The sequence below is a fragment of the Zootoca vivipara genome, chromosome 2 (genome assembly GCF_963506605.1).
Source record: "Zootoca vivipara chromosome 2, rZooViv1.1, whole genome shotgun sequence".
In the NCBI taxonomy this organism is placed as follows: Eukaryota; Metazoa; Chordata; class Lepidosauria; order Squamata; family Lacertidae; genus Zootoca; species Zootoca vivipara.
Window position 1 is genome coordinate 15,447,720 of NC_083277.1, and position 127,965 is coordinate 15,575,684.

At 46.1% G+C, this 127,965-nt stretch overlaps 4 protein-coding genes across 13 annotated transcripts in view; 3 read left to right on the plus strand and 1 right to left on the minus strand.

Annotated features, from left to right (window-relative positions):
- LOC118078673 (C-type lectin domain family 2 member D) overlaps nucleotides 1–5,728 on the plus strand; it is a 14,917-nt gene extending 9,189 nt beyond the window's left edge. For 2 of the 3 annotated variants that reach the window (XM_035102626.2, XM_035102625.2), the window contains exons 5-8: nucleotides 558–650; nucleotides 3,413–3,597; nucleotides 4,579–4,682; nucleotides 5,232–5,728. In XM_035102626.2, the coding sequence (XP_034958517.2) occupies nucleotides 558–650; nucleotides 3,413–3,597; nucleotides 4,579–4,682; nucleotides 5,232–5,382 (533 nt within the window). In that variant the 3' untranslated portion in view covers nucleotides 5,383–5,728. Of the gene's footprint in view, nucleotides 1–557; nucleotides 651–3,412; nucleotides 3,609–4,578; nucleotides 4,683–5,231 lie in introns of all 3 variants that reach the window. The other variant, XM_060271185.1, reaches the window with a different exon arrangement.
- A 5,468-nt stretch (nucleotides 5,729–11,196) lies between these two features.
- Nucleotides 11,197–23,774, plus strand: LOC118078672 (killer cell lectin-like receptor subfamily B member 1B allele C). The gene is made up of 6 exons (XM_060271196.1): nucleotides 11,197–12,274; nucleotides 13,945–14,034; nucleotides 19,863–19,985; nucleotides 21,544–21,698; nucleotides 22,363–22,472; nucleotides 23,584–23,774. The coding sequence occupies exons 1-6, from the start codon at nucleotides 12,190–12,192 to the stop codon at nucleotides 23,702–23,704; spliced, it is 684 nt and encodes a 227-aa protein (XP_060127179.1). The 5' UTR covers nucleotides 11,197–12,189; the 3' UTR covers nucleotides 23,705–23,774.
- Nucleotides 23,775–41,590: 17,816 nt separating this feature from the next.
- LOC118081057 (C-type lectin domain family 2 member D) lies at nucleotides 41,591–115,098 on the minus strand. Of its 8 annotated transcripts, none has more exons than XM_060271194.1 (6): nucleotides 114,772–115,098; nucleotides 60,154–60,681; nucleotides 56,551–56,661; nucleotides 46,765–46,958; nucleotides 46,556–46,662; nucleotides 41,591–43,401 (listed from the first exon to the last, which is right to left on the minus strand). In XM_060271194.1, exons 2-6 carry the CDS (start codon nucleotides 60,302–60,304, stop codon nucleotides 43,263–43,265), a joined length of 702 nt encoding a protein of 233 aa, XP_060127177.1. In that variant the 5' UTR covers nucleotides 60,305–60,681; nucleotides 114,772–115,098; the 3' UTR covers nucleotides 41,591–43,262. The 8 variants fall into 8 exon arrangements, with proteins under 8 accessions (XP_060127177.1, XP_060127178.1, XP_060127173.1 ...); XM_060271195.1 differs by lacking the exon at nucleotides 114,772–115,098 and adding an exon at nucleotides 73,482–73,505; XM_060271190.1 differs by lacking the exon at nucleotides 114,772–115,098 and adding an exon at nucleotides 71,640–72,090.
- On the plus strand, nucleotides 47,840–52,665 carry LOC132591687 (uncharacterized protein K02A2.6-like). Its single transcript, XM_060271186.1, has one exon. The coding sequence runs from the start codon at nucleotides 48,316–48,318 to the stop codon at nucleotides 52,390–52,392; it is 4,077 nt and encodes a 1,358-aa protein (XP_060127169.1). The 5' UTR covers nucleotides 47,840–48,315; the 3' UTR covers nucleotides 52,393–52,665.
- Nucleotides 115,099–127,965: the final 12,867 nt, after the last annotated feature.

A 127,965-nucleotide genomic window follows, 5' to 3' on the forward strand; every position in this document is an offset into this window, starting at 1 on the left:
GTTGAGTCTACCACTTCCTGTTCTGTTCCAGTCCAAACGCCCTTTTACCTGCTAGCTCTTTTCCATATTTTCTCCAGAATTTATCTGCTTCTGTGGATCCTTTCTCCCTTTATACGTAAAAAATACTCCCTCTGGGTATTCCCAAGGTTAGGGGATTTTGTTGTATCTCAGTGCATCCATCAAATACTTATAATTTACTCCTTTTTTTTAAAAAACAACAACACAATCTAATCATTTGTAGTCCAATGTTCTAGGACAGTAATGTTCTTGGACTACAAATCCCATCATCCCTGACCTTTGGCCGTGTGGTTAGGTCTGATGGGATTTGGAGTCCAGCAACCACCAGAGCACATGATGTTTTTGGATGGCTGTCTTAGAATACATCTCATGGAAAGCAGGCAGCTAAGGCAGGCATACCCTAATGTCGTGGTTTGGAATGAATTTGCAGTGCCTTGTCTTGAATGTCAAATACTTACACAACTGTAGCAACAAACAGACTGTTTTGTTTGCTTTCATTGATCATTATTCCCTCAGACCCTTTCCCTTCTGTTTTTCAGTTTTCATCCCAAAGTGCATTAAAGACAAAAAATATACATTAGCAGCTGTTGCCATCATCACAGCTTTGGTCATCACTATAATCGCATTGGCTGGTGAGTGGAGAAAACCTTGTGCTTTAACCCTGACATAATTATTTGTGAGCCAGTGTGGTGTAGTGGTTACTCGTAATCTGGGGGACCGGGTTCGCCTCTCTGCTCCTCTACATGCAGCTGCTGGGTGACCTTGGGCTAGTCACACTTCTTTGAAGTCTCTCAGCCCCACTCACCTCACAGAGTGTTTGTTGTGGGAGAGGAAGGGAAAGGAGAATGTTAGCCGCTTTGAGACCCCTTAGGGTAGTGATAAAGTGGGATATCAAATCCAAACTCCTCCTCCTCTTCTTCTTAGAATCATAGAATCAGAGAGTTGGAAGAGACCACAAGGGCCATCCAGTCCAACCCCCTGCCAAGCAGGAAACGCCATCAAAGGATTCCTGACAGATGGCTGTCAAGCCTCCGCTTAATGTCCTCCAAAGAAGGAGACTCTACCACACTCCTTGGCAGCAAATTCCACTGTCGAACAGCTCTTACTGTCAGGAAGTTCTTCCTAATGTTTAGGTGGAATCTTCTTTCTTGTAGCTTAAATCCATTGCTCCGTGTCCGTTTCTCTGGAGCAGCAGAAAACAACCTTTCACCCTCTTCCATATGGCATCCTTTTATATATTTGAACATGGCTATCATATCACCCCTTAATCTTGTCTTCTCCAGGCTAAACATACTCAGCTCCCTAAGCTGTTCCTCATAAGGCATTGTTTCCAGGCCTTTGACCATTTTGGTTGCTCTCCTCTGGACATGTTTCAGCTTGTCAATATCCTTCTTGAACTGTGGTGCCCAGAACTGGTGAGGTACTATTACTTCCCTTGCCCAGAACTGGTGAGGTACTATTACTTCCCTTGATCTAGAGCTATACTCCTATTGATGCAGCCCATAATTGCATTGGCTTTTTTAGCTGCTGCATCACACTGTTGACTCATGTCAAGTTTGTGGTCTACCAAGACTCCTAGATCCTTTTCACATGTACTGCTCTCAAGCCAGGTGTCTCCCATCCTGTATTTGTGCCTTTCATATATTTTTTTTTTGCCCAAGTGTAGTACTGTACATTTCTCCCTGTTAAAATTCATCTTGTTTGCTTTGGCCCAGTTGTCTAATCTGTTAAGGTCATTTTGAAGTGTGATCCTGTCCTCTGGGGTATTAGCCATTCTTCTTCTTCTTCTTCTTCTTCTTCTTCTTCTTCTTCTTCTTCTTCTTCTTCTTCTTCTTCTTCTTCTTCTTCTTCTTCTTCTTCTTCTTCTTCTTGATTTATTGCTTCTTTTTATGATTTATTGCTTCTTTCTGCCTTTGACTTGTAGATTCCTTCCCTCACCGAACTGCATTTCCTGCCTCATAATAATCCAATATAGATTTCTGCTTTAGAGTACATTCTCAGGTGCAGTTGAACTGAGGTGGGCCCTTCATGTCTGCACTTCAGTAAGCATCATTGTGAGAATGGATTTTCCAGCCCTTATGTGCAGTTATTTATTTATTAAAAAACTCTTCTAACAGGGTCCGTGCCGGATTTACGTATAAGCTAAACAAACTATAGTTTAGGGCCCCACTCTCTTGGAGTCCCCAAAAAAATTTAAAGGGAAAAAACTGGATGCACATTTCCAAAATATGAGATAAAAAACAAATAAAATAAAACCTACATACAGCAACAGTGGTTTGTGTTGTGTATGGACCTATGAGGTCCATAAATTACCATATACTATATAGCATACACCCTGTTTCCCCTATTTTAAGATGTAGCCATAAAATAAGCCCTAGCAGGATTTTTAAGCATTCAATGAATATAAGCCATACCCCGAAAATAAGACATAGTGATAGGCACAGCAGCAATGACGGCTGTGGCAGGAGGAGGAGGAGGAGGAGGAGGGGAAAAAATAAGACATCCCCCGAAAATAAGCCATAGTGTGTTGTTTTGAGGAAAAATAAATATAAGACGGTGTCTTATTTTTGGAGAAACACGGCATTAAAAACAAAAAAAAACCAGTGACAATTTGTTGTTGACAAAGGACAGCTGGACATATAAAGGCCCCCATTTACCCTCAATAGCTTAGGGCCTCATCAGACCTAAATACAGCCCTGAACAGGGTATTCAGCTGAGTTCTGGAAATTTTGATGAAAAACATTAACCCACCCTCTTGCAAAGTCAAGGAAGTAAAGGAGAGGAAAATGGCTCCCTAATTATATCTGATTCGATGTTCTTTGAGATTTATGTGGTCTCCAAAACACTGAAACATCCTGCTCCATGAAATTCATTAAAACAGGCAACAGGTAGCAAAAATTAGTTTAAAACAAAATGATTAAAAATGAGTTAAAACTAAAGTTATAAAATGAGGGGTCTGCTGAGCTGCGAGACTGGCTGCCTTTCCCAGAGCCATCTTGAGAATTGTGAATAGCAAGACATGCTACACACTTGAAAGATTAAATCCTAACTGAGAATACTGAGCTAGATGGTCTGACTCGATACCAGGCAGCTTCCTGTGATATTTTTAATCCAATTTTTCCACTCGTAAATTTATATTTGCACAAAGCAATGTGAACCACAGCAGTACAGAATTATAATCTTTTAGTACGGGCATGAAATCTACCTGCACCATAAACATACATAGTAGTAGTTGTTGTTTAAAGAAAAAAAGAACATGGCTTTTCCAAACGAATCCTGGGAATTATAGTTCACTGCTACCCATACTACAATTCCCAATGTTTCCCAGCATCTGTCCTCAGTGTTACAGAATCATTGTGAGCACTTACACTTTGGCAAATTGTTTCATTTCCAGTTAAAAAACCACAGCCCTGCCCGCTGTGTCCTCCCCCTGCCGATGCCGCCTGCCCAGATCGCTGGGTTGGCTACCTAGGAAAATGCTATTACACCTCAGAAGACAAAAGGAATTGGAGCGACAGTGAATCTAGATGTTTCTTCCTTGGTGCCTCTTTGGCTGTGATTGATACCGAGCCGGATCTGGTAAGGAACAAGTATGTATCCACACTAGTGGGCTCATCGCCGGAAGCAAACAAGTACAGTTCCACTGTAACTTATATTCCAGGTTTAAAAATGAAAATAATAAAAATAAAATACTAAATTTACAACAGGGTCCATGACACTTCGCAGAGCAACAGAAGCAAAGTGCCTCAAGGAATTTGCAATATTAACTGCAGCAGTGGGAAAGACAGCAAAAGGAGAGGAGCAAGGAGTGGTGAATGGGAGTAAGAGATGATGTCAGGAACAGGAGGGAGGGAGGGGCATGGGGTGGGGAGAGCAATGTGTAGCTGCCCCAGCGGAGCCAGTCTGCCCCCCCCCCCCGCTGCTGCCCTTGCACCCTGCCAGCCTCCCTGCTGCCACGGCCCTCAACCTCTCAATATATGGCAAGGGCACACATCCCGGGAAGCAGACACTGTGGTTCTGTCCCACCAGACGAGCCACTCTGGAGCAGAAGGTCCCCCACTCCGGAGCAGAGAGCCAGTGTGGTGTAGTGGTTAAGAGTGGTAGGCTCGTAATCTGGGGAACTGGGTTCATGTCTCTGCTCCTCCACATGCAGCTGCTGGGTGATCTTGGGTTAGTCATACTTCTCTGAAGTCTCTCAGCCTCACGCACCTTACAGAGTGTTTGTTGTGGGGGAGGAAGGGAAAGGAGAATGTTAGCCGCTTTGAGACTCCTTCGGGTAGTGATAAAGCGGGATATCAAATCCAAACTCCTCCTCCTCCTCCTCCTCCTCCTCCTCCTCCTCCTCCTCCTCCTCCTCCTCCTCCTCCTCCTCCTCTTCTTCTTCTTCTTCTTCTTCTTCTTCTTCTTCTTCTTCTTCTTCTTCTTCTTCTTCTTCTTCTTCTTCTTCTTCTTCTTCTTTTTGCAGTATACCAGATATTATGATGATGATAAAGATGAGATTTGAGTCCTAGAAGGTGGTAGAGGTATATAAACCACTGCTTGGCATTCCTTTCTTCCAAGGATTTTTTGTGGAAGTTTACTCGTCCTTCTCATTATTGGATTGGTCTTTCAAGAGAAGCAGGTCAGCCCTGGAAGTGGCCCAATGGGACAGAGTTTGGAAACCAGTGAGTGATTTCCACCCCCTCTTTGCCTGTTAATACGTGCCTGCTTTGGGTTTGGATTGTAAAAGTTGTCTTTTGCATTAGTTTCCGGAGCTTATATACAGTACCCACAATTCACTGTGTGGAGCTGTAGCTGGAAACATCTTTTTATTCTGAAATACCATAGTGCAGGAATAGGGAATATGTGGACTTGGGAGCGGGGATGAGGTTATGTTTAAATGATAATTAGTGAGTGAGAGTATTGCTTTGGTTATTGGTTAGAGTTTTGCTATTATTTCCTGTTGCTGTTTATGCAGCCAGTGTCTTGTTTCCTCCCCATAAGTTGTAAGTTATGTGAAATATTGACATATTATATGATCCTTCCCCCCCCCCTGTGGTATAATGTACATGTATATATTTTTATTTAATGTCACTTGGAGACCTTTGAGTGATAAGTGACTAGTAAGTTGAATAAATTAACAAATATTTGCTGCCATGTTTAACTCCAGTCCTGCAGATGTTGCTGTAATGCAGAGAACAATACCTGCTTGTTGTTATTGTTGTCTATTCCAGATTTACAGTGCGAGGAGAAGGCTTTTGTGCTTACTTTAATGACAATGGGGTCAGCAGCACCAAATGCGCTGTGGTGAAGAATTTCCTCTGCAGCCTGGCGGATGCTTGCGCCAAGAGGAAACAAAACATCAGCCAAAGGGATACCTTGTGATCCTTATGCGTGTAAGGCGAGCACTGTCGGCTCTTTAGAGATGCAAGTGTCACTGGTAGAACCACTCTTTCTGCAGCTTGTTCCAGATATAATGCTGCTTTTTGGTCATTGGCCTATAAGAGAAATAGATCAAAAATAGCGGTGACTGTCTTATCACGGCATCAACTCACAAGATGGCCTCAGATTACCATTGCCTTATCAGCCACGGGCTGTTGGACTCCCAGCAGCCTCAGCAAGCATGACAAGTGGCATGGGATTATGGGAGTTGTAGTCCAAAACACCTGGAACTTCTTCAGAGGCCTGAAAGGCACACTTCCTAAGTCAATCACCAGCTGAGAAGCTGCCCTCCATCACCAGCTGAGAAGCTGCCCTCCATCTTCTCCGAGGAATAAACTGTGAGCAGAACACCCAGCGATTTGAGGCTGTGTGGACGCTTGCCCAATACACAGTGCTTTGGCCGAGGACCCCCCAAACACACTTGCCGGACCTACCCGAAAAGGAAGAATTACAGGAGACATGTAAATGATTGCTGACCCGGGCGAATTTAGTCCTTGCAAGCCTTGAATCGCCACCGGCCCATGGTCTGGATGTCCATGCCCCAGGCAGCAGCGGATGTGGTGGCCCCAATGTGGAACAAGTGACCGGAGAAGTGACTGGGGTTGCACCCGCACGCAAAAAGTAACTCCTCAAAACTGCAGTGAATTGGTGCCTGGACACGGGTTGTGTGTTAGCGTGAATAAGGAGGGGCCCCCAGTGGGCTGGCCTGACCTTCAGGAACCTTCTCGTGTCGCAGACTGGGCGAGGGCCGCTGCGGGGGGAAGGGCCCAGAATCAGAAAGGTGCCTCGACGCAACTGATCAGTTTTGGAGGAACTTATTCTGAGCTGGAGGGATGCGGGTGGCGCTGTGGTCTAAACCACTGAGTCTTGGGCTTGCCAGTTGGAAGGTCGGTGGTTTGAATCCCCGCAACGGGGTGAGCTCCCGTTGCTCGGTCCATGCTCCTGTCCACCTAGCAGTTCGAAAGCAGGTCAAAGTGCAAGTAGATAAATAGGTACCGCTCCAGCGGGAAGGTAAATGGCGTTTCCGTGCGCTGCTCTGGCTTCTCCAGAATCAGCATGACCCGGAAGCTGTATGCCGGCTCCCTCGGCCAATAAAGCGAGATGAGCGCCGCAACCCCAGAGTCGTCTGTGACTGGACCTAATGGTCAGGGGTCCCTTTACCTTTTTATTCTGAGCTGGAGGGAGTCCTTGTGGAAGGTCACGCCATTAAGCAACAAGCCTGCATGGGATGATGCAGTCGCACCCCCCAGTGCGCTCGCCAATACGCAGATCCCTGAAGAATGCCAGAGAATATGCGGCCCAGAATAACTTCACCTTAAAACTGGACCAGCATACACTGTGCAAATTGCAACAAATAAGCTGCCATGTCTCAAAAAGTAATAGGCTTTATAGCATCCGGCAATGGGGAGTGCCTACGGCGCCATCCCTCAAAGGGTTTTTTCGTGTGAAAACTATCATAAGGGTCGGGCAGCCGAAAACATTTGCTGAAATTAGAAATAGAGGCCCTGTGAAGGGTCATGGTCTTAATGGCCAAGTCTTTCTGCTTGAGGAAGACCAAGTATTGTAGGGCATCAGACTTGGCTGCTGGGTGCCTGTGAGAGGAGCCAGGCCTGGCCCTGAAAGCCAGGGTCGCAACCGCCGCCCACCGCTGAAGCAGGTAAGCGGCCACTGCTGAACATCTGTTTTTTAGGACCAACTCATTGCTCCATCTGCAGTTCAGGATTTCCCCCTGAAGCTGTGACCGCCGCCTAGAAAACATTCCAACCCGCTGAATGCAAGAAAGTCTTATTTATTCCCTTCACCTCCGTTTGGCTTTTCACATTCCTTATCGCAGTGCAGTTTACCTTCCAAGTAAGCACGTTCAGGCCTTATCACTTTCTTGCAGAGGGAACATTACTCCAAGCTAGCGATAGAAAGAAGTTTCCCTTTTTTGTCCATTGCTCAGTTGCCATCTTGTGGTTTGAACTTGCCAGTGCTGGTCTCAAGTTGCGACTTTTAAGGCTTAGGGGCAGGTCATTAATACGTGGGGAACAAAAAACTCTCTAATATGAATGTTATAAAATGCTATGTAAAGGTGTTTATAGAATCAGGTGAATGTGGGTTTTTGTGTGCAGTTTTGGCAATGATTCCAAACCAGAAGAGCAGAACCACAGTCTAAAGTAGGCAAGGACATCCCTTCTTCTTATCCATTCTTTATCTCTTCCTCACCTTATTAACCACAGCAAACCTGGCTGGGGAGGGCGGGGTATAAATAATAATAATAATAATACACACTACATATATAATTTTCTGCAGTAGCTCCCTGTCTGTGGAATGCCTTCCCTAAGGAGTCTCACTTGTTGCTGGGCAAAAACTTTTGTTTTCTCCTGGACGCAATGATTAAATGCTTTTATTCTGTGTTTGAACATCTTTATACTGTATATTTTTTGCCTTAATTTTGCTCAGGTCTAACTTGTTTGCCTTGAGGTAAGAATGAGTAGCAGGATGCCCACACACCCCTTCTTGAAATATCTCATGGGGGGGGGTCATATATGTAAGAAAAACACTGGGGGCCTAATTTGAATAGTAGGGTGCTTGGTATCTGGTGGGCGGGGCTTGTGTGCTTTGCTCAGGAATCAGCCCCTCCCTTCAGTGCGTGTTCTGTTATGTTCAGTTAAGAGGGACCAACTGCTGCCACTTGATTCTTGCCTCAGTGATTTAAAACCCATCTTGTTGCAAACAGTGGTTTTTTAAAAATGCAGAAGTGTGTTATATTTATTTAACTAAAATATCTGACACTTTTCGTTGAACTCTGCTAAGAATATTAGTTGTTGTTGGTTTTTTTTTACTTTGTTTAATAATAATAAAAGGTGGCAGCACCACCACACAGAAAAAAAATATATCTCTGGCTTTATGTGTTGGCATTAAGCAAAGGTTGCTGATTGTTTAGGACTCTTGAGTAATCCCCAAAAGTTAAGTGGCTGGATTAGCTTTGTCCCTAAAGCACTGGGTTACCTGGGTGGACTCCTAAAGACGTAAAGCCCCGTAAGAGGCCTGCTTAACTTCACAGAGGGAACTATGCCAACGCCTTTGGACCACTCTCCAAGCAATCCAGGAACAGAAGGGAAGCAAAGTTGGTTGCTTGGTTTGGAATCTCCCGCTCTCAGGAAGCGCTTGGAAGATATTTGGCAAGATCTCTTCCTCCACGACATTTTGCCACACACGAATGCCATGCCCCAAAGCCTGTTTTCATTCAGCCCTTGTTGAGGGCAGGTAAAAGTAACCTGTCAAGATGGAAAGTAATATCCTATCATAGAATCGTAGAGTTGGAAGGTACACCATGTGGGTAAATGCCAGGATCTGTCCATGTCTTCTTAAGCCCCTATGCCTTGGCAGGACATCTGGAATATCTTCAGCATACACCCAGCAATCATGGACTCATAACTGGCCCATACCTGCCAAGTTGCTGTCAGAGAAATAAGGGACCGGGCCGGAAATAGCATACCGGAAGTAGCGCTGCCGCCATTTTGGAACTGGACGGAGCATGCTCAGAAGTGACTTTTGATGCTGCTTTGCCCAGTTCCAAAATGGCCGCCGCGCCAGAAGTCGCACTGCAACCATTTTGGAACTGGGCAGAGCAGCATCAAAAGTTGCTTCTGAGCATGCTCCGCCCAGTTCCAAAATGGCCGCCGCGCCAGAATAAACCGGGGAAAAACAAAAAAATCGTTTTTTTTCCAGCTAGGAACAGCTGGGAAAACGGGGATTTCCCGGGGGAAACGGGAGACTTGGCAGCTATGAACTGGCCTTTATGAGCACCAGATCAGCAGTAAACAGCAAAAGCATTTGTAGAGGTTTAAAAGCATTCCTCGTTTATTTCTGCTATCTACTGCATATTTACAGAATGTACTGGCCTCGTGAGTGTTGCAGCTACTCACATAGCCATCTCATCTACAGCAGAGATAAAGCTGCACACAGCAGAGTCAGGAACGAAAGAACAAAGAAATAGCTCCCGCTCCCTCCTCTCTCATAACAGCAGATCACCAGATTCTCACAATGGGAGGGGTGAAAATGCTAACACACCAAGGGTCATCTAGTCCAACCCCCTGCAATGCAGGAATCTCAGCTAAGGCATCCATATCTATAGTTTTTATATAAATATATATTACAGTTTTTATACTTTTCGGTAGCTTTTATTTCCCTACTTTTGGCTAGTTTCTGAAGAATGGGATATTAGATAGTTAAAGTCATGATTACTTCCAGTGCCGGATTTACGTATAAGCTAAACAAGCTATAGCTTAGGGCCCCACAAAAAATTAAAGGGAAAAAACTGGATGTATATTTCCAAAATATAAGATAAAAAACAAATAAAATAAAACCTACATACAGCAACAGTGTTTTTTGTTGTGTAGGCTCCTATGATTTACATCTTTTATTATGTGCAAATGGCTTTAGATACCTATTAGGCCCATAAATTACCATATAGCATATATTCAACACAAAAAACAGCGACAATTTGTTGTTGACAATGGACAACTAGACATATATAGGGCCCCATTACCTTCAGTAGCTTAGGGCCTCATCAAACCTAAATCTGGCCCTGATTCCTTCACATCACCACTGTGGCCCATGTGTACAAGTTATAGAGCATTTGCCTGCCCTTTTTCACCTTATTAACCACAGCAAACCAAGTCTTGACAATTGTCTAACCCAGGCATTCCCAAACTTCGGCCCTCCAGATGTTTTGGACTACAATTCCCATCTTCCCCGACCATTGGTCCTGTTAGCTAGGGATCATGGGAGTTGTAGGCCAAAATATCTGGAGGGCCGCAGTTTGGGGATGCCTGGTCTAACCTTTATCCTCTTAAAAATGTGTAAGTCTCTTGGAGACCTTTTTCGTGTAACGATGATGATGATGATGATAGATCTTTGCATGCAGCTGTATCTTGGAGCTGTTTCTTGTGCAGAGGGTCGCGCTCCCTGCCCCCCTGCACTCCTTCAGGTCTTGTATGCAGGGTTCTTGCTGCAAATCTAAAGCAATCAACACCTTCTTCTCCCTCCACCTACAACCACATCCTCCCGCTAACAAGACCATTGTGTAGAAGAAGCTGTCTCCAGTATTAACAACAAGGCTTGTCTATTTCACTGTTGACATTTGCTAACCACTGCGGCCTAAGGCCATTCTGCCTGTCCACCAAAGGTGTCTGACTCATTTGTTCCACTGCAAACAGCACCTCCACTGCTTTTGCATATTTCGTGGTCAAGGTGTTTATCGCACAGGTTTCTATTTCATGTTTAGCTTTCTGCTAAGGAGCACATCTCCCCTTTTATTATTTGAATTTTCAAAATAAGAAAATGTTCAAGAAATTACAGAGGTTAGGTCACCTTGGCTCCTTTGGGAGGGAGGGTGGGATATAAAGTCAATATATTGTTGTTTAGTTGTTTAGTCATGTTCCGACTCTTCGTGACCCCCATGGACCAGAGCACGCCAGGCACTCCTGTCTTCCACTGCCTCCCACAGTTTGGTCAAACTCATGTTAATAGTTACAGGTAGGTAGCCGTGTTGGTCTGAGTCGAAGCAAAATAAAAAAATTCCTTCAGTAGCACCTTAAAGACCAACTAAGTTTATATTTTGGTATGAGCTTTCGTGTGCATGCACACTTCTTCAGGTATCTGAAGAAGTGTGCATGCACACGAAAGCTCATACCAAAATATAAACTTAGTTGGTCTTTAAGGTGCTACTGAAGGAATTTTTTTATCATGTTAATAGCTTTGAGAACACTGTCCAACCACCTCGTCCTCTGTCGTCCCCTTCTCCTTGTGCTCTCCATCTTTCCCAACATCAGGGTCTTTTCCAAGGATTCTTCTCTTCTCACGAGGTGGCAAAGTATTGGAGCCTCAGCTTCAGGATCTGTCCTTCCAGTGAGCACTCATGGCTGATTTCCTTGAGAATGGATAGGTTTGATCTTCTTGCAGAAAATGCATACATACATACAGTGGTACCTTGGTTCTCAAAAGCCTTTGTACCCAAAAGCCTTTGTACTTGGAACCCAAACACTGCAAACCTGGAAGTAAGTGTTCCGGTTTGCAAACTGTTTTTGGAAGCCGAACGTACTCCGTTTTGAGTGTTACGTTTCCGATCTGAGTGCCACACTTCGAAATTTGATCTGAGCCTTAAAAAGCACATAGAGCTGAAGAAAAAGCCACCCTCATCACCTTATGTCCAAGAAGGTAGTGGTTGATGGTTTTGGTGGGGCTTATAGGCTTTGTGGCCACCAGGGGAAAAGGGGGTGCCCCCATATTGGTGGCGCCTGCTCTAAGAAGATGCTTGGCTCAGGAAGGGGCTTTCAGCACTAGAATGAGCTCCAAGTCCTTCCACATACAAAAACAATTTCTGTTTTTTTTCCCCTGCCAGGCACAGAGCCTGATTTTTAGAAAACACGCACACACACACACACAATCCTTTCTTGCTGCTCTCCTTTTCAAACAGTTGGGAGACAGGATCCCTTGACGATCTACCCAAAGAGCTGCCAGGAAATCCAGATCTACCTCCTCCCTGCTCGTGCTTGTTCCTCTTGGTGATTCTAGCTGCATGAGACTCAAGGTTGCCCTCTGAAAATTTAAATGAAAAAATGTCAGCCCCACATTCAGAGGTGTGAATAACACTTCCTGATCTTGGATTGATTGCCTTGGTCAGGCTGGTTCGCACGCCACTGCTTGCAGACATTTCCCCTTGTTACGGAGAGCTTAGCGGACTCATGCACCGCTTCCACGATGGCTGAGGACATATTTTATGCTGATATAAAGTTCGCTTCTCAGCCACACTCTTCGAGCCTGCACAGCCCATCTCAGCAACTTGGTGAGTGGTAGTGTCACCTGATTGCTTTTAAACATTGGTGGCTGTCTTTGGGACATGGGGGCTAGAAAGTAGGCACTTGAAACTTTCACCAGGATGGCCATTTGGGCTCCGCTTGGACCCCCATGTTTCTGTGCCATTTTTTTTATGGCTGCGATCACGCAAAATAGTTGGTGCAGGTGTGCAGGAAAATTGCCCCGGCATATGGGAGAAATAGAACCCTGTACAAAAGGTTGCATCTAAGCAACGGAAAGGTTGCTCTAGGTTCTGCTTAGGGCAAATTCGTTGAAATCAATGAACCTAAATTAGTCATGTCTATTGACTTCCATAAACATGAACTGGTCTACTTTTAGTAGGAATAGCATTCGATGCAACCCACAGAAATGGAAGGGGACCAACATGGATAGCTGGCGCTGATGAATACTCGAAGTTCCCGACCCCTATGGTTGTAATTCGTGGGCAGCCATTTAATTTTAATTTTATCCTGATTCTAATTTTTAAGCTGTATTTTAATCAATTGTTTGATTGTGTTTTAATATATTTGATATTTGATGTTAGCCGCCTTGAGCCCAGTCTTGGCCGGGGAGGGCGGGGTATAAATAAAAATTTACTTACTTACTTACTTACTTACTTACTTACTTACTTACTTACTTACTTACTTACTTACTTACTAGATGAACTGCACCTTCAGTTGAAGCAGCAATGCATGCAACTGTATTTTACTTTTGTGGGATGGAGGGAAGGATGAATGATGTGCAAAGGCTGGGGATGTGCGCAAGTGAAATGTCAGTCTGCTTGTTAGTAACTGCCTTGGGAAATGGGAGAATTCCACACGTATCTGCTTATTAACATAGATCAACTTATGCTGACAAAATTATCTCAATTTAACACTTGGAATTCAGTGCACAAGGAGTGTTTGGAGCTCATGCCTTCTAACCACTTTAGATTAAGGCAGTTAATGGCTCCTTCACTGTCTTGGTTTCGGCACCTGCTTAAAACTTTTTTTTAATTTTGGCAAGCGTACCCAGGCATGTAGTTTTATTGTGCAAGTTCACTGTGTAATTGTTTTAAATTTACTTGTTTTATTTATATTTTGATTCAAAAAGATGTGCTTCAATGCTTGCTTTTGCTGGTATTTTAATGAATATTTTAGGTCGTTTTTGTGAACTGCTTAGAGGCTTTCTGTTGAATAAGCACTAATAAAACAAAATAAATCGGAACAAATAAAAATGGGGTGTTTTTATTTTTAAAAAGAAAAGCAACTATAATTCATTGTTATTATTTTGGTTTAGGCCCAAAATGTGATGCCAGAATATGGAAGGTTTTTCGTTTTGTTTTTGAAATCCACTATGTGGCCCAGTAATAAATCATTCGCCTCCTCTCCCCACAGATTTGAAAATGTATGTGAATTTGTGAATTGCGATGCTAATATTTCTGCTTACATCTATAGAGCAGCACATTTGGTGACTATTTGGCATATTGGTGTGGTAATAAATTCATACGGGTGAACGTGTGGTGTGGGTAACATTGCTTATGGGTGGGAATGTTGGCTTCCCCACACATCATATCACTGCCTTTTCTCTCATTCTGCAATCGGTTGGAGGCAAGCTCACTTAAGACTGCATAGATAAACACATCCTTCAATTTTGTAAATTAGTCGTCACTCTTTATAGCTGTTCCCCAGCATTCCCGTTGGATCCAGATCGCTCTGTGGGCAGCATGCATTGGGAATGTCATCCTCGTGATAGCTGTGATAGTCTTGGGTGAGTATGAAACTATATTTATAAGTAGCTATGCTTTTAGTGGAGGGGGGAGGAATGCTCTAGTTATCTCCCGCTTGGACTACTGCAATGAGCTCTATATGGGGCTACTTTTGAAGGTGACTCAGAAACTACAATTAATCCAGAATGTGGCAGCTAGACTGGTGACTGGGAGCAGCCGCCGAGACCATATAACACTTGAAAGATCTACATTGGCTCTGAGTATGTTTCAAAGTGTGCACTGAGCACAATTCAAAGTGTTGGTGCTGACCTTTAAAGCCCTAAATGGCCTCGGCCCAGTATACCTGAAGGAGCGTCTCCACCCCCATCGTTCAGCCTGAACACTGAGGTGCAGCTCCGAGGGCCTTCTGGCGGTTCCCTCCCTGCTAGAAGTGAGGTTACAGGGAACCAGGCAGAGGGCCTTCTCGGTGGTGGCGCCTGCCCTGTGGAACGCCCTCCCATCAGATGTCAAGGAAATAAACAACTATCTGACATCTGAAGGCAGCCCTGTTTAGGGAAGTTTTTAATGTTTGATGTTTTATTGTGTTTTTAATATCCTGTTGGAAGCCGTCCAGATGAGCGGGGTATATGTAATAAATTATTATTATTATTATTATTAGTAGTAGTAGTAGTAATAGTAAAAACAACAACCAATTTCTCATTCCTAATGTTTTTATTATGAAATGAGCACAGCATTTTTTGACCTTCAGAATGGGACTCCTCCTAACACATCTGAAATTGCACATTTGTTTTCTGCTTTAAGACCATTTTCAATAAGTTGGTTAGAAATCATGTTCCTGATTAAAGGAAGGCATACTTCTTGGTATGCTAGTTTCTGAGATCTAATGTGACAGGAAGTCAATGTAGCCTGCAACTGACTCTGATAAAACCAATACAGTACATTTCCAAGTACTGCGATGTGGTGGGTTTAACTAACCACATGAGGCGAGAAATTCAAACCCTTATGCACACATTCTAATTCTCTTTTGAAAACATGACCAATTTTATGCATGAATGTGGGACAAATCGTAATGTGTGTGTGTGGTTTTTTTAAAAAAAAACATTTGCCACATATGGTATTTAACCAAGGTGGCTGGAAACATTTTGGGAAATCATTGAAAAGTGAATGAATATTGAAAATCATTAGTGGGGCACAATGTTTAATGTTTTTGGAATCCAAAATCCAGTTTTCAAGGCTCAGTAATTGAAAAATGGGAAGTTTATGAGTTGTTTCTACTCAAGGGTATTGTGAAAAAATAGTGGTTTTCACTTGGGCTAACAACATTTGCAAAATTTTCATTCAGAACGCAAATTTAAATCCTAAATTGTAGTAGATGTTTCAAAACCTTACTCTTGGCGTATTAACCATTAACTCAAGAAAATGTTTCTAGATTCAGGTAGGTAGCCATGTTGGTCTGACACAGTAGAAATATATTAAAAAATTAATTGTCTAGTAGCACCTTAGAGACCAACTACGGTTTGTTCTTGGTATGAGCTTTCGTGTGCATGCTCACTTCTTCAGATACCAAGAAAATGTTTATCTTTGTAATTATCATCAAATGTTGTGAGCAGCTCAGCTTTTCATATTCATATAGGAGAACCAGTATGCCTCTCCATGGCCACTCTTACTGGCCTCCTCCTTTGGGCAGCTTGTAGAGGCTGCTGGAGAGCAGGTGAGGAGGAGGAGAGGCTGTGTCCACGGAGGCCCAGCCCTGCATGACGTGCCAGATCTGAGGTGCAGGGGAGTGAGAAATGTCCCCATTTTTTATCTGAGGAATGTTGGAGGCTATCACATAACCGCCAACATTTTTCAGATGAAAATGTTGTTGTTGTTTAGTCGTTTAGTCGTGTCCGACTCTTCGTGACCCCATGGACCAGAGCACGCCAGGCACTCCTGTCTCGCACTGCCTCCCACAGTTTGGTCAGACTCATGTTGGTAACTTCGAGAACACTGTCCAACCATCTTGTCCTCTGTCGTCCCCGTCTCCTTGTGCCCTCCATCTTTCCCAACATCAGGGTCTTCTCATGAGGTGGCCAAAGTATTGTAGCCTCAGCTTCACGATCTGTCCTTCCAGTGAGCACTCAGGAATGATTTCCTTAAGAATGGATAGGTTTGATCTTCTTGCAGTCCATGGGACTCTCAAGAGTCTCCTCCAGCACCACAATTCAAAAGCATCAATTCTTCGGCGATCAGCCTTCTGTATGGTCCAGCTCTCACTTCCATACATCACTACTGGGAAAACCATAGCTTTAACTATACGGACCTTTGTAGGCAAGGTGATGTCTCTGCTTTTTAAGATGCTGTCTAGGTTTGTCATTGCTTTTCTCCCAAGAAGCAGGCGTCTTTTAATTTCGTGACTGCTGTCACCATCTGCAGTGATCAAGGAGCCCAAGAAAGTAAAATCTCTCACTGCCTCCATTTCTTCCCCTTCTATTTGCCAGGAGGTGATGGGACCAGTGGCCATGATCTTGGTTTTTTTGATGTTGAGCTTCAGACCATATTTTGCGCTCTCCTCTTTCACCCTCATTAAAAGGTTCTTTAATTCCTCCTCACTTTCTGCCATCAAGGTTGTGTCATCTGCATATCTGAGGTTGTTGATATTTCTTCCGGCAATCTTAATTCCGGCTTGGGATTCATCTAGTCCAGCGTTTTGCATGATGAATTCTGCATATAAGTTAAATAAGCAGGGAGACAATATACAACCTTGTCGTACTCCTTTCCCAATTTTGAACCAATCAGTTGTTCCATATCCAGTTCTAACTGTAGCTTCTTGTCCCACATAGAGATTTCTCAGGAGACAGATGAGGTGATCAGGCACTCCCATTTCTTTAAGAACTTGCCATAGTTTGCTGTGGTCGACACAGTCAAAGGCTTTTGCATAGTCAATGAAGCAGAAGTAGACATTTTTCTGGAACTCTCTAGCTTTCTCCATAATCCAGCGCATGTTTGCTATTTGGTCTCTGGTTCCTCTGCCCCTTCGAAATCCAGCTTGCACTTCTGGGAGTTCTCGGTCCACATACTGCCTAAGCCTGCCTTGTAGAATTTTAAGCATAACCTTGCTAGCGTGTGAAATGAGCGCAATTGTGCGGTAGTTGGAGCATTCTTTGGCACTGCCCTTCTTTGGAATTGGGATGTAGACTGATCTTCTCCAATCCTCTGGCCATTGCTGAGTTTTCCAAACTTGCTGGCATATTGGGTGTAGCACCTTAACAGCATCATCTTTTAAAATTTTAAATAGTTCAGCTGGAATATCATCACTTCCACTGGCCTTGTTATTAGCAGTGCTTTCTAAGGCCCATTTGACTTCACTCTCCAAGATGTCTGGCTCAAGGTCAGCAACCACAGTACCTGGGGTGTACGAGACCTCCATATCTTTCTGGTATAATTCCTCTGTGTATTCTTGCCACCTCTTCTTGATGTCTTCTGCTTCTGTTAGGTCATTACCACTTTTGTCCTTGATTATGGTAATCTTTGTACGAAATGTTCCTTTCATATCTCCAATTTTCTTGAACAGATCTCTGGTTTTCCCCATTCTATTGTTTTCCTCTATTTCTTTGCATTGCTCATTTAAGAAGACCCTCTTGTCTCTCCTTGCTGTTTTTTGGAAATCTGCATTCAGTTTCCTGTATCTTTCCCTATCTCCCTTGCATTTTGCTTGCCTCCTCTCCTCCGCTATTTGTAAGGCCTCGTTGGACAACCATTTTGCTTTCTTGCATTTCCTTTTCCTTGGGATGGTTTTCGTTGCTGCCTCCTGTATAATGTTACGAGCCTCCATCCATAGTTCTTCAGGCATTCTGTCCACCAAATCTAAATCCTTAAACCTGTTCCTCACTTCCACTGTGTATTCATAAGGGATTTGATTTGGATTGTATCTTACTGGCCCAGTGGTTTTTCCTACTTTCTTCAGTTTAAGCTGGAATTTTGCTATAAGAAGCTGATGATCTGAGTTACAGTCAGCTCCAGGTCTTGTTTTTGCTGACCGTATAGAGCTTCTCCATCTTTGGCTGCAGAGAATATAATCAATCTGATTTCAATGCTGCCCATTTGGTGATATCCATGTGTAGAGTCGTCTCTTGTGTTGTTGGAAAAGAGTGTTTGTGATGACCAGCTTGTCAGAACTCTATTAGCCTTTGCCCTGCTTCATTTTGAACTCCAAGGCCAAACTTGCCAGTTGTTCCTTTTATCTCTTGATTCCCTACTTTAGCATTCCAATCCCCTGTAATGAGAAGAACATCCTTCTTTGGTGTCATTTCTAGAAGGTGTTGTAAGTCTTCATAGAACTGGTCAATTTCACTTTCTTCAGCACCGGTAGTTGGTGCATAAACTTGGATTACTGTGATGTTAAAAGGTCTGCCTTGGATTCGTATCGAGATCATTCTGTCATTTTTGAGATTGCATCCCATTACAGCTTTTGCCACTCTTTTATTGACTATGAGGGCCACTCCATTTCTTTTACGGGATTCTTGCCCACAGTAGTAGATATGATAGATATGATAGTCACCTGAACTGAATTCACCCATTCCCTTTCATTTTAGTTCACTGATGCCCAGGATGTCAATATTTATTCTTGCCATCTCCTTTTTCACCACATCCTGCTCACCATTATCCATGGTTCTTACATTCCAGGTTCCTATGCAATATTTTTCTTTACAGCATCGGACTTTCCTTTCGCTTCCAGGCATATCCGCAACTGAGCGACCTTTCGGCTTTGGCCCAGCCGCTTCATCAGCTCTGAATCTACTTGTACTTGTCCTCCGCTCTTCCTCAGTAGCATGTTGGACGCCTTCCGACCTGAGGGGCTCATCTTCCAGCGTCATAACTTTTATATGCCTGTTGTCTTTGTCCATAGAGTTTTCTTGGCAGGGATACTGGAGTGGCTTGCCAATTCCTTCTCCAGGTGGATCACGTTTGGTCAAAACATAACTTCTCTAAGTTATTTAAGCCCCTTCGCCACGACAAGGCAGTGATCCATGAAGGGGGATCACATGAAGGGGGATCAGATGAAAATAGGGACATAATATTCCATCATCATCATCATCATCATCATCATCATCACCATCTTACTTTTATTATTTATACCCCTCCCATCTGACTGGGTTGCCCCAGCCACTCTGGGCAGCTACCGACATATATAAAAAACATAATAAAACATTAAACATTGAGGAACTTCCCCATATAGGGCTGCCTTTGTATGTCTTCTAAAGGTTGTATAGTTACTTATCTCCTTGGTTTGGTGGGTGGAACAACTCCACAACCTCCAACATTTCTCCAATGAAAATAGAGACGTCCTAAGGAATAGTGGAAAAATCAAATAAAAAGATTCCAAGAGCTCTGGCCAGGTAAAGGAATATTTTTTAGAAAGTTTTAAGTTGATAATAATAAGACAAATTCCAGTAGCAATCCAGTTTTTAGAAATCCAGGACAAGGCCCTGTTTCGGTTTATTCTTCATCAGCTCTAGTTTCATAGTTTCAAGGTCAAAGCGTACCATTCATGGTACGCTTCAAAATCTTTCTGTCTTTAAAAATGCTGTTAGCAATCCCATGGCTCCATATTTTTTCCCCTAAAGAAAACAGTGGCTTCTTAATGTTTGCATAGGAGGAATTTTGGCAGGTGTGTTTACTTACATCCCTGCATGATAATATGTTCCTCTCAAATTCCCTCCTCTGTACAATGAGTAAGTATACAAGTGTCCTGGTCTGTTTTGCAGCTTGCCCTCATTGTCTTATCATATCCATCTTCTTCTCCCATGCCTTAGCCTCCATATTTTGAATTTGTGCCTTAATATTATGCCCATTCATTTTAATGACTTTATTTGTTTTGCGGAAACAGCTTTACAGTTGGAAGCTGAAAAGGGAAAAATTGTGAACAATGGTGGATGCAATGCCTCAACAGACAAGTTTCAGGCTTTCCTAAGACTCAACTTCTGCAATCAAAAACAGAATAGATCCTCAGGTAGAATTGATATATTGTACTGCTGTCTCTTTTAAGCATAGCTGTTGTATGTAAGAGCTTGCTTTCAGTTCACATCTGTGTTGTTTTGAGGCATAAACCCTCTGTAAAGAAACTCATTTCATTCACTGAAATTCATTCATTCATTCATTTCATAGACTTATAGAATTGTAGAATTGGAAGGGACCCCTGTGATGCAGGAATGTCAACTAAAACATAAATAACAGATGACCATCCAACCTCTGCTTAAAAACCTCCAGGGAAGGAGAGTCCACAACCTCCCAAGGGAGACCTTTCCACTGTCAGACAGCTCTTACCATCAGAAAGTTTTTCCTGATATTTAGTCAGAGTCTCTTTCCTTGCAACTTGAATCCACAGTTTCAGGTCCAACTCTATTGAATAGGGAAAAAACAGGCTTGCTCCATCTCCCATGTGGCAGCACACATTCCAGCTTGTCAAAATCCTTCTTAAATTGTGGCACCTAGAACTGGACTCGGTACTCCAGGTGGTGTTTTCATAGCTTGGTGGTAGAGCACGGATCTTGGATGGAGAAAGTCCCATATTCCATCCCTGGTCTCTCAAACTGCTGCTGGTCAGTGTAGACAAAACTGAGCTAGATGAACCCAGTGGTTTCCCTCATAATGAGGCAGCTCCCTATGGTCCTAAATTATCAAGCATTGGTGGTTTCATTCCAGAGCTAACTTCACACTCAGCTGTGGCCATTGCCTTTCTCACTAAGAGCCAGGTGAGGGAGGGGAGACCCACCCATTTGACCTCTGGCACAAAGCCACTTACTTTGTTATATCAAGGACAGCATTTAAGGCCATTAACTCACCTGGTTAGTTCAACAATGGAATCCTCCATTAGATTTTAACCTTTTCTGGATCCAAGACCCCAGGAATTAGAAGGGATTCGGGTATAATGGAGACTGACAGCCCCCCCCCCCCGAAAAACAACCTCACCTCACCACAGTATTGTCAACACAGAGCTACCATGAGACAGACTGTGGAGACCAACTTGGACATGTAAGGCTGCAATTTGTCTTGTAAACTCCATCTCCATCTTTGTCCTCTAGAAGGCTCCAGTTTCCTCTCTCTGAACTCTATATAAAAGACTATAAAAGAAGCTTTAAAGGGGGCCAATCTGAATCAAGCTGCATGCCTGTTTCCCATAAAAATCACCTCCCCACCTGATAGCTATTGTCTCACCTCACTCATTCTCCCCTAAAAGTTTCTGGCTCAAACAGAGGGCATGTTTTTGGGTGAGAAGCCAGCAGTGAGACCTGGTGGAAATGGAGAGTGTAATCTGGATCAGGGCTCTTCCTTCAAAAGAAATGTGGCAAATGTAAGTACAATACAAAGAAAAAGAAAAAAAGTGAATAACATAAAAAGTTGTTGGACCCCAACTTTGAGGAGTTTCAAAGAGCACCTTGCAAACCATCAATTTAGTGGACAACGTCACTTAGCCCAGAGACACTGGGTCCTTACCGTTGTAGAGCACTTGTGTTTTTCACAATCGAAATGGAGGCCCAGTCATAATCATTAAGTGTCTTTCCTTCCAGATAGTTCCACTTGCAAAGTGTGCCCTATACAATGGCAGCTCCACAGGGACAAGTGCTACTGGCTATCAGAAAATATTAAAACCTGGAATGAGAGCCAACATGACTGTTCAACAAGGGATTCTCAACTGTTGGTCATCCAAGACAAGGAAGAGATGGTAAGGGACAAGTACACATTTCAGGCAATGCATTCCCATGCAGGTTAATTCTGAAGGACACCTGAGTTCAACTCTAGCTTAGTAGCTCTGCAAAGATATCATGGTTGGTGACTTGAGAAGCATGTGGAGTGTAGAGTCTTGCTTAGTGCTCCATCCCATTCCCACCCATGGTCAGTTCATTAGTGGAAGGCCTTGGGGAGTTTGACTAGTGAGAACCAAAGTACCGGTTGCAAGCAAATCCCTGTAACTGTAGCCCAACTCCTCTTTTTATTTAGAAAGACTCTTTAGGAAGGTGAGGTTGGTGGTGGAGCAGGGGCAGAGGAGGAGCTTGTGTTCCACTTGTTATTTCCCCATTCCACACAGCCTTTCAGCGGCTTTCCCCCATGGATGCTCTGAAGCTTGTTTGGAGACTTTTTTTTAACAGAGTTCCCACTATATGCCATTTCACTTAAATGCACAGGGCCTGGCAACGTAACCCCTGCGTAAATGGGGAGGCCTGTATTATAAATGCTTAATGCTGCTTTGATTACTGTTCTTGATTAATGTTTCTTTATAATTAATATCAACTTTCACATGTTACTACTTTATTTTATTTTAATGTAAGCTTTATTCTGAAGTTATCAACTTGAAAATAATAATTTTTTAAATAAATTCTCTCTCAAAGGATTTCATAAAAAACATTACAAAACATGCAGCACACTGGATTGGACTCTCACGATTAAAACTGGAGAAGAAATGGATTTGGATTACAGGCTCCCAGCTTGATCAGAGTCTGTGAGTTGTTATTGTTTTTAATCAAAGCAAAAAAGACCACACAATTTTTAGAGCTAAGATTATCTTGGTGTGCAATTAAGGCATTGGTTTTTGCATTGGTTCCAGCATTCTCATGCAGAGAGAGGGGTAGCTAGGGACTGATACTGTATTAGAGATGTTGCCAAATTTCGCATTTAATTTGCACTGAACATTTAAGCAAGTGCTACTCTTGCCTGTTTATAAGCTAAAGTTTTAGTAGGCTGATGGAAAATTTGTAAAATGTATTTTTTGCTTCCTCTATTGGCTGCTGAGACGATACCCTCAGTTGACTCCTGAGAAATCGAAAAAGGTCTGGGGTGGCAAGTTTCCATTCCATGAAGGCACGAGAGTAGTACTCTTATTTTATTTTATTTTATTTTATTTTATTTTATTTATTCACTGGCCACCTCGCTCCCTGCTCATGGTCTCAATTGAAGTGCCCCCCTTGCTCCACAGCACTGGTTCTTCAGGGGAAGGAAAAATCCTTAGGGGCATGAATGGAACCACAGTGGCAGGGAGTGGAGGAGTAACTCTTCCTACTTTGCTCACAATCTCAATCGCTGTCTCCCCAGCATTGATAATGCAAGGAATTCCGGAGGCTGTTGTAGAGAGTCTTGCACAGAGCAGCTGGTGAAGTTTTCGAAAAGTATAAGAATAGTATCCTCACCTTCTTTCTCCTAACCAGTGACAACACCCTTCTCCATGGAATTCTTTTTTTTAGAAAAAAAACTCACTCTGTTTCTATTTTCAGTATTCTGTCACTCTTAACACACACAAATGGTCAAAAATGTATGCCCCGGTCCCTGGTGGAGCATCCTTCACTGCTGTAATCCCCCTTCCCAGGCCCAAAAGTAAATTACTTGGTTTTGGGGCAGGAAAAGGGGGAGATGGCGCTGTCCCCACTATCAAGCTCAGGGTGACTTTCTTCACTCTCTCCACTTTGATTCTACTCATGCATATTTGGAGGATTCAAAGGCACTGCAACAAGCTTATTGTACATTTTCGGAACACTCATGCTTTCTATTAAGAACATGAAAAAATAGTTGTAACAGACTTCAGTCCTGATATTTAGATGTACCCTTTTCTTCCACAGATTTCCAGAACCAGACTATGCTGAAGGAAACTCTTGTGCTGGAATAAGAAATAAAGTCACCTCTGACACCTGCAGTATTGAACATAGGTGGATTTGCCAGAAAGACCCTCTCCTACTGTGACTTTTTAGTTTGATAAATGCAATAATTATGTGGGACAATAAAAATGTCATTGAGTGGCTGAGAAGATTATGCAAAGGTATTATTCTGTTGTCATCAAAATACCTCTTTGTGAATTCCAGAGGTAGCACACCTAAAATGGAATTCTAAATCAATTTATTTTGGTGATGTGAGGGGGAAAGGGTACAGAGAGCCCTCCCCCATCTTGAGTAGCTCCTCCACCAGCAGTAGCGTCAGCGGGGAGGGGGAAGAGTCCAGTGAGGAAGGAGGAAGGAGGAGACGGGGCTCTAGCAGCATAGGAGAGCCCCTGCTGCACGTGGGAGAGGAAGAGAGAGGGGGGAAGAGGGGGAGAAGGAAAACATGGAAAGGAGACCCTTTTCCCTCCGGTTCCGGAATTACGCAGGAGGAAACGCGGGAGGAGATTTGGGGTGCCCAGACTCTTATGTTGGAAGAGGACGCGGAGCGCGCCATTCCAGGGTTCTGGGTCAGATTGAGCGGATGTATCCTGTATAGCTCTAGCACTCTAAATAGCCTGCACTTAATAAAAGCATGAAAAGGCAAAGGTCTGGAGAGTCGTTACTCTAGAGTAGTCACAACGCATCACCTGTCACAGCAACCCTGGAATCTTTTTGACTGCTCTGGAGGAGGAAGAATCATGAGCGTGGCAGAAGCAGCGGAATGGCGAAAGGCCGCAGAAAAGGCTCAATAAGAGCTACAAGCTATCTCTGAACAAGCGAAGCGCCAGCTAGAGGTTGCCAACACGGAGGCTGCACAGACGCGCCAGGAGATGGCCAAGCTGGTGGACCAGGTGAGACAGCAGACACAAACGGAGCAACAGCTGAGAACCATGGTGGTCAAACTGGAAGCCCAGTTGGAGGAGAGAAGGAGGGTGGACATGGGGGCGCCCCAGGGGGGACCCGGGAGAAGAGGCCAATCCCTAGTGACCGAGTTTAACGGTGATCCAAGGGAATTCCTAGGCTTTGAGACAGAGATTAAATACGCCCTCACTCTGCATGATGCGGAATTCCCAGACAACAGCCACAGAGTCGCTTATGTGATCGAGCATTTAGTGTGAGGAGCGCGTGAATGGGTGCGTCCGTTAATCACATCACGACACAGATGTACCGTATGCAAGATGTAAAATTATTTTTAGAAGCAATGAATATCATGTATTCCAGCGATTCCCAGATGGAATCGGTTAAAGAGGAACTTCATAATTTGACGCAGGGCAGAATGAGCGTGAGAGAGTTCTGGTCTAAATTCACCATGTTGATCCACAAGCTTGGGTGGGATTTACATTTGGAGCCAGTGCAATCAGTGTTTTACCTAGGGCTGCACCCCGAAGTGAAGGATGAGCTCTCTAGAGGTCCAAAACCCAAAAATATGGATGAGCTCTCTAAAGCGGCTTTAGCGGTGGGCGTGAGGCAAGAATCCAGATGGAACGACAAGCAGGCAGCGTGCGCAGCATGTCCTTGGTTCCCACGCTCTCAGGAGAAGGCAGCCCCAGCTGCAGCCCAAGCCCCACCCAACGCCCTCCCCAACCCGGAACCCATGCAGATTGATGGAGCGTGCGTGCGCGCTTTTCAACCCCCCTTGGCGCCGAAACGGAAGGAGGGGAGGGGCGGAAACTGCTTCCTCTGTATCGCCCCAGGCCATCTCATCAGGAACTGCCCACACCGCAGGGAATGGCAAGGGAAGGCGGGAACAGTAATCCCCCCCCCCAACTGAGGCTGCTCAGCCGCAGGGAAACGGGACTGGCTGGCTGCAGAAGACAAGGGGCAGCAGCCAGGCGCAGACTCCAGACAACAGCCCCCGCCCGCCCTCCGGTACGGGCAGGAGCAGCACCAGCCCACTCCCCCCAGAGCAGGAGTGGTACTGGAAGTGACTTTAAAGTTGCCAAATGGTTACCCCCTCACCGTGCTGGAGCTCATCGATTCCGGAGCTTCTGCCAAAAAATTTTCTAAGGACTTTGCAGAGGCTCATCAACTCCAACTGCTGCAGCTGGACTTCCCTTTGCACGTCTCCACCATTGATGGCAGGGAGTTGCTAGGGGGTGCCATCACCCACCAAACGCCCCCATGAGAATGACAGTGGGGAGGCACTCAGAGACGCTGGCGTTCAACGTCACCACCCTCTCTGACCCTCCCATAGTGCTCGGCATGAGCTGGCTTGCGCGCCACGACCCGTCCATCAGTTGGCACCAGAGATGCCTCACGTTTGGTTCCGACTATTGCCTCGAACATTGCCTACAGCACCAACCGGGGGAGGGTCCTCCGCTAGCCACGGTGGCGACCATGCAGATCAAAGGGGGGGGCGGCCATCCCCAAACCTTACTGGGACCTGCAGGAGGTCTTCAGCGAAGCGGAATACAACCACCTGCCCCCGCACAGGCCTTTTGACTGTCAGATCAACCTGTTGCCAGGGGCCACTCTACCACCTGCAAAGTTGTACTCCATGTCGGATCAGGAGCTGGCAGACCTGCATGCGTTCATTGACAAGAACCTCAAGAGGGGGTTCATAAGGGAAAGCAAAGCAGCAGGGGGCAGTCTGGTCTTCTGGGTGGACAAGAGGGACATGCCCCAGAAACGCCTTGTAGTGGATTACAGGCGGATCAATTCCTTGACGGAACCTGTAGCCTTCCCTATGCCCAGAGTGGACGATCTGCTGGCAGCGGTGCAACGCGGCAAGATCTTCACCAAGTTGGACCTGAGGGGGGTGTACAACCTGGTCAGGATCCGAGAAGGGGATGAGTGGAAAACCACGATGTTTACGCCGCTAGGCGCGTTTGAATATTTGGTGATGCCTTTGGGGTTGCAAGGGGGCTCCGCCTGTTTCCAAGCCTTCATGCACCATGTCCTAGGGTCCCTGCTCTTCAAGAACTGCGTGGTTTTCCTGGATGATATCCTTATTTATTCAGATTACCCTATCCAGCACGTAAAAGACGTCCGAGAGGTCTTTCAGCGCCTCAAAGAGAACCACCTAAATGTGAAACTGGAGAAGTGCAGGTTTCACACCACAGAGGTGGAATTCCTGGGCTACAAGCTATCAGACGAAGGGCTGGCGATGGACGAGGACAAGGTGCAGGCCATCCTGGACTGGCACAGCCCCAGGACCCGCAATGACGCCCAACGTCTCCTGGGCTTTGCCAACTTCTACAGGAAGTTCATCAAGAACTTCTCCCACATCACGGCTCCCATCACGGACTGCTTAAGAGGCAAACAAAAGTTTAGGTGGACGCCGGAGGCGCAAGCTGCGTTCGAGTGCCTCAAGAGGGTGTTCGCCTCCGACCTGAACTTGTTTCATGAGGTGCAGGATGCACCCCTACGCGTTGAGATGGATGCTTCTGACAGAGACGTGGGAGGGGTTCTGCTGCAACTGGATGCCAACAGGGAGTGGTGGCCGTGTGCGTTTTTCTCCAGGAAGCTGAACCAGGCAGAACGCAACTACACGGTTTTCGACCGGGAACTTTTGGCCATACATACGGCCTTCCGTCACTGGAGACACTTCCTGGTAGGCGCCAAACACCCCATCCAAGTGTGCGCCGACCATAAGAACTTGGAGTTCTGGCTGTCAGGAGTATGGGCAGGAGTCAGGCTCTGGGGCCTGTAGTGCTTTGCAGGACTGGGGCATGCCTCAACTTGTGCTGGAGAAGCAAGGCGTGGCCACACAGGTGAAGTCCTCAGCTTGTGCTGGAGAGGCAAGGAGTAATCACCCAGGTGAGGCCACTTGAGATCTCACTGCACCTGGTGGCAGGAGCTGGGAGGGATAAAAGCCCAGCATTTCCCTTCAGCTTTTTGCCACAGCAACGCTATCCCTGCCTGGTTGCATCTGGCCTCCTGTTCCTTGGACCCTTGCCTTGTTGCTGCCGTGCTTCTTGGACCCCTGCCTCGCCTTCGCCTTGCTCCTGCCCCGTGGACCTTCGCCTTGCTTCTTGTTCCTGGATCCTTCGCCTTGCTCCTTGGACCATTGCTTCGCCTTCGCCTTGCTCCTGCCCCGTGGACCTTCGCCTTGCTTCTTGTTCCTGGACCCTCGCTTTGCCTTCGCCTTGCTTCATGCCCCGTGGACCTTCGCCTCTGCCTTCGACCCTGCTTCTTCACCACCATCTTGCCTCTGGTCCTGACGCCCGCCGACTGGACCGTGACACTGGCGAACAGCGAGAGTGCTCAACCAGAGGCAGATACGGTGGGCGGAGTTCTTCTCCCACTTCAACTTCTGCATCCACTACATACCAGGAGAGCAGAATGTCAGGGCGGATGCCCTATCCCGCAAACCGGAGTACATGGAGGAAGAGCAGCCGCCAACTCCTCGGCACATCTTTTCCCCATCGGCCTGGACATGTGGGGGAGCGGTGGTGAGTGAGGCAGAACTCACCGCTCTAACAGCAGAGGATGGACTCGCCTCACGCATCTTCCAGGAGCTGAGGGAGGGAAGGGGGGAGGACAAGGGCTTTACAAAGAAAGGGGGGTTGCTCTTTTACAGGGGAGCCCTGTACCAGCCCACCACCCCTCTGAGAGGTAAGGTCCTCAAGCAGATGCACGACAACCCGACGGCAGGGCATTTTGGAAGGGACAAAACCACACAATTAGTCATGAGACACTTCTGGTGGCCAGGGGTGAGGGAGGATGTCCGTGACTACGTAAGGGGCTGCGACACCTGCCAAAGGGCCAAGGTGATCAGAGCAGCACCAGCGGAATTGCTGGAGCCGCTGCCCACGCCACACAGGCCATGGGAGGTAGTGTCCATGGACTTCATCACCGATCTGCCTTCCTTGAAGGGCAAGACCGCAGTGTTGGTGGTGGTGGACCTCCTGACCAAGATGTGCCACTTTGTACCGTGTGCAAGGGCTGTCTCAGCGGAAGAGACAGCAAAACTGTTTGTGGACCACATATTCCGGCTACACGGCCTACCCTTAAGTGTAATCTCAGACCGGGGCAGACAATTTGTTTCCCAGTTCTGGCGTAGGCTCATGAACCTCTTACAGGTGGAGGTCAGCTTATCCACGGCACGGCACCCCCAGACCAATGGACAGGCAGAGAGGGCCAATGCCATTCTGCAACAGTACCTGAGGTGCTACGTCAGCCAACGACAAACAGACTGGGTGGATCGCTTGCCGCTGGCGGAGTTTGCCTATAACAATGCAGTCCACGTCTCCACGGGGGTGTCGCCCTTTAAGGCCAACTACGGGCGGGATCTCAGAACATTCCCGGGGAGGGAATGGGAGGAGGAGGAGGGCCCCGCAGCTGAGGATTGGGCAGAGGAACTGGAGACAGTGCACCAGCAGCTCAGAGAGCACTTGGAGAGGGCCAAGGCAGCGTACAAGGAGGGGGCAGATCGCCACAGGCAACCGGGGGAGGTCATCAGGGTGGGGGAAAGGGTGTGGCTGTCCTCTGGCGGCCTTCCAACTCGGGGAAGGTGCAAAAAACTGGCCCCCAGACGCTTGGGGCCCTTCACAGTCATGCAGCAGGTCAATCCGGTAGCGTTCAGATTGCAGCTCCCGGACTACCTGAGGGTGCACCCCGTTTTCCACAGGTCGTTACTGTCGCCTTATAGGCAAAGCACCAGGTTCGGGGAAGGCAACGAGGCACAAACCGACAGGTGGGGGGACAGGGGGCCACAGCCGCTTAATGAGGCCATGGAAATCCTCGACTCTCGGTGGGGAGGCAGGGGTCTGGAGTACCTCATGGCCTGGGAAGACACACCACCTTCCCAGAATACATGGGTGCCGGCCACGGAGGTGCAGGAAGACTTCTTAGTAGAAGAGTTCCACGCGCTGTTTCCGCACCGGCCGAAGCTATGGCACATGGAGAGGGAAGACACTGCTGCCACGTCGGGGGAGGTTCCCACAGAGGGGGACGACACATGGGTCTCCCCGTGGCAATGGGAAGCCGGGTTTCAGGAGCAGGATGAAGAGGGGTGGGTTCGCACCCGCCCCAGAGCGGCTTCGCTGATCACGGACTGGGGGCAAGTGTTCACTCCCACGGGATCGGATGAGACGGACTTTCTGGGATTTCAGTCGTCACCCCAGGTAGATTCGCAGGGCTCGGGCTGGGAGCGCGTTTTCACCCCCACCAGCTCTGATGCCACAGAGTTTTTGGGTTTCCAATCGTCCCCGACGCTACTTTCCCCCTCGGGGGGGGAGGGGAAGCCTGGAGGGGGGGTGGATGTGAGGGGGAAAGGGTACAGAGAGCCCCCCCATCTTGAGGAGTAGCTCCTCCACCATCAGTAGCGTCAGCGGGGAGGGGGAAGAGTCCAGTGAGGAAGGAGGAAGGAGGAGACGGGCTCTAGCAGCATAGGAGAGCCCCTGCTGCACGTGGGAGAGGAAGAGAGAGAGGGGGAAGAGGGGGGGAAGGAAAACATGGAAAGGAGACCCTTTCCCCCTCCGGTTCCGGAATTACGCAGGAGGAAACGCGGGAGGAGATTTGGGGTGCCCAGACTCTTATGTTGGAAGAGGACGCGGAGCGCGCCATTCCAGGGTTCTGGTTCAGATTGAGCGGATGTATCCTGTATAGCTCTAGCACTGTAAATAGCCTGCACTTAATAAAAGCATGAAAAGGCAAAGGTCTGGAGAGTCGTTACTCTAGAGTAGTCGCAACGCATCGCCTGTGACAGGTTACTAAAAGTTTACTTTTAAGTCATGATTGAGAATCAGCTGAAGAATTTGACAGTGCAAAATAATAATAAACAGGGCGGGTGCCACTGCTGAGAAAGCCCTCTGGCTGGTTCCCTGTAACTTCGCTTCTCACAGATAGGGAACCACCAGAAGGCCCTTGGAGCTGAATCTCAGTGTCTGGGCTGAACGATGGGAGTGGAGACATCTCAAGGAATGGGTGCAGCTGTGTCAGGCTACAGGGAATCAGCTCCTTGCCCCCTGGCAGTAGATAAGCAAAACAAAGAGAAAGGAGTCTCTTAGCAGTTAGAAACTTTAATCATCACAGTGAGAGAACAAATAATCCATTCCTAGGAATGAAGGTGCTTATCTGATCTTCTTGACCTTGGGCTGATTGAATGAACACTTTCAAGCGACAGTGAGTCTGTTAACTCTCTCTCTTCTAGTGTTTCTTCTCCTAGCTGTTCCCCATCCAGTATGTCCCAGCTTCTGCCTTCTGAACTATGTCCCTCTGCAAACCACTGTTCAAAATCTATACTGTCCTCCTACTCCTGGGAAGATTCAGGATCCTGATCAGAAGCAGGGGGAGGCCCCCACATTCCTCCTCAATGCAGCCCTCCTCAGCACGGTCCCTGACAAGCTGGCGCACTAGATTTAACTGTGCAAATGCACTTCTGGGCAGACCTGGGCACCTAGGTACAAGGCTGAGTCCAGGAAGTTGCATATCTATATGCAGACGACACCCAGACCTGTCTCTCTGTTCCATCTGAATGAGGAGAAGCAGTTGAGATGTTAGACTAGTGCTTGAAGGTGTGCTGGATGTGAGCCAAAAAACTGAAGCTGAATCCTGAAAAGATATGTGTCCCAGGTCTCAGGTCCAGGAGGTGGAGGGGCAATCTGCCCTTGGTGGTAGCCTAGCTATGAGCCATTTTGGACGGTGATGACTTGGTCATTGTACTCCATGCTCTGATAGCTTCCAGAATGGATCATTGCAATGTACGGTATGTGGGGCTGCCTTTGAGGACGACTCAGAAACTTCTGTTGGTCCAACATGCAGAAGCCAGTCACTCAGAAATCTTGCCACATTTTCCACAATGTCATTACTGCAATTGTTCAGCAGATAAGACACCCTGCAAAAGTCAGTGTGATAAATCCCCTTTCAATAAGAGGGCCAAATACTTTTCACACAATTTTGCATAAAATGACCAATAAAATAAAATTTGTGTTATGGATTCGACCTGTTTTGTGCCAAAGGTGTGATCAGTAGGAGTTAGAGGTCTGTTCAGTGCACATCCAGTCAGAGCGGTAGCTAGGTGATCTTGCGCCCCTGGCAGAACCGTCCAGATTGTGCCCCCTGGCCATGGACAAATTAGCCCTTCTTTCCGCCTCTCCTCCAATCCCCTCCCTCCACCCATTCAATTCCATGTTTAATTCCATAAAACATGCTCTTCCAGGAAGTTTAGCATGCTCTGGAGCTGGACTGAGTCCTCCTGGTGAAAAGTAAGATGCAAGCTGGATCACAACTCCAGATTCAGATTGTTTACCTGCTTAGGTCTACAAAGGTGGGAAGGAGGAAGCACACAAGCCTGAATTTTGAAGAATCAGGCACAAAATTGTTCTATGATTCAAATGCTTCTAATGATGCAAAAAAAGAAAAAGAAAAAAAGGCTAGAATATACATTTGGTTTATCTCCTACTGTTTAACACTGTCCACATGTGGGACAAATATTCCCTAGTGCTAAATGGCCTCTAGCATTCTACAAACTCCAATGACATCTGTAAGAGAGAGGGCTTGCAGAGAGCAGCCCACTCTGCTTACTTCCATCAGATGGGAGAGCAGCAGCAAGTCTGGGAGTTCAAATCAGGAACAGGAAGGGTTAAGACGGGTCCAGGGCTCTGCAGAGTCCTGGTGGCTCAGCTCCAGGTTGGTAGCAGGGAAGCAGGGGAGGAGCTAGCTTCAGCAGGGGCTGGAAAGGAGGGAGGAGAGGGAACGGCACCTCAGGAGCCTGGTTTGGGACCACGGAGGACCCATAGAGCAAGGAGGAGGGGCGTTTGGAGTCTTAAAAGGGGGGTCAGAGCCCACGAGACGCCATTGTGGGCTTCTGCCCCATGCAGAGCAGACATGATTTGAGACATCTCACCACTGTATATAGCATGCACAATAAAACTATGAAAATCCAGAGGATGTGTGGAGTGCTTACTCGGGAGTAGCCAACACCCCATCTGTGACAGCAAGCCCACAATCTTTTGATGGCTACCCCGAGGGAAGAGGGCTGCAAATGTAGCAGCCGGCATGAAGTTGGCAGCATCTAAAGCAGAAGAGAGAGATGCCAAGGGAGGATTGGCATGAGTTGCCAGCACCCTGCAACTATGGAACGGCTCAAGCACCAGGTAGGCACCCGGGCACAGGGGAAGCCAAGCTTAGTGAACCGAGCAGCTCTGAACACAGCCAAGCCGGAGGAGCGGAGGCTGGACAAGCAGAGAGGACACTCGGGACGGGCCAGCACTTTGTAGGGCGACCCTCAGCACAAGCTGGCTCTAAGACTGAGAGGCATGGTGGCGTGGAAGTGCAGGAGGCTGAGAGGCGAGTCCGGGCAGAGGGGACAGACGGAGGGGAAAGGCAGCGGCCACAAGTTCCCATACAGTCCCGGGGAGGCAGCTGCAGCCCAGCACAGCCCCCTCCAGCCAGATGTGATGCAGAGGGACAAAGCCCGCGCGCGGGTACTTTCAAACGCTGACGCGGGAAAACAGAGGGAAGAGAAAGGCGGGAGATGCCTTTACAATGCACCCAGCCACTGGGTGGAACACTGCCCCCAGAGGAAGGAATGGCGAGAGCAGGCAGGCACAGACACAAGCCTGGATGCCAGATCAGGAGGGGAGGGGCCAGGCAGAGCACCAACAACTGAGCCCTCCTGTAACACCCCACAGCACGACAAAGAGATGGAAGTAAGTCTGCAGCTGCCAAGAGGCCAGACCCAGGAGACAGTCGGGCTTCTCTGCAGGGGCAGCAGCAATGATTTCCTATCGGTGGACTTTGCTAGGCAGAATCAGATTCCCCTTTTCCCAAGGAAGCTTCCCATGAGCGTCTCGACCATAGACGGCAGGGAATTGCAGGAGGGTGAGGTCACGCAACAGACCCCCTCTCGGAAGATGACAGTGAACAAGCACGCAGAAGTGCTAGCTTTGGACTTAATGGACAATGACCCTGTGGGCAGCCAGCACCGGGGAGATCTCACCTTTGGAGATGCAGACGGCAAGGAGCACTGCAGGAAAGAAGGAGAATCCTCAGGATCGCACCACATCAGCTCCCCAGGCGGATGGAACGACGCAGAGGCGGGGATGCAGGAAGAGAAACTGAGCCAACTCACCAAAGAGGACACTTTTACCCAGAACATACGGAGGGACTTGAGGGAGGGAGAGGGGGCAGGGGAAGGGCTTGCAGAGAAAGAGGGGTTACTCTTTAGCAATGATGCTATATGCCCGGTATATGCCCCAGGACTCCCTCAGAGGGAAGATTCTCAGGCAATATCATGACAACCCCACGGAGGGGCATGCAGTACATGTCTTCACGAGGCTCACACCCAGTAAGGCCAGTCTTGGGCGAAACCCCAGAGCCTTCCCAGAGCAGGGGGAGGGGGAGATTGGGGGACCACCTATTGAGGCATGGGGTGAGAGGAGGGAGACAGTACACCAACAACTGGATGGAGACGTGGCAAGGGGCAATGAGGCTTACAAGGAGGGGGCAGACCATCACAGGGGACTGGAGAAGGTCTTCCACGGAGGGGACAGGGTCTGGCTGTGGTCAGAAGGCCTTCCCATGGGGGGAAGGGGGAAGAAGCTGGCACCCAGAAGGCTGGGGCCCTTCAAGGTTCTGACACAGATCAACCCTGTCACCTTCAGGGGGGAAGTACCTACAGCGAGGAAGGTCCATCCCGTGGGTCAAAGGTCTTTGCTCTGGCACTTTAGGGAAAGCCCAAGGTTCAGAGGATGTGACACACATCCAACACAAGACGCTGACAGGAGGGAGGGGGAGGAAATCACACAAAAGACACTAGACAGAAGGGTGGAGGGAGAAGGCAGCCAAGAGGTTCCAGAAAGAAAGGAAGAGGAGGAGGTCTACAGTGCCACAGCGAGCCCGGGCTCCCGGTGGGGGGAGGGGGGGTTAAAATGTCTGATGGCCAGGCAGGGCACTCCTGCTTCCCAAAACGCGGAGGCAACCACGCACACCATGCAAGGGGAGGACCGCACACTGGAACTGCACGCTCCTTTCTCCCACAGACCCAAACCACCACACGTCAGTAGCACAGGGAACACAGAGGGGGAGGGCGATCCCAGGTGGGGAGCAGGGGAGACGCAGACCCAAGGAGCCCTCCGGGAATCGGAAGCAATTTTCCAGAGGGAGGAGGAGGATGACAACGGAAGGAACTACACGGACCAGCCACCCAGCACCGACTGGGAACAGGATTTTACACACACTACAGAGGAGGAAGACCTGTCAGGCTTCCAGCCCTCTTTACAGACATCAGACCAGGCAAACCAGGCCTCAGAAAGGGGGGGGAGCCTGGAGGGGGGGTGGATGTAAGAGAGAGGGCTTGCAGAGAGCAGCCCACTCTGCTTACTTCCATCAGATGGGAGAGCAGCAGCAAGTCTGGGAGTTCAAATCAGGAACAGGAAGGGTTAAGACGGGTCCAGGGCTCTGCAGAGTCCTGGTGGCTCAGCTCCAGGTTGGTAGCAGGGAAGCAGGGGAGGAGCTAGCTTCAGCAGGGGCTGGAAAGGAGGGAGGAGAGGGAACGGCACCTCAGGAGCCTGGTTTGGGACCACGGAGGACCCATAGAGCAAGGAGGAGGGGCGTTTGGAGTCTTAAAAGGGGGGTCAGAGCCCACGAGACGCCATTGTGGGCTTCTGCCCCATGCAGAGCAGACATGATTTGAGACATCTCACCACTGTATATAGCATGCACAATAAAACTATGAAAATCCAGAGGATGTGTGGAGTGCTTACTCGGGAGTAGCCAACACCCCATCTGTGACAATATCCATTCTTATTAATAACAGTGATGATGATTATATAAATACTCAAAGCCACCCTCTAGAACAGCAGCAGAAAGCTTTCAAAGAATATATGCACACGATAATATTCACTCCAAAGTTTGATCTTATGCATTGTTGGGAATGATTATGCCCATTTATTTAAACTAATTTAGATAATTTAGGGGGCAGTACAGGTGCAGGTGTTCTTCTTCTTCTTCTTTTTTTAGTACTCTATGCACTTTTTGTACCCAGATCTGCCAACTGTTGGAAGGCATCATACTGAGCTGCTTGGTGTGCTGCTTTAGCTGAAAACTTTTCATGGCACAAAGACCTTTTAAAAAGTTAAAAGTACAATGAAGAATTCTGGATAGCTCCAAGGCTTGCCACAATTTTGTGACATTCTGGTTGGTACTAATACAGTACAGGTTATTTACCTAACACTGCATTTTGGAGGCTTTTTTTAAATTAAAAAATGAACCAACAGGGCTCCCTTTCCTTTTTTCATGTGTCGTCTCCCTCACCCCACCCTGTGGCAAGGCTATGCAATGATAAACTCTGCCAGTGGAATTTCCACCTGTCCTGCCGTAGTTAAAAGGCAAAGAAGCCTGACCGGTGGGGCAGAGGCTGTTGGGGGAGAATAGGTGGCAGCAGAACACAAGAAAAGGAGGCACATATTTACGCACACCTCTTCCCCTTCCTCCTCCTCCTCCTGCTGCTGCACTTGTGAGGGAATACAAAAAACAAGCCCCTGGGTTGACTTCCGGTTTTGCTGCGGATCGTGAGCAGGCGAAAATCGGGAGCTCCGCTGCTCCCGAGACAAAAGCTGGACTAAAGGGGGTCTTCGTAAGGCTAAATGAACCCCCAAACAAGGTCAGGAAGGCGATTTCTGACGGAGGTGTCGGTGGTTCCCAAAAGGTTCTCTTGGCATCCCTTATAATCCTGAAAGAGATTCCTCCACGCCTGATTAAAAAAAGAAAGAAATACCAATTCTTAGCAAAAGCCCTGAAAACTAAAAAAAAATTCTTCAAATGGGAATACCCTGAAGGTTTAGCTTTTTCGTTCAAGGGAAGATTGAGAAAGTTTGAGACACCAGAAGCTGCGGACAGATTTTATAGAACTTACGCCCAAGAGCTTGGAGGAAATAAAATTAAGACAATCAAAGACCAACAATCCAAGAATGATGACACAGAGGAAGAGGACGTCGAAGAAGAAGAACTGAGGGAGGGGGAGGGAGAGGAAGAAGAAGAGGGAGAAACAAAGAATTGAGTAATTGATTGAAAGACTAGACTCAGTTGTAAATACCTGGTCTATTTCAACTAGTTTAATTTGGGAACGTTGTATATTATTGCTTTAGAACATTTCAATTGCATTCAATCTCTCTGAATATAGTTTGATTTGATATTATTTCAATCTTAGTTAATTCTAAATTTTAATCCTTATAGAAGATATTGAATAAATATGAATTTAAAAGTAATTTCATGGAATGTAAATGGTTTGAATAATAGTAATAATAAAGGAATAGGGTGGGTCACATATTGAAAAAACAAAATTGGGATGTGATTTGTCTCCAAGAGACCCATGTAAATAAAAAACACGAGAGGGTCTTAAAAAATGAAAAATTGGGAATAGAATTTATCACATCGGATGTAAAGATAAAGAGAGGAGTAATAATGTATGTTAAGAATAAATGGAATCCAGAATTGATATGGACAGACAAGGAGGGCAGGATTTTAATGGTAAGAATGTTGATAGAAGGGGGAAACTGGATTTGGGTGGGTATATATGTACCGAATGGTAGTAAAGTTGCCTTTTTTAAGAATTTGGAAAATCAGTTGTTGAAGTATGTAGGAGAAAGAATAATGATTATCGGGGATCTGAATGTTGTAATTAATCCGGAATTGGACAAGACAGTAGATATAAGGAAGAAAAAAGAAAATAAGTTGCCAATTTTTTGTGTGGAATTAACAGAATTTTAAGAAATGAATATGAAAAGATAATTGATCAAGAAATACAGCACCAAATACAATGTTGGAAATATAAAAATTTTGAATGGGCAAATCAAACAAATTATTGATGTGGCAAGTAAAAAAAGAGACAAAATGAGAGAATATTAAATAGAATTAAATCAGTTGGAAAGATAGTGGATAGAACAAAAGAAATCATGAAAGTCTTCCAAAAGTATTATGAGTTATTGTATTAAATAATGATATCACTATCGTGGAAATAAAAGAGGCAATAAAGGCAATGAAAAGGCGCCCGGTCCATACGGGCTCCCAATTGAATGTTATAAAAATTTAGAAGAGGATATATTAATTTCGTTTAAAGATTTAATGAATACAATATTTATAAAAGGATCTACACCACAAACTTAGAAGGAGGCCCAAATAATATTGATTCCAAAATTAAAATTAAAAAATTAAAGACAGATCTGGAGTTACCTGGAAATTATAGACCAATCTGATTGTTAAACACTGATGATAAAATTTTTGCAAAAATTTTGGCCAATAGGTTGAGCAAAGTGTTGGAAGACATAATACATAAAGACCAAGTAGGTTTTGTTAAGGGAAGAACAGCCAAAGAAGTATAGTAAATATCTTGGAGTGTTTGGAAAACTGGAGAGATAAACAGGCAGCTATCCTTGCTGTTGATGCTGAAAAAGCTTTTGAAAGAGTCTTATGATGGCCATATGCTAAAATTAATAGGGGAATTGAAGTTGGGAGAAAAAATGGAAAGAGCAATTGGATCAATTTATGGAATATAAAAAGCAAGTTTAATAATAAATGGGAAAATCTCAGAAAAAATAAATATAACTAGAGGCACAAGACAAGGTTGCCCATTATCACCTATACTTTTTATAATAACATTAGAAATTCTATTAAAATATAAGAGATGAAAATCAAATTAAAGGAATAGTGATTGTCAATAAAAAAAATCTAAAGTCAAAGCTTTTGCAGACGATATAATCATAACTACGGAAGACCCCCTTAAAAGCATTCCTTGTGCTATAAAAAAAAATAGAAGAGTATGGAAGATTTGCAGGCCTAAAAAAATTATGATAAAACAAAACTGTTAGTGAAAATTTTGGAAATAAAGGGGGGGGAAAGAATTGCAAGAAATAACAGGATTAAAAATTGATTTTAAAAATGAAATATCTGGGAATCCAAATGTCAATTAAAGGGATAGATTTGATTTAAGAAAACTATATTGAGACATGGAAACAAATTAAGAAAAATATGGAAATCTAGGAGAAATTAAAATTTTCATTTATGGGTAGAATCTCGATGGGGAAAATGTGTGTTATCTCCAAGATGAATTATTTATTCCAGAATTTACCTCTATTGGGAAAAGAAAAACTCAGTGGAAAAAGGATATTTCCAAATTTATTTGGAACGGGAAAAAACCCAGGATCAAATATAAAATCTTAATAGATCCCAGAGAAAGGGTACGGGCTGCCGGATCTGGAACTATACCATGATGCGGCAGCCCTGATTTGGATTTGGAAGGAGAAGGGTTGGCCTTTGGATGGCATTGGTATTTAATGAAAGAGAAATTAGACAAAAAGAATATATTTATGTATAATATTGTAAGAAAGTCATTATATATGGTATGGCAAAAATATAGAATTTTTTTTGTGCCCAAAACACCTTGGTGGGTATCACCATTAGAAATTGTAGCAGTCAGGAGAGTCAGCATGGGAAATGAATGGCCAACGTACAAAATGCTATTAGAAGAAAAAGAGGGGAGTTTAAAATTATTCGGAAATTAAAAAATATCTAAATATTTACAATATTTCCAAATTAACCAAAGATTTATGCTTGATAAAAAAAGTAGGCTTTGATAAAGAGATGTAAGAATTGGAAAAAATATTATTAGGAACTAAAGAAAAAGTGATTAAAAATCTGTATCAAATATTATTAAAATGGGAAACAGAAGGAATGACAAAAAGCTTGATGATAAAATGGAGCCAAGATCTGGAAAAAGTAATTATGTTAAAGAATTGGGAAAATTTGTGGAAGCGAGATATAAAATTTACCCCTAATTATGATCTAAAAGAGAATATATATTTTTTGAATAATTTTTATTGATTTTACACATTACAAAAACAATACATACATAACATATTCTCCACCTTCTCCCCCCCCCCTCCATGGGCTCTCCCCTGCCACGAGAGCGTCCCGTGCAAGTAGACAGTCGAAGGTGTTCCATTTTATAGTTGGATTTGTACCCTCCTCCCTCTCCCCCACCCCAGTGCCCCCTCCTGCCACCAGAGAGCTCCAGGATGACAAGGCAGAAAGAAGGAGAGTGTCCACCCAACGATTAATCCAAATACACTTTTTAATTTTATACTTAAAAAGAATAAAAAAGAAAAACGACTAAGAAGAAAACCCACCCACGCACCCCCTAAAAAAGGAAAAAGAAGAAAAATGGGGGGGGGACTATTTATGGTCATTCATTTTCAATAAATATTGTAAGGGCTTCCCCAACCTCCCCCCTACCCCGATTTTCATTTCCAATTCTCATTTAACAGATTTCTTATCATTATTCCCATTCTATCTATCAAAATCACATTATAAATTTAATATTCTTATTTCCGAATCTTATCATAATTCCATCTAATCAATCTTTCTTTTCTTCCCTTGCCTATATTTTTATCCTCCAAGGACTTCCATTCTTTTTAAACCATTTGATCATTCCAAATTTTAATTTACTATATACAGTGGTGCCTTGCTTAACAAATGCCCTGTAAGAGGAATTTTTCGCTAGACAAATGGATTTTGCGATCGGAGGTTGCCTCGCAAGACGACGAGGTTTTCTATGGCCGCCGCTTCGTCTTGCGAAGCGTGGCCATAGAAAAACAAACCTCCGACTGCAAAGTCCAGCGTGCAGCGAAAAATTGCCAGGGATTTTTGCCCTGCCTTCCCCTTGGCTTGGGGAAGGAAGGAGGCAAAACACCCCCACACTACCACACTTCGGCTACGGGGTTCAGAGCCGCTTGTCCCTCCCCCCGCCCGACAGATCCGGCATTTGCCTCTGTCGGGCGGGGGGAGAGAGTAGCGGAGCATCGGACCCGTTCTCCGCTTGTCCCTCCCCCCGCCCGACAGATCCAGCATTTGCCTCTGTCGGGCGGGGGGAGGGAGTAGCGAAGCATCGGACCGTGCTGAGGGAGGCAGGCAAGAGGCGGCGGCAGAGAAGACCTTCCCCCGCCGCCACTTCTCGCTGCGAAAAGCCGGCACGGAACGCAACTTCGGAGACCTTCGAAGTTGCGTTCTGTGCCGCGGGAGGCAGGCAAGAGGTGGTGGCAGGGAAGACCTTCCCCCGCCGCCGCTTCTAGCTGCGAAAAGCTGGCACAGAACGCAACTTCGGAGGTCTTCAGTTGCGTTCCGTGCCGGGGGAGGCAGGCAAGAGGTGGCGGCGGGGGAAGGTCTTCCCCCGCTGCCGCTTCTCGCCGCGAAAAACCGGCATGGGGCTTGGCAGCGGTGGGGGGAAGGCGCAGGATCGTTCCTTTGCCTTTCCCCCACCCCGCCCGACAGAACCAGATCCAACGAAGCTTCTGAAGCTTCGTCCGATCCGGCTCTGTCGTTGGCAGCAGCGGCGCTTGCTCTCTTGGCTTGGGGAAACGCCTGCCTGCCTTCCCCGAGCCAAGAGAGCAAGCGCCGCCGCCGCCGCCACCCGTTCCCCCGGAGCCCATAGGAACACATTAACTGACTTTTAATGCATTCCTATGGGAAACGGTGCCTCGCTAGACAAAATTTTCATAGGACGAATTGAGTCCTGGAACGAATTAATTTCGTCTAGCGAGGCACCACTATTTGATAATATACCTGCTTTTCCCCTGGCCCCAGCCAACCCCCTTCAGTCCAGCAAATTCCATAGTCATCAGTCCAGTTTTCAATCCTTTTAATCTATCCTAATAATAAATTGTCCATTCTTACTTCACCCCACCCCCTTTTTCCAATGTTTTACAGTCCAACCTTCCTTACGGCCCCCCTGAATTTTCCCACTCCTTTGCGCAACCATTTCCTTGCGTGTCTTCTGTACTCCAAAAAGTTCCATCACTTTGGTCAGTCCAAGAATTTCTTGTCCTTCCCCCAATACAGGGGGAATAGATTCCAATTTTTCTTGTTGAGCATGTTCCTCATTTCCTTCCTCTATCTCTTCCTGTTGAACTTCATCTTGTTTTCCAATCTCACTATCATTTGATGCATTGTATGTACTGTCTTCCTCTGCTTTTACACTGTTCATGTCCTCTGACTGTAAAAATTGTCTCCGTTCTTGCAATAATAATTCCTCATGGTACACATTAAGCCTATAGATAGGTGTTGAGGATATTAAGCCTATAGATAGGTGTTTAGTAAGTTATGCGATGGCCATGGCGAGAATATTGATTGCAAAAAAAATGGAAATCACAGGAATTACCGAGTATGACAGATCGGCAACTTAAACTATTAAATTATTATAATCTGGCGAGAAAATATACATTCCATTTTTTCTCATTTTGGTAAGGGACTTCCCCAAGTCCCCCTTCTAATGGTTCATTGCATAACATTCTTAGCAAGTTCTATATCTTATTTTCCAAACCTAATTACAATTACAACATCCTTTTCTCAATTTTACAACTCATTATGATATTCTAACCTATTTTCCATTATATCTCACTTAATTTCTTAACCTGCAACTTCACAATTGCTTATAATTCTCCTCATACATCAATTCTGCAATATTTTTTATAGTAAATTCTAAATTTCTTCCATTCCTCTTCCACCTTCTACTCTCCCCAGTTGCGTAGTCTTCCGGTCAGATCAGCAAGTTCCATATAGTCTCAACATCTTTATTTGCCATTCTTCCACTGTAGGTATCTTCTGTGTCTTCCAATACTTTGCTAGCAATATTCTGGCTGCGGTTGTGGCATATAAGAACAAATTTACATCTTTCATAGGCAATTCTTTTCCTACTATACCCAGTAGAAATGACTCTGGTTTCTTAATAAAAGTGTTTTTCAGCACTTTTTTCAATTCATTATAAATCGTTTCCCAGAAATCCTTAACTAATGGGCAAGTCCACCACATGTGATAGAATGTTACTTCCACCTTTTTACATTTCCAACACTTATTGTCTTGATTATGGTAAATCTTAGCAAGTTTTACTGGTGTTAAATACCATCTATACATCATTTTCGAAAAGATATATTTCTCAGTACAAAATTAAAACATCTAAGACATCTAAAAACTAAAATAAAACATAAAAGGTAAAGGTAAAGGGACCCCTGACCATTAGGTCCAGTCATGACCGACTCTGGGGTTGCGCGCTCATCTCGCATTATTGGCCAAGGGAGCCAGCGTATAGTTTCCAGGTCATGTGGCCAGCATGACAAAGCCACTTCTGGCAAACCAGAGCAGCACATGGAAACGCCGTTTACCTTCCCGCTGTAGCGGTTCCTATTTATCTACTTGCATTTTGACGTGCTTTCGAACTGCTAGGTTGGCAGGAGCTGGGACCAAGCAACGGGAGCTCACCCCGTCACAGGGATTCGAACCGCCGACCTTCTGATCAGCAAGCCCTAGGCTCAGTGGTTTAGCCCACAGTGCCACCTGGGTCCCTAAAATAAAACATGGGCAGCTCTAATATAGATAAACCCACACCAATGTCTAGCAATATCGCCCAATCTCTGAGCAATCACGGCTCTAGCTTGACTGTATGTCATAGACTCCAAGTAAAGGTGTGACAGTCCGCAAGTCTGTACTTCGTCTAAGACCTCCCTGTCCCACAATGATTGAAAATCATCCCTCAATATCAAGGGGGCCAAACCCACAGGTTTAAAGCAGGAGCTAAATACAGAAAAATCTTCTTTATTTGGTGGGCAGGGATAGCAGTGGGAAGCCTCTCGTCTGCGCGCCTGGCAGGGGCCCACCTCACCACTCCCTAGCTACGGCCCTGCATCTACTATCCTTTCGGATTTGTGAACTGGTTTGCTGCAGATCCAGGGTCCTTCATGTCGGCCGTTAGAGCTGGCAACACCTTGATGGTTCATGTAAGCAGATTTTCCTCCTCCCCGAATATCAAACCTAAAATATCAAACAGAACATATGTTGAAATAATAATAACAATTCCTTCAGTAGCACCTTAAATACCACACACAGTGTATCTGACGAAGTGTGCATGCACACGAAAGCTCATACCAAAATAAAAACTTAGTTGGTCTTTAAGGTGCTACTGAAGGATTTTTTTATTTTGTTTCGACTCAGACCAACACGGCTACCTACCTGTAACTAATAATAACAATATTTTTATTATTAATATGCCAAACATCTGACTGGGTTGTTCCAGCCACTCTGGCCAGCTCCCAACAAAATATTAAAAACATAATAAAACATCAAACATTAAAAATTCCCAATGAAGGGCTGCCTTCAGAAGTCTTCTAAAGGTTGTACAGTTCTTCATCTCCTTGACATCTAATGGGAAGGCGTTCCACAGGGCGGGGGCCACTACCAAGAAGGCCCTCTGCCTTGTTTCCTATAACTTCACATCTCGCAGTGAGGGAACCACCAGAAGGCCCTTAGAACTGGATCTCAGTGTCCGAACTGAATGATGGGGATGGAGATGCTCCTTCAGGTATACAGGGCCAAGGCCATTTAGAGCTTTAAAGGTTAGCATAACAGGAGCCAACTCCTAGGTGCCGATATCCCTTGGCCCCCCAATAAAATATTGGAGGGGGCTGCCCCCCAAAGTTAATGGGCAGTGCCACTCAAATGGTGTGCATGTGCTACATCTTGTGATCAGTTATATGAGGCAGTTCCAAGCAGGAAATAACCAGAGCATGAAGCACTCTGGTGAGACAGTGAGTAGGCAGGTAGGATCTCAGCCTGCATACCAGATGGAGCCATCAGAATGGACCTGCAGCTCCATGGACAGCTATGAGTCCAAGATGACCCCAAGGCTGCACAACTAGTCTTTTAGGGCCCCAGTTACTCCATTCAGGACCAGGGAATCCCCCAAACATGCCCGCCCCCCGCCCCCCAGAAACTGTAATTCTGTGTTGTTGGAATTCAACCTCAATCCATTAACGACAATCCATAGAAAATATCCATAGAAATATCCCTGGGAATCAGCATAAAACCAAGCAGCAGAAGAAACACCAAACATAAGTGCAGGAAGGCCGAGAAGCAAATTTTCACCTGAAGAAGGCAGTTGCATTCATATTCATATATTCATATTTCTAGGCAGCTTTTCCACCAAAATATTTTCTTTAGAATTTGGCCTAGGAAGGAAACATCAAAGTCTTGCTGCGCTATGACTGAAAATTACTATGACTGAAAATGTGTGGTGCTCACCACAAGGTCCTGTGTATAGCAAGCGAGAAGGCTTCTAGTCAGTTCCTCAACATTCAGGCAGACCACTAGCAACAATTGTGAAACTACAAATGTGCCTATGACAGTGGTGTGCAGTGAATTTTCCTAGGGGAACAGTTAGGGCAAGTGATGCCAGCTTGCCATTGGGGTGGGGGTGGGGAATATGACACTGTGACGTCCAACATCACTAAGCCAGGCAAAAGCTTCCCTGACTTTGGGAAGGAGGTGCCAGGCTTTAATACTTCAATACTCTTATTTACTGGGAACATTTAGGGGACTACGGTAGCCTTGTCCCTCTAGTCTGCTGACCGCATGCCACTAGGTTAGTGCTTTTTCAGAGGTACTCAAGGGTACTCAGTACCTGCACCTCTTTTCTTTTCTTTTCTTTTCTTTTCTCTTCTTTTCCAAATGTTAAAAGCATGGCACTTACTCTAAGAACTTCATGGTGAATACTGGCACTATATATATATATATATATATATATATATATATATATATATATGTGTGTGTGTGTGTGTGTGTGTGTGTGTGTGTGTGTTTCTCTGAAAATAAGACACCGTCTTATATTTATTTTTCCTCAAAAAAAACACTATGGCTTATTTTCAGGGGATGTCTTTTTTATTAATTATGATACAGTTTATTTAACCTACAAGCATCAGATTTAAGGTGCTGGTTTTGACCTTTAAAGCCCTATGCTGCCTAGGACCCTCATACCTACGGGACCGCCTCTCCTGGTATGCCCCACAGAGGACCTTAAGGTTCATAAATAACAATACATTGCAGATCCCGAGCCATAAGGTGGTTAGATTGTGCTCAACTAGGGCCATGGCCTTTTCAGTATTGGCCCCAACTTGATGGAACACTCTCTCACAGGAGACTAGGGCCCCGCGGGATTTGACATCTTTCCGCAGGGCCTGCAAGATGGAGCTGTTCCGCCTGGCCTTTGGCCTGGACTCAGTCTGACCCCTATGTTTTCCTCCTTTATGGTTTTGACTTGGGCCTTTTTTAAAAATGAGGCTGCATTTAAAATTTTAAATGTAAATTGTATTTTAACCTGTATTTTAATTAATTGTTTTTCTATCTTTATGTCTTATTGTAATTTTACTGGTGTCAGCCGCCCTGAGCCCGGTTTCGACTGGGGAGGGCAGGGTATAAATAAAATATTATTATTATTATTATTATTATTATTATTATTATTATTATTATTAGGTTAAACTGCCTATCACTATGGCTTATTTTCGGGGCATGGCTTATATTCATTGACTGCTTAAAAATCCTGCTATGGCTTATTTTGATGCTTTTGAATTATGGTGCTGGAGGAGACTCTTGAGAGTCCCATGGACTGCTAGAAGATCAAACCTATCCATTCTTAAGGAAATCAGCCCTGAGCGCTCCCTGGAAGGATAGATTGTGAAGCTGAGGCTCCAATACTTTGGCCACCTCATGAGAAGAGAAGACTCTCTGGAAAAGACCCTGATGTTGGGAAAGATTGAGGGAACTAGGAGAAGGGGACGACAGAGGACGAGATGGTTGGACAGTGTTCTCGAAGCTACGAACATGAGTTTGACCAAACTGCGGGAGGTAGTGCAAGACAGGAGTGCCTGGCGTGCTATGGTCCATGGGGTCACGAAGAGTCGGACACGACTAAACGACTAAACAACAACAACATGGCTTATTTTATGGCTATGTCTTATTTTCGGAGAAACAGTAATATGCATATATATATAAACTGCATGCATATATATATAAACTGCATATGTGGCTCCTCAAAACACACCTGTTTGGGCAAGCATTCCCTTGATCATTTGACTCGAACTATTTTAACTGTTACACTTGTTTTTTAAAAAACATTTTCATTGTGAATGCTCACCAGAAATTGAAAATGGTGCCATTGATCCATCTCCAAGGCTCCTGGTCATCCGTCCTTTGGAGACCAATCCAGTGGTCAGCAGGACCTTTGTACCGTCTCAAGAAGCTCTAAATACAGAAAAGAAGTGTGAATACATTTTCAACCCTCATCCAAGTGGAGAATCAACTCCATTTGGGGCTGCAGTCTGTGCTCTGTATCTTTCCACTCACCATCTCTTCTTGGGAGTCAATCACAACTAAAGAGGCATTAAAAGAGTCACAGTAATTCTGGCTATAAGTCCAATTTCTGTCACTCTCTGAAAAATAGTAGCATTTCCTTTGGTAGCCAATCCAGCCGTCCGGACAGCACTCAGTTGGAGTGGAAGGAGAAGGTTGCGCTGTTGGCAATACTTCACAACTTCTCCCTAGAAAGGTATCAGAAAGTGAGACAGATCACTATCCATAGCTTATAAATAGTCCTACCCAAAATAAAAGCCAGGCAATGTACTCCACTCATCAACATTTTATTTGTGTGCTGCCTTTCCCCCAAAGGAATCATGCTCAAAGCAGCTTGCAACAAAGAAAATGGGAACACATCTCAAGCATCTAAAGAACAATCACATAAAAATATAGTATAACAACAAAATTGCAAATACATCACACACAAAAACTGTGTGCAGGAGGTCTCCGGTCAACCCCCATAATCTCCAGGCGGGGCTGGATAAGGGTGGGGAAATGAGGGTAGGAGGGAGGGCAGAAAGCCCAGTGCCCATCTTTGTCCACAAACTCAGGAGATTGCAGAACATGGAGCAGCTTCTCTTGTGGTTCATCCATAGATAGTCAACCTCAATTGACTATCCATGAAATACACAGCCATAGTCCAGTCGACTCTCCCTGAGATGAGCTTTTGATTAGAATTGTATCTTCCCATGACAAAAATACATATTCAATTTAGTCACTAGGTGGCACTGGACTTAGTTATACTGTATGTGCCATGAGGCAAGGCATTTCTGTGGCTGTTGCTCTTGTTTAGCTTTTGTTTTGTAATGGCTTCAGCTGCACAAATAAATATTATTAGTATTCGTCCTTATTTAGGAGAGAGAGAGAAAAACTCCTTGTCCAGCTTCCTTACTGGTCTGCCCTTTCCATGACTTCCATGACAGATGGTCTCAAGATACACAAAATGCAAAGGCAGCAATGTTGGTCCACTGGAAAACAAATCAAAACTCTACACAACTTGAAAGTTAGTTGATTATGAAGGGATTGCCTTACTGTGAGGATGGCTGTAGTTTGAGGAGTTATCACTGTTGTGTATTGAGTCAAAGGATTTTATATCTGTATTATTATTGTCTGTATTTGCATTAGGATAAAGTAACTGCCTTTTGGTTCCAGAGGGTACAGCTACTATTGGTTCATTTAAGCTGCTGTATTTGGATCCTCTGTCTTATTGGTTCCCTCCAAAAGGCAGCACTGTGATTGCCTGATATTGTTCCCTCCAAAATGTATCCCTTCCTAGCCAGTCCCCTGTCCCTATAAATGTAGCCTTCCTGCTCTCACATTCAGTCTTGTTCACTTTAATAAAGAGCTGTTACTAGAGAACTGTCTCCAGCATGTTATGTCAAGAGAGCTGAAATCACAAACCCCACGTCACAACAACTGGCGACGAAGGTGGGATCCGGAATGCTGAGGAGCGGTTAAACACAACCCTGCCTCAGAGTCCGGATTGCAGCTGAGAACAAGACTCACTGGCCAGCTGAGAAGACGACCCTGCCCGCTAGGACAATGGAGAGTCCAAGGGTATTGGAGCCCTTCCAGCCATCAGAGCCCCACACCTGGGAAGACTACGCCGAACGCTTCGAGTTCTTTGCAGTGGCTCAAGGGATCACCGATGCCAGCAAAAGAAGGGCCACATTCCTGAGCTACTGTGGGCCTGAGACCTTCAAGCTGGCCAAGGCATTACTTGCTCCAGCGAAGCTGAGTGAGACATCTCTCAAAGATATTCTTGCCTGCCTAACAAGCCACTTGGCGCCTACTGAGACCAAGATGGCCCGGCGGATGGAGTTCCATAAGAGGCAGCAGCATGCTGGGGAGTCTGTATCCGCATTTCTGGCTGAACTCCGGAAGCTCGCTCAGCACTGCGGCTTCCAAAATCTGGAAGAGACTCTCCTGGATCGGTTTATTGGTGGTCTGAGCAGCAAGAAAGCCAGAAGACGCATCGTGGCTAAAGAAGAGGTTACCCTTGCTTCAGCCTTGAAGGAGGCCACCGCCACGGAGAATTATGAAAGAGAGGAGCTTGATGCCAGTCGCAAGGCCACTAAGCCACAGATAGAAGTTGCACATGCCATGGACGAGCTAGAGGCTACTCCGAGCCAGAGCCCAGTCCGTGGGGTTGAGTTGGTGCGTCAGGCCTGCACAGTGCACAAAGATCGCCGAGGCAGTTGCCCAGGTTGTGGCGGAAACCATGAGCGGAAGAGTTGTCGTTTCAGGGATGCTATGTGCCGGACGTGCGGAAAGACGGGTCACATCGCCAGGGTCTGTAGATCGGCGGCGTCGGGAGCGACAGGAGCACCTAGACTGGAGCATCGCAGACCGCCCACAGCACCTCGTTTTCTAAAGGACTGCCACTACGTAACGGAGATCAACGGGAGGGCCGTGCAGTTTCCAGCGCAAGGCAAGGCACACGTCAAGGTGAAGATTGAGGGTCAGCAGTGCGACATGGAGGTGGACTCCGGATCTGCATTCACCATCGTGTCGGACCAGACTGCGAAGACATTCTTCCCCAGGGGTAAGTTGCCCCCTCTGGAGCCCTTCCCGGCAACCTTGCAGTCGTACTCAGCAGGCCGCATCCATGTTATGGGAATGTGTGCCGTGAGAGTACAGTTCCGGGACAAACAGGCTGTACTCAAACTGGTGATTGCGAAGGGCAGTCGCCCCAGTCTCCTGGGCACTGACTGGTTCCCCGCCCTGGGACTGAGTATCTCAGGGCTTAATTCAATCCAAACCTGCCCTGAGATGAGCGAGGCATTATGCAAGGAATTTGCTGGTCTCTTTAATGGAAAACTGGGTTGTTATAAAGGGCCCCCAGTTGACTTTGAGTTGGACCCCGGGGTGGCCCCAATCCGACTCAAACCAAGGCGAGTGCCATTTGCACTGCAACCCAAGATCGAGGCAGAGCTGGATAAATTGGTCAAGCAGGGAGTTCTCTCACCCGTGGACTCTGCTAAGTGGGAGACTCCAATCGTCACGCCCCTTAAAGCAAATGGGGAAGTCAGGATATGTGCAGATTACAAATGTACTATCAATAAGGCACTCAGGGGAAACTCATACCCCATTCCAGTCGTATCACATCTGTTGGCTAAACTGGCTGGGGGCAAGGTGTTCGCCAAAATTGACCTGGCACAAGCTTACCAACAGCTGCCAGTAACCCCACAATCAGCGGAAGCACAGACTATTGTCACACATAAAGGGGCGTTCAGAGTTAACAGATTACAGTTCGGAGTTTGTGTGGCCCCAGGGATTTTTCAAGGGCTCATGGAACGCCTGTTAAGGGGTCTGCCGGGGGTCTTGCCATTTTTTGATGACGTTTTGATTGCTGGAAAAGACCCACAGGAACTGGTTGCGCGTGTCCGTGCAGTGTTGCTCAAGTTCAAGGAGGTGGGGTTGCAACTGAAAAAAGAAAAATGCAGTTTTGGGGTGCCAACTGTGGATTTCTTGGGGTTTAAAATTGATGCATCAGGCATCCACCCCACAGATGCTAAGATTAAGGCCATCATCGAGGCACCACGACCACAGAACAAGACGGAGTTGCAGTCATTCCTGGGACTTATTAACTTTTATCATTCATTCTTACCCCAGAAAGCTTCGGTAGCTGAACCATTACATAGACTTTTGCAGAAAAAGACTGTGTGGCGATGGGGGCGGGAGCAGCAGAAGGCTTTTGACTCCTTGCGAGAAATGCTGAGTAGCAGGAGCGTCCTTGCTCATTATGATGAGTCGAAGCCGCTGGTCCTGGCATGTGATGCCTCTCAATATGGCCTGGGGGCTGTGCTGAGTCATAGGGAACCGGATGGGTCGGAAAAGCCCATCTCTTTCTATTCCCGTACGTTGTCACCCACGGAGCGCAACTATGCTCAAATTGATAAAGAGGCACTAGCAATTGTGTCAGGAATCAAAAAGTTCTATGATTATTTGTACGGTCGCCATTTCTCCATTGAAACGGACCACAAACCACTGTTAGGGTTGTTCAACCCAAACAAACAAACGCCACAAATTCTCTCCCCCAGAATGTTGCGTTGGTCAATATTCCTGAATGGGTTCCAGTACACCTTGACCCATGTGCCGGGGAAACAGTTGTGCCACGCTGATGCGCTGAGTCGATTGCCCCTTCCTGGCGGGAGCAATGAGGATCCTGCTCCGGCGGAGCACATTATGATGCTAGAAACACTTCCGGGGGCTCCTGTAACAGCTACTGATATAGCTGAGAAAACGAGGAAAGATGCTGTTCTCTCCCGTGTGCTCACTTGGGTGGGGAGGGGGTGGCCAGGTGGTCCGCATGAAGAAAAATTCAGGCCTTATGCGACAAGGCAGCACGAATTGTCCATGCATAAGGGTTGTCTCCTATGGGGAGATAGGGTGATCATCCCAGCACCACTGAGAAACAGGGTTCTTGAGACGCTTCACATGGGACACCCAGGAATGGTCAGGATGAAGTCGCTAGCCCGATGTTATGTGTGGTGGCCTGGAATGGACCAGAACATAGAACAATGGGTACGAACATGCAAGGCATGCCAAGAGGTGCGGCCAGAAGTGGCCAGAGCACCAGTCCACTGGTGGGAGCAGTCCAGGACTCCCTGGAGCCGGCTGCACATAGATTTTGCTGGGCCATTCCAAGGGAAGGTCTTTTTGGTTATCGTTGATGCATATTCCAAATGGTTAGAAGTGGCGATGGTCCCTAGCATGGCATCAGCTGCCGTAATCAAGGTGTTGAGGCAGCTGTTTGCAACCCACGGGTTACCTGAGACCATTGTATCAGATAATGGGGCAGCTTTTGTATCCCAAGAATTCAGGGCATTCTTGGCTGATAACTTCATAAGAGGGGTCACATCCGCGCCCTTTCACCCATCCTCCAATGGGCAGGCTGAGCGCATGGTACGAACAGCCAAAGAATCCATTGCGCGCTTAATGGAGGGTAACTGGTCGGCTCGCATTGCACGAATGTTATTTTTGCAGCATGCGACGCCGTGTACTGCGACGGGCAAGTCGCCAGCCGAGCTGCTCTTAGGTAGAAGACTGGTAACGGTGCTGGATTATGTCCACCCAGATAAAATGCCAAACCGTAATTCAAGAGCAACCCCCCAGGATGAAACTGACACAACAAGGTATCTCGCCCCTGAAGATCTGGTCTGGGTGAGGAACTATTCACGAGGTCCGCGGTGGGTGGCCGGTGTGATCACCCGGGCTAGTGGACCTGTGTCCTATTATGTGACCTTGGAAAATGGGCAAGTTTGGAAGAGACATATAGATCAGCTGAGGCGCCGGGCACTCAGCAGGGAGGAGTCAGATAATTCATCCCTGGCTAATGACGCACAGCTGCAAGACCAGAGTGAAGATGGCCCAGAGGTGCAGTCACCAGGGGCTTCAGCAAATGAACCAGGGTCTGCTAGTCCTCAGGATGACGAGGTACAGGTAGGGGACCCTGAGATGTCTGGGACTCCATCTGTTCCTGACGAAACCCCTATAGCAGCCCCTCCACCACAGGTAACACCCAATCCAGAACCTGCAACACCTGTTGTCAGGAGATCAGGTAGAAGTTGTAGGACCCCACAGTACCTGAGGGATTACGTCTGCTGTGCTCACTAGGGGGGGAGGGGTGTTGTGTATTGAGTCAAAGGATTTTATATCTGTATTATTATTGTCTGTATTTGCATTAGGATAAAGTAACTGCCTTTTGGTTCCAGAGGGTACAGCTACTATTGGTTCATTTAAGCTGCTGTATTTGGATCCTCTGTCTTATTGGTTCCCTCCAAAAGGCAGCACTGTGATTGCCTGATATTGTTCCCTCCAAAATGTATCCCTTCCTAGCCAGTCCCCTGTCCCTATAAATGTAGCCTTCCTGCTCTCACATTCAGTCTTGTTCACTTTAATAAAGAGCTGTTACTAGAGAACTGTCTCCAGCATGTTATGTCAAGAGAGCTGAAATCACAAACCCCACGTCACAACAATCACTACCGTTCAAAAAACTACCAATGTGTTCGAATAGCCAGCATGAGATGGTTGTAGGAAGTAAAACAGATTCCCCCCGTGTATTCTGGAAGGCAAGATGAGCAGTGAGGCAGTCGCAGTTTTTATGGACAGTCTCAGACTTCTTTGAAAGTGCAGGTGTGGGCTCTGAAGGTGTGGGTCCCTTTTAAATCAGTTTCAGAATCTGATACTAATATCCTGCATTGCCTATACTAGGGATGAGAAACCAGAGGTCCTCTGATGTTGTTAGACTCCAACTCCCATGGTGACAACTGATGGAAGTTGTACTTGCGAATGCACACATCTGTACAAGCCTTGTCATCTGGTGCTGGAATCCTTTCAAAACAAGCCACTTCTGCAAGACGCTCCAGACATAGCTGCCAAGTTTTGGATTTGAAAATAAGGGATCAGCACCCTCACCTGGCCCGGAGACAGTCTACGATTCTCAGGGACAGTCCACACAGCAGGGCACGGTAATCCCCCCAGGCTACAAATTAATTTACACCAGGCTACACACCATCATCTTTCCCCACCTTCAGAATGGACACCAGCCCCATCCATCTCCCCATCCCACCCTCCTCTTCCCCCCTTTTCTTCTCAATGTCTCAATAACCGGAACTGATTTGTTAAAATGTTAGAAATGTTAATGTTAAAATGTTAAAAATATGAGAGAGACACCTCTGTAATATTCTGTGTGTATTACTGTTTGTTAGCCAGCTTGAGCATCTTTGAAGTGAGAGGTAGGATAGTTTTTTTAATAACTTGTTGCTATTAAAGTGTTCAGGTACCAGAAACAATTTGGTAATTTTAGACTCTGCATTTACTGGCCTTTCAGCATGGGCGTAGCCAAGATTTTTGTGGTGGGGGGAGCAGAATTGACATGGTTGGTCAGTTCAATTCAATTCAACAACTTTATTGGCATATATATAACAATAAAATCATATAAACCACCTATATATAATATAATTCTGAGACATACAATGAAAAGGGGAGAAGGGAAAGGGATCAGGAGTCCTCAGCGGTAACTATCTTGTTCAAAAATATGTGGGACTCTGGCTTGGGTGCTGTACCTTTAAAAGCTGCGCAACAGGTGAGCATTCAGCTCAGATACTACATTTCCCTAGTGTGAACATGTAGTGAAGAGGAAATCTTTACATGTTGAATTTCTGCCTGTTAAGAAGCATCAAGTACAGGCAGACACCCTGGATGCAAATAACCATCATTCTTAAGAAATATAAAATCCTGATCTCCAGGTATGAAGTGTGTGTCTGGCCTAATTTAGATACAGGAGAACGCATTGAGAGAATTCTAATTTCCTAGAGAGAGGAATTGGTGCTTTTCAAACAATAGATCATCTGATATTTTACATAGCAGCCAGACACATTCTAGGACAAGGCTGGCACACCTAGGGAACATCTAGAGTTTCTGGAAATTAGTACCCTTACTTTTTGCCTGCTGCATCTGAAAATGTTAACTGTAATTTGGAGGAGCCAAAAGCAATCCATCTTTCTCTGTTGCATACTGCCAGCCAGAGTGAGCTTTAAAACAGCAGCAATTAGGATTAAATCATACCGAGGGCCAGACTAGAAAGAACTGTTAATTGCAGGGTAGATAAAAAAAATCAATGATCTTGAAATAAATAAATAAATATCAGATTTTTAAAAATTTAAATCATTTTTTAATTAAAATCGGATTTTTGTAAATGAAATGCTTTTCGAGGAAAATATATTACCATCCAAAGGTTATTCCATCATGAAATAAAGATTAGTTTTTTAATTATGTAGAATAAGGCTGTATATGTTTAATTTTTTTGGGGGGGAAATCTATTAATCCATTCACAATGTCTTGCTCTTCCAGAGGTTTTTGTAAGATTATTGGGCAGTTTTCTCTGCCTACAAGATATTATCACAGATGCTTGGTTTACTTTTGCAGTTCTCAAAACTGAATTTGACTCAGCAGAGATCACATGCCTCTTCTTCACAGCAAAAATGTTATAACATGAACAGAGTTGAGTAAAAGACCTTAATCCTATTGTTTTACAAACAACCCCCCCCCCAAGATACACACAAATTAATTAAGCAGGGAGTAAAACAAGGAAAGCAAACTTTTTAAAAGTGCACAAAAGCCAATGAGCCTCCAAAAAACACACTCACCTCACCTCAGAGCATTACCCCCCCAACAGATACACACAAACCAGAAGGGTAGCAATGAAGACTCTGAATCTGCATTCCACTCCCTCCCCCAACAACCAAACTAATCTCAGCCTGCAGGGACTGAGTCTGTGTTATCTCCGATCTCTGCTATCTGCTACAGGAGGGAGGCACAACAACAGCTGTTCCTTTGAACGTGCAGGGAGAAGCAAGCGGAGTGAAGAAAAGCCTCAAAGCAAAGAGGGAAACGGCTCCCGCTCGCTTTGAGGCTTTTCTCTGCAAGGAGGCAAGGTCTTCCCAGTCCCTGGCCAGCAGGGGGAGGGACTTGGAGCTGCTTACTTTGAAATCCGGGAGTTTTAAGGGATATAAAAAATCCGTGGCAGCACCAGGAATGGCTTGGGAATATGCCGAAAAACGGGATACTTGGCAGCTATGGCTCCAGATGTTGTTGGACCAGGGCTCTCTTAAGCCTATCCAGCGCCGTGGTGCAAAGATCCCTCCGGCGGCGCCCCCCCATTACCCAGAGTTGCTGACCTTTTTTAAGGGGGGGGACCCCAAAGTAAGTTGTACGCCGCTTTCTCCCCTGCTCCATTTTATCCTCACAGCGCCACTGTGAGGTAGGTCAGGCTGAGAGGGAGCGATTGGCCCGGGTAGCGGCAGTGACAGCAGCAGCAGTGGGCGGGCGTGGAAGGGCGCAGCAGCAGAGCCATCCCGGCTGGCGGAGCCTCCCCGATGAGGCTCGGAGGCAGGAGGAGGAGGCGATTGGCGGCCAGCCGGGTGTGCAGTGATCAGCCTTCCTCTCTCCCTGGTGTGCGCGCCCCGCCTGGGAGGCGGGCGTGATCCCCGGCGGGCGCCCCTTCTCTCGGCTCTGCAATTGGTCGCCGGAGCTCTTCTCCAGCCTTTTCCTGCCACTCCGCAGAACTGGAGAAGGGTGCGCGCCCGGCCTTAGTCGCCCATTCCGCGGCCCTGCTGGGTGAAGTTGCACAGCTCTCCCACTTGCTGGGGCAGAGCTGTCTTTCCCACTGGGTTTGCTGGGGCGCCCCTGAGCGCCCAGCGCCCTGGTGCAACGCACCAGTAAACCCAATGGGAAGGACGCCTCTGTGTTGGACTACAACTCCCATCATCCCTGACCATTGGCTATCATATATCCATGGCGATATACAATCCAAAATGGCAGGGACGCCTATAGACAGGGGCATCACTACTGCTTACTTTGGTGGTTCAGGGAGGCAGCAAGGTTGGGGCAGCGTGGGTGCTGCTGGAGCCATTCTGGCACCACTGCTGTGGGGTTCAAACCACTCCACACAGACCCGGTAAGCAACGACAATGCTTCTGCCAGGAGGCCAGCATCATCCCAGCACACCAGCTGCTCTTGCAAGAAGGGCATCAGATTGCAGGAGGTGGTTTGAATCACTTGAAATTTAACCATGTGGGGACATATTGGTTTATTATTAGAGTACAAGAAGGCTACATTGACTGAATGTGGGTCCCCATCCATAACTGCTTCCAGGCTCCCTCAAGTGAACACCAATAAAGCTATTCAAGCTGCTGAGGAGAGGAGAGTTGTGAGAGCAGGTGGCCTGTAGAGAACCTGGCAGAAGCTACAGCAAAATGGCTCTTCACTTACCTGATAAAAGAATGCTGAGGATGATGATGATAAGGATCAGAATGGCATTAACCACCAAGCTCACGGTTAGTGCACTAAAAGGAAGTTTCTCTTTTCCTTTATTGCTCAGACCTGCAGAGGGAAATAAAGTGTTAATGTTTCCTTGGTTTCAACAAGATGCTGGGCGGGCAAGTCCTTTATAGACTTGTTGGCATAAGAAAAGGTCTTAAAGAGATGCCTGGAAGTCAGAAGTGAAGATGCCTGACGTACTTCTGCTGGAAGAGCCTTTCACAGCTTGAACTGGTGGCGCTAAATGCCCAACTTCTACCTGAGGTCACTTGGACTTCTGAGACATGGAGGCAACCAGATGTGCTCCTGTGGATGATCTTAGTGATGAAGCTGATATATAAGGGCTCGGGTGGCCCTTAAGGTATCCAGTGTGGTGTAATGGTTAAGAGCGGTAGACTCGTATCTGGGGAACCGGGTTCGTGTCTCCGCTCCTCCACATGTAGCTGCTGGGTGACCTTGGGCTAGTCACACTTCTTTTTTTTTTTTTTAATGTTTAATGTCACACTTCTTTGAAGTCTCTCAGCCCCACTCACCTCACAGAGTGTTTGTTGTGGGGGAGGAAGGGAAAGGAGATTGTGAGCCGCTTTGAGACTCCTTAAGGGGAGTGATAAAGCGGGATATCAAATCCAAACTCTTCTTCTGGGCTTTATATATGTAGACCTTGGATCTGGCTTAGCAATGTACACACATCCATTGCAAACATTTTAGCAGAAGTGCCACATGCTGCCAACCGTCTGCCTCCATCAGAGGTCTAGGCATTCTGCAAAATATGGAGCTTCACAGCTAGGCTGGAGGGCAGCCCCACATACAGTATTGTAGTAATCCAGTTTCTATGTCAAAAAGTAAGGACTTTAAGAGCAAAAGTTGAAGGGACTGCAGGAACTGAATGGAATGTGATACATGCCAAATGCCACATAGGCAATGCAGGAAGATACCTGTAGAGGGCAGCACAACCCATTGTGTGAATCAACAACAACAACAACAACAACAACAACAACATCAACAACAAAACAACAACAACAACAATTTATTATTTGTACCCCGCCAATCTGGCTGGGTTTCCCCAGCCACCCTGGGTGGCTTCCAACAAATTAAAAGTACATTAAAATATCACACATTAAAAGCTTCCCTGAACAGGGAATTAACTGTTAGCCAATGTATGTACGCATGTGCAAGGAGGGAAATTTGAAATTTAACTGTTTGTATACCCCAGGCTGAGCACTTGCTCTTTTAGAGGGATTGTAATCCCATCCAGAACAGGTAAGTAGCCTATCTCCTGGCAATGCAGCTGTTGGAACATCTGTCCTGCTACGATGGACACCCAGAAGTTATGCTTGTCAGTGTAAATTGCCTAATCGTGGCAGCCTTGTTAAATCCACTGGCTGCAAAGACTGTTACCAGAAAACAGAGCCATTCAAGGTAGCTGCAGTGTCATATACTACTATCTTATAACTGTGTACACAGGTCTTTGGAGCAGGGGTGACCTGAAGCCCCCCAGACGTTGCTGGACTCTTAACCCCCATCAGGCCTAGCCATCACTGCTAGTGGTCATAAGTAATAGGAATTGTAGTCCAACAACATCTAGCAGGTCACAGTTACCCAGTGCCGGATTTATGTATAAGTTAAACAAGCTATAGTTTACGGCCCCAATATCTTAAGCCCCCCCCCAAAAAAAAATTAAAGGAAAAAACCCCTGGATGTACATTTCCAAGATATAAGATAAAAACAAATAAAATAAAACCTACATACAGAAACAGTGTTTTGTGTTGTGTTACATCCTATGATGTAAGTAATGAGCCCCGTCTGCTAGCCTGCTCCCTAAAATGTCACTGGTTTGCTCATTTCTGTATCAATTCTTTTGATAAAATACATATTTTGTTATGTGAAATGGCTTTAGATACCTATTAGGTCCATAAATTACCATATAGCATATATTCAACACAAAAAACAGCGACAATTTGTTGTTGACAAAGGACAGCTGGACATATAAAGGGCCCCATTACCTTCAGTAGCTTAGGGCCTCATCAAACCAAAATCCGGCCCTGCAGTTACCCATCCCTTTTAGAGCCTCTGAATTGCCCTCAAAACAGAAGTTGAAAGTTTTTGTTGCTGGCAGCATGAAAGTGACAGAAGGGAATCTCTGTCTATGTAGAAACATAATGGGATATTTTGTTCATGTTGGATATTATGTGTGTGTGAGTGAGAATCATTTGTTCCAGAAACAGAAAAGAACAGAGAAGAAGTTTCAAGAAGCAGCAGAAGGCTGAGATTGTTTTGTCTGTGCAAGGACATTTTGTGTGGGAACTGTTCTTTGGATTTTAGTTTTAATTATAAAACAAACCATTAAGGGAATACAGTTTGAGCTCTTGCACATTTCTGTATGACATAAGAGTTGGTTCCAACACATCACGGGTAGGTCCATTAATGTGCAAAACAAAATGCGTTAAAATGAATTGTTCAACCAAACAACATTTTCCTGTGCTAGAAGAAGCTTTATTCATTCAATACAGGATAGTGAATTTTCAAGCTTGCCTCACCCAAATAAGTCAAAATAGCAGTTCTAGTTCACGGACCAGGATTAGCAGATGTACTAAGGTTGCTATATTATGTAATTACATGCTGAGGATGGAACAACTGACAGTTAAAGTGGTTCATCAGCAATATGCAGCTCTGAGTGTCTGCTTTCAGCAGATAATTTTTTTTCAGTTAATGCCATGTCACCATCATGCAAACATGTCAACACTTGGTTGGTCAGATTGGGTTCATGGAAGAAAGAGCAACCAATATGTTTCGAAAGATATGTTCTGAAATAATGTTGCATAACGCAAAGTTGTGAAGTCAGTCGAGCAGGGGTTCTCTGCCAGGGGATTTGCACAGTATCGTTGGTTTCTCGATTTGCTGAGAATTTTATATATATATATATATATTTTAAAAAGTATAAATCACCCACTCAAATATACAGGTAAATGTCAGTATGTACTCTACTGTAATGTATACCATTCAACCCAATCAGATGGGCATCATATAACAACCACCACCACAACAACAACATCAACAACAACAACATGCTGTGGACCATACGCCTGCATTTGCAGATTTCTGGTCTCTTCGCTTATCAGTCTGTGTGCAGCAGGAATGGGGACCATGTGGTCCTCCAGATGTTTTTGGTCTACATTGGCCAAGCTGGCAGGGAGTGATGGGAGGGAGTTGGAATCCAGCAACATCTGGTGAGCCACAAGCTCTCCATTCTTGGTGTACACAGAAGATGAACTGGAAGAACAGCCAGGAACCTCTCTGCTCAAGGACAGCCTCACAACCTTATCCTTATGCATGCCTGTGTAAGGATTGTTCCATCTGAGAGAGGAACTAAGAAGAGCCTGAGAAGCCTTCCTCAATTTTCACACAAGTGTCTATGTACCCATCCTTTTCCAATGGCTTTTAATTGCCTGAACAAATTAAGAGTCTCCATGAATTTGATTAGTTGGCCTGCATTCTGCAGCTCTCATCCCAGCAGCAAATCCATAACTCATACCTTTCTCATTAGAACTCACTTACCATATGGGAAATGGCTCAGTTTCTGAGAGAAGACTCCTCTTGCTTGTTTCGTGCTTCCATTATGTATGAATCCACAACTTCCCCCATTCTCTGCTGCATGTGGATTCATAGCGAGTTTTTGCTCTGCGATTTCAATTTCAGAGAAACCCATCTTTTCTTTCTCCCAGGAGGATTCACAGACCTCACAGTAAATGCTACCCAGCTCTAGTTACACTGAGTTTTGCAATTTCTTGATATATGTTCAAAGCAGATCACTGGATTACAGATTCAAGCACAGTTTGGCTAGGTGATGTGGTGAGAAAATACCCTTTTTAAATACCACTTAATTGTGTGCTTTAATCGGATACTTTGTCCAGCCAAGCTGTACTTAATATGTTTTTCACTTCCCTGTATTGTCTTTGTGACTCCTTTTATTCCCAATGAAACGAAAGCCTCTTCAGTGTCTGAAGCGTCAATTCTGTGCTTTTGCCAGAAAAAAATTCATCACAGCATCAGTTTTTGCCATAGCATCAATGTCCCAAAATTCCTCTGTGGAGACAAAATTACAGAGCAGAGAAATGAATTATCTCTTCTTGAAGTCTTTAAAAGGTGCAGTTTTGCTTCCATACTAGTATAGTCTCTCCCCCCCCCCAAAAAAGCCCTAATGGTGGTTTTACATATACTAATTTATAGAGCTGGAAAATTCATTTATGAAATATTGCTTCTTTTTGTCTAAAAGATTACAGTAATGTTTCTACATCTACTTGATGAAATGGAAAGCATTGAGAAAAGTGAAAGGGAGGAGCCCTTGAGATAGCTGAAGATGGCTATTGTATTATATTCCCCCCCCCCAGTCTCCTCCTACCCAGCTTCTCCTCCTCATAAGCTTGGTTTCCAAGCCTTATGAGGAAATGTTGCTCTCCTCTGCACACGTTCCAGTTTGTCAACATCCTCCTTAAATTGCAATGTCCGGCAATGCAATGTAACAGTTGGTTACTTGGAGTCATTATTTCAGTCACAAGAGGAAAACCTGTTTTCCCCTTTTCCCCTTCCTTTGCAATCTGACCATTTCAGCTCTTTGGGATTGAGGGTTGGGAAATTCTACACTTTAAAGCCTATCTGGTTGCCTAGCATCTATGCCACCTTCTTAGAAACTAACTGTGCTTTCTCTGTCTCAGTAAACTCTTGGTAGGAAAGGGGGTGGGTGGGTCTGCTTCCTCCTGCAGACTGTCAAGAGTCAGAGCCTGTCTTTCTTCCATCTCCTTTGTAGCTTGACTCCGCCACACTCCTGACCCATACTTAAGGGGCCATGACCAAGATTTTAACCCTTGCTGGATCTAGGAATCAGCAGGGTCTCAGGCATGCAGGCTAACCCCCCCCCCCCCAATTTCCTCCGCTAAACTTGGGAAACTACTATGCAAATATAGGACTGCCCCACTGGACTGACATTGAGAAAAAGTGAAAGAGAGCAGCCTCTGAGATATTTGAAGGGGGCTATCGTATTCTCCCCTCAGTCTCCTCTTTCCCAGGCTAAACATACCCAGCTCCTCCTCCTCATAAAGCTTGGTTTCCAAGCCTTATGAGGAAAGGTCTCTCTCCTCTGTACACGTTCCAGCTTGTCAACATCCTCCTGAAATGGTGGTGCCCAGAAATGGACACGGTACTCCAGGTGAGGTCTGACCCACTTTAATAAATGTGTCTGGCAAAAAACCCTCTGAATGGACCTGCCTAAAATTTGGCAAGCTTAATCCAGAGAGGCTCATATTTCTGCAAATTTCTCCCACTTTTCTCTGAAGCCTGAACAACAGTATAGCCATTTTTAGATTCCCTATTACAGGGATGTCCAAGAAGTCGATTACGATCTACTGGTAGATCCCTGGGAGGTTTTGGTATATCGCAGTTGATCGCTGGGTCCCTTTCCTCAGCGTTGGTAAAATATAATCCGGCTCCTGCTCCATGGCCCACCCTCCATTGTTGCATGATGTGCAGAACGGAATACAGTACGGAGTACTCCCTAGAGGTTATGCTTTGCTTGAAGTCTCAAAGTTTGGGGCTGTCCTGCTCCCTAAAAAAAAGCTCAACAACTTTGACCTGAACCCCCCCAAAAGGGGGCATATCACTGCCAGTTTTTAATTATGTGAGTTGATCGCAGTCTCTTGGGAGTTTGCCACCCCTGCCCTATTATATTGAATGAGGGGGTGAGAACTTTGGGTTGTATTCCTAGCAGTGTTAGGAGAATGTTCTGACAGCACAAGGAACATTCTCCCCCACCTCCCTCATGCCCCCCAAATGTAGTCTAGGGGTTTCCCCAAACAAACAAAGCAGTCCTATTATTTTAGAAATGTTTTTCTTCTGCCCTCAGTTCTTCCTCCTCCCCTCCTCCTTTCCCCACTCTCCCTCTCCCCATCTCACCCTCTCACCCTTCCTCCTCTCCTTCTCTTTCCCCCAATCTACCTCCCCATCTCACCCTCTCCCTTTCCTCCCCCTCCCAATATTTCTCCCTCCCCCAATACATCTGAAGGCAGCCCTGTTCAGGGAGGCTTTTAATGTTTAGTAGATTATTGTGTTTTATTCTTCTGTTGGAAGCCGCCCAGAGTGGCTAAGGAGACCCGGCCAGATGGGCGGGGTATAAATAATATATTATTATTATTATTATTATTATTATTATTATTATTATTATTATAGAATTCTTTTTACCTTCTGGCAGAATCAATCTAGCAGCTATGTTCTGCAGTGCAGGAATAAATATCTGCTGCTGACCAAGCCCACAAGAAGCAAAACAGAAAGAGTTTTCAAAGCGATTGGTTCCTGCTATTTATCTCCTCTTCCCCCCTCCCCCACTTCCTCGTTATCGCCTGTGAAACCCAAGTCAACAGTTTCTGACTCCAGCTCCTCCCAGCCTTTAATCTAATGTCACCTCCTCCCAGCCTGACTCTAGAGATGGTTTCAATTGCATAAGCTCTTCTGCCTTGCTTCAGAGAACAGTGCAACCCTCTCAGAGGCTGAAGGCATTCTTGGGCACCAAGTGTAAAAGAATTATTTAAAATCAACCCCACATACAATCGACTATATGTTGGCTGATAGCGAATTGCTAACAAAAATAGTTCACAGACTGGGGACCATTTCCCTTTGCACCTGCAGGTGTCTCTTAAAAACGAGTCACCCTTCCAGAGAACAGTATACCCTGCACAGGGCCACCTTAAGCTTATCTGGCGCCGTGGGGCAAGAATCCCTCCGGCACCCCCCACCCACCCCCACATTTCCCTCTGGGCAGGCAGGAGCTGGAGGGCAGCTCCTCCGGCGGGAAGGAAGCTCCGGGCACGGCACGGCACGGCACGGCATGGTGGAGGTGGGCAGGGCGGTGAGGGCAGGGCTGTAGGCAGGGTTGGAGGGCGGTTCCTCTGGCAGAGAGGCAGCTCTGGGCGCGGCGCGGCATGGCGGAGGCAGACAAGGGTGGCGAGCTGATGCCAGGAGGCGCCACGCCATGCCCAGCCTCCGCCTCTTCCCTGGTGCCCTCCAGAACTTGGTGCCATGGTTCCCCGCACCACTAGCCTCTATGGTTAAGACGCCCCTGACCTTGCAGAGATCATTGCTTTAGAGCAGGGGTCCCCAAACTAAGGCCCGGGGGCCGGATGCGGCCCAATCACCTTCTAAATCTGGCCCCGGAAGGTCCGGGAATCAGCATGTTTTTACATGAGTAGAATGTGTCCTATTATTTAAAAGCATCTCTGGGTTATTTGTGGGGCCTGTCTGGTGTTTTTACATGAGTAGAATGTGTCCTTTTATTTAAAATGCGTCTCTCGGTTATTTGTGCGGCATAGGAATTAGTTCATTTTTTCCCCAAAATATAACCCGGCCCCCCACAAGGTCTGAGGGACAGTGGACCGGCCCCCTGCTGAAAAAGTTTGCTGACCCCTGCTTTAGAGCGACCAGGCTGCTAAGTCAAATGGACCCCCGCACTTGACTCCAAACTGAAGGAGATTCTAACCTCTGAAAAACTCCATACAATTTTAATAGGTTCTGGGAATAATCCTAGGCTTGAGGACCCAATTTCTGATTATGAGAGCCTGCTCCAACAATTAAAACCCCATCTTTTTAATACCACAGAGAAAAGGCCAACCAAAGCAATAACATCAAATAAACCCTGGCTCGATCACACCTGTTTTGAGGCCAAGAGAGCCCTGCAAAATGCCCACAAAGCCGCCCTGACAGCCGAAAATTCTGTCAGACAGCAAGCCTACCTTGCCGTCCGTGCCCTAAAAAAAGAATACAAAGACCCAATAATCCACCAAAAGAACGCCTATCCCAGAAAATGTTGGTTGGAATAAATTAGGGTGGCAAAAGCAAAAGATCTGCGACCAGTTCCAGTCAGGCTGGCAGATAGCAGTCCTGAACACCCTTCAGAAACTGGGTTTTGCCCCTCAAGCCCTTCTAAGTCTGGGGCTGAGCCAAGCAAAAGCTATGGTTAGGCAAAGAATCATAGACACTGAGAGACAACAGGACTGCTCAAGGTGCCCCGACTGTAAAACTGGAGAAATGGATAGATATATAGCTGCACCAGCAGCATATCTCTTCTTTCTCGTATCCAAAAATGCAAGAAGGGTTTTTACACTTGCCAGAAGCTCGGCTCTGCCCTCGCCGGTCCTGGAAGGATCCTTTAAAAAAGTCCTATATGCTCAGAGATTGTTCATTGGGGGATATACCGGTAGCAAGCCCAGAGCACTTATTTTTTAGATGTCCCTTTTATGAAGAGGCACATAGTGAGACCATTGATCCCCTGCTGGTGAGGCTTGCTGACCTCTCGGAAAAGCAAAAATTTGACCTTTTCCTGTTAGGCAAAGATCATAAGATGACTCGGATGGTCACCAGATTCTGTGTACAGATCTGTAGGCGCAGACCATCCCCCGATTCAAACTAGCTCGATAAGAAAATCCCCAAACTCGGTTCCATGGGTGATTCTGGGTCATTTCTCTGTGGTAGCTTATCTTAAAGTTTTTAAGTGTCTATACACTTAATTTACTATTGTTCAATGTTTTAAATGTTTGTTTTCCTTCTGGGATTGTACCCCCTAGTGTGTTTTATAAGCTGGTCTCCGACTGTAATAAATTATCTATCTAACTCCACAAACAAAGAGCAGAATGTCCCAAATGGGAATGTGGTCACCCTCAATGTGCAGAAGGAGAAACAGCTGCTGTAGTCCTGGTGCCAGTTGGCAACTTGGCTATTGCTGAGTTGGAGACTAACAAAATAACAGGCTTACTTGAAGCAAAGTAGGTATTATAGTACAGTAAAAGAAAATTTAAAGTGTTACAGTGGCAGGAAAATGCCTGTGGAAAGTTGAAAAGAGCATTGGTTTCTATAATTTTATGGAGCCTCTTGAGGGAGGAATGCAAAAGACAATGAGATTTAAAAAGTAATGAAAGATCTTGATATTTTGGAGGCAGCTGCGACAGACCCCTCCTCTGACTCTCAGATTCCCCCTGTTGCTTTTTATTTCTCTGTGTCGAAGAGCAGGACTCTCTTAAACTCCCACCCCACCAGTACTTCGAGGTCCGCCTAAAATAGCAATCTTCCCTTCCACTTAAGGTCTTTTAACAACAAGGGTACACCTATCCAGCTACCGTGGCCAGTTACAGGCTTCGCTCTGAGTTACTAGGAATAAAGCTCCTTTTTGCCTTCAGTCCAGGGCTTCTCTCATTTAGGGTCCCACCCTGTTACTGTTACCTCAGCACACAGGGCAACAATGTGGCACTCCTGAGCTTCTCGTCCCTTCACCCCTCTTTCGTGTAACTCGAGGACCTGACTTATCACCCTGTAAGTCCTAGTGTCCCTTTCTTCAAGTTCATCACCTTTTGAGCCCGCCCGCCTTGCTGGATCAAACAGTCGACGACATTTCTTTGCACAACAAGAACAAGATTTCAGTATTGCTTTTGTTTACAATATCATATCTTCATTCACTGGAATAAGAGTAATTCCAACTCAAATCTCTTCTAGTCACCACTGTATCCTGGCCCCACACCTTCTAACTTCCAGTCACCAGTCTCTCCCGTCCTCTTCTCCTGACCAACGGCTGCTCCCTCCTTTTAAAGTGCGGAATGTCCCGCCTTTCAGCAGCCAACTGTCACTCTAACGGAGTGAGTGTAACTTAACTCTTAACACCCTGGAGCTATTCCCAAGCCCTTAAACTAAGCCCAATCCGTCACAGCAGCCAATGCAAGGTCTCACAAAAGATGGCAAGCGTTTAGGTGCCCAAAATCTGTTTCATAAAAAATGGTTAAATAGCAGAATGCAGTAAGAATTCATTATTTTTTGAAAGTAACAAACCTAACCTACTCATTTACAGGAGAGTCCCTGTTTCTGCCTCCTGTAACCTGGGAAACATACAATTCATACAACAAAGACCACCACTGCCAACCACAAATGAACAATCACACCCTAGGCCAACCCCAACCTCTCTCACCACCAAAGGAACACAAGCAAACAACAGAAAACCTGCACAAGCAACACTGACAACAAACCCTACATATATTAAGTAAAATAGAAACATCGCCACCTGACACACACACACACCACCTTCCCTCCGTCCACCTCTTTCCCCCTTTTTTCTTCCCAATGTCTCAACAAACAAAACTGATTTGTAAAAATGATACATGGAAAAAATACGAGAGAGAGACATTGCACATACTTTGTAAATCAAGAAACCTTTAATAAAAAAACATTAAAAGAAATTGATAAAAAAACAAACCACAACCCTAATTTAAAACACACAAAAGGAAAAACACTAAAGCAGGTTATAGTTACCCCAACTTTCTAAGCGACTGGTAGGCTTATCTACACAAGAATGTTCTTAGCTGGCGCCAAACTTGTTTATTCAGACCTGTTGTCAGCAGCTGCAACCGATTGTCTGGAACTGCAGTTAGTCGGTTTGAAACCAACAGGGCAGGGCAGAACTAAAATGGCTGGTAGTTCCTTCCTTGCCTCTCCTTTCATTGGTCCTTTTGCCTTCCCCTGTGGCTTGGCACAAAGACTGTTATTTTTAAAAAATGGTTAGTTTCTCTAGTAGGGCTGTTTCCCATACAACTCCAAGCCCACTCCTGATAGGTCCCTCCAACAAAGACTGTTATTTTATAATAATAAAAAAATCTCTTTACTTGCAGCAAGCCAGATATTTGATCTGGGAAGGAACAGTTCCTTGCCAAAATCAGATATGAAAATGAGAGAGTTTCAGAAAACAAAACAAAAAGCAAGCAAGCAAACATCCAACCCCACCTACAGAACACACACACACTTATGTTACAGAAAACTCTGAATTTCTGTTTAAACATTTTAGTATTGTTGCAGGCTGCCCCAATCTCTGAGCGGAATGGGATTCTAAGGGGTCCAGGCGCTTACCCAGAATTCAGTTTCTTCTGAATGAGGAACAGTGGAGACTCTGGTGTCTTTATGATATCTCGTTTATTTACACGGATATACAACCTGAGCCAATGATGGAGGGGCTCCCATCATTAACACCCCAAGAAGGACCTGCTTCTCCCACAGCCACTGCAACCCCAGAGTCGTCCATGACTGGACCTAACGGTCAGGGGTCCCTTTACCTTTACTATGCAAGTACTGTGCAAACAAAGTTGTTGACAGAAAGGGCGAGAGTCCACAGTATGATAACATTTCACCCTGAACCACCCACTGGTGTGGATGGAAAACATTGGTATACCTATGAATTGTTTTGACCAAAAAGAGAAATCTACATCTGCAGCAGATCACCCCCATTTGGAAGCACCCATCTTCATTGGTCTGCACATTCAACCCCAAACTGGGAATCTTTACAGCTGACATCATGAGTGTAATATTAATCATATATTTGCTTTTACACATAAAGCAAAAGAGGACAATGGAGGCTAGTGAAGAACAATTATCTGCCATTTTTCTGCCATCCCCTCCCCACCCATTTGCACCTGTGCAGAGCAAGGTTCTTTCTAGGGCTGGGCGATGGAACACTTTGGTGAGGCAGCTGCATGCAGGACAGGCTGTTTTCTCTCCTAGAGGTCCCTGCACCCCCTTTGGCAAATGGATCTCCTCTATGCACATCAAACTGTTCTTTAAGCTATACTGTGATAGACTATGATGAGTGGAGGGAACTGGGCAATGTTCTCTGGAACAGTATCTGAGCAACAATCAATCAGAAAAGCCACACCAGATTGGAGGAAGGGGACAAAGGCCTCTATTCCCCTCACAGTCTGAAGGTGAGCTGACAAGGTTGAACATTATGAGAACATGGAAGATGGTAAAAGTTAAACATTGACATGCTCTGTGCAGTGGTGCAATAAGGAGATTATTGCCTTTGGACTTGAAGGTCTTAATGGCACACCAACTCTTATTTTATTTTTTATTTTTCTATTAAAAATACTTTATTGAAAATTTAAATTAAATTAAAACAAACAAATCAAGCAAATTAAACAAATCAAAACAAAACATACCTAACAAAGCATACAAATCAAAATTATACACATAAACATACAATCAAATAAACATAATCAACAAATTCCTCATTATCAATTCGTATAGGCAATACTCTAACTAACTTATCTCTAAGTTGTTGATTCTCTTAACCTATTTTTATATAAAGCTAATAAATCAAATTAAATCACTCTACACACATCAATATTACTCATCTCCAATCACTTGTCGTCCTCTTGGATTATTAGAATATTTTTCCTTTACTGCTTTCCAATATCTCTTATCCCTATATTCTGCACTTTATTTCACATATTGCTCCTATATTATGATATTTTTCAGTACGGAATGTTAGAGATAGATCCAAGACTTCAATGTGGGGCATTGTTTTCTCATATATTCACCAAATTTTTTCCATCTTTGGTAAAATTTTTGGTTGCTGCGTCCTCTAATTGAATCTGTTAATTTAGCCACTCTTTAGCTAAAATTTAGCTAAAAACCTTCTCTTGCCACTCTTTGATTTTTGGTACCTCTTGCTTCTTCCAATATGTTGCAATCAATATTCTTGCGGCAACAGTTGCATAAAGAAATAATTTCTCATCCTGATTCCATCATCCATTATCCCCAATAAGAAGGATTCAGGATTTTTCTTTATATTATATTTCAGAATTTTTTTAATTTCTTCAAAAACCTGATTCCATTTTTTTTTAATTTCCCCACAATGCCACCACATATGCATGAATGTCCCCTCCTCTTTCCGACATTTCCAGCAAAAAATATCTTTCATTTTGTACATTTTATGTATTTTAATTGGTGTTATATACCATTTGTAGAACTTTTTGATCATATTTTCTCTAATCCCTTTTGCCTCCATGAATTTACAAGATTCCTTCCATAATTTTTCCCATTGTTTTAATTGTATAGTTTTCCCCAAATCAATTGCCCACTTGACCATCATCTCCTTTACCATTTCGTCTTTTACCTCCCATTCCAGCAAAAGATTATACATGTTGGAAATAATTTTACTGTTGTTTTGTACTAAATGTGTTTCCAATAAAGAGGGTTCATCTAGAAAACCTTTTTGTATTTTGTCTTTACGGTATTAAATTTACTACTTATTTGATGATATTGGATCCAGACCGTCAAATGGTGTTTTATATCATTATATTCCTTTATTCTAAACTTCCCTTCTTTTTGTTCTATTAAATATTTATACTTCCCCCATTTCCCATCTGAATTCACCTTTTTCACTCTCATAATTTCAACAGGGGACAGCCATTTGGTTTTTTTTTTGTTCCAGTAGTCTTTTGTGCTTTCCCCATATTTCTAAAAGAGATTTTTAAATAATATGATTATTGAACCCTTTGTGCACCTTTACTTTATCTTCCTCCAGGTAGGCATGCCAGCCAAATTTATTTCCGTAACCCTCCAGATCCAACAATTCGTGATTTTCTAACGTAATCCACTCCTTCAACCATAAGAAACCTGCAGCGTCATGGTACAAATTCAAATCAGGCAGTGCCAAGCCTCCCCTGTTTTTTATATCGATTAATAATTTATATTTAATCCTTGCAGGTTTATAATTCCATATAAATTTTGTGATATCTTTTTTTCCATTGCTTGAAAATACCAGTTCCTGATCCCAATATTGGTAGCATCTGAAATAAAAAGAACATTTTAGGGAGAACATGCATTATAATAGTTGCAATTCTCCCTAGTACAGTAGTGATAATTTTAGCCTATTCCAAATATCTAGGTCCTTCTTTATTTCTTTCCACATATTAATATAATTGTCCTTAAATAATTTGTATTATTTGTGATCCAAATTCCTAAATATTTCATTTTATTTAACACTTTTAACCCTACCTCCTTCTGACACCAACTCTTAAATGACAATGTGTACTAACCACAGTGATACCTCTGGTTAAGAACTTAATTCGTTCTGGAGGACCGTTCCTAACCTGAAATTGTTCTTAACCTGAGGTACCACTTTAGCTAATGGGGCCTCCCGCTGCCGTCGGCACGCAATTTCTGTTCTCATCCTGAGGCAAAGTTCTTAACCTGAGGTACTATTTCTGGGTTAGCGGAGTCTGTAAATCTGAAGCGTTTGTAACCAGAGGTACCACTGTACTGTACTATCATATCACTTTTGCTTCTGCTCATTCTGCTTGACTTCTGCCCCAACAGGGAACAAACAGCCTAAAGTTCAGTTTGGTCAGGAGCCTGAAAAAGCTGTTTTGAACTCATAAATCTTAGCAAATATAAATATGACCAGTAAACATCAAGCTTTTAACCCAAGGTACACTTTAAATCAATACAAAACGCTACAGTTTTTCCATGCAGGAAACTCTCCAGGACCCTCATAAGAATACTTTGCAGTGTTTTTGCTTGAGTAGCACCTGAGTAGTTATTCCGGCTCAGCACTGCCCTGAAGAGGTGAAACACAGTGGGTAGAATTTGGTATGTGTCAAGGTGATTATTCCATCAGCACAAACATTTTCAGATGGATCCCCCCCAAAAAATATGGAAATATCTCCTATCTCCTCCCCCATGCACAATGTTCTAGGTGTTCTCTTGACTCTCCAGAGCTGATTTGGAGGGGGGGAGGCATGGGGTACATGCGGAAGGAAAATGCCTATTTTTAAAAGAAGGGACATAAGTCCCTTCCCTTGCTCCTTAAATTGGCTGAGGAAAGTTGAAAAGAGCATTAGTTAAAAGTAATGAAAGATCTTGATATTTTGGAGGCAGCCGATGCAAGTCTCACAAAAGATGGCGAGTGTTTAGGTGCCCAAAATCTGCTCCATAAAAAATGGCTAAGTAGCAGGATGCAGTAAGAATTCATTATTTATTAAAAAGTAACAAACCTAACATATTCATTTACAGGAGAGTCTCTGCCTTCCCCAACCTGGGAATCGTAATTCATACACAACCCTAATTTAAAACATACAAAAGTAAAAATATTAAATCAAATTATAATTACCTCAACTTTCTAAGCAACTGGTAGGCTTATGTACACAATAATGTTTTTAGCTAGCACCAAACCTGTTTATACAGACCTATTGTCAGCAGCTGCTGTTAAACCCGATTTTCTCGAACTGCTGTTAGCTGGTTTGAAGGCAACAGGGCAAGTCAGAACTAAAAGGAGTTCTCCCCACCCACAAAGAGAACTGTCCCTACAGCAATCAATCAGTCATCTATTTACCTCACAGTCTGAAGGTGAGCTGATGAGGTTGAACATTAACAATAACAGTGGTGCAATTAGGAGATTAGGAGAAGGTCAAACAGTTAGGAGAAGGTCGAACAGTGGTGCAATTAGGAGATTATTGCCTTTGGACTTGAAGGTCTTAATGGGACACCTACTCTTAAATGGCAATGTGTACTAACTACTATCTTATCACAGGTAGCAGGGCCCTGGCGCCCCGCACCACCAGGGGCGCACCTAGAGCCGGCCCTGACAGGTAGGTAGAAGTGTGCATGCACACGAAAGTGTCAGGAGTATGGGCAGGAGTCAGCCTCTGGGGCCTGTAGTGCTCTGCAGGACTGGGGCCTGCCTCAGCTTGTGCTGGAGAAGCTAGGAGTGGCCACTCAGGTGAGGCCACTTGATAACTCACTGCACCTGGTGGCAAGAGCTGGGAGGGATAAAAGCTCAGCATTTCCCTTCAGCTCTTTGCCACAGCAACGCGATCCCTGCCTTGTTGCATCTGGCCTCCTGTTCCTTGAGCCTTCGCCTTGCTCCTTGGTCCTCGACCCTTGGACCTTTTGCCTTGCTCCTCAACCCTTGGACCTTCTTCTTGCCGATGCCTTGCTCCTTGACCTTCAGACCTTCGCCTTCGTGACTCCTTGCTCCTCGACCTTCAGACCTTTGCCTTTGTGACACCCTGCTTCCCGACCTTCGGTTCTTTGACCCTGCGACTTCCTGCTGCTTGACCCGCAGCCCCACGCCACCTGGACTCCCGTTCCTGCTTCCACTCTGCCATCTTGCCTCTGGTCCTGACGTCCTGAGTCGGGACTGCTACCTCCTGCCAACCAGACCGTGACAGAAAGCTCATACCAATGACAAACTTAGCTGGTCTCTAAGGTGCTGCTGGAAGGAATTATTATATTTTGTTTCTACTCTCTTATCACTTCTGCTACTGCTCATTCTGCTGAGTGGGATCCTTGACTTCTGCCTCAACATGGAACAAACAGCCTAAAGACCAACTTGGCCAGGAGCCTGAAAACGTGTTTTGAACTCATTAATCTTGGCAAATATTTCACCAGTAATCAAGCTTTGAATCCAAAATACACTTTAAGTTAGTACAAAACTGCTAGTGTTTTTCCCTGCAGGAGACTCTCTGGGAAACTCATAAGCAGTGCTTTTTTTCCTTGGGGGACCCAGGGGTACGCATACCCCTAAACTTTTTGTGAATCTATGTTTGGCCTCATTGAGGGGCAGCATTTCAATATGAGTAGGAAAGTGAGAGTACCCTTGCACATTTTTTAAAGAAGCAAAGCATTGCTCATAAGCATACTTAAAAGGTAAAGTACCCCTGACAGTCAAGACCAGTTGCAAACAACTCTGGGGTTGTGGTGCTCATCTCGCTTTACTGGCTGAGGGAGACGATGTTTGTCCGCAGACAGTTTTTCAGGGTCATGTGGCCAGTATGACTAAGCCACTTCTGGTGAAACCAGAGCAGCACACGGAAACACCGTTTACCTTCCCGCCAGAGCGGTACCTATTTGTCTACTCGCATTTTGACATGATTTCGAACTGCTAGGTGGGCAGGAGCTGGAACCAAGCAACGGGAGCTCACCCCATCATGGGTATTCAAACCGGCGACCTTCCGATCAGCAAGCCCAAGGCTCAATGGTTTAGAGTAGACCAAAGCGCCACCCGCATCCCTCATAATCATACTTACTCAGCAGCATTTTTGCTTGAGTAGCACCTGAGTAGTTATTTCGGCTCAGCACTGCCCTGAAAGGGTGAAACACAGTGGGTAGAAATTGGTATGTGTCAAGGTGATCATTCCATCAGCACAAACATATTCAGATGGATCCCCCCCCCCAATATGGAAATATCTCCTCTCTCCTCTCTCCTCCCCCATGCACAATGTTCAAGGTGTTCTCTTGACTCCCCAGAGCTGATTTGGAAGGGGGGGGGAGGCATGGGGTACATGCGGAAGGAAAATGCCTATTTTTAAAAGAAGTCCCTTCCCTTGCTCCTCAAATTGGCTGAGACCTCTCTGCAGCAGTGACACTCAACTCTGCTACTTTCTGGGCAATTTGTTTTTATTTAACGACAACCAAATTGGGGTGTTTCCATACCCTCCAACATTTCTCCAATGAAAATGGGGACAGCCCATTCCATAATGATAAATTTAATATTTATACCCCACACATCTTACTGAGTTGCCCCAGCAACTCTGGGCAGCTCCCAACATACATAAAACATAATGAAACATTAAACTTTTTTTTTTTTTTAAAAAAAAAACCCTTCCCTATACAGAATTCCCTTCAGATGGCTCAGGATAACTCCATACCCTCCAACATTTCTCCAATGAAAATGGGGACATCCTAAGGAAAAGCGAGGCATTCTGGGATCCAATCAGAAACTGTGACAGTTTCTCTAAATCAGGAATGAACCTGGAAAATAGGGACACTTGGAGGGTCTGGGTTTCACAGGCCACCAGAAATCACCTTGGATTGGGTGGGCCACCGATTAGACGCCCCACTTCATGGGATTGCACCATTTTTCATTCCTTCAGTAGCACCTTAAAGACCAACTAAGTTTTTATTTTGGTATGAGCTTTCGTGTGCATGCACACTTCTTCAGATCTGAAGAAGTGTGCATGCACACGAAAGCTCATACCAAAATAAAAACTTAGTTGGTCTTTAAGGTGCTACTGAAGGAATTTTTTTATTTTACTTCGATCCAGACCAACACGGCTACCTACCTGTAACCAGAACCATTTTTCATGTTTTTTTTCTGCAAGGCAGGTCCAATGGTTTATGAAGAAGTTGGCATAAGTTGTTCTTCCTCAGAAGGGAAACAATGAATAAATGGAGGAAATTTGACTCATTCTATATTAGTAAGAAGGAACAGAAGTTTACATAAAATGAGTAAGGAGATGGTGATGGGTGGGGGTTATTGAGTTGTTCTTTTTTATTTTGATTATATATTCTGTGTTTTTATATCGTGGTTTTAACCTGTGAACTGCCCTGAGACCTGCAGATAGAGTGCGGTACACAAATTTAATTAATTTATCCAGGAACCACCTGGTTCTGGGAAACACCAAATTCCAGCTCTCCAAGAGTTTCAAGATGGACCTCCTACCCCTCTGCTTCCTTTCTCCATTCAAAGATGGCTTTTCTTCTCATAGGACAACATCCTGTCTTAGTGACACCTGCCTTGTGGAACACCCTCCCGTCAGATGTCAAGGAAATAAACCACTTTCTGACTTTTAGAAGGCATCTGAAGGCAGCCCTGTTTAGGGAAGTTTTTAATGTTTGATCTTTTATTGTGTTTTTAGTATTCTGTTGGGAGCCGCCCAGAGTGGCTGGGAGGAACCCAGCCAGATGGGTGGGGTATAAATAAAAAGTTATTATTATTTATTATTATTTTCAGACATAGGTTAGGGGTGTCCTAGGTCCAGGATTTCCTGGACATGTCTTCTTTTTGTGTGGGGGGGCATACCATATATATATAGAGAGGGGTTCTTTTGAGGGGCACGCACATGCCACTTAAGGGTGGGAGAGGGCAGGCGCTCTTCAGGGCCTGCCACTCTCTACCCCCTTCACGCACCGCCTGGAAGTGCCACAACAAGGGACTGCAACACCACCACCCCGCCAGTGCCACCACCCCGCCACCAGCACCAAACCACCAAAGTGCCCGGCCTGTGCCATTTCTGCCAAGGCAGTGGAGGCCATGCCGTACCGCTTCTCCCGACACTCCTGGAGGGCTTTGAAGGAGGATGACTGGAGAAAGGTAGGTTAGGTGGGGCAGGGAGGGGGCGGGGGACAGAGATGAGGGATGGTTGGGGGGGGGAGGGTGCCCCGAATGCGTCTGGGTTTTTGCAGCTCCGAATATGGGAGCCCTAACATAGGTCTCTCGACACCTGCAATCCAAGCCCAGGAAGGAAATCGCACATCATTTTGCATGAACTGGTTCTGAAATCATGCTTCTATTTTCATCCTTCTCTTTCAGCTGGGCTGAGCAGATTATATGCACCACCTGGAGTACATCAATATCAGTTCTGATCTCTTTGTTGTCAGACATCTGTTTAATGTTGAGGTGGGTAGTCTTGCCAACGTTAATATGGAACCATAACGCAGCTTTGTATCAATACACTCAGTTTGTTAATGCTTCATATGTAGACACAGGAGAGAATGAATACGCAACCAAGCCTCCCCCAACCCCATGTTGCTGGGAGAGATAATGAAGGGAAAATATTACACACCCCTCCTGATTCTCATCACTGTGTGATAATGATACCACCATCTAGTAATACTGAGAAACCAGTCTTATAACTGATTACAATAAGCAGGACTAGTTTTTCAGCAGCCTTATGAACGCATTGTGTATTTTTTAATCCATAATGTGATTTTGTTTTTTTATAATATTTTTTATTAGTTTTCAATTACAGTCCAATAATAGCCTCATTATAACAATACCAATTTATAATACAATGATTAATACTAATCGTTCAAACTTGGCACAAAGACTGTAATTTTATAAACATCTCTAACGTCTATTCTTTGTTGCCTTTTCTCCAAAAAAACAAAAACAAAATCGCTATGTGAAAATTACGTAGAAATTCTGTCTGTTCTCTGGCACCATCCGATGTTGCATGTTTACAACACATTCAAAGCGTTTTTTGACTAGTGTAGCTGAGTCCTTGGTCTCTGTTTCCTCTGAGGCAAGGCTTTATCACCCTTCGTTTCCTTGGCTTTTTTCCCGGCAGACAGCTCCTTAAATATAATCTGTGGAAGATATGTGAGACTACAAAACTCTTAGCATTTTTGTATAGCCTAATTTCCAGCCTGTCTCAGCCTACGAGATGTAGTCTGTGTTCCAAGATACAAGATATAAGTTTAATATGCATTTAATGGCATGGTTTGAGTGCATTGAATTTAACATGCTATGCAGAGTGGTTTTCATTAAGCAGGTGGTTTAATTACAGCAAATTCAGCGAGGAAAATTCAGGTGTCTCCATTTGAGCATTCAGGTAAATTTATGGCTCATCCTGGAAACTCATTCAGAGATGTCTCCTCAGGAAAGTGTGACCTGAGAACTCACCAAAAAGCTCCATGATGATGAATAAGCAAGATGCGTGCAGAGGATTTCTCTCTGAAACCAGAGAGAGGACAGTTATTGAACTGTATTAAGGGCTTATAGGAGATGGGGTGACTTTGCTTGCTGTTTAAGAGCAATGTGTTACTTGGTGTTTAGTAACGTTTATTTGTAACTAACCAAAACTGCTTTCAGTAATCTGTATATATATAAGGGTCTGACACTTCCGTTTCCAGTGTATCTGAAGAAGTGTGCATGCACACGAAAGCTCATACCAAAATAAAAACTTAGTTGGTCTTTAAGGTGCTACTGAAGGAATTTTTTTATTTCGCTTTCAGTAAGGCTTTGAAATGCATTCTTGTAATGGAGAGCAAATTCATTTCTACTTTGCAGGAGGTCAGGATCAGGGACTCCATTTGCAACAACTCTGATAGTCTGCATTCTCTCTTTATACACACTGAAAGACCAGTTGTCACAAAACAGGTGAACGGGATTGTGCCTCCATATTTTGCTTCTCATCTAGGGTGCCAGCTCCTGGGGGCCAAACCCGATGTCCTGACGTCATGCATGCATATGCTGGGACACTGTGTGTGTGTGTGTGTGTGTGTGTGTGTGTGTGTGGTCACATGCATGACGTTGCCCTCCATTGCCCTTGCAAGCTGCCACCTCTGCTTCTCATCTTGGGATCTATAAGAATCTCTCTCCCCTGAACCTCCACTGCCCAAGGAGATGTCTGAATAAAGGAAATTTGGCTCAGGGTAGGCTATCCATTCTGAAGGAAATCAGCCCTGAGTGCTCACTGGAAGGACAGACCCTGAAGCTGAGGCTCCAATACTTTGGCCACCTCATGGGAGGGGAAGACTCCCTGGAAAAGACCCTGAAGTTGGAAAAGATGGAGGGCACAAGGAGAAGGGGACACAGAGGATGAGATGGTTGGACAGTGTCTGACCAAACTGTGGGGGGCAGTGGAAGACAGGAGTGCCTGGCGTGCTCTGGTCCATGGGGTCACAAAGAGTCGGACACAACTAAACGACTAAACAACAACAGGCACTGATGCTGGGAAGAACTTGCAGCCAGGGCCGGAATTAGGTTTGATGAGGCCCTAAGCTACTGAAGGTAATGGGGCCCTTTATATGTCCAACTGTCCTTTGTCAACAACAAATTGTTGCTGTTTTTTATGTTGAATATATGCTATATCAGGCATCCCCAAACTTCGGCACTCCAGATGTTTTTGACTACAATTCCCATCATCCCTGACCACTGGTCCTCTTAGCTAGGGATCATGGGAGTTGTAGGCCAAAACATCTGGAGGGCCGCAGTTTGGGGATGCCTGTGCTATATGGTAATTTATGTTGAATATATGTTATATGGTAATTTATGGACCTTATAGGTATCTAAGCCATTTGCACATGTTGTCCTGCAACCAGTCTATGCAGAATGTAGGCACCCTATATATAGTGTTGTAAAAATTTGCAGAGCTACACGGTCCTAGAATTAAGTGGATCCTTGACCCAGGAAGAGTCCAGGTATCCTGGCAGGCAGACGAAGTTTGAGCGTCTCCTGCCTACCAAATAACAGAGGCCAAACCAGGACGTACGAAGCAAGGTACTTTATTAATTAAATAATAAAGCTATTGCAATAGCGATCCGTCCACACAAGCAAGTTGAAGTGAAGGGACCCCGAACAAAGGAAGCTTCACAAATTTATAGGTTTCATTTCCAATAGTACAGAATTGCATAAAAGGTGGGGAAATGGGTTCTGGGAGGGGGTAATCGCGAGAGGACAAAGGGGTTGATGGAATTCTTGATGTAAGATATCATGGTGATAGTCCAGGTAATGATTATGCATGTCTCCTTATTGTTTGACAGGAAGACTCTGCGGATGTGGGAAGAAGCAGGCGGGGCCTATTACACCATAGGAGCCTACACAACACAAAACACTGTTGTAGGTTTTAGTTTATTTGTTTTTTTATCTTATATTTTGGAAATGTACATCCAATTTTTTTTCTTTACATTTTTTTTGGGGGGGGGGCCAAGAGACTGGGGACCTAAGGTATAGCTTGTTTAGCTTATACGTAAATTCGGCACTGTTTGCAGCAAGTAAAATATTTATTCTGATTCCCTGGAACTGCTGTTAGTTTGTTTAAACCAGCAGGGCAAGCCTGAACCGAAAGGGGTGGAATTTCCCTCCTCCTCTCTCCTTCATTCTTCTTTGTCTTGCTTTCCCCTCTGGCTTGGCATAAGGGCTGCTCCTGGGAGCCAGACCCTTTGGGGGCCCCTAAATATTTTTAGGGGGTCGGGACCAGGTCCCCCAATGTCCCAAAAGTGTGGAAGCAAAACCCGGAGGGGTGGAACACCGCTTGATGGTTAACAAAAAGATAAAACAATAAAACCAGGGGTGGCGGGGAACAGCCCTCATTTAAAACATATAAAAGTTAAAACAATAAAGAAGATTATAATTACTTAATCTTTCTAAGCAACTGGTAGGCTTATGTACATAAATATGTTTTTAGCTGGCGCCAGATTTCCTCATGCAGGGTCATTGGCAGCAGCTGCTACTAAATGTCCTGGATTTCCTGGAATTGGAACTGATTTCCTGGAATTGTTATTGCAGTACTTGGTTTGAAGCCAACCGAGCAAGCCAGAACTAAAAGGGGTGGAATTTTTCTCCTCCCATCCTTTCATTATTTTTTGCCCTGCCTTGCACTGTGGCTTGACAGGAGGACTGTTTATTAAGAACATAAGAATATAAGAACAACAGAAGAGCCTGGCTGCATCAGGCCATGGGAATATGTTCTCTTTTCTCACAGGGGCCACACAGATGCCTGTGGGAAACTCACAAGACCCCCTTGCCCTTCTGCAGTTTCCAATAACTCAGAAGGAGGCAAAGCATAGACCTCCTGGCTAGTAGCTCTCAATAGCCCTCTCCTCCAGGAACCTTTCTCACCCTCTTTTAAAGCCATCCAAGTGGGTGACATTCACTCCCTCCTGGGCGAAAGAGCGCCATACTTTAACCATGCGCTGGATGAAAATGAACTTTTTTTCCTCCTGAATTTTGCAACGTTCAGCTTCCATGGATGTCCACGAGTTCTGTTGTTATGAGAGAGGGAGAGAAAAATTATCTCTCTCCACTTTCTATGAGGCTCATTCTATCTTGTACATATAATTATTCTTTTTACCTCCTTTTCGGATCAATCCAGCAGCCTTCAAGAAGCAGAACAGGATGAATGTTTTTTATAATAAATTTTATTAGTTTTCAATTACAGTCCAATAATAGCCTCATTATAACAATACCAATCTAGAATACAATTATTAATACTAATCGTTCAAATGCCAAATTGTATAATTTAGATAAATTGCCCCCCTGTGTGCTAGATTGGATAGTTTGATGGTTTTCTTTATTTCTGTGTTCCAAAATCTTATTAGTTTCAATTACATTCCGGTCATTGTTGCTGTTTAGTCGTGTCCGACTCGTCATGACCCCATGGACCAGAGCACACCAGGCACTCCTGTCTTCCACTGCCTCTCGCAGTTTGGTCAAACTCATGTTCATAGCTTCGAGAACACTGTCCACCCATCTCGTCCTCTGTCGTCCCCTTCTCCTAGTGCCCTCAATCTTTCCCAACATCAGGGTCTTTTCCAGGGAGTCTTCTCTTCTCATGAGGTGGCCAAAGTATTGGAGCCTCAGCTTCACGATCTGTCCTTCCAGTGAGCACTCAGGGCTGATTTCCTGAAGAATGGATAGGTTTGATCTTCTTGCAGTCCATGGGACTCTCAAGAGTCTCCTCCAGCACCATAATTCAAAAGCATCAATTCTTTGGCAATCAGCCTTCTTTATAGTCCAGCTCTCTCCCCTTCATGGATCAATGCCTTGTCGTGGCGAAGGGGCTTGAATAACTCAGAGAAGCTATGAGCTATGCCATGCAGGGCCACCCAAGATGGACAGGTCATAGTGGAGAGTTTTGACTAAATGTGATCCACCTGGAGAAGAAACTGGCAAGCCACTCCAGTATCCCTGCCAAGAACACTCCATGGACAAAGACAACAGGCATTCCGGTCATAAGAACAATCTTTATAATGTGATTTTGAATCATGTGAAACCAGCAGGACTCTATCCCTACCCCCAACATTTCAAGAGGAAAAATTGGGATACCCCACACCATCTCACCACCCCATTCACTGTGGCTACCACCACCCACCCACCCCTTTCCTGCCCACTTGCTCACTCGCTCCTCCTTCACACCTTTGCTGTCCCCCTCCTTTGTGGCTGTAACCTTCTCCTCCACTGCCTGTGGCCTCCTCCCCCACCCCCGCCAGCCAGCATGGCCTCCCAGAGGCTTTGGCACGACCCTTTGATGATCGCCAAAGCAATCCCAGAAGGTAGCCTGGCGCTCATCAGCAGGGTCAGACGCAGCTTTGCTGACTAATGCCAAGGTGCTAGTCTTAATGGGATATTCTGGGATCCAAACAGAAGCTGGGATTGGCTTAAAATTGGATCCACAATACCCAGCTAAAAATGGGTCAGTTGTGGGGTAAAAGGTAAAAGGAAAAGGACCCCTGGATGATTACGTCCAGTCAAAGGCGACTATGGGGTTGTGGTGCTCATCTCGCTTTCAGGCCAAGGGAGCCAGCGTTTGTCCATAGACAGCTTTCTGGGTCATGTGGCCAGCATGACTAAACCACTTCTGCTGCAGTGGGACAATGTGATGGTAACCAGAGTGCATGGAAACACCATTTACCTTCCCGCTGCAGCAGTACCTATTTATCTACCCGTGCTGGTGTGCTTTCAAGCTGTTAGGTTGGCAGGAGCTGGGACGGAGCAACGGGAGCTCACCCCGTCTTGGGGATTTGAATTGCTGAGCTTCTGACCCGCAAGTCAAAGAGGCTCAGTGGTTTAGACCAGGCACCAGAGGCGTCTTACCCATGGAGGCTAGTGGCGCAGGGTGCCAGGTTCTGGAGGGCGCCAGGAAAGAGGTGGAGGCTGGATGCGGCACCTCCCAGCATCGGCTCACTGCCCTTGCCCGCCTCTGCCATGCTGTGCCCGGAGCCTTCGTCTGCCATGGCCACTGCGGCACAAAGCGGCCAGCTAAGCTGGGAGGCACCGCATCCAACCTCCGCCTCTTTCCCACTAGAGGAGCCGCCCTCCATCTGCTGCCCGCCTCCTCTCCAGCCATGCCGGCAGCACAGTCCTCCCTAAAAAAAGGTACACAACTCTGGGAAACGGGGGGTGGGGGTGGCGGCGGCGCTGGAGGGAGCTTTGCACCACGACGCCTGATATGCTTAAGACGGCCCTGCCAGGCATACCCAACTCCCGAGGGACTGCAATCTACTCAAAGTATAAAAAGACTGGCTGTGATCTACCCATTGTCATTGCCAGTACAGTTATACCTCGTGTTACAGACGCTTTCGGTTGCATCCTGCGCCGAACCCAGAAGTACCCGAACAGGTTACTTCCGGGTTTTGGTGCTTGCGCATGTGCAGAGGCACTAAATCATGCTTTGCACATGTGCAGAAGTGCCGAAATACAACCCGCACGTGCGCAGACACGGCGCTGTGGGTTGCGAATGCTGTGGGTTGCGAACGTGCCTCCTGCATGGATCACGTTCGCAACCCGAGCGTCCACTGTAGTTAAGTTGTTATGATTTTTTTTTGGGGGGGGGGAGCCAAAGTTCTTGAGCTTCTTTTGGAAAGGATTCACCTGGTTGGTTATAGGAGGAGTGTGTTAAATCGATCGCTTAATAGTCAGCTCACTTCCTGCTTTCCCAAACTCTGCCGCCGATGCAAGGAAATAAACCTCTCAAAGCGGGGGTGGGGCACATAACAATCGCTTAGGAGCAACAGGGGGATCACTTACAAAACTACAGCGATCGACCTGGGACACCCCTGCAATCGACCGGTAGATCGTGACCAACCTCTTGGACACCCCTGGTTTAGACTACAGCACCATCCGCTCCCCTAGTTGTGGGGTGTGTCTGTCTGGCCCTCAGGGCTCTCTCTAGGCCATCTCCTCCCCTCCAACCCACACCACTGTTGCTCCACACCTTCCTCAAGTCTGGCTGAAATGTTGGAGAGCAGCTGTCAGGCAGTGCAGAAAATACTGAGGTAGACGGATCAATTTGCCTGGCTCTGTAAAAGTCAGCTTCCTGTTTTCCCGTGTCCTTGAATAACAATCATTTATCTCCTCTCCTCTCCTCTTTGACCAAACTGCGGGAGGCAGTGCAAGACAGGAGTGCCTGGCGTGCTATGGTCCATGGGGTCACGAAGAGTCGGACATGACTAAACAACTAAACAACATCTCCTCTCCTGATTACCCGTTCGGAAGAACAGATAAGGAGCTGCCTTTGGGACTTCCCCACATATCTCCCAGGAGGCACCAGGCACCCACTGACAAATGGTGCCCTTTGATAAGCCACCTCACGCTGCTCCTTTCAACTTCCATTTTCGAAAGTTGCAAGGGACTGTGGGCTCTGCTTCAGGGAACAGCCCTGGGGAGGAGAGATGGCTTCCATGGGATGTGAGATGGAGAATGCAAGACCTTTTCTTAAAACAGACGGATGCAAGACAGACACCATTTTGATTTGTTTACTCAGTGCTTGCTAGTAACTTACTGAGCCATAGGCAAGAGCGAAAGAGAGAGAAGGAGGGGGAGGAAAGTTGAGGCTTTTTTTACTGTATGAAAAAAAGAGAGAGCAAAACAGAGAGGTGCTTTGCCCTGGCTGTTTCTTCTACAGGAAGTTGCTATGCAGATGTTTCCTAACAGGAAGTCAGCAGGAAGCCTCATGGTTAACTAGAGTGGTTAGAACAGGCACCCCCAAACTTTGGCCCTCCAGATGTTTTGGACTACAATTCCCACCATCCCTGACCACTGGTCCTGTTAGCTAGGGATCATGGGAGTTGTAGGCCAAAACATCTGGAGGGCCACAATTTGGGGATGCCTGGGTTAGAATGACATGTGTAAAATTCTCTGGAGGCACAACTCAGGGTGCAGCCTTAAATAATAATAATAATAATAATAATAATTTCCCCAGCCACTCTGGGCGGCTTCCAACAGAAAATAAAACACAGTAATCTAGTAAACATTAAAAGCCTCCCTGAATAGGGCTGCCTTCAGATGTCTTCTAAAAGTCTGGTAGTTGTTTTCCTCTTTGACATCTGTTGGGAGGGCGTTCCACAGGGCAGGTGCCACCACCGAGAAGGCCCTCTGCCTGGTTCCCTGCAACTTGGCTTCTCGCAACAAGGGAACCGCCAGAAGGCCCTCGGTGCTAGACCTCAGTGTCCGGGCAGAATGATGGAGGTGGAGACGCTCCTTCAGGTATACTGGACCGAGGCAATTTAGGGCTTCAAAGGTCAGCACCAACACTTTGAATTGTGCTTGGAAACGTACTGGGAGCCAATGTAGATCTTTCTCGGCGGCTGCTCCCAGTCACCAGTCTAGCTGCCGCATTCTGGATTAGTTGTAGTTTCCGAGTCACCTTCAAAGGCAGCCCCATGTAGAGCGCATTGCAGTAGTCCAAGCGGGAGATAACTAGAGCATGCACCACTCTGGTGAGACAGTCCGCAGGCAGGTAGGGTCTCAGCCTGCGTACCAGATGGAGCTGATAAACAGCTGCCCTGGAAACAGAATTTACCTGTGCCTCCATGGACAGCTGTGAGTCCAAAATGACTCCCAGGCTGCGCACCTGGTCCTTCAGGGGCACAGTTACCCCATTCAGGACCAGGGAGTCCTCCACACCTGCCTGCCTCCTGTCCCCCACAAACAGTACTTCTGTCTTGTCAGGATTCAACCTCAATCTGTTAGCCGCCATCCATCCTCCAAACGCCTCCAGGCACTCACACAGGACCTTCACTGCCCTCACTGGTTCTGATTTGAAAGAGAGGTAGAGCTGGGTATCATCCGCATACTGATGAACACCCAGCCCAAACCCCCTGATGATCTCTCCCAGCGGCTGCATGTAGATGTTAAAACAACCCTTTTGTCTGGTCTGTCTTGTTTTGTCAGCTTTCTTGATGCACCTTGAAATAAAATCTGAATCTCTTTCAAAGCAGCAATCCCTTATCATTGCTGGGACTGAAGGACTCCGTTGTGCTCGAACCTGGCATGGGCTTTTGCCCACATCAAATGGAAACCACTCTCCCCTCCTTGAGTGGTCCATACCTCTCATCAGTTGATGGGCAAGATGGGAGCATGCCTTGCCCCAGGAAGGCAATAATCAGACTCCACCTTAAGCTCCTGATTGTTCCTTTGACAATGCCCCAATAAATGTTATTTTTGCTGGAAAATGTGTAATTTTAATTAGAGAAGTGGTGGGGTTGGGGAGAGCTTCCAAAACTACCCACACCAGCTGTGTCTTTTTTCCATATCACCCTTCTCCTTTCTTCTTCCTCTTCGCTGTGGTTTACCTAACGAAAATTCTAACGAAAAACACAAAACAGAAACTGCCTCTCTAAATTATCCAACCTACGGTATTTTCAGAATTGATGCTTTTGAATTATGGTGCTGGAGGAGACTCTTGAGGAGGGGTCAGCAAACTTTTTCAGCAGGGGGCCGGTCCACTGTCCTTCAGACCTTGTGGGGGGCCGGACTATATTTTGAATATAGGAATATTAATTCCTATGCCCCACAAATAAAAACACCAGGCAGGCCTCACAAATAACCCAGAGATGCATTTTAAATAAAAGGACACATTCTACTCATGTAAAAAAATCAGGCATGCCCCACAAATAACCCAGAGATGCATTTTAAATAAAAGGACACATTCTACTCATGTAAAAACATGCTGATTCCCGGGCCATCCGCGGGTCGGATTTAGAAGGCGATTGGGCCGCATCCGGCCCCCGGGCCTTAGTTTGGGGTCCCCTGCTCTTGAGAGTCCCATGTACTGCAAGAAGATCAAACCTGTCCATTCTGAAGGAAATCAGCCCTGAGTGCTCACTGGAAGGACAGATCCTGAAGCTGAGGCTCCAATACTTTGGCCACCTCATGAGAAGAGAAGATTCCCTGGAAAAGACCCTGATGCTGGGAAAGATGGAGGGCACAAGGAGAAGGGGACGACAGAGGATGAGATGGTTGGACAGTGTTCTCGAAGCTACGAACATGAGTCTGACCAAACTGCGGGAGGCAGTGCAAGACAGGAGTGCCTGGCGTGCTCTGGTCCATGGGGTCACAAAGAGTCGGACACGACTAAATGACTAAACAACAACAACATTTTCAGAAAACAAAACTGAGGAATAATGTTGTTGAATATTCTCAGGAGTGGGGAGGGACAATACTCCAAACCTAGCCCCTCTGGCGGAGCTTCATGCTCCGGCACCGGGGGCGGAGAGCAGGTGGGGGCGTGGCTGGCGTGCATCCCGGTGGCGGGGCGCACTGCCCAACGGGGTGTGGCATGCATTCTGGGGACATGGCGCACCGCTCCCAGGGGCGGGGCGTGCGTTCTGGGGGCAGGGCGTCCAGCGCAGGTGGAGGTGCAGCCGTGATGGCACCCCCCCCGGGATCGCACTGCTGGGGGCGGGGTGCTCCCATCGCCCCCCTCTTCCGCCGCCCCTGCCTAGCCTCCACAGTGACCCAGAGCTATCCCTGTTCCAGGGCATTGTGGGGAAGAATCAACAGCTGCATGGAAAGGCTGAGGACGAGAATATTGTTCAAAGTGACTTTTTGGGGTTAGGGGAGGGAAGATGCAATACAGAACATTATCAAAGCATCTTTTCTGAGAAATTTCTTCTCAGCTCCATATCTGAGCTGCTTATCAACACCCACAATGTGTCAGTTTGCACACGTTACATCCTCTTATTTATTTCCCCCCCCCCAGCACTCACCGTACAAAAGTCAAGGTTTATTCTAAGCATTTTCTCCCTACTGCACAAGCACCCCTGAACATTTCATAAACAAAAGAAAGAACATGGAAGAGAAAATAAGAATTTGGTGTTTTTTTTGGCGGGGGGATAACAGAGAAAGAAAGAAAGAAAGAAAGAAAGAAAGAAAGAAAGAAAGAAAGAAAGAAAGAAAGAAAGAAAGAAAGAAAGAAAGAAAGACAGGAAAATAGGGGAAATGAAGGATTGTGAGGACCAAGAGAAACAGTAATGCCTTCAAAAGATTGGAAGAGCAAGCAGATGGCTCTTCCTGGTCTGAATAAGGACACTGGAATCTTATCTCATTATACACGATAAAGCTTTCTTTAGCACCTCATCCCTTGCTTTTTCCTGCAAGACCAATTGCAGCCGATAACAGTTGTTAACAGTCATCAACAGGTTCACCACTCCTATCAGCCAATCACCCATTTCCACCACCCTTCTGAGTAATACCCCTCCTCTTTACTTGGGGGAAGAGATTATCTCCCTTTCTTAATCTATAGTTGTGTACTGAGACTCCCTTCCCCCACAAAGCGTAATTCTGAAGCCAGATTGGCCAATCATGAGGGATGATGGGGGTGGTAGTCCAGGAACACCCCCACTTCTCCTCTACAGGAAATCTCTATATACAAAAATGTAAAAAGTCCATGTTGGTTAGCGTTCAGTTTCCAAAGCTCATCTCATGGGAGAGAGAGGTGGGTCGGGGTGGAGGCTGACACAACGTGGGGGAAATATAGCGTCATACGCCTATCCTGGGAAACGGGGACCCTGACTGAGCCACAGCAACGACAGGATCCTGCCCCTTGCCCCAACTTTCACACACAAAGCCACAGCAACGCGTGGCAGGGCCCACTAGTAATATAATAAAATGTAAATATGTCCTTTATTATATTTATAATGCACCAGTGGCCAACCTTCTGTTTCTCTTTACAGTGGTACCTCGGGTTACAAACAGTTCGGGTTACAACTCCGCTAACCCGGAAGTAGTACCTCAGGGTTGAGAACTTTACCTCAGGATGAGAACGGAAATGGCACGGCGGCAGCGGGAGGCCCCATTAGCTAAAGTGGTAGCTCAGGTTAAGAATAGTTTCAGGTTAAGAACGGACCTCCGGAACAAGTTAAGTTCTTAACCCAAGATACCACTGTATTTCTAAAACAAGCACTCAGCAGTCTTGGCATTTGTTGAAAAGCTTCTTATGTGTGCCAGACATGGGTTGAATTATACCTTGGAGCAGTGTTTCTCAACCTTTTTTGGGCCAAGGCACACTTGTTCCATGAAAAAAATCACGAGGCACACCACCATTAAAAAAGTTAAAAAAATTAACTCTGTGCCGCCCTATATTGACCTTATAATAATGACTGTAAGAAACACTTGCCAATTGCTGTGTTGGTTGCAATCTCCTGTAATAAGGCTTCACAAGCCGCTGATTTCTCTGCCAGCACAATCCTTTGCTCAGCAAGTTTCAGGTTGAGCTCATCCAGCCAGCTTCTTTAAGTTTGTCTAAATTTTAGTTTAGTTTGTCTAAATTTTGCCGCGACGTACCGCGACGAGAAGGGCGATTTGCATTGTCACGTGCCTGGCGGCCGCCAATATTCCACGCTGACCCCGCGTCGTGACCCGGCCGGCTTCCTTTCCGGCGGGTCAGTGTTGGTTATTGGCGGCCGCCAGGCACGTGACAATGCAAATCGCCCTTCTCATTGCCGCACGTCGCGGCACAATAGCCAGCGTCTCGCGGCACACTAGTGTGCCGCGGAACAGCGGTTGAGAAACGCTGCCTTGGAGCATAAGCTCTTAATGGAATGTTGAGACAGCTTGGGTCCTGCCTATGCAAGTCTGAATGAGCTGGTTTTTCCTCACAGCCCCACCTTCAGCTCCTACAAACTCCTAGGGCTTGGTAACCAAGATTATAATTTTTCCTTCTCATCTTTGTATTCAGGGCCTGTGAGAACTTGAACTCCCGCCTGACATCAGAGGCAGATTTAGGGGGGCATGGAGAAGCAGAAAACTATTCTGTAGAATGGTAGGCAAGAGATGCCAAATTTTGAGACCCCAAGACATTCCCCACTGCTGCCATTCCATTCAGACATTGCTGGCATTCTTTATACATACATACATACATATATATATATATATATATATATATATATATATATATAATTATTTAGATTTTATAACGTATTTTAGCATAATCAAAAATTCAACTTACATTTTACATTCCAATTACCCCCCCCCAACGACTTCCCCCAACTTCCCTTTCTGGATTATAACATATTCCTTTCTTCTGCTTATAATTTTATACGCCTTATATACTTAAAATTATACCTTATTAATCTGTTCTTAACATTATAACCTCCTATTTATATATTCTGTTATTTATCCATTGTGTACATGACAGTTGATCTTCCTTTGCCGCCTTCCCGCGCTACAATCTATGGCCGCGCTTCGCAAGACGAAGCGGCGGCCATAGAAAACCTCGCCGTCTTGCGAGTCCCTCGCGCAACGCAAAACTTGTTCGTCTTGTGAATTTTTCCTTGTGCGAAGCATTCGTCTTGTGAGGTACCACTGTAGTTCTGGGAAATATTTAACGAAGACCTTCCTAATTTTATTGCTTGCTTTATGGACTCTTTATTTAGTTTGTTAATTAACACTTTTTTGTGCTGACATTTATGAGGAGTTTTGGACAAGTCACTTTTTCTTTTGCCTCTCTTCTGCTGGTTGGCTGCAGCCATTTCAGGAAGAAACCATGACTGATGCTATGTGTTTTTGTTCTTGTTTATCACTTCAAGGTAGGGAATGGAATGTCCCCTTTTTCCCACAGCTGCAACTTCCTCCCCTGCTTCTGCTGATTGTGAGGTCTTGGGTCTTGCCCAGACTGTAAAACCTCCTTGACCATGACTATTTTGAAAAAACCTCCTTGACCATGACTATTTTGAGGGAGGGACAGAAAACATCTCAAGGGCCTTCTGGAAACGAAACTTAAGAAACTTGAAATGAATCTTAAGAAATGAAACTTAAGAACAGGGAGGGGATCTCATAGCTGAACTGCTTATCAACACCCACAATGTGTCAGTTAGCTAGCTAAACATGTGACAAAAGAAAGAACATGGAAGATGGAGGAGAAAACAAGAATTAATTTTGGGAGGGAGGGATAACAGAGAAAGAAAGACAGGAAAATTGGGAAATGAAGGATTGTGGGGACCAAGAGAAACATAGGTCTTTTGAAAAGAATGAAAGAGCAAGCAAATGGCACCCCCTCCTAAATATTTATGTCCATTCAGTGTGTACACAACCATGCATATGCACATCATATTGGACCCGAATGTGACCTGGAAATGTCACAAAAAAATGACCCACTTCCTTGGATCCAATGGCTAATGACTCTTCTGGAAGAGGGGAATCCAGGGCTTCCTCGGCCTCCAATAATCTCTGAGGCATAGAGTCATGTACACCTCACTCCTCCCCAGAGGTGGGAAAAAGATACCAATGGACCAGACAGATATCCCTTGATGGAGTTTGCTGAAGCCAGGTGTCAACAAAGCCCATCTTCAGGAAAGCCCGGAGGGCAAGAATAGGTGCAAATAGTTTTATTCTTCTCTTGGTGGTGGGTACTTAGAAGGTGTCTGAATCTGATAACGGGGATGAATGATGGACTCATGTTACCAAGCAAAATCCCCCTCGTTCTTGGTGACACGTTGGTGATGTATCTGGAAATGTATTGTGCAAAGGTGGAAAAGGGAATTAAAAGTCCATGAAACCCCTACTCCATGTGTGTGTGAACTTTGTTGCAACAATAAAGATCAGGTCTACTGACCACTGATTTGCTTTTTTACTTGGTTGCACCCAGGATGTTCCCGTTACAGCACTCAGTTTGTGCAATGAAGAAGACAGGGCTGTCTTTACCCAGGGTGCAAGGGGTGCAGGGCACCCCGGTGCCCAATTCTGGAGGGTGCCAGGTGCCCGCCACTGAAGCCGCCTAAGCTCTTAACTATCTATCTGTTATGAAATAATCTGAGGCGTCTTGTGTGAAGACGCCGTGGGGCCGGGGAGGGGCCGTGGGGCAATAGCCGGGCTGTGGCCATGCAGCTGCACCCAGGGGACCCTGGCCCTCCCACTGGCTTGCGAGGAGGTGCTTCCTGGAAGCGCTCGTTCACAGCTGGGTCCCTTCTTCTGCGTTGAGGTGTCGTCGTGGGAGGGGCATGAGCAAGCAGGGACCCCCGTGGGCAGGAGCGGGTCACAGAGCGCGGCCAGAGGAGCTGCAACCTGGTGAGTCTGAGAAGCGGCGGTGGTAGAGCGGCCATTCCAGTGCAGTGCTAGCTCTGCCGCCAGTGCTGCGCGTCCCTCCGGCTGGCATTGCATGGGCGGCACTGAGTCAGCCCTGCACCTGGCAGGCCGCTCGCTGCTCCCCCCGGTCTGGCCCAGCCACCGCCCAGCAACCGGCGGGGGGAGAGAGAGGCACCTCCAGAACAAAGAAGCAGCATCAACATGCACTGCCTCCTGCTCCAACACCTTCAAGACCCTGCTTCCCTCCACTGGCCCCACTGAGCAAACTGCAGGTGGGGGCTCCCTGCCTCCCCCCCAATGGGCCCGATCCTAGCGGTTCCCCTTCTGAAATAAGGAAGTAATCTAAAGAAGCGAATCTAAAGAAGAATGCCTCAGCATCAGCAATTCCCCATTTGACTTTGGGTGTTTTTGCATACACTCACCCCCTTCAGCTGGGTATTTTTGCAGCCTTAATGACTAACATACTAACATACTATTAGTTTGTGGGTTTGGTTTGGTTTTGTTTAAAAAAGGACTGCGGTTAAAGGCAGCTGACAGGGTATCAGCATACCTCCCAGAGTCCCAATATTCCAGGCACAGTCCTGAAATTACGAAAGCCACCCTGGCTTCTGCTTTGATCCCGGAATGTCCCTATTTCTCCCACCAGTGTTGCCACCACTGAGCTCAGGGAGGAGGGTGAGCCGGCGCTTCTCCCAAGGGAAGGTGGCAAGGTTGCCTCTCCCCGGCCTCTTCCATGGCCACTGCCACTGGCCTCCTCTGTTGGGGAGAGGTTGCCACCACTGGGGCCCAGCCCCACATGATGTGCCACCTCTGAGGGGCAGGCAGGGGACTGGGAGGGAAGAAAGAGGTCTTGATTTTGTTAAAAAATGCTTTGTGCATCCATGTCTAATCTTGCCCCTTTCTAAAATGTATTTATGGGCATGTGCTTTTCTTTTTTGTAAGTCTACCAAGGAACAAAATAAGATAAAACCAGGACTGAGGGGTTTTCTCAGGATGGTTGGAGAATGTGCTGTCTCCTGTTGGAGACAGTGGAGGTGGCAGCCCCCCTTCTTATGATAGGAAACGCCGGAGGGCACAAAAATGGGGGGTTGCGGAGAGTTAGTTGTGGGGTGGGGAGTGAAAAATGTCTCCGTTTTCATCTGGGCTATGTTGGAGGGTAGGTATCTGGCCTCAAGTCCCATTGGCAGCTGGGGGCAGGACTACCTCACTCTCCAAGTGCATGGCGGGGTAATCTGAACCCCACCCCACCCACCCCTTTTCAGGAAATGCATTTGGAGAATGTGATGGCAGGAGTGATAGTGGGCGGGGGGGGGGGGGGATGAAGGTATCAAAGGCTACCATGCAATCATCCTCTAAGACCCTTCATTACAGATCTTTTGGCGCCAGGCAAAAACTTTTCCCTCCAACCAGGCCTTGGGCTGATTGAACTTTCTATGGCCTTCTAAATGTGTTGGGGGGTGGTATTGGTTTCTGCTTTATTATGTATTTGGTGTTCTCATTTTTTTTATCTGGTGAGCTGCCCTGTGACTTTGGATGAAGGGCGGTATGCAAATTTAACTATTATTAATACTAATAATTATTATTAACTATTATTAATATTAATAATATTAATATTTAATAGTGGGAAAGTTGAAGAAGTTTCATGTGAGCAGGGTGTGCTGAGAAGCCAATTGCACAAAGTGTTTTCGGGGGAAATACTGATTGCAACAGAGGTTCTTAATACTTCCCCTTAAACTGTTAAGGCCAGCTTCTTCTCAGTGCCTTCGCCCTGCATTTAAAGTTCTCATGATTTTCAGTATTACAACACTATGATCATAAGAACATAAGGTGAGCTTGCTGAATCAGGCCAATGGCTCATCTGGTCCAACCAGATGACTGTAGGGAACTGGCAAGCAGGGGTACTAGAGTATTTCTCCCTCCTGCAGTTTCTAGCTAGTGGTGCCCAGAAGCATTGTTTCCTCTGACTGTGGAGACAGAGCATAGTCATCACAGCTAGTAGCTAATTCCCCATAATCTGTGTGGTAGAACACTTGACTCCTTCCTGTGTCACAAGATTGAAAGGTGCTTAAGTAAGGCGTTCTTCCGGCAACATAAGCTTTAAAAGTGCTCAAAAGTGAGATACTCTTTTGCCAATTCCCCACTATGGGAAAATAATCTACTATACAAGGTTTTTGTTTCAGGGCTCTAAGAAGCCCTGTGTGGGAGAAGTGCAGGAGGAGTTAGACAGTTTGCGCAGTCAGGCGGAGTCCCCCCAGCCCCCCAGGGCAGCCCCGAGTGGAATAATGACACAGGACCACGTATTTATGGGATTAAAAATTGGCCACAACTTTATTAAAATTCAGATGTAGGAAGACCTTGGCGCAGGCATTGGGCGTATATCCCTCCCAGCCCCCCGCAGGGGGTGGGGTGATCTTCAGGGTTGTCCAGCATGAGTGGGGGTTGGGCTAACTCTGGAGAACATATGTTCAAGCAGATAGCCCGCCCCCCGGATCGCCGCCGCTGGAGGGGGAGGGCAATAACCAGCCAAGTGGCATCGCCAAATGCCCCCCCCTTGATGCCCGATTACGGGAACCCTGTTCTCGCCGCCGCAATAGGGCGGGGGGTCACCGCCCCCACGCCCCTCCCCTTTGTATAAATGACTAAAGGATTCTGCCCAAGGCCTGCATCCGCCACCCGAGACCACAAATTGGGGTCTCGCCGCCAAGACTACCTACACCTGAACCGCCCCAGAAACCGCCAGCCATTCCAGGAGGCTGTGTCTTATGTCGCTCAGCCAGAGATTGCAACCTGTGGCTGTGAGGTGAACGCCGTCATGCCTGAATAGTTCCTTCCTGTAAATTTTGATGCTGGGATGCTTCACAACTTGACCTCCAATGCGCGTGAGTGCTGCGCGCAGTGCCCTATTGATTTTTTCAACAGTGTAGTTAAGCCTGACATGGGCGGTGTTGTTGCGCCATTGTAGGCGTGGGAGGAGTTCTGACCAGAATATGGTAACGCTAGGGTACGCTGCCTGAAGGCATTCCAGGTCTGAAATAGCCGCTTTTATCAAGACGATGCTCTTGCGCGCAACCAGGTCATTCTCGCCAAGGTGGATGACCAGCGCGTCAGGTGGTTGGCGGAGTGCGAGTTCGTGACGCAGCCAGGGCATGAGCGCATCCCAGCACATTCCGCGGTGACCAAACCAAGTGAGGCTGATCTTCGGTTGAAGGCCCAGGTGTTCATCGGCTAGAACCGAGGAGGCATGGACCGCTGCCCAGTATACAATGCTATGGCCGAAGATCCAGATGCGCTTGGGGTGTGTACCTGAAATAAATCATCATACAGAAGCTGTCAGAACCCATTGCCTTTACCGGATATACCCCTTAAATGCTGCTGAGCGCCAGCGGCCCAATGCCTTTATGCACTCCGGGGGAAGCCCACTTGCCGCCGCTGTAGTGGCTGCCCCTATGTGGAAGGAATGACCGGAGTAGTGGGCAGGGTCGCCCCCACAGGCCTGGATGGCCTTCCACAGGACCGCGGTGAACTGCGTGCGTGTCAGGGGGCGGCCTGTGGAGTGTATTAGCAGGGGGCCTGGCCCGTGCGGGCGCACCTTGATATATTTCTGTATGTCCGATACCGGACAGGGCCCACCTCCTGTGGAGCGTGTCAGGGTAAGGGTGGCACCTTTACCCAGCTGGTCAGTTTTAGAGGCCCTTATTCTAAGAAGCACCCTGTGGCCATCTAGGCTGACGTCCCTCAAGGTCAGCCCCTTGAGTTGGGATGATTTTTTGTCGCAGACGCATTCCCCCAGCCTAAGGGCACCGAAATATGCCAGAGAGAAGGCTGCCCTGAAAAGCCTAACCTCGTGCTTGGACCAGCATATACGAGGGAGCACATCCCAGATCTGACTGAGGGTCTCTAAGGTGATTGGCCTTCTCCTATCGGGACTGGGAGGGTGTGTGCGGTGCCATCCTGCTATCAGTTTCCTAACTCGGAAAGTGTCACATGGATCAGGGTGCTGCGAGCAGTTACAGAAATAGGAGATTGCAGCCTTGTGGATCCGAATTGTTTTGATGGCCATGCCTCCCCTCTTGAGGTGCACTAAATATTTCAAAACCTCAGACTCCCTGGGCGCGTGACTGAGCCGCGGATCACACTTAGCTCTGAACTGCTCAAACTGTGACCAGGCTCTGGTATAGGACTGCAGCGTTGATGGAGCAAGGGCACTCAGTATCCCTGACATCACTTCGGCTCTCCAACCTTCCACAGCTCCCCCGGAAATGTCTCTGGGAGCTGATCGGCCTCGGGCGCTAGTTCTCGGAAGCACTCCATCTGAAAACGAGACAAAGCATCCGCAATCTCATTATTAAGGCCTGGAATAAACCTGGCTGAAAAGGAGATGTTACCTCTGAGGCAATCCAACACGAAGAGATGCAGTATACGAATCACCCTGTCAGATTTTGCGGACTGCTTTGCAATGATCCGGACCACAGCCTGGTTGTCCGACCAGAAGCAGACCCTGGTGTCCTTGAGGTGGGCCCCCCAAATGCGAAGGGCTACTAGGATAGGGAAGAACTCAAGAAATGTTAAATCATGCGTGATACCTGCTGCATGCCATGACGCTGGCCATGGTTGCGCACACCAGTGGCCTCTGAAGTAGACGCCGAAGCCACAGCGACCCGATGCGTCCGAATGTATCTGGAACTCCTCCTTTGGCTGCAGCCAAGATTGCCAGAATGACACCCCGTTATAACATTTCAGGAAGGTCAGCCATGTGTTTAGATTCTCCTTTATCACTTTTGTGAGCCTAATGTGGTGATGCTGGGCCCTGCCGCCTGCCAGGAGGCGATTTAAGCGGGCACAGAAGGCACGGCCAGGTGCAATGACCCTGCATGCAAAATTAAGGTGCCCTAAAAGTACCTGTACCTCCCTTACTGTTGTCTTTTCTTTGAGGAGCATAGCGCTAATCATTTCCCTTAGGGTCTGGAGCTTGGCCTGCGGCAGTCGGGAAGTTTGGTTAATGGAGTCTAATTCAATGCCCAGATATGATATGACCGTAGTCGGGCCCTCCGTCTTGTCGGCTGCCAGCGGGATGCCGAACTCGGCTGCCAGCTGTTCGAAGCAGGCCAATGCTCTGGCGCATGCGTCCGACCCAGCAGGGCGGACAATAAAGTAGTCATCCAAATAATGCGAGATGCAATGGGAACCTGACCTCTGTTTCATGGCCCATTCAACGAATGTGCTGAATGTTTCAAAGGCGGCACACGCTATGGAGCATCCCATGGGCATGGCTTTGTCAAAGTACCACATGTCCTGGAATTTGAAACCTAGGAACCTGAAATCATGTGGGTGCACCGGAAGCAGTCGGAAAGCCGATTCAATGTCACATTTTGCCATGAGTGCACCTGGGCCGCATTCCCTCACCAACTTGATAGCATGGTCGAGGGACGCGTAATGCACGGAACATTGCTCACGTGGAATGGCATCATTCACCGAGCCTCCTTTCGGGTAGGATAGATTATGTATCAAGCGGAACTCACCAGGGACCTTCTTGGGGACGATGCCCAGAGGTGATACTATAAGGTTAGGAAATGGAGGCTCGGTGAATGGGCCTGCCACACGGCCCAGCTGGCGTTCCTTGCCAATTTTCCGTTCTGCGATGTGTGGCATCTCACGTACTGATTTCTGATTGGGTGCAACTGAGCATGAAGGCGTGCCTTGCACAGGTATTCTAAAGCCATCTCTAAAGCCCTCCTCAATGTATTCTGCTGCCTCTCTGTTGGGGTATTCACGCAGGAATGGCAGCATGGCTGGAAGAGAGATAGGGGAGGGGGCTAGGGAAAAGATATGGTTATTTGCAGGAAGAGTCCCTTGCAGGCTGAGATCCAGAGGAACCGGATGATGCTCCAGCCCCATGTCTCGCCTGGGATGCGCCTGAGCCCGGGCCACGCGGGCCACGAAAGGGCCGCTTCCCCTTGTAGCATTTACTGATAGGGTGGGTACCAGCACAGCGCTCACATTCATGGGCATAACGACATTTTTCCCTGAAGCAGGCCCCATTGTTAAATTCCCAGCAGGTTCTCTTTGTAGCCTTAGCAACCTGCTTCTGCTGCCTATCGTACCCTGGCTGTTTCTCAAAGTATGGGGTGACAAGCTCTGACCACGCCTTGCTTTCCTGGACGTCCCACCTGAAGGTGGGGTCCTGGGCTGCTCGCTCCCTGAAAGAATGATCATAGGCGAGCGCCGCCTTCTCACCTGCCTTGGCTTCCACGTTCAAGATGATGAGCAGGTAATTGTACAGGTGCCAGGCTCTATCAGGATAAGCTGCTGATACTATCCCTGCATAAGTGGTAAATCCCGTGAGCCAGTTGCGGAAGGAACGCTCAATGGTCACCTTTTTATCCTTTCTCCGCTGCTCAGATGACTTATATTTCTGACTAGTGGAAGAGGCCGGGGACAGCAGGGAGAAGAGGTCTACAAATTCCCCATTGAGGATCTTCTCCCTGAGCTTCGAATTGAGGCGTATGCCAGGGGGGTCATCCGTACGCTCAAAGTTGGACTCTCTGATATTACCAGCGGAGTCAATGCCCTCCTCCCCGCATGGGGCGATGGCACCATGTTCACGCCTGTGCCTCCGATTGCGGCGGCGCCAGACCCATTGCGGTAGCCCCGGGGAATGTGGGCCTGTGACCCAATAACCTTTGATGCGCCGCCCATGCCCACTATCACAAGAACTGGACCTACCTGAGGATGTGGAAGATCCAGAGGAATCCCTCTTGCACTTGCGTCCCCTTCTCCTGCATCCATGCCGGCGACTCTCGTGGTGGCATGTCCCGTGTGATCCGTGGCGACATGTCCTGTGCGACTCATGGTGGCATGAACTGCGCGACTCGGGGCTCTTGTCACCCGCACACCTGTCAAAAGATCTGCGGCGGGGGGACCTACCTCTATGTCTGGAGTGCGCGGCCGGCGAAACCGACCGGGCTTCACGGGCTCGGCGGTCAGGCGAACTACTGGTGTACCTTCCCCGGCTATGGTAGGGTGACACCGGACTCTCCCGCGACTCATATCTCCGGAGGCGCCTCCTGAGCCGCGCGATGGTCCGTTCGTTGCTATCCTCCCGCTCCGATCTAGAGCAACTCCCTTCACGGGGTGAGCGTGACGCGGAGGAGCTCTCCCTGCGGGGTGTTTTGGCGGCCGCCTTTTTTCCCACTCGGCCTGCTGCAGCCTGGGATTTTTTAGAACTTGAGGGACCCCCAGCGGCTCTTTTGCCCTTTGGGGCTCTGGGGGGCTTGGTATGTCCTTTCCCAGCAGAGTGACCCTTGCCTTTGGCAGCCGCCTGAGCCTTTACTGGCTTGGGGGGAGCATGCCTCACAGTGCCCCTTCTGGTGACAGGTGGAGAAACCTGGCGCTTAGGGGGCATTATAATAGAATAAAGCAAGCGAATTGATCGAGGGGTAAACCAGGTTAATAGGGAAGATTAAGGGGTAATGCGCAAGCACTGAGTCACAACAAGAATTGCTACCAAAGCTGTAAAAAACAAATGAGGAAGACGTTAAGCACAGTAGTATGCATGTGTGTCTTGTGTGTGATTGGATGCGCATCAACCAGGGAAATGGTGCCGATCTCAGTGGATGCCCCAAATGCCACCACCAAGATGGCCGCCGCAGTGTGGCCACTGACAAGATGGCCCCCACCAAGATGGCCGCCTCCATGAGGCCACCCAAGATGGCCGCCCCCTTTTGCGGAGGCCTCTGGCACGGGCCAAGGCCTCCCTGCTGAGGCCGGGGGCTGACGCTGCATCTGGGAGGCCTCCGGCGCTGGCCGAGGCCTCCTGCCTTGAAGAGAAGAGGTGGGGGGGCCACGCGGAGCGTCAGCGCCCCACCCGCCCCGCGGCCCGGCCGTGCTGGGACCGCCACCATAGCCAGGAGGCCTCCGGCGCGAGCCGCGGCCTCCTGTCCTTTAAAAAAGAGCTGGGGGGGCGCGGGGCGTCGGCATCCCTCCCTCCCATGCGGCCCGGCCGGTCAGGGGCCGCCGCTGCGGCTAGGAGGCCTCCGGCATGCGCCGAGGCCTCCTGCCCCTTTAAAAAGAACTCCGGGGGGGGGAGCGGCCGCGCGGAGCGTCATCGCCCCCCCAACGCAGCCCAGCCGGGCAGGGACTGCCGCTGCGGCCGGGAGGCCTCCGGTGCGAGCCGAAGGCCTCCCGCCCTTCAAAAACACTCAGGAGGGGGGCCGCACGAAGCGTCGGCGTCCCTCCCCCCCACGCGGCCCAGCCGGTCAGGGGCCGTCGCTGCGGCTAGGAGGCCTCCGGCATGAGCCGGGGCCTCCTGCCCTTTAAAAGGAACTCCGGGGGGGCGGCCGCACGGAGCGTCAGCCGGCGCAACAACCGGGGGGGTGGCGAGGCCGCCCGAGCGGCGGTGCTCCCCCGCATGCGGCCCGAGCCGCTAGGAAGCAGCAGGAGGCCTGCGCGGCCTCCCGAGGGGCCACAAACGACCGAGGGGGGGGGTGAGGCCGCCCGAAACGATGGCGCCCCCCCACATGTGGCCCGTGCTGGCGCGAAGCGGCGGGACGCCTCCGAGGCCCCCGCCGCCCCAAAAAGCTGGCTGGGGGTGGCGAGGCCGCCCCAAAATGGCGGCGCCCATCCGCCCCCGCGGATGCTGAGGCCGGGGCCGCCAGCGCAAGCGGGATGTCCCCGGCGCAGGCCGAGGCCTCCTGGCGGCCCTGGAACATGAGGAGAGGCCCCCGCCGCCGTAGCAAGACCTGGGAAGCGGCCGGGTCGCGCCTGCCTCCCCCCAGGGCCGATAGGCCCGAGATTGCATGGGGGGGCGCCCAGGAAACAGCAAGAGGGCCCGCGATGCCCCACCACCTTCCTCCCTTGGGCCGATGGGCCCTACATGCAGTGGGGGGGGGGAGACGGAAGGGACCCTTTGGGTCAGCCAGAGCCACATTATTATTATATATATATATATACATTTTTTATTTTATTTTTTTAAAATCTTGCCCCACATGGGGCTCAAACCCCTAGCCCAGATATCGAGGGTCTTGTACTCCACTGACGGAGCCGTCGTGATCCACAAATTAAATTAAAGTAAATTAAATTAAATTAAATTAAATAATTGGCCCTACACAAAAGGCCAAGCACATGGTAAAGGGGGGCCTACCTCAAACCTGTGGAATCCGGCAGAGTTCCCAAAGGCTAAAAGCTCTGAATCCGTCGGCTGCTTCCCAAGAATGGCTCCTCTTCTTTGTGTGCAGGTAAGCCTACCTGATCCTACCTGGCCAATCCCCCTGGCACGCCCCCTTCGGCCGGATTGGTCGGCTGATGGAGTGGGCGGTGACTCCAGCCTCCAGCCTCAGGTAGGCAGTGCCAGCCTCCAAACTTCCAGATCTGCCCTAGGGTTCCCAAGGGGGGCTGCGCGCGACTGCGCAAAATGCGCCTCCCCTTTATGTTGGGGAAGCGGTCATTGCTTCACTTGGGCTATCCTGCCCTAAGGTGGGCTTGGATCAGGTGACCTTCAAAGGCCCTTCCAACTCATTCTATGTGGATGGACTTAGTTGCCACCTGGATATTGTAATGTGGGATGAAGAGCACTGGCAGACAGACTGCATATGGCAGCAAACTCTGGCTGAAGGAATCTCTTGCGGTTCTTCCTTGTTGCAAAGCAACGTCCTCCCCTTGTGAACCCAGTTTGCATTCATGGCTCTCTGGTTGCAGGCAGAACTGTTGGCTATCTATGTACCCTGTGGGACTTCTGGCATTATACTAATTTTTTAAAAGCAATTTGTCACATGCCCTTTTTGGTCTGACCCCCTATCATTGCTATTCCTGCCACATATTTTGATTTTGATTTTGTTCTGTGAACTGCCCAGAGACCTCCGGGTATAGGGCGGTATAGAATAAAATAAAATAAAAATAAAGAAGTTAAAATCAGAAAGCATAACAGAATGGAAAAGCTCTCAGCGGTTATTTAAAAGCTGGCACAGAAGGTGCTTGCTGGCAGGATTATCACACAGTAAAAGGTAAAGGACCTCTGGACGGTTAGGTGCAGTCATTGGCGACTTTGGGGTTGTGGCGCTCATCTCGCTTTTCAGGCCGTTTGTCCACAGACAGCTTTCGGGGTCATGTGGTCAGCAGGATTAAACCGCTTCTGGCACAATGGGACACCATGACGAGTGCCAGAGCAGTCACGGAAATGCCTTTTACCTTCCCGCCACAGCGGTACCTATTTATCTACTTGCACTGGTGTGCTTTTGAACTGCTTGGTTAGCAGGAGCTGGGACAGAGCAACGGGAGCTCACCTGTCATGGGGGATCGAACTGCCAACCTTCTGATAGTCAAGCCCAAGAGGCTCAGTGGTTTAGGCCACAGCGCCATCCTAGTCACATAGTACTGGGCCAAGGATTCTGAAGTCTCAGTTTCTTGTTTCTGCCAAATGAGCTGTACAAACTCTCCACTACCTTTGCCATTACTACTGGTGCTCCTTGTCAGGGGGTGAGATGCAAAAGCAATTGAATTTAAGCAAAAGAGAAAAACTATGCCACTAGAGATGCATGAAGTCAAGTCAAATTTATTTGTTTAAAACCATTAACGATTGCCAAGCTAGGCAAAAGAGGCCTCTGGTATACAAATTAGCTGGGAAAATATAGCACAGAGGAAAAAGGAAATGTGACATGACAGTATCAGAAATGGTCCCCATCACGACCACTATCCCTTTTTTCACCAATGGCCGACCAGTTGCCCACGGGAAGCATGCGAGCAGGACAGGTGCAACTCCCCTCCAGACAGAACAAGAAATATATATCTTAGCCATAGGCTACATTGCAGGAGGGGAATTTTGGGATGAACAAAGGGAAGCAACCTGACATTAAATCCAGGTGGTTATTATTATTTTATTATTAATTATTTGTTTTTTGTTTTTAAATTCTGCCCTTCTTCTTTAAAGAACCCTGGGTAGTAAACAAAAAGGTTTTATAACAGTTAATACATTCTAAAAACAATTCCAGTCTTCCATCCAGCGGGTGGCGCTGTGGTCTAAACCACTGAGCCTCTTGCGCTTGCCGATCAGGAGATCGGCAGTTTGAATCTCCGCGACAGGGTGAGCTCCCTTTGCTTGGTCCCAGCTCCTGCCGACCTAGCAGTTCAAAAGCACGCCAGAAAGTGCAAGTACATAAATACCGTACAGCTCCAGCGACAAGGTAAATGGCGTTTCCGTCCGCTGCCTGGTTCGACAGAAGCGGCTTAGTCATGCTGGCCACATGACCCAGAAGCTGCGAACAAATGCCGGCTCCCTTGGCCTGTCAAGCGAAATGAGCGCCACAACCCCAGAGTCGTTCGTGACTGGACTTAACTGTCAGGGGTCCTTTACCTTTTAGCAGTTTGTGACCGACTCTGGGGTTGCGGCGTTCATCTCACTTTATTGGCCGAGGGAGCCGGTGTACAGCTTCCGGGTCATGTGGCCAGCATGACAAAGCCGCTTCTGGCAAACCAGAGCAGTGCACGGAAACGCCATTTACCTTCTCACCGGAGCGGTACCTATTTGCCTACTTGAACTTTGACATGCTTTCGAACTGCTAGGTTGTATCTGAAAAGAACAGTTATATATTACAATTATTGTTTGTTGTTGTTTAGTCGTGTCCGACTCTTCGTGACCCCATGGACCAGAGCATTTTTGTTATTTAAACTATAAATATCGTGCAATTATGGTTTGTTTCTCGAAGTGACACACCACCCGAGTTATGCTTGGTTTTTTGGCGAATTTTGACACACCAAGCTCAAAAGGTTGCCCATCACTGAACTAGAGCATGCACCAATCTGGTGAGACATCTGTGGCGGAATAGGGCCTGATGATGATTCCAGTTCATCATGGGTTAATCTATCACTCCCATTATAGGCAGGTGTTCCCTGGGAGGCGGAGCTAGATGGCATTCTAAATGGAGGGGAAACAACCGTTGAAAGGCAGTTGGGGGTTGGCAGTTGGGAGTAGAATGTTAGAGAGGGATGCAGGAGCTGCATTAACAAGTCTGTGTTATATAAAAAGAAGATATGTGCTTTTAAGAACCAGAGCAATCCATGTTTACAAGTTAAATAATAAAGTTAAATGTGCTTAAACGTTCACTGACTCGGCAGTGTCTCAGTACCTTCAGAGGTGTGACAAAGAGGCGAGAACAAAGCTTTATTTGGTGGCAGCGCCGTGATCCGAGTTCAAAGCTCACGCGCCTAGTTTGATTTGATTTTGTCAGGAATTTCCTGTGAGGAAAATGACACACGTAAGAAAACCCAGAGAGGCAAAAGGAGATGAAAGAGCAGATGGGTTGGAGGAAAAGGAAAACTCTAGTTCAGAACTGGAGATTTTGAAGATTAAGTTGGATACTTGGATTAATCGAATGCACTAGTTTTATGGATTAATCGAATACTATGAACTAAGAGTTTAAACAAATGAAATCATAAAGAAATATACATGTTCTCCAGTTAAATAAAGCTTTCATCTATGTTGTGTTAAATTGGATGTTCCTCCTTATTCCAGCAACGCGTCTAAACTCAAAAGGGTGGTGACTGAAGAGTGGAAATAAAACTAAGCCTGGGGAGCAGGTGGAGAGTTTGCATCTCAAAGTCACACACAGAGGAGGCAAGTAGAGGGAAAAGTAGCTAGAGAGTGCTGAGGCAAACAGCTGTTGAGGTGAACCTGAGTTGAGAGGGAAACCTTACTGAGGGCACAAGATTGTTCCTATAATATTTGCCTGGAGTTTTTAAGGATACAGAGCCACATTATTTGGAAAGCTGGAATTGTACTCTATGTACTAGCAAACCCATATATAAACAGGGAGTTTATTTGGGAGAAAGAAGGAATAGGGGTTTGTGTGATCCTCAACTGAATTCCTTCAGCACATTGTTAGTAATAGAGAAGTGAGGTTTGTCACAACATCTAGCTGATGTCCAGCCTCTTTAAGAAGCTAGAGCTCCACAGTAAAGCAAGGAGCCTCCTGGACTCCCCCTGGCCAGAGAGGTGATTAGGCATGACTATATATTTTACTGAATTACGTTGTATACATTGCAGCAGCCTTTGGCTATATGCAATAAACTTGATATCGATACCGATAAGGCATGATGGTATTGATGGTGCTTTCTATCTCAGCATTACACAGTGAAACTAGAAGTTCAACGGGAGCACATGGAAAGTCCCACAGAACATTCAGAAATGCCCGAGAAATTAATCAGATTATGAGTGTGGAACTAGCTAACCCAACCCCTGCATTCACCCCCAATCCAAACCTCAGCAGGCAAAAGGGTATGACAAAAGGGTAATAATATTCACACAAACACCTATCCAGGAGATCATTTCTAACATCCTCTGTAGTGAACACCAGATCTAGGGGGATAACCTGCATTCTGTGCTGGGTGGATGACGCATTGAGATAGTGCCTTGGTTGTCATGACTGCCATGAAGTCCAGAGCTGGCCTAGCCAAGGTGGCTTTAACATGGACACTGAAGTCCCCCAGAACTAATGTTCTTGGCTTTTCCAACACCATGCCAGGGACCGCCTCTGGCAGCCCAGGGAGGCAGTAGCAGAGGAACCCTCTCCGGCACCTGGGACGGACACTGAGGGGCTGAGCGAACTGCCTGGTGACGCATGCACAACATCCGTACCAAGTGCACATGTGTGGCATCCTGTATGGATGGCGCACGAGAGCAGCAGCCTCTACGGTCGCCATGCGAGAGGCAGCCCGTACAGACGGCGTGCAAGCGGCGCCCATACTGACTGTGTGCGCCCTCGGCCACTCTACAGCGGGGGGGGGGGGCAGGGGCCATCTTGTCATCCCCCCCAAGAGTGGAACCTGGGGTTGATCACCCCCACCCCCACTTTGTAAGCCCCTGCAGGGAGGTAGTTGAGCTGTGGCATGGATGGTATACCAATGAGATCCCAGTCCTGTGTTTGCCTCCCAGCACCAAGTACAAACCCTCACATCCAACTCCCAGCTGGTTTACAGCTGGTCCTAGATGGGGTGACCCCCACCCTCCACAGAAAGATCAGGTCCACAGCTTGGGAGTTCTTTTAGACTCTGCGTTTATTGTGGGAGTCAAGGCCCAAGTCATCTGAAAGACCCCTTCCGCCCATATTGTCCTGTCTGCTCTCAAAGATCTACACAGAGACCATTCTTGTTTTCCTGCCACCAAAGATAGTGAGATTGGTGGGAAGAAGAGGGCTGTTTTTTTCTGCACAGCTCTGGAATGCCTCACCTGTTGATGTTGGCAAAGTCCATCACATTCAAAATATTTCAGCAACCTGTGAAAACTTTTTCAGGTGGCTTTTAGATAGGCAACATTATTCAGATGTGGGGGCCTTTTACTTCTGGGGGTTTTTTTTGTCAAGTTTCCGTCTCACTATGACTTAGTTCTCCCTTTCGCTATTTCTGATTGTGGGTGACCAAAATAAGAAACCACCAACGCTTATAGGAGCTCCAATGTCAAGAGATATAACAGGCTCATCTAGAAACCTTTTAATTTTCACAGCTCATATATGAAGACAACCACATATGTCTCTATATGACTGGTCAAAGAAGCAGAGAAGTATAAGCATAAGCAACATGTGAAAACTCACGCCTAGTGTGGGAGTCCTGGTATTTTTTTTACAGACTAAACCAAAAGACAGATTGACAAAGGTCTCCACTGCCCTTAATCCTTGGGGCAGCCCCTCTTTTTAATTCTTGTCCCTCACTTTTCTTTTCTTTTTAAACTGTCCCTGTTTTACATTTGTGATTTTTTAAAATGACATCATTTAAAAGCAATGTTAGCTTAGAACAGTGTTTCCCAACCTTGTGCCTCCAGCTGTTTTCGGACTACAATTCCCATCATTCCTGACCACTGGTCTTGCTAGCTAGGGATGATGGGAGTTGTAGTCCCAAAACATCTGGAGGCACAAGGTTGGGAAACACTGGCTTAGAGGATGACTTACGAAGAAGTTTGACTAACTTGTTAGTTCTTGTCCAACTTCTTGGTGATCCGTCCTCTAAGCCAGGCATCCCCAAACTTCGGCCCTCCAGATGTTTTGGACTACAATTCCTGTTAAGTTGTGGGTAAGCATAGCAGACGACACAGCAATCTCTCCAAAGCAAAGCAGCTCTTTATTTGGAAGCTGGAACAGAACTGAACTGCATTTGCCAAGCTGGCCTGCTTTTATAGAGGCTGGCTCAAACAATGTATCAAACATAATTCAAAGTTCCCTCCTAAAACAACTGTCAAGGACCTGAGGACCTGAGGGAAAACTATATACACTAATACATAACAATTCCCATCATCCCTGACCACTGGTCCTCTTAGCTAAGGATCATGGGAGTTGTAGGCCAAAACATATGGAGGGCCGCAGTTTGGGGATGCCTGCTCTAAGCTAACATTGGTTTTAAAAGATGTCATCAAAACCCCAGTATGGTTCCCCTTTATCACAACACAGCCCAACAAGACAACAACAAGAATCTACTGACAATGTACTGGCTAACCTGATCCAAACACACACACACACACACACACACACACACACACACACCCCACATCTCACTACAGCCAATCAAAGACAACCAACCACACCCTAGGCCACCCCAACCTCTCTCACCACCAAGGAAACACAACAAGCAAATAGTAAGAGAACCCACACAAGTAACACAGATACAAAACCCCACAAATACACTAAGTAAAAGAATAGAAGCATTGCCACCCCACCCCACTCACCATTCCCCCTTCCCCTCTTCCCCCCTCTTTTCTTCCTAACCTAACACTGTATGCAACACTAATGTCTCACAAGAAATGGAACTGATCTGTAGAAATCACAATTTGAAAAAGAGGCAATGCACGCATTTTTGTAAACTAAGAAATCTTTAAGGAAAATATATTAAAAGGCTTTAAAAAAAGATGTCATCAAAAATGGATCACAGAACATTCATTTAAATGGGAATTGTCAGGATGTTCTGCTTTCGAGTAGAACCTTGGCAGAGATACATGCCTGGCTGGCATGTTCTCTCCCTCCTGGTAGATCGTTTGGGACCTTCACAAGCTTTCTCCAGCCCGAACATCACAGCGACTGATGCCAACTGACATCAGCACACTTCACGAATCCGCAGAGGTTTGCGCAGTTGCGTAACAGAACTCAGCACAGCATTTGGCTAATCTACTTTATTTACATATAAACACACACAGAGCACTGCAACATGGCTCCCCCTCTCTCTACTTGTAGCATCAGGCAGCAAAGAGAATGAACAAACGACAATAGTTCCATTTCAGGAACACAGTAAGACAAACATCCTGTCTACGTCACTTCCCATTCCTGTGGAAAGTAAACACGTATACAGTGGTACCTCGGGTTATAGATGCTTCAGGTTACAGACTCCGCTAACCCAGAAATAGTACCTCGGGTTAAGATCTTTACTTCAGGATGAGAACAGAAATTGTGCGGCGGCTTGAGCGGGAGGCCCCATTAGCTAAAGTGGTGTCTCAGGTTAAGAACAGTTTCAGGTTAAGAACGGACCTCTAGAACAAATTAAGTTCTTAACCCGAGGTACCACTGTACAGTCATATGATAGACAACAAACCCATGACTGCACACGGGGAATGAATCTCCAACAGGAATTAGACAAATTCGTAGAGGATATAGCTGCAGTGCTTAAAACATGTTTTGATATTTGTTTTTCGTTTTTTTACAGTTCATCAAGCCACGTTGGTGGCTATTACTGCTGTGAGAGAGAATTCCACAATTTGACCATGCCCCATGTGATTTCTTTGGGATTTCTTGAATCTTACAACATTGAGTTTCATTGGATGGCCCCAGTTTTACAAGGAGGGTGGAAAATCTCCCCACTTTCTTCACTCTTTGCCTAATCTTCTACACCTTAATCACACACCCTCCTTACTTGGCTTCCCCCCCCCCCCAACATTTTTTTTTAACTCCCCAATGTTTTAGTGTTTCCTCACACGGCAGTTGCTCCATTCCCTTAATCATTTTGGGAAAAGGACTACTGTACAGATTATGTGTGGTGTGGGACAAAGGAGATGAGCTGCAAGAAGATTGTTACATGCAGATGGAAGGAGAAGAAGTTTTATTTTATGTTAGGTAAAGGGACCCCTGACCATTAGGTCCAGTCGTGACCGACTCTGGGGTTGCGGCGCTCATCTTGTGTTATTGGCCAAGGGAGCCGGTGTACAGCTTCCAGGTCATGTGGCCAGCATAACAAAGTTGCTTCTGGCGAACCAGAGCAGCACACGGAAATGCCGTTTACCTTCCCGCTGGAGCGGCACCTATTTATCTACTTGCACTTTGATGTGCCTTCGAACTGCTGGGTTGGCAGGAGCTGGGACTGAGCAATGGGAGCTCACCCTGTCGCGGGGATTCGAACCGCTGACCTTCTGATTGGCAAGCCCTAGGCTCTGTGGTTTAACCCACAGCGCAACCAGCTATTTTATGTTAGCTAATGTTAATTAAAGATTTAGCAGGGATTGACAATCTGATAAATAACCTCCCTTGTTGAAATTGGAAATGTTAACTTAATATACATGGAGGAATCAATTGATGGAAAAGGAATTACGTTAAAAAGCAAATATATTGCAAAGTAAAGTAAAGTAATAACGTCTGTAATCTTTGAAGATAAACTAGAAATAATTGGGGAATATGATGCAACACTAAGGAGAACCGTTGACACATCCAGGAAGGCATGCAGGAAGTCAGATTGGGGGGAAATGACATCTGAAGGCAGCCCTTAGGAAGGGCATGCAGGACATCCAGGAAGGCATGCAGGAAGTCAGATTGGGGGGAAATGACATCTGAAGGCAGCCCTGTTTAAGGAAGTTTTAAATGACTGATGTTTTAATGTATTTTTAATTTCTTGTTGGAAGCCGCCCAGAGTGGCTGGGGAAACCCAGCCAGATGGGTGGGGTATAAGTAATAAATTATTATTTATTATTATGTAGAGACCAATTTTTTTTTGCAAAAAACCCACAATTTTTTAAGGCTCTTTTCTGATTTTTTTCCTAGATGTATAACACCCCTTTTTAGAGGAGGCATCCAGAATTGTTCCAAGTGCACTTGCAACACAGATTTGTACAACTTAGTATATAGACCAGGAGTAGTCAACCTTTTTATATCTACCACCCACTAATGCATCTTTCTTGGTGGTAAAATTTCCTTACCGCCCACCAGTGCTCAATGGAAGGAAGATTCAGCTTGTGTCACAGAATCCCCTACCACCCACCTAGAATTCTGAAATGCCCATTAGTGGTAGGGGATCAGATTGACAAACCCTGAAAGAGGCAGTTTTATGTTCAGCCCTTTTCCTAATGATCCCTAGCATGGAATTCAATTTTCTCACAGCTTCAGCACACTGGGCCGACATCTTCATCAAACTCTCCACCACAAACCCCCAGTCTAGTTCCTAATGAGTCACCACCAGTTCAGACCTCATCAGCATATTTGTGAAATTAGGATATTTTGCTTTACCTTACACTGAATGAGCATTAAAATGGAAAATGCAGTTCGCCCAGTTTTGGATCTCCACAGAATCCCCTTTTCATCTAACCATCCTGCCAATTTGGTGTCATCAGCAAAGCTGGCTATCTCCCTGCTCACTCCTAACTAAATCAGTTTAAAAAACATGGGTTCCAGGACTAATACTTGGGGGACCTTGGGGCATTGGGAAAGATGGTTAGGTCTTCAGTTTCTGTTTTCTCCCCTCCCACCATAGAATTGCATCCTTAGCCCTTTGCTTAGTCCCACCAACCTCACAGGTACACGTGGTGGGGATGCAGGAGAGGACCTTCTTGGTGTCTGCTCCCACAGCTGGTGCTGTGCTATTATTATTATTATTGTGTGTGTGTGTGTGTGTGTGAAGTGCTGGCTTGCCCCCTCAGAATATTGAGGGGGCCCAGTTCCCTCCTTGAAAATTTCAGGGGGCCCTTGGCCCCTCGCCCAGCCCAATGGTGCCCCTGTGTGTTTGTATAGATGTTGTTGTTGTTGTTTAGTTGTTTAGTCGTGTCCGACTCTTCGTGACCCCATGGACCAGAGCACGCCAGGCACTCCTGTCTTGCACTGCCTCCCGCAGCTTGGTCAAACTCATGTTGGTGGCTTCGAGAACACTGTCCAACCACCTCGTCCTCTCCGATCTTCTCCAATCCTCTGGCCACTGCTGAGTTTTCCAAACTTGCTGGCATATTGAGTGTAGCATCTTTTAAAATTTTAAATAGTTCAGCTGGAATATCATCACTTCCACTGGCCTTGTTATTAGCAGTACTTTCTAGGGCCCATTTGACTTCACTCTCCAGGATGTCTGGCTCAAGGTCAGCAACCACACTACCTGGGGTGTACGAGACCTTCATATCTTTCTGGTATAATTCCTCTGTGTATTCTTGCCACCTCTTCTTGATGTCTTCAGCTTCTGTTAGGTCCTTTCTGTTAGGTGTGTATAGATAGATAGTTTTAATCCTATCAATGATGGCCTTTTCTATGTTTTTTTGCAGTTCTTTTTTTAAAATCTATAAGCCACCTTGAGTCCTGTAACACAGAAAGGTAGGGTTTAAATAAATAAAAAAATTAACAAAAGCATTATTTCTCTTCTTTAAAGGAAAACTTTATTTATATGGCAACTTTAGCAAACACAAGATGAACCTTAAATCATGTGCAGTGTTTAGGAGTTACCCACACGAGAAGTAACTGGCTGTACTCTTGCATAAATACAGTATATTATTCCCTGTATCATATTATAGATTTCAACAGAAATAAGTCATAAAATACAACGGAAAAAGCAGAAGAGTCAGTAGATCAGTTCACACTCTAATCAGTACATGGATCAGGTCCAAACATGTGCTAGTGTCAGTTCTCCAAACATGTGCTAGTGTCAGTTCCACCTGTGTCTGTTCATCAGGTCCACGCAATCCACAAGCAGAGTTGTTACAGTTCCACAGAATCCTTTCACAAAGTCTAAGACAAGGATTTCTAGAATATTAACCTTGTTTCGCCATCCTGGGCTTCATCAGTAGTACAAGTGCTGGGTAATGTAAAATCATACAATGTTGTGATCACATACATTTTCACAGAAAGAATAATATAAACATCATAAACAACTGTACATACCATATGTGATGTAGTAAGATAGTGGATCTATGGCATAGTAGTAGCTGCGATAAACAACAACTGTTACAATGTGGGGTTATATGGACAAGCACAATATTGATTTCAGTTACAGGTGTTGGCAACCCACAGACAGGGCCGGTGCTAGGGTTTTTGGCACCCTAGGCGAGAATACCTTCTGGCGCCCCGCTCCCCGCCAATCATATTTCAAACACAGATGTATAACTCAGTTCAGATGGCACAGTGTTACTGGTGTCATGATAAAAACAGTGGTGTGCTTAAAGCCGGGGGTGCTTCCTCACTTTTATGGTGCTTTTCTGCCATAAAAAGCATACTAATGGAACTGTTGCTAATTGCATAGCTAGCACCAGATCAACGGCAATCTCTTCAGCACACTGTGTCTTTGCAGAAATCTGGGAGCCACGATCGCCGCAGAGCAGCCAGCTTTGCTGATTAGACTGACCACTGAGAGCAAGAAATTATAAGTACTGTACAAAGGGCTTGTGATAGCAGGGTCAGTGACTGCTGGCATTTCAGATCTGCAAAATTTGAAAGTGCTAGTTTCCACTAGTTTTTTGGAGTTTCAACTATTTTTTAATTCATCTGTGAAAATACTATATTTGAAGTGAAACTAATAAAATACCAGAAAAACTGTTAGCATTGTGACTTGTTACAGCCACATAAAGCGTTTTCACCTTCGTGGAGTTCAAGCCAAGATTTATGCATATGTGCAGCAAAAAGGCATTATAAACATTTAAATCATTACATATGTGCAATCTTGGAATACAATCATAATGGTGTCTTTAAAACCAGTGGACGTAAAATCAAATGTTTACAAAGCAAAGAAGGATATATGCCTTTTTTTTAAGGGAAGGTCCACCAACATCTACATTGTGGATATTTTAAAAGAATTGAAAGAATAAAAATTTGCCCGACGCATAAAATATTACAAAAGAGTAATCTCATTTCAAACAAATAATCCTACAAAAGCACAACAATAAATTACATTAAAATTAACCGCTGCCTTTAAAATTAAAGAATGATGCTTTAGGAAAATATGAGCATGATCCAGCCAAACTGAAGGACACTAGCATCTCACTGATTTCAATGAGAGAGAAACACATCAAACAGCATGGAAATCAATGAGGTATGATAATAATAATAATAATAATAATAATAATAATAATAATAATAATAATATATTATTTATACCCTGCCCATCTGGCTGGGTTTCCCCAGCCACTCTGGGCGGCTTCCAACAGAAAAATAAAACACAGTAATCTATTAAACATTAAAAGCCTCCCTGAACAGGGCTGCCTTCAGATGTCTTCTAAAAGTCTGGTAGTTGTTTTGCTCTTTGACATCTGTTGGGAGGGCCCTCTGCCTAGTTCCCTGCAACTTGGCATCTCGCAACGAGGGAACCGCCAGAAGGCCCTCGGTGCTGGACCTCAGTGTCCGGGCAGAATGATGGAAAGTGCAGGACTTTTGTTGGATTGTGTCCCATTTTTACAAAAATCTCCCCTAGCTTAAAAATCAGACGATACTTCATGTATCTTAGATTCCCGCTTGAGGCCTGATCCTGTGGGCCTGCCACCCACCTCCCATAGTCAGCGTGCCCGGGGCTGCAGCTTCGGAGTGGAAAAGAGGGCAGGGGCGAGATTTCCGTGACACCGTGCGGAAGGAGGCGCAGCTCCGCGGAGTCCCTCCCCGAGGAAGCAGCCTGCAAGGGATCCTTCCCCCAGTGAAAAAGAAGGGGTACACTGTTTGAAGGAACAGTTTTCTCTTTGCATAGACAATACTAATAGGTGGAAAGGTTTTGCTATTCAAGCCCAGATTTTCCAGGCGCCCTCGGATGACGGCGCTCTAGGCCATTGCCTAGCTTGCCTGTATGGACACACCGGCCCTGCCCACAGATACAAAACTTCTTTCTTAAAGTGACCCATGTGGCACCGTAGAGGTAAAACCAAATTAATCCATGCTCAGGTGTTCTACATGTACATTAATACAACCTCATGCACAACTGTAATCAATTTCCAGATCTAAAATAATAGCAATTCACAGATACACAATTTACTTCTTAAAGAGACCCATACAAACCACAAAACTGAAATACACTTAGTCCATGTTAAAGTGTTCCACATGTCAACGTTGGTGCACACATAAAAAGCAAGTATAATCAATTTCAGTATTCAGACCTGAGGGGTGTAAGGTATTAAGTAAGAAAATAAACCTAGTTTCTTCCTGCATGAGGATTTTTTTTAGCTTGTTCTACAGGACCCAAATATGTCCAAATTACAAAAAAAGTCAAGTCCTCATCTGAATGAGAGGGGAGCATCTATTACATTATTCCTGATCCTATAATGGTGCTCTGATATTCTTACTTTTATAGGTCTGAGAGTATGACCTACATACAACAATCCACAGGGACATCTAATCACGTAAATTACACGTGGAGTAGCACATGTGGCAAATGCCTGTAAACTGAACTTAAAACCTTCTATATCAGTAAACTCTTTTACCTGTAAAGCATATTTACAGGAGGTACAATGTCCACATCTAAAGAAACCACGTGGAGGACTAGACAACGTGCGTTGTGTGAGTGTGGATTTTAAATCCATATGCACCAATATATCTTTTAATGACTTTGTGCGTCATTTGGCAAAAACGGGGATATTATCAAACCCCAGAATATTTTAAAGAATATGCCAATGATGCCTAATGATTTTCTCAATTTCAAAAGTCATATAGTTGTATTCTAGGGAAGCGTAAATACACGAAGATCTTATATTAACATGTAAACCAAATGTGAGAAGGGTTGACCTCTCTCTTAATTCTGTTAAGAACCGGTCATAACAACTGCCATCCAAAAAACACAATGAAGCCCAGGACGGCAAAACAAGGTTAATATTCTGGAAATCCTTGTCTTAGACTTCGTGTGGGTTTTGAGCATGTTTTATGTAACCAAAGGTTTGATATTGTTTTGGTAAGCGTTTAGCAGAACAGCAGCTGTGTTACAAGAACCGAAAGTACCTCTTCCCATCAGTGGCGCCTTGAGGGTTGGGCATAAAATAAAACAGGGTCAACAGGCTGACGACTAGAAAACGAAACAAATGTGGAAAGGCGAACAAAGGCCTCTCTGTTTATTGATTCAATTCCTTTTTATTGTATTGTATCAGAGCAACCAGCCATCAGACAGTTTCAGGGAACAAAGCCCCGGGATCAGTGCTTTTTTTTTCTGGAGGGATGCAGGGAGACGCATACCCCTAAACATTTTGTGAATCTAAGTTTGGCCTCATTGAGGGGCAGTATTTCAATATGAGTAGGAAAATGAGAGTACCCCTTAAAAAAAATTATAGAAAAAAAGCAGTGCCTGGGATCATTGAGTTTCATATGGGACAACGATCAGGAAAACAAAAAAGGCATATGAGGAAAGAAGGAAATGCAATGCAAATGAATATAATAGAAAAGAAGCTTTGCAAATGTATCCTTTACAGCACCTTTTCAAACCTGCTAACATAGTTTTTGCAAAAGGGACACACCTGCCATGATAGGACAAGGGGTGCATTAATTTCTAGTTGCTGGGCTTCCTTTTGAATTTTAACAATAACAGCAAAACACACGGAAGGCCTGTAGCTCAGTGCTAGGCCCTCTCCAGGGAGAATTGTAAGGTTTGGAGGTTATAATGAAAGTTTCCATTTGCTCCCTTACCTGGTTGGACTCTGTCCCAACGTCTCACCAAAGGTTTAGGTGACAGCTCCCCTTTTATAAAGCAAAGCTCTATTTCCCTCAAGGGAGCAGACCACTTGCTGTTCAGAATCCATCAGGTCAGGAGGAGTTGCAAAAATCACGCAGTAGAAAAATGTCTCTTCCTCTTTTGAAACCAAGAGATGCCAGTTGATGGAAATATCCTTAGAGTGAATTCAGAAGAATAAAGGAGCACAATCCTCGCCTTCACCAGCTTTGCAAACAGACTGCTGCACCCAATTTGGTGCCCAATGTATAAGAAAGTAATGCAATGGCATCGTTTCTCAGAAGAATCACATCGTAGGAGGAGCTGCTTGGAACTTTGGAGACAGAAAAAGTATCAACAGCTGCCATCTAGTGGGAGGTCTGCAGTATTGTGAAAGGAATACACAGAAAGCTGACAATTCACTAGCAGACTAAGAAATTTGGTGTATGACGAACTGCACAGCTTCGGATCAGGATACCTGAAAGATTGTCTCACCCCTTATATACCCAATTGATCACTGTGCTCTTTAGGCAAGGGCCTCCGGCTGATATCATCTTATTAGGAGGTCCGTTCTGCACAATGCAGGAATGGGGTCTTTAGGACTGTGACAGCTACCTTTTTGGAATCCCCTCCCTCTCTGAGTATTTGACAGGTGCTTCCTCTGTTGTCTTTTCAGCTCCTACTGAAGAAATGCCTCTTTCAACAAGTCTTTAAGGATCTTTCCCAGCCTGCATTGGAATTGCTTTTAACATGCTTTTTAAAATGGTTTAAATCTTCTTCTTCTTCTTCTTCTTCTTCTTCTTCTTCTTCTTCTTCTTCTTCTTCTTCTTCTTCTTCTTCTTCTTCTTCTTCTTCTTCTTCTTCTTCTTCTTCTTTGAATTTATATACCACCCTATACCTGGGGGGGTCTCAGGGCAGTTCACAGAATACAATCAAGATATAAAACCACTATATGTCCCAGCCTTTCACCATAACTGCTGAACCGAATTGCAACAAATTTGGGCACAACATACCTTGCCCATCAGGGAGGGATCTAGCATTAAAAAATTATCAAAAAACCACACCTTTCACACCTAAAATAATGATCAAATGCAAAAAGTGGTGCACAAATTAGACATCACTAGCAGAAGCTCTGAAGACTCCAGCAGCATCCAATAGGAAGGCAGATTGCACACTGCTGCCTCCAAAGCTGTGCTGCCAGATGACACCACAAAATTCCACAGCAACCAACTGAAAACAAGCCTTTTGCAGCAACAAGGCCCAACATTGCCCAGTAGACTGAATAGGCTGCAGCAGACTAGAGAGACAGAACAGGGTGTGGGGGGGGGACAGGGATGCGCCTATGTAAACATAACACACACAGAAACGGGGATTCTGAAGGTGAGGGGAGTCTGAAGTGGGAGTCTGAGGCTCCATTTAACAAACTGAGCCACCGCTTGGGAGCTTCGGAACGCGCCTTCTGTTTAATAAATGCCTGGCAGCATTAGGCAGACGTTCATCATTTTCCCTAACACGCACTTGGGGGCACGGTGAGGGGTATTTGCTTTTTAATTTAGCGGGCGTTGTGTCACATGCAAGGCTCCAACGGCCATTTTAAGTAAGGGCAGTCGTGCCCCTTTTAACCTAACCTTCATACTATGAATGATTGCAAGCCTCTGAGTCTTTTTTTAAAAACCCCAACAACCATGCACTTTCTCTCCCCAGTTTAAGTCCTCGGATATTTGCAGTGGCCATTTACAATCCCCTACCTTCCCCATGCCACTTCCTGGGTTTTTTTTTATGGAACCGAACAGCTTGGGTGCTTCTGAACGCACCTTCTGCTTAATAAACGCTTGGCAGCATTAGGCAGTTGTTCATCATTTCCCCTAACATGCACTCAGGGGCTTTGCTGTGGGGCTTTGCTATTTGATCCTCCTCCCCCCGGGTCAGGATTTTTAAAGTAGTTCAGTAGTTCTCTGGGTCCCGGGACGCATCATCACCCCCGATCCTTTTCTTTGCCCAAACGGACCTCTCCCCACCTTCCTCAACATCAAATACTCCTCAATTATACCCACAATAAAAACCATAAAAATAAAAAAGTTGGTAACAACACATTAAAAAAACAAAATACATCCCATCCTACATTCCAAAAAATTACACAAAAAAAATAAAAAACCACAAAACAAACAACAACACCCAAATCATACAATACCCACCAAAATAAATGACAACCCCATATAAACAATAGTAGCTTCTGCTTCTCATGTTCTTATTTCAAATTATTAAAATCTAAATACAGTACATAAAAATGTTTATGATGTGTGCACAGGGGCCAATGTATGGAGATACAGGGGGGAGGGAGCAACAATCCACAGGGATAACAGAGGGCTTAGACAAAAGTGCATGCTGGGAAACAGAACCCAGAAGCTGACAGTTCCTTCTCCAAGGGTGGGGGCCAAGGTATGGAGAAGCGGGGAGGGGCCAACACTCCCCGGAGATAACAGAGGGCTCAGACGGGAGGTGGGGGGAGGAGGGGGCTTGATAGCTCACGAGTCAGGACAGGGTGGGGGACAGTCACAGGGAAGAACCAGGGGGTGGGGGACGAGGGGACAGGATAAGTCATGTGTCTGGACAGAGTGGGGGGGAATCACAGGAAAGAACCACAGCAACGCGTGGCCGGGTCAGCTAGTACCTAATAAAAATAAAAACAACAACCCACTTGTCAACTACAACAGTAACTTAAAAGTAAATTTTACAGAAGTTTAGCCACTGTGGCAAACCACAATGCCGGTGCATGGGCTATCGCATCCAGACTCACTGTAAAGAAGAAGCCCCTTATCAGGGCAGGGAGCAGGTGGTAAAGGACCCCTGGACAGTTAAGTCCAGTCAAAGGCAACTATGGGGTTGTGGCGCTCATCTTGGTTTCAGGCCAAGGGAGCCGGTGTTTGTCCACAGACAGCTTTCCAGGTCATGTGGCCAGCATGACTAAACTGCTTCTGCCGCAATGGGACACCGTGATGGAAACCAGAGCCTACAGAAACACTGTTTACCTTCCTGCCACAGTGGTACCTATTTATCTACTTGCACTGGCGTACTTTCGAACTGCTAGGTTGGCAGGAGCTGGGACAGAGCAACGGGAGCTCACTCTGTTGTGGGGATTCAAACCGCCGACCTTTTGATCGGCAAGCCCAAGAGGCTCAGTGGTTTAAACCACAGCGCCACCCACAGGCGGAGGGATGTGTGTAAAGACTTGCCTCTCAGGGCAAGTGATTCAACCAGCAAAAGCATGCAACCAATATGGCAAGGGAGCAATGCAGAGGCAAGATAGTTGGAAGGTTGGTGGTGCCAATTGGCTTCTTCCCACACCTACTTGAATTGATTGTCTCGCTCTGTTTCATGATCAGGCTGTCCCCAAGGAACCAACATAGTAGGAAACACAGACTAAAGTCCCATCTCAAGGAACTGTGGAATCTAGGCCAAACTCATATTTTTCACTAGCAGCATAGTCTTTCTAAATTCAAAGCACTGAAGATCACAGACATGGGAAACAATGTACTTTCTGAGTGGACATAATTTGCACTGAGGACTAAATGAAAACTTTTTGCAAGAGCTTGAAGACTTACTGAAATACACTCCCTCCGTGAAGGGACCAGGGAGACCAGAGTTCAAATCCAGTGACCTTGAGCCAACCACTCTCTTGCAGCCTAACCTACCTCACAGGGTTGTTGTAAAGGTAAAATAGAGGGGGAAACAATGTACAGTGCCCTGAGCTCCCCGAGGAAAGGCAAGCTATAAATGTAGAAGATAAATAAATAGATCTGCTGTATCTATAGGGAGGGCACGGAAAAACCTCTTTCTACATTTTTGAAGCTGTAGACAATACTGAGCTAGATGGAGCAATAGTCTGGATTTAGATAAGGCAGTTTCCTGTCAGTTAGTTGCTTCCATTTACTTCCCCTGTGGATATTTACTCAGATGAAAGTACTACTTTGTTCAATGGTGCTTACTCCCACTTAAGTAGGCATACAATTACAGCCAAAGTTAATTTAACCAGTCCATTAGTTTTCTACATAATCCACCCAGTATCTAATGGTATAGTGGGTGTCTTATGTGCCACTTTATCCTTTCAATCATCCATTTATTTTGTAATCAATAGTGCAATTTTACAGTCAAATCCAGGTTTGGATAACTTATGAGGGCACTTACTATAACCAAAGAGAGAAGTGGTGTTATCTAATTTACAGTGGTGCCTCGCTTAACGAATGCCCTGCTTAACGAAATTTTCGCTTAACGAAAGGTTTTTTCTAGCGGAGGTTGCCTCGCTAGACGAATTCGTTTTCGTCTAGCGAATCGCGGTTTCCCATAGGAATGCATTGAAATTCAATTAATGCGTTCCTATGGGCAAAAAAAATTTCAATGCATTCCTATGGGATTCACTAGACGAATTTTTTCGTTATAAGGAAAGACCCGTGGAACGAATTAAATTTGTCTAGCGAGGCACCACTGTACCATGCTAGGGGATCTTGCTGTTTATTAGCCACCGAGACAGACATTTAAGGTTACTTTCATATAAAGCCCCAAGTTGCTCTGAACCAAGTTACCTAAAAGAATGACCTCCCCTCCATTGCCTGGTCGGAACAATAAATAAACAAGTGAAACCCGATTAGTTTTGACATGGCCTACCACTTATGCAAAATTCAGAGTAGTGCGAATTTTGAAGGATAACCATTTTTGGTTCTCCTGTTGCACAACTTTTACAGGTCCACTTTTCAATGCGAACAAGATAAACAAGAAGAGGAAACATTGCTCGTTTCCTGCGCGGTGGTGCTGTCATTATCATGTGACGAGTATTTTATGTTATTATAATATTATTGTTGTTATTTATTTATTTATTTATTCATTCATTCCCTGGCTTTCCCCCTGACAGGGACTCAAGACGGCTTACAGAGAAAAATAAGAACAGCTAAAAAGAAAAACAATCATTAAAAAAACCAATTGAATACTGATAGAATTAAAATTGCATATATACATATATTTAATCTATTACAACCATACAAATAATCACAATAAAAACAGCATGGCACCAGCCTTTTCGTTAGAAACAGTCTGTTCTCCAAAGCCTGTTGGAACAAGAAAGTCTTCACCTGCCAGAGGAAGGAGGGACAACAAGGAGGGAGTCAGTTGGGCTTCTCTAGGGAGGGAGTTCCAAAATCTGGGAGCAGCTGCCAAGAAGGTCCTTGAGGTTGTTGTTTTTTAGTACAGAGAACAAGATGTCAAAAGGAGAGTGTGTAGCTAATTATGAATGGGGACACATGAAGATACTCAAATGAGTACAGATCCCTTCTGACAAACCCATTTAAGCTCTGTGCTGCACAGCTCAGAATAGATTTTATTGTCTTCTAAAGCGCCACAGTTGCCTTCTTCAGGTTGCATTGCTGGAAATCTGTGGCGAGAAGGGATTAAACCACCGTCAATGTATGTACGTATACATTGAAATTCCTCAGTACACCCTGAAGGTCTTGCTGAAGCTAAGTAGGTCTAGGTCTGGTCAATACCTGGATGACTGACTGACTGAGAACCCCATGCACGCCACCCTCTGTGAGGGAGGTATGACATCTTCCATGATGGAAGAAAGATGGAGCAGAAATCTAAGAAAATGAAAAGAAATGAAAGTGTTGAACAAGGTAGCTCTACTGAATTCAACAGGGCTGATGTATCAGCAGGCAATTTGGTGTATGCTTTGTGTAGAAAAGATGAGCAGAGCTCATCGTATATAGACATGGTAACCTCTTGCCAGGCTTCAGGGAATCCAACCCCCCTCCCTCATGGCAGGCGGCCAGTAATGGAAAAACAAGAAGCTCTTACCAAGGTATTGGTATAATGACATTGCTCCGAGTAAAGTCCCACCCCCTCCGTCTTTCCTATTATATGTCATCCCTGTGTCAGCTGATCTGTGCATTCTGCCTCTGAGCTTTCCGTTATTCTGCTCTCAATGCCCACCGGGTTCTTGTGGTGTGTGTATGTGTGTGTGTGTCCTGGAATGATTTCTAAAGACACTGAGTCTGTCAGCTGTCTCTCCCCTGGTGCTTCTTCTTCCTCCTGCTCCTCTCCCAAGATTTCCCAGCTTCTCCCTTCTGCAGCCTCTGAACCTTCTGCAAACCACTGTTCTAAATATATACTGTCCTCCTCTTCTTGGGAATGTCCGGGGGTGGGGGGCAGTCTCCACCATTCCTCCTCAGACACCTCTACAGCATTCCTTATCGTAGCTCTTCTTGTAAGTTCACCATGCAAAACTATTGATTTGCACTATTTTTTCCTACATGGGTGTTTCACTACTCACAATTTCTCTTTTAACAAAGAGCCATTGGTCCAGATCCATTTTTTCTTTGGTGATGGCACACTAAGTCCAGTCCATACTACCTTCTCATTCTTCTGGATGAATTCCTATAATATATGATTAAATCAAGCAGGAGCTGTGGAATAGGTCTTAGCACCTACACCTGCCCTCATAAATCCCGATAGCCTTCACATGCCCATTTTTTTTTTTTGAAGTGAAGACTATTGCTTGGGTGAGAAGCATTTAACTTCTTTTGCAGCTAGGTCATGGATGTGGGAATGTTCAGGGATGCAGGAGAGGATATATTATTTGATTATATCCTATTCCAACTTGTGTTAACAAGTTCCACAAATTAGCAGAGGTACATTCCCCTTTTAAACTCACAGCAGCAGTGTTTGCTCAGGTTTGCTAAAACCTCTATAATAATACTGTCCTGGTATTTCCCCCTTTTATTCCCTCCTAAAAGATAAGACGACACAGCCTTGTGTAAGAGTATAAAAAGAGTTTACTCACACCATCCTGTTCACAATATGATCTCAGAAGGCAGACTAGTTTAGAAAAGATATATACCCTTGGAGACTACTCGATAGGGAGATAGCTCCTTTGTCCTTTCTTGGCTGGAAGCCGAGAGAGGCATTTCTGGTTAAGGAGACATTGTCCCTTTGAGAGTGAAGTCAAAAGAGAGAGAACATGGCTGCAGCCCAGTGCTTTTGTGTTACCTGCACACAGGTGAAGCCACACCCACTTCATGCAGAGGAGGTCTGTCTCAGCCCAGAAGGAAACAGGAAATTCTGACTGGCTGATCTATGTCCACTCTAGGGATGTTGTACTTGACTGCTCTTGTGTTTCACATCCCACAAGGGAGCCAGAAATTGCTGGCTGCCTCAGTGCAGCAGTCTGCCACCTACAATTTGGTGCTGAGGAGGCAGCCCTGAAGAAGAAACATGACAGGGAACTTCTCTTTGGGATTCTCCTTCCAGGTTGATATGAGGACAAGGATGCCCCCTCCTTGATATTCTTCCCCAACAACCTCCCTGCAGTCTATACTCTGGGAATACAGAGGCTTTGTGGGTGAGTGGTTCTCGGATCCAAGGAATAGAGCAGTGGTATGTAGCTTCAGGGTATTACATCTTGAACCATTGTTGTCACTTGAGGTGCAAGTGGGCTCTGTGGCAAGGAGTGCCTTTTTATCAGCTTTGGCTGGTAAGTCAGCTGTTGCTAATGGGTCAGATTCAATTAAATAGTAGTGGGATGTATCTTCACTGAAGCAGTCAAATGCAACACTTCCTGTTGCCTAGAGTGGACACACAGGGGAATGGTGCTCCAGATAGGGAGGACTTCCTGTCATACCTGCTCTGGAGCCTCCTCCTCCTGTGTGTGACCAGGTAGATGGGAGTGACCCTAGCAGACCCTGCAAAAGGGCTAGCCACGCAGCCATCTTCCCTTTTTCCTTCCTAGCTCAGACTTCTTTGCTCTACAAATGTAACTGCAACCACAAGATAAAGCCTGCCTTCAGATTTACTGCTATGAACTGAATGTAAGTGAACTTTACTCTTATTTTTAAAGAAGACTGACGTGTTGTTGTTGTTGTTGTTGTTGTTATTATTTTAGGAGGGAAATAGAAGGGGAAATTTACCAGGTAACTAATGATGGTAACTAATCGATCAACTTGCTTCCAGCAAGGTGCAAGGAAATGTGCTCTGCTGCATGCTCACTAGCGTGACTGGGGAGGGATAATATTTAATCAATATACAGTGGTACCTCTACTTACGAATTTAATGCGTTCCGAACGCACATTCATAAGTCGAAAAAAATTGTAAGTCGAATCCCATAGGAATGCATTGGAGGGGGGAAATTCGTAAGTCGAAGCAACCCTATCTAAAACTTCGTAAGTAGAAAAAATCTAAACTGCATCCAAGATGGCGGACGGAGTTCCGTTCGTAAGTAGAAACATTCGTAAGTAGAGTTATTCATAAGTAGAGGTACCACTGTATCCTCTCCTACTTTCCACAACAGTCCCATAATAGCTGCATTAGTAGGTGTCAGTGCAATGACTCCCGCTTGTGCAATGGGAATTTCCCCCTCTCCTTCTCCTGGGGCCCCCCATTCCTCCCCCAGATTGGCTCTGGGGGTCAGGAGAACCCCCAGAACATGGGGGAGGAGGAGGGGGGAGATAGTTCCATTAGGCAAGAAGAGTTGCTTGCTATGATGGAGCGATCTCCTTAGAGATGCTTTGAATCTTACCCCATCTAAGGTAAATACATGCACTGCAGTTCATGCGTTGATAACCTCCTGACTAGATTACAGCAACATGCTTCCTTGCAAGGATCCGGTTGGCCACTGTGGGAACAGACTGCTAGACTTAGATGAGCCTTTGGCCTGACACCTGGGTTCCTCTCATGACATGTAGTCACATGAACATAGGGATCTCAAAGCATGAAAGTTCCCCTTATGTACTTCAGCGCCCCTTCAAAACTATGGTGTAGTGCAGGTAGATTGTGATGTCTGCGGTAGATCACTGGTAGATCATTGGCTCCCCCCAAAGAAGCTGAACCACTGTGGCTCCCCTAAAAAAAAGCTCAACATTTTACCTCCTCCCTGAAAAAACTCAACAACTTTGACCCCCGAACCCTCCCCAAAATGGGCCTTCCTCCTTTCTAAAAAAACCTCAACAACTTTGACCTGAACTCCAAAAAAGGGGGTAGATCACTGCCAGTTTTTAACTCTCTGAGTAGATCACAGTCTCTTAGGAGTTGGCCACCCCTGGTGTAAAGGTAAAGGGACCCCTGACCATTAGGTCCAGTCATGACCGACTCTGGGGTTGCGTGCTCATCTCGCATTATTGGCCGAGGGAGCCGGCGTATAGCTTCCAGGTCATGTGGCCAGCATGACAAAGCCGCTTCTGGCAAACCAGAGCAGCACACGGAAACGGCGTTTACCTTCCCGCTGTAGCGGTTCCTATTTATCTACTTGCATTTTGACGTGCTTTCGAACTGCTAGGTTGGCAGGAGCAGGGACCAAGCAACGGGAGCTCACCCCGTCACAGGGATTCGAACCACCGACCTTCTGATCAGCAAGCCCTAGGCTCAGTGGTTTAACCACAGCGCCACCTGTGATCCTTCGCATTGCTGGCTCAGGCAATAATAAGGGCAAATATCTCTATTCTGTAATAGAGATAAAGCGTGAAAGAGTAACAATTCATTATCTGGATTGAATATTGTGTACCTTTTCTTCCTGATCATCACTCATTAGTAGGTGAGACTTCTTGGCTATGCAGTCTTCCTTGCTCTTCTCCCAGGACTGAAGTGTTTTAGAAAACCAGTAGCATTTATTCTTGTGCAGGTGCCACTGTGTGGGGCACAGGTGGCAACTTCCATTCCCTAAGAAGAAAAAATTCCCATGGTTTTTAATCTGTGGTTTAGACCACAGCGCCACCTGTGCCACAGGCACTATTAGCAGTGGAGAGATGGATGGAGAAGCCGTATGTACCAGTCTAGTGCCCTCTCCTTCCTCAATATTAACACTAGGGGATTAGGATTGCGCCCATAGTGCCTGTGACTCTAGAACAACAGAAACTGAAAACTCATCAAATGAGATTGTGGGAAGTTTATTCTTAATCAGTAGAAATGCCAGGTTTCCCCCTTTCCCTCAGTCTAATGCAGAATATAAATCCTTTGGGCAGGAAAAGGTGTTAATCTTACATTGTGTACCATGTGTGTTTCAGGGCTGGCCCACCCATTGGGCAAGGGGAGGCAACTGCCTCAGGCAGTCGTATCCATAGGTGCAGCAGATCCAGCATCCAAAGATACATTGCCCACTGCTGCTGCCAATGACTGTGGCATGATCATTGGAGGCTGGATTTTATGCCTCCTCGGCATCACACTACAGCTGCTTCTTGACAAATAGGAGGCACTACTAGTCTTTCCTGCCAGGAGGAAATGGCAAGGGCTGCCCTCTGGGGTCTTCTTGGCTGTACCTACACCTAGTGGGATTCAGAGCCGCCACCCCACCCCCCGATGATAGCCTTTGATTCCCACTTCACCTCTCATTTGATTTGATTCCTTCCCTAGTTCCCAATGTAGATCTTCACTCACCCCTTCTTCCCTCGTGGGGAAGGCGCCATTTTGTGGTTTGCCTCAGGTGGCAAAATGTCTTGGGCTGGCCCTACCAAATGTTAAAATAATAGAAACAGTCTCCAGTACGGTAAGCCCATAACTTACGGTACACACACATTTAACACGTTCAGCTTTCCACGTGTGGCAAAAAATTAAAATAACAACAAAGGGGGAGGGGTTCTCAGAAAAATGACTTTGGCAATCCCATCCACCATAGAACTCAATGTGCTTTGACTATACAGTGGTACCTCGACTTCCGAATGCCTCGACTTCCGAAGGTTTCGACTTACGAAGTCGGCAAACCCGGAAGTATTTTCACCGCGCGTGCATTCTGTGCCTGCGCAGAAGCGGCACGCACAGTCTGGGCCTGCGCAGGAGCGGTGCGCGTGGTCTGCTCATGTGCAGAAGTGCAAAATCGTGCTTGTGCAGAATGGACGCTTTGACATCCGAAGGTTTCGACTTACGAAGAGCGCCGCAGAATGGATCGCCTTCGTAAGTCGAGGTACCACTGTATGCGATTCTGGCTTTAGGCGCAATTCCCCACAATGTGTCCCCTGTATAAGTTGTGGGTTTACTGTGCTTCAGCTGAAAATTGCTTTCAGGGCTGCATTTTCCAGAGCTGAGCACTAGGTGCCGCTATACATTTAGAATACAATTTTTTTTTAGTAAAATAAAAAAATTCCTTCAGTAGCACCTTAAAGACCAACTAAGTTTTTATTTTGGTATGAGCTTTCGTGTGCATGCACACTTCTTCAGATACAGTGAAATAGAAGTCCCCAGGCACTTATGTAGAGAAGGGGTGGGGATGGGGAGGGGAGGGGGGATCACTCAGAAGGGTGGTGGAAATGGGTGATTGACTGACTGATAGCTGTTGATGACTGAAAATGACTGCAAATGGTTTTGCATGAAAAAGCAAGGGTTGAGATGGCTGAAGATCGCTTATCATGTATAATGAGATAAGAATCCGATATCTCTGTTCAATTTTTTTTTTAGTAACGACAGTTTACTTGGAAAGCGCAGCAGAGGCAGACCAAAGGCATAAGCATGTCGCAGTAACTTATGAAATGAATTTACCCGTCTCACACAATTTTTGTTTCAGAGTAGACCTGAAATCCTCTGATGCTTTGTTTCCATCACATCCTGCAGGGCTGTACTGAGGTGTGTTTGGAGACCATTCAGATGCTTTGACCTGTTTTTCAGGATCCTGTGGAGTTTTATGTATAACTGGGGAGGAGAAAGATTTAGGCAGATTTTTTTTTTAACTATGTTGCAAGTTAAAGCTTGATAGTACTGCTGGCTGATGAGCAAGCTCCACAGCGCCCTCCACTTTGGGGTCCTTTAGGTGTCTTGAACTACAACTCCCAGCAGCCTCAGCCAGCATGGCCATGATGGGACTGGCGGGAGTTTTAGTCCAAAACATGGAGGGCACCAGGTTGGGTGAAGCTGCTCTGCTGACTTCCACAGGGATTCGTAAAGCTGCATTGCAAAGACCAAGCTGTCCTTCCGAAGCCAGCAAGGGGCCGAGATTTTTTAATATTTTTATTTGTTTTAGAATCCTTATGGATTCAAAGCAGCTTCGTAAAATGAACAAACGATCAATTTAAAATAACAATATTTTTTTTAAAAAATCACAGTAAAGCAAAACAAATAAGATAAAATTCAAAACTTAAAAGCAAATGTTTTTGCCTGTTGTAAGTTTCATTAATTTATTACAGCTTTCCCAAAATCATTATAACTAGACCCCCCCCCCAAAAAAATATGAAGCACGTTCTAATTTGGTGCTCTGCACCTCCACCCAGGGACCCAGGTGGTGCTGTGGGTTAAACCACAGAGTCTAGAGCTTGCCATTCAGAAGGTTGGCAGTTCGAATCCCTGCAACGGGGTGAGCTTCTGTTGCTCGGTCCCAGCTCCTGCCCACCTAGCAGTTCGAAAGCACGTCAAAGTGCTTCCAGCGGGAAGGTAAACGGTGTTTCCATGCACTGCTCTGGTTCACCAGAAGCAGCTTAGTCATGCTGGCCATATGACCTGGAAGCTGTCTGCAGACAAACGCCGGCTCCCTCGGCCAGTAACGCGAGATGAGCGCCGCAACCCCAGACTCAGACACAACTGGACCTAATGGTCAGGGGTCCCTTTACCTTTTACCTCTACCATATCTAAACTGTGCAGCTGTATATATGATTAAGCCATACAGGTCTCAGATACCACCGGAATACTATTCTGTATATCTTTATTTTAAATTTGTGCACAGAGTCTGCTGTAGGATATGTGGTTGCATCTACTTCTTCTGAGACATTTCCCCCCCTCAATTCTTTCTCATAATTACATGGATATGAATTCTTAGATATGCCCACACTCATAATTCTGCTATATATCTTACTCAGAAGTTGTTGCTTCTGTTTGTTTATCACGAGGTCTTCAAATTGGTTTCATAGAATCATAGAGTTGGAAGAGACCACAAGGGCCATCCAGTCCAACCCCCTGCCAAGCAGGAAACACCATCAAAGCATTCTTGACATATGCCTGTCAAGGTTTATCTCTCTTAAATGGCCATGTTTCCTTAGCAGACTATAGTCAACATCATGGGTAGGCAAACTAAGGCCCAGGGGCCAGATTCGACCCAATCACCTTCTAAATCTGGCCCATGGAAGGTCTGGGAATCAGCGTGTTTTTACATGAGTGGAATGTGTCCTTTTATTTAAAATGCATCTCTGGGTTATTTGTGGGGCATAGGAATTCGTTTA

Excerpts from the sequence above, each read along its gene's own strand:
- LOC118078672 (XM_060271196.1), top strand. The coding sequence starts at position 12,190 with ATGGCTGAGGACATATTTTATGCTGATATAAAGTTCGCTTCTCAGCCA. Across the intron at positions 14,035-19,862 it reads GATAGCTGTGATAGTCTTGG|CTTTACAGTTGGAAGCTGAA; the intron begins GTGAGTATGAAA and ends TTGCGGAAACAG. Across the intron at positions 21,699-22,362 it reads TCCAAGACAAGGAAGAGATG|GATTTCATAAAAAACATTAC; the intron begins GTAAGGGACAAG and ends TCTCTCTCAAAG.
- LOC132591687 (XM_060271186.1), top strand. The coding sequence starts at position 48,316 with ATGGAGAGTCCAAGGGTATTGGAGCCCTTCCAGCCATCAGAGCCCCAC.
- LOC118081057 (XM_060271194.1), bottom strand. The coding sequence starts at position 60,304 with ATGGGTTTCTCTGAAATTGAAATCGCAGAGCAAAAACTCGCTATGAAT. Across the intron at positions 46,959-56,550 it reads CCTCAGCATTCTTTTATCAG|GGAGAAGTTGTGAAGTATTG; the intron begins GTAAGTGAAGAG and ends ATACCTTTCTAG. Across the intron at positions 43,402-46,555 it reads GGCACCATTTTCAATTTCTG|GTTTGATATTCGGGGAGGAG; the intron begins GTGAGCATTCAC and ends TTGATATTTTAG.